Source organism: Pinus tabuliformis, chromosome Q, assembly GCF_031772625.1.
Source record: "Pinus tabuliformis cultivar Carrire ecotype Pingquan chromosome Q, CPIR1, whole genome shotgun sequence".
Classification (NCBI taxonomy): Eukaryota; Viridiplantae; Streptophyta; class Pinopsida; order Pinales; family Pinaceae; genus Pinus; species Pinus tabuliformis.
Genome location: NC_142296.1, coordinates 647,488,197 through 647,632,375, shown reverse-complemented (window position 1 = coordinate 647,632,375; position 144,179 = coordinate 647,488,197).

Here is a 144,179-nt window from a genome sequence, read left to right as displayed (position 1 = left end):
CACTTTTCAAAGGGCAGTTCTGAGCATCTTTGCTGAGCTAGTCCATGACTTTGTAGAGATCTACATGGATGATTTCACTCCCTATGGGTGTGAATTCTTGAAGGCTCTCTCTAACCTTGGGAAAGTCATAAGGAAGTGCATTGAAATGAACCTTACTTAGTCCTGAGAAGTGTGAATTCTTTATGAATGCAGGGAGTGTTCTGGGCCATTCAATATCTCAAGAGGGAATACAAGTGGACCTAAACAAAATTTCCATCATTAAAAGGGTCCCTACTCCTAAAAAGAAGAGGGTTGTTAGGAGCTTCTTGGGCCTGGGTGGATATTATAGGAGGTTTATCAAATACTTCAACAAACTAGCCTCACCATTGTTTGGATTACTGGCCAAGGACTCTGAATTTTGCTGATCACATAGTTTCCAGGAGGACCTAGAGATCTTGAAAGACAAATTGAATACTACACCCATACTTAGAGGCCCAAATTGGGCTCTTCCTTTCCACATCCATGCTGATGCATCTGACAAAGCTGTAAGAGAAACCCTAGGCTAGATAGATGACAAGTTGCCTTATGCCATTTACTTCATTAGCAAAAATCTGTCTAAGGCTGAATTGAATTACATTGTAATTGAGAAGGAACTCCTAGCTGTTGTCCACTCTCTGAATAAGTTCAGACACTACATCACTGGATATAAAACCTTTGTGCATACTGACCATGCAACTATCAAGTACTTAATGAACAAGCCTGATGTGAATGTTAGAATTATTAGATGGTTGCTTTTACTATAACAGTTTGATCTAACTATCATTGATAAGCTAGGTAAAGAAAATGTAGTTGCAGATTTTTTGTCTAGACTTGCTTTGCCTGCAGGTGAGGAAGGGATGGTTGATGATCAACTACTAGATGAACACTTATTTTATATTTCAGTTCTCTCTCCATGGTTTGCTGACATAGCTAACTACCTAGTTGCTGCAAACTTTCCTCCAAATCTGTCATCCAGGGAGAAGAGCAGAATTGTAAGGAAGAGTGCCCCTTTCAATTAGGTTGGTGGAAATCTCTTCAAGCTGTGACTAGATCAAATCTTGAGGAGATGTGTCAGGGAAGAGTAGGTCTTTGACATCCTCTTAGCCTGTCATGATGGGCCTTGCGAAGGTCACTTTGCTACCAAGAGGACAAATTTCATGGTTCTACAAGCTAGCTACTACTGGCCCACTCTCCACCAAGATGCAAGAAGATACACCAGTCAATCTGATCAGTGCTAAAGGATGGGGAAACCTACTGATGAGCATTAATATTGCAACAAGAATACTGTAACTCCCAAGGCTACCGACTTTAATTATCAACCCGAGGTTCGTACAAATTTAAGAGGTGTTGGCACTATATGTGCAACATACAAGGTGTCCTTCCTTTGTTATAATTATGTAATGGAGTGCATGTACTAAAGTAAAATCATAAACTAATTGTAGAAAATAAAAAGTTCGAAATGGAACCTTAACCGATTGCAAGAAAGAAAGTACAAGGAAAGAGACGAAAATTCAATGCTAAATCACACCATTTCCTAATTAACTGCCAAGAAACTATGCTTTACAATAATGCTAAATTATCATGAACCAAATGCTACTATCTAAGCATGGAAGTAAGAAGCATCAAACATCACTAATGTGCAAGTAAAGGGACTGAAATAAATCTGTTTTTGTCTCTTTGTCTTTTCATGCAAAATCAAGTATGGAAACTAATTTCCTTTGGTGATGTGGCAGGTGAATTAAGGAGGTTGGAGGTTGGATGGAAGGGTTAGGAGATGGTTGGATGGTGTGGGAGAACATTGGGAGGCTTTTGGTGACTTCCTAGAGGTTTTCTATCAATTCGGCCTCAAAACATGCCATTTCAGGAAAACCTATAGGATGTACTAGAAACCTATAAGATGATCCTGTAGGAATTACAGTGAACCTACAAGATACAACCGAGAGAAAAATGTGAGGTGTTGGAGGTAATCGATTGAAGGCTTAGGGAAGGTGGTAGATGGGTGGAATGGAGTGAGAAAATTCCTAGGATCACTCAGAACTCAAAACAAAAGTCGGGAGATGATGGATGGATTTGCTCAAAAAGCTTGGAGAAGTTTTCTTGTGAAATGATGAAATTGGTGAGGGTTTAATGACTAAGAAAATTAAGTACAAATTGGATGGGACAAATTTTGGTATTAACTAGGATGTCTTAGGTCCCAATTCCAAGTGGAATCACTCAAAAAGACCTCTGTTAACCCATGCAAAAAAATAAAAAACATTACTAGTCGAAAATCTAGAAATTTGAGAACTAGTGATCTGGTAAATAAAAAAAATGCCTAACCAAATAAAGTGAAAATGCAATGGGGTAATTTCTGTTATGAACTAGAATTTTTTTTTGATCTAATTCAAGTGGAATCAAGTCAATTGAAGCTCATTAGCATGCTCTAAAAAATAACAGAAATTTACTGTTCTTTGCTAAAAAGGAGGTCCAACAATCTAGATTTGGGAATAAGAAGACTAATCCAAACAACTCAATGATTATTATGAAATTACAAAGCTTTCCTAACGATGAAATAATGCTTTTGATCCTGCAAAAGAAATTACATCAACCATTTAAGTCAATCCTACAACAAGAAATCATTAATACTAAATGCAGAAATATAAAGAAATAAAAACTAGAGATGCATGTGAATAAGCAATGAAAAGAAGGAAAGAAGATGATACAAAAGGGCACTGAGGTTCCTGGGATGGCCAAGCCCAAGGAAACTCAGAGACCTATGGAGAAGCACAAGATTTAGAAGCTGAACATGACACCAATCTTCATTATTTTCATCAATAGAATTACATCCCTGTAAGAAACTACAATGGAGCTGCAAAAATACGAGCTCTCTCTACAATAACACTAATGAAAATATCCCTAGAGGAAAATTCAACTTGGTACTTATACAAAATGATTAGGAATCATTCCCCATGGACGGAGGAATCTTTCCCCACCAAAATCCCTTGATTACTGGATCTACCCCCCAATATTAGGAATTTGCATTAAATGACAGGGAACACATTCCTAGATTTTATCAATCATTCCCTATAGGAAAATTTGACTTGGTACTTATACAAAATGATTAAGAATCATTCCCCATGAATGGAGGAATCTTTCCCCATCGAAATCCCTTGATTAGTGGAACACATTCCTAGATTTTCTCAATCATTGGAGTTCCACAATGTGTGCCATACTTCCATAATATCTTGTTGACTTATTATATATTATTGATCCTCTAGTAGTAGGGAATGAGTCCCTAAATTATCTCCTCCTCCAACTTTTCATAATCTACCCAATATTCTCATAATATTCCACAAAAAATAAATAATATTAGGCAGAAATATTCAATTATTCATAAACCTTCCTAATGACTATATTGAAGTTAAAAATAAATTATCTAATGCAAAAAGAGAGGTTTAATGTGCTGAAGGATGGTCATAGGCATTAGTTTATGTTTTAAATTAGAGGCGTGGGCCTTAATTTATGTCTAATTTAGAGGCCCATCACCTACACCTAAGGATGAAATTCCCTTACAACCTCGGGTGGATTTAGAGCCATTTGACAATTGGGGCATGGATTTCATTGGGCCAATTGATACACCGTCAAGGCAGAAAAAATACATAATTGTATGCATTGACTATTTGACAAAGTGGGATGATACCAAGGTTATCACGGTAGCAACAGAGGAGAAAGTGGTTAAGTTCATAAGGGAGAATGTGTTCTACAAATTTGGGTAGCCCAGAGAGCTAGTCACCGATCAGGGAGATCAATTCACATCACATGTGATCGAGAATTTGTTAAGGCAACATCATATCAAGCACAAAAAATCTACCGCCTATCATCCTCAGGCCAATGGACAAGTAGAGGTCAACAATAGGGCACTATAAAGCATCCTCACCAAGGTTGTGAGAATAAGCATAAGAGGAAGAAGAGACAGAGGTAGGGAAAACAGAAGAAGAAACACAGAAAAAGGAAGAAGAAGAAGTAGAAGAAGAGGAGGAAGAGGTAGAAGCAGAAGAGGAAGAAGAGGTAGAGGCAGAGAAAACAAAGGAAGAAACACAAAAAAAGGAATAGGTGGAAGAAGAACAATAGGAAGAAGAGGAGGTTGAGCAACATGAAGAATAAGAGGAGGAGCAACAGGAAGAACCAAGTCCATAGAAAACCACTGCACCTGGAGAAGAGGAGATATCCCCATAGCAGAGAAGTCTGTCTCCTGAACACCAGGAGGAAGCTGTTGTCCTAGATGCCTTAAGAACACTTGTTAAACCTAAGATGAAAAGGTAGAGGCAAACTTCCCTCTACTTCAAAACAAGGAAAAGCACTAGAATTAAACAGGGGAAGCCTCAAACTCCCACAAATACCCCTATTATAATTGAGGAATTACCAATTAAAAGAGAGGAGATAGAGGCCATTGAGATGAAATTTGAGAAAGGCACATCCCCTAGAGCCATCTCAAAGACTCCCATCACCTATGTAAGAGGGCCTGTCACTAGGTTAACCTCCTCTAAGTAGGCCAAGGCACTTATCACACTCCAACAAAAATGGAAAAGCATGCTACAGGAAACACATACCCTACTACATGAAGAGAAGAAAATGTTACAGGAAGAGAAAAAGGGGCAGAAAGAGGGCAAAGGGGAAACACAATAGTTACAGGAGGGGGCAACTTCTCCAAGAACCTTTGAGAGATATCTTCAAGAGGTGCAGGAGCCTAGTCCATAACCCAATTTGAGCTCCTATTACAAGTTCATCGAAGGAGGAAGAGTGATACCACAGAAATTTGTAGTCCCTATCTTCTTTGATCTTGAGGCAGGAAGAGGAAGGACACATAGATGGATGCAAATTTCCAAATCCAAGAAAGTGGAAGATGTGGGCCTTATGGAGGAAAATCTCTTAGAAATGGGAAAGGAGTTGAGTAAGTTAAGGGATAGAGAGTACACAATAAGAACACAACTGCAGGTAGAAAACACATGGTTGAGGAAGAAACTGCAAGAAAAGGAAACCCAATTGGCCATAATGGCAACCCTATCCATGGAGGCGCTTCAATGCAGACTTCCACCCAAATCCTATGCAATTTTCCTCAAAGACCAATGGATGCATTTCCAGATTAAGACATTAGCACAACATGGGACCATGGAATTCTAGGATTATAAGAAGTTCATTGAGTTGTGTGATAAGAGTAGGCCTGAAGACAAGGCCAAATTAGCTTAATTCTACCTTCAGAACCTCACCTTAACTGACATGAATGTTTGGGATCCCAATGCCAAGTTGGGAGACTTGCAGCTGATGACTCTTGCATCTTGGATGAGTCATGAGGAGGCCAGGGCTGAGGAGGTGAAGAGAGTATTGATAAAATAAGAAAGAGAACCCCTCTACATTAGGGCAGAGCAGATAAATTCCATGGCTATGATCAGTAATCATAACATCATTTCCAATGATGCTAAGCTGGAACCTAGATACCTTGCCACCCAAGAGCAGACCATCTCCCATTTTAAGGACACTCTAATATTGTTGGGGCAGAGATCCAAAAAGCATGTTAGAGAAGATGGAATACCCTGCCACACAATATTTAGATTAGGGAGTGTCACTCTCCTAAGAGATTGAGTAATGGATTGTATAGAACACCCCTGTACAAGAAGGTAATTGAAAGACTAAAGATAAACTAGATTGGACTTAACTCAATCCACCTTTGCTGTTGGGTTTACAGGAGGGAAGAAAGGAAGAAGAGGAAAGGAAGCAATGGGAAGAAATAGAGAAGAATGTAGGCTTCTATCCTCAGGAAGAGACACCATCTATAGAAGCTTGGGATGTCAGAGAGGCCACCAGGGCCATGAAGGACATGGACATAGATGACTAGGTTTCTCAGAGGATGAGAAACAATTTCAGTAGGGGGGTGATGATGAGGCTCATCAATGGGTATATTATATGGGTCACAATGACATCCTCCAGCTTATTAAATTATCTTTTTTCTCACATTTATCTACAAATTTTGTTATATTATGCTTAGTGTGAGGAGTAAAGATGTGTTACTATGTCATGTGGCCTAATGTGTGTTAAATGTAGGAATTTGAGCACTTTTGAGATGATTTGAGTGCAGGAACTCGGAATAGACAAGAAATAGATATTCTAGGGGATGGTCCACCTCTTTAATTCCTCAAATCAGTCTAATACCCCCCACTCCATATCATCAATTCAGTGTCTTTGGCAGCCAAGCAGATCGAGTTCATTGGAAATCGAGCTAGTACAAGTCAAGGAAGAGTTAGATTCACCTATTCTAGAGTTATGGAGGAAAATATCCTTATTTTATATCGATCTGTTGGTAGCTCAATTTTTGGATAAACAAACTAGCTAAGAGATTCATTAGGATTCAAAGTTTTATTGTAGCCAAGAGGCCAATAAGCTGAAGCACATTTGACTGTTATTTTTATGATGTATTTGCCACTTTTTGAATGATAATGAGAAGTTCTATTTTGATCAAGCACTGAATTGACTCAGAGGGCTGAAGCTCTTGGGTTAGGGCCCAACCCTAGCAAAAAAATTTCCTCTCTTGTATCTATATTCTTAGGCTAGAATGTTGATTAGTTGCTACGGTTTATTCATGTCTTTTAGCTTAAAAATTTTATTAAGTTGTTGGTCTATTCATGCTTCTATTAGCTTAGAGGATAAATTAGTTGTTGTAGTGAAATAGAGTAGAATACATCAAAAAGCTTGTGACAGTGACCCCTATCTCATCTCCTTCATGGGATCATGATTAGAGGACCCCGCTCTCACAACCCAAAAACAAAGTTTGATTTCTTGTCAATTGCATCAATCAAGTTGTAACATTATTTAGATAGTTGTTTATGATTTATTGGAAAGAGTTACACTTGTTATTTTGATTCTGCTGATTTTTGTAGCTTAGAAGATATTTTAGTTGATCAATCAAGTTCTTAGTAGCAGTTAGATTAGTTTTTCCAAATTCAATTAAAATTTTCCATATTGACATAAAACAATTTGCAAATGAAAAGTAATAAGTGCAGGTGTTATGCCAGGATTGTTGATCCGCAGACAAGGATTCTTTCCACCAACTCCATTTAGATCCTCTCCCCCTTTTGTTGATACATGCCAACGCATGTTCCAAACCTCTATTTCCAGGTCACCGTGAGAAAGACATCTTAGCCAAACCTGACCTTCTTGAAGTATTGGGTTTGGACAAGGGTGAATATTACCTTCCCCACACTATCCCCAACTGTCATACACCCTTCCAACACTTCATATCACCATTCTTACTCTCCAAAATCTCTCAGCCAACTTTTTGTAGCATTTCAGGATATCCTGTAGCAGTACAAGACATCCTATAGCAACATCCTGTAGCTCACTTGTAGCAACTTATTTTGACCTGGAATGATAGCTTAGCCTGGTTTAGGAGTAGTTCCACCCCTGAGATTGGAATCCATGACTAGAAGTGCCACCTAGACCAATCCTTTCACTCCTTTTACTTCCTGCAAGATCAAATAGCATTAGTTCTTTGATTTTTGAATTTAGAAATTAGAACTTTATTTACTCTGCAAGTGTGAATTAGATAGTGAATGCATGCATTCTTAAATTATGAAATGCTAGAATAATATTTTGTTTTCAAGCAACCTTGATAGTTAGATGTTTAAGTGAAAGTTAGCATAGTTTCCTTTCTGCAAAGTAGCATAAGGTTGGTGTCATTTCATAGCATTTACAAGTTATTAGCTTTCATCTATTGAGTGTAAAATAATTCACTTTCTCTACACTATGACTAGACTTCATATTCTGCTTTTTGTAGTTAGACTCCTTTCAGTTCAGTAGAGGAATGGTCTGGAACCCTAATGATCAAGTGACCCAGTTGAGGGTGGAATGAGTAGAATAATGCATCTATTATGTATACATCACTGCCACCTCTAAGTTTGTACGAAACCTCGGGTTGATAAAGTAAAGTTGGTAGCTTTTGGAGTTGCAAGATTATTTATGCAATAATGGGGCTCATCACATAGATCCATAGATCTAGTTTTATTATTATAATTATTATTGTTTTCTTTGTATATTTGGTGGTTTGAGGAAAGGCATTTTATTTCCTTTCACTTTGTGGCATGATTTCAACATCTTCAATATTGTAAAATATTATTCTTATTTTATATTTTTTTGGAAAAGAATTATTGATATTTGGAAAGGGAAATAAGCCTTGGGTAGCTAAGCGAAGAGAAAAATGGTCTATGTACTAGGTTCCTATGCATTCATCATAGGATACCTATTGGCATGAGACTGACATTCCTTTTATGAAATTACACTTTTGATGCCAAGGCTAAAAGAAAATATGTTTGTTTCCTTTGAAGGTGTTTTTTTTGCTTGTTGCATAATTTTCTATGACTACTATCATATGCCTTTCAGACTTCATGGGTAAGAAGACTAATCTGTGTGCAGATCTGGAATCACATGAGTAGAAGCTATGTTTCCATCTTTCAATATTCATCAACATGTGTAAGGGTACCAATATGTGGAGAAGAACTCGGTTCTCAGGATGCCTTAGCCCTGGGTTTAAAACATTCCTCTAGGTAATTCAAACTCTTATTCAAGCACAAATATAAGTTTGTTGTTCATAAGAAGTGCATGTTCATGTGCAATTTTGTATATGTGTAAGAAATGCATGTTCACAGAAAGTAATGAAGCACCAAAATTCCAGAGGAAATCAGTGAGATTTGACAAACAACATTGTTGGAGCATCTCTAACAATATATTTAGCTTTCACTTCTCATTTTTTGAATTTGCTAGATATGTACTAGTAGAATTTGGTTGCAACAAACTAGATTATTAAGTTTGTATCATCATCTAATGTTTGCTATAGTATAATAAGCTAGAGCACTTTAGATTATTATCTTTCTATAATGCTTGATTTAAAAATCCGTAAGTTATCTTTTTTCATTTTGTCTTTTTTTTTTTTTTTTTGTGAATTGAAGATATATAGACACCTTTGGATTAGAATATTTGAATTTTTTTAAGTCTTTGTGTGCTTTTGGTTTAATTTCTTTATTGTTATTTTTCTAACAATTTATGATTCTGTCAAACAAGAATTTCACCCATACCAAAAAAGCATATGGTATGAAGCTAAAGCATTGTGTTTGTGAACTATCTGATAGATCTTACAAGATTTCTATCTTTGAGGACCAACACATGTTCTATTTGTTCACGGTTTAGATGAGAATGATGATGCAGATATGCTACATTATGAATTTTCTAAGCATGATACTATAAAGGTAACCGTGATAGATTTGATTACTATAATTAGTTATGATTAATGAATAAGTACTCTTTCCAGATGATAAGTATCACAAAATAACTTTTTTGTAGGACTTTTGACTTGTTCGAGATAAATTTACTCATGTTTCAAGGGGATTTGCATTTGTACCTTTTCATTCGGTATTGAGTTTCATACATTTATTTATGAAATATCCAAAGTTGATTCTCATTATTTACTGCTAATTTTCCTTTTTCACATGCATAGATTTTTTCATAAGAATGAGTATCCTTCTACGTTAAAGAAGCAACAAAGGCATTGGAGGCAACTAATGGACAAAAATTGGAAAGGAATGGTCAAGTCTTGAAATTGTGCTAGATTCTATCTCCGTTGTCTAAAGTATCATTATTTTTACGTTGTTCATTTATTTCTTTTCGCAATATGGCTCTGTTGGATGGGCACTTAAGGAGTACAACCTGGATGATAAACAACACATTGAAGGAAAAATAATGGGCACAAATGTTGAAGGTTACGATGTAGGAAATTCAATGACTGACCCTTCTGAAGGAGGCATGATTTCTCAGTCTGGTTTTGTCTGGATGAAGCATCTGGGTTTTACTATGATGGTCATACTAGTATGCATTTATTTTGTCTCATATTACCCTTCTTTTGCTAGTTTCTTTTTCACGAGTTCATGCCCTTCTAATGCTAGGTATTATCATTGAGCACTAGTTGTGTAGTTTGGAAAATGTTTATTGTGGATGAGACTTGCAACACCAAACACTAGTCTTATGTTCCTTAACTTAATTGTTTGGACAATCATGTAGGGCTCTATTATGATGCTAATAATGGTACCTAGTATTCCTATGACCAAGAGACACAACAATATGTGCCTTATGTGGATCAAGCTAGTGACATGAATAAGACATCAAGAAAACCCTATTGAGGGGGAAAATAATCATCGAAAAGTGGTCATTTAAGATCTAATTGCAACAATCACCGATAATAATGAAGCTCCAGAAAAAAAAAAAAGAAAAAAAAAAAGAAAAAAAGAAAAAAAAAAGGAAAAAAAGAAAAAAAAGAAAAAAAAGAAAAAAAGGAAAAAAAGGAAAAAAAAGAAAAAAAAGAAAAAAAAAGAAAAAAAAGAAAAAAAAAGAAAAAAAAGAAAAAAAAGAAAAAAAAGAAAAAAAAGAAAAAAAAGAAAAAAAAGAAAAAAAAGAAAAAAAAGAAAAACCCTCTTTACCAGATGATGTCGAGGTTGCTGCACATGCAACTGCAAAGAAAGATAAGGAAAAATTAAAAGAATTAAGCTGGGCTATATTGGCTAGTAAGAAGAAAATCAACACTGCCTTGATAATGTGGAAGCAATGTAATCATGAAGGGCAAGCTGCTCGGATTGTCCTAGATGATGAGTCCTCTCCAACAACATTTAGATGAGAAGCATGATAATGCTAATAATGCAAATATGTCCTAGATGATGATTCCTCTCCAACAACATTACCTGCCTCTTTAGATGAGGAGCATAATAATACTAATAATGCAAACTCATCTGGTAAAGGTGTGAATGTGTGGTAATTATACTCCATCTAATAGCATAGTAAAGCCAATGCCTATGCCTATTAGTAATAGCTCCAATGGTATAATAAGAGAAGGTTCCGTCGAGGCTATGATAGAGTTATTCTAAATACATTGTTGAACTTTCTCAGAACAACATGGGCTTCTTTCATGATCAACCCTTATCCATATTTTGGCTACACAGATAAGGCCTTGGAATATTCTATGTTTAAGACAATTCCAAGTGTGTTTTATAAGAATACTTGAATCACATATACCAACATGTTCCAAGCTCAGTTGGAATTTGTCTACTCAACTATGAAACTGATGGGGTTCTCTGATGTAAATATCGTTGTGGTTGGAACTGGGTGGCCATCAATTGGAGATCCTAACTAACCTGCTGTCAATATGGAGAACACCCTCTCTTATAATGGAAATCTCATTAAACTTGTCAATTCCAATGTAGGAACTCCGTTGATGCCCAACAAAACATTTGATACTTACATATTTTCTCTTTTCAGTGAAGATATGAAGCCCGATCCTACTACAGAGCGCAACTTTGGGCTATTAAAGCTAGACATGACCATGGTTTATGATGTTAGATTGATGAAGTTTGAGGTATTTCTTAACACTTAATGAATCAACTTTAATAATAATTCTTTCAACATTGTTATTTTTGTTTTCTTTAAAAAATTACTAGTAAAAAATGAATGATGTGCTAGACTAGAAAAGCCCCTCATGTGGAGATGAGAGGTATTAATATGATCCCATATTTTTTGTGTTTTGTGCCGGGGGTTGTGAGCCCGAGGGTTTTACACCTAGGAACTAGACTGATTCGAGATTAATTTTATTAGGCCTTAGGGATTTGACAGAGTTCTCGTAAATGGCTACAATCTATTAATGGGGCATTAGAAACCCACAGAATGACCTTTTTATAGTTGACACAACCATTGAAACACTATGAAAGTAGATGTGGGTAGAAGGATATATCCATGAATATTTTTTATATGTTTCAAAAGTAAGTCTAGTATTTACTGGAGATGTATTATAATCACAACAAAATTTTGTACAAGAATTTTATGCAGCGTCTTTGCCATCTCTGCCATTTATTACCCCAAGGTTTTCTTTACTTGTATTTATTAGTGTCAATATTCATGTTTCAAAGTTCTAAACATTCTCAATATATTTACTTGTTCAGAGTGAAAATTCAACCAAGTATATAATTATAAACTATCAAATCTTCATTATTTATTGAGTGGTTTTGCCTCATGTTTATTTACATCTGAATTAATATTTTGGACTGTTAAAAGTCACTGATGTACAATGATAATTTTTTTTTTTAATCCATAGTGCAACTCCTTTGCCTATTTCAAGAGTATGGGCATGGAGGTAATATTGATCAATCTTGAGGGAGGCAACAAACTTGGAGCCTCGATGGTTCGATATGAGGTGCTCCTCATTTTGGTGGTTCGATCTGAGGTCCATTTTGATGAAATCACAATTGTTTGGTCTATTTGTGTTGCGAGCGATTTCTTATGTAGGATGTGATTTTTTATTTTTTATTTAGGATTGATTTTCTTGTCTAACAAATGTCCTATAGAACAATGTTGGCCTTGGCTTACTAGAGCTTCTTTGGAGTGGTGTATGGGGATTTGAGCACGTCACCTATGTATGTATACAAGAGAATGTTTTCTAGGAAGATGAGGCTCCATGATCACACCGATGAGATTTTTGGAGGTATCTCATTTATCTTCTGGACATTCACGCTTGTTCCTCTCTGCAAATATATATTTTTCGTCTTGATTACAAACGACAACAGTGAAGGTATGGTTTTTTCCTGTCTATGCCCTTGGGAAATGGTTCGAATCTCGTATTTCTATGACTTTGTTTCTCTTTCTTCTTGTAATGGACGATGGGAGATTTTCTCTCTAGTCATTGTTGTGTAGAAATGTAAACTTGAGCCTTTTTCCTAACCAACAACCTTTAGATGCATATTTGTCCACATATGAGGTTACCAAGCCTCACGAAATTAGCCTAAGTTGTACAATAAGGATCTTATTTTAAAAGCATCAGAGGAAACTTATTTGGCTTCTACTAGTTGTGTCATTGGAAACTTGGTTGGTGATTAGGGATGGAGTGCTCACTCCAACAATCTCTAGTTGGAATTTTTTTTTCATGATTGAACTACAGTTTTAAAAAAAGTTCGCTTGTAATTAGTAATTTAAATATATAAAAATGAAAAAAATAATACATTTTATGTGAAAATTTGGAGCTACAATGGCCATTTGTGTATGAAATTGCTTTAATTCTAAGTGGACATTTTCGGGCTAGGTTCATATCAGAGCTTTAGGGTTTTTGATATTTTTCTTTTTTGGGAAATTCTTTTAGCAGTTTAGGGCATAAAAGTTAAGGTTTCTCATCTTGATGATAGTGAGAACAATTCTACCCTAAAAACCCTATCAATCTTCAATTGTTTGTTATTGAATTTGAGGATGATGTTTTATTGACTTGATATTTGGCAGGGTACATTGTGCTCATTTCCTGTGTCATCCTGGTGGGACTCTTTGCACTTCAACACTTAGGCACTCAGAATGTTGGTTTTATATTTGCACCCATCATCATAACTTGGATTCTTTGCATCAATAGCATTGGTATTTACAACATAATCCGGTGGAACCCCAAGGTTTTTAGAGCCATATCACCCTACTACATGTTTAATTTCCTTCGGAAGACCAAAGTAGATGGTTGGGAGTCTCTCAGAGGCATATTCATTTGCATTACAAGTTGTCCTCTTTTTTTTAACATATTTCTAGAAATCCCCTATGAGAAGATGACCTGAGCAAGCCCAACTTATTAATATCTCTTAGAAAATATTTAAAAAGTTAAAGGAATGTTTTTAGCAAATAGATGTCAGAGTTTACAAAATTTTCCTTTGTAAAACTTAGGATTCTTTTCAAATGGATATGATTATTTATGTAAAATCTTTAGTACTTTGCAAATAAATATTTTTTGAGGAAATTAATGCTAAAATAATTGAACAGATCTGATGATATGCTCTAATAAAAAATAACTTGAACAAATGGATGACACTACAATTGAAACCCAAAACTCTTTAGCTTTTCATTACATAAGAAACTTTATTTCTTGTGATCATATTGAAGAATAACAATCATGATTGACATGTGTCGAGGCTATGTTTTCAGATTTGAGACACTCTCATAGTTATCAATCAAGGCGAGCAAATGTCTTTGGTTCCATGACTAAACACACACTTAAAATCCACTAAGAAACAATCAATTTAAACAAGGTATGTAATGGTAGATAGCTTTAACAAGAGTTGTCAATCCCAGATTAATTCTCGCCTACACAGGAAAGATGCATTTCTTTCCCAGCACAAAGAGGACATGCAAAGAAACTTTTATACGTTGATACTAGGTGAGCACAATTTTTCCGAGATAGCATATAATTCCATTATGCCTTGAAGATATAGGAAAGCTAGGAAGTTGTATTTTATATAACAAAGAGCACAAAATATTTTGTTTTGTTGAACTAGAGAGACTTGTAGATTTCTAAAAATAATTTGGTCATAGTAGGGTCCTAAACACTTCCAAATATTCTTTTTCCAAAAATTATTTTGAATCCTTTCGAAATAGGACACTTGTATGAGTGTTAATTTGAGGATGAATTAGATGTTGTAGCTGTATTCAGAATAGTCTTCATAGTGGCTACCTTGGAAACAATAAAGGGAAGTAAGGAAATCATTTCAAAGAAATGCAGTCTGATCATGCAAAGGTCTTGAGAGATGGACACTATGTTCAAGATATCGCCTCTAGAGAGCTTGTTATAGGAGATATAGTGGAACTGAAGGTGGGAGGCAAGGTTCCTGCATACATGAGAATTGTTCCCCTCAATACATCCACCTTTAGGATGGAGAAGATATCCTTGACTGGAGAAGGCATGCATGTGGTCAAAAGAACATATCCAGTCACTATCTATGACTATGATTTGTAGTCAAGAGAATGCATGGTGTTTGAAGGAACTACAATTACAATTGGTTGCTTCAATTGCACTGTTGTGAGCACTATTATGTCTACAGAAATAGGTAAAATTTAGGCACAAATTCAGGAGGCTTCAATGGAAGCTCATGATACCTATTTGAAAAGAAAATTAGATGAATTTGGTGAAATACTGACAACAATGATTGGTGTTGTTTGTATTCTTGTCTGGATCATGAACTACAAATATTTTCTCTCATGGGACATCATAGATGGGTGGCCAAAAAATATCAGATTCTCATTTGAGAAGTGTACATACTACTTTAAGATTGTTGTTGCTCTGGAAGTTGTTGTTATACCAGAGGGATTGCTTGCTGTCATTACTACATGTTTGGATCTTGGCACTCATAAGATAGCACAAAAGAATGCTATTGTGCATAAGCTACCTAGTGTGGAGACATAGGGTTGCACCATAGTGATTTTCTTTGATAAGACAAGAACTCTTACAACCAATCAAATGTCTGCCAGTGAATTTATAGCCATAGGGCACAATGTTGTTTCACTTAGAGAGTTTAATGTTGAAGGAACAACATATAATCTTGAGGATGGAAGAATATTGAATTGGACAACACATAATATGGAGGAAAATTTAGAAACTCTAGCAAAAATTATTGTAGTTTGCAATGATGCTAGGATATCTTGTCAAGGTCACCAGTTCCATGCAACTGGTATTCCTACTGAGGCAACCTTGAAGGTTAGTAATTTCCTAGATAATTGATTTGTTTATCAGTTGTCATGTTATGTTTCACCATTTCAATAGTTAATGGAGTTGTAGCTTTGGGATTCCATCATCTAAGGTTATTTACAGGTCTCTTTTGGGCTCATGTGGTCCAGATAGGTATTGTTAAAGGCCTCTGCGAACTTCTTTTTATTGCTTCTAGAGACTGCAAATGCTTGTGGAGCTCAAACAAGTTTTTAAAATGGGCCTTTGGATATGGGGGACATAACTTCTTATGCTTCGAGAGATAGGTGTTGAAATCATGTAGAGTTATTTGATAGCCAATCTCTCAAATGAACAACCTATTGGGAACATAAGCTGACAATGTGTGGGGAGGTTTCATTGCCCCATATATCCTGATATAAATAGACCATTCATCTATATACTAGTCTCCAATCTTTTGCAACACTTCTATAGCTTCTTGAGACAATATTGGGCATGGTTTGCAAAATATCAACTCATACAAAGGTGCAAAAAAGTAATCACAAATATGAGCATAATTATGTATGTATTTATGCTCCCAAAGATCCTTGCAATACACATGAACAGGAGGTTGGTCAGGTGTCTAGGACCAACCCATGCCTACAAATGAGTTAGAAGCACAAACCACATCCAATAGATAAGATGACATATCAAATTCTGGAGGATTGGTGGATGCACTAGGCTTGGCCTTCCTAATAGCTTCCTACAAAGAATGGGATAGAATGGCTGCCCAGTTGAAAACAGTTCCTCGTTCTGTGATTTCATGGATCAATGGCACCCAAGCCACTTTAAAATGTGAAGATTACTTTTCTCCATATAATATGTTGACCAATTAAGCTGCAAACATATCGGTGCCTTTCAAATCAACTATTATTTTATATGTAATTAGGCATTTATGTCATTTATAGGATTGACTTCATTTATATGGTTTTTGGTGCATTTGTTTTAAATGTATTTGAGGGTGTGACTGGGTCTGTTGATTCATTTAGGAAGATTGGTTTTGATTGTTTATCTGACTTAGTGAGGAAAAAGATTTATTTTCTAAGGATAAGACACCAAGGAATGCTCTGCAAGGGCTTACTAAAGATGTTACAAAAAAATATGTTTTTGTGGCTTCTACATAGGTTTATGTCTAGTGATTTTTTGTAAGCTTTAATCTATTCCACTTAGAGAGAGAGAGATCTAGAGAGAGTGTTACTCTCTTATTTGTAATACCTAAGCTTGCTTAATTACATAAGAATTGTAGGTTTTCATTATCTAGTTTGAAGTTTAGACTCTAGAGCACATTTTAGATGACTCCTGAAATTTTTTGTTTGTTGTAACTTGGCAGTGATTCGAAAGGGAACATTTGCAAAGTTTGACTATGGACTCTGGGGGAATTTGAAGCACTATGGAAGCTTAAATCTGATGGATTATGATCTCTCTTAGATCCTATAATCACTTCCTTTGTGGATGGCATATGGAGGGAAAGATGCTTTGGGAGATTTGGTGGATGTAAACCACACACTCGCCCAGTTGAATAGTAAGCCAATGTTGGTCTATTTGGACTCCTATGCTCACCTTGATTTTATTCTGAGTGTACAGGCAAAAACAAATTTGTATGATTCCATGGTAGACTTCTTTAAACCCCAGTCAAGAGAATTGTTTGAGTAGTTTGAACACAAAGAATAAAAAATTAAGCCAATGTAAAGAACCTATAGACCTATTGCAAGCTTCATTAAGAGCTTACAACTTCTTTCTCTACTAAGTGCAATGGAAAGAAATGTACCGTTGTACTATATTTTGTATATGGATGTGTATCATATGGAGCATTTCTTGTATATGGACATGTGCATATATGTATAGAAAAAAACACACACACTCAGATGTATGCCTAAGAGATCAAGGTTATTTTTTAGTGATATATGAGTTGAGATTTTATATTGGAAAGGGAAAAACAAATGTACAATGTGCACTATACCCTATTACATTTGTATTCAAACTTCAATAAGAGTATTGCTAGTGATTGAATTGTAGAGAAAGCATGTTTTAATCTATTTATTATGTTTCTAGATTATTAAAATTACTAACTTATCTAGGACATCTATAGATATTATATTCTCGTTTTAATAGTGGTACAACATAACTTTCTCAACACTGTATGCCTAAGAGATCAAGGCTATGTTTCAGTGATATAAGAGTTGAGATTTTATATTTGAAAGGGAAAAACAAATGTACAATGTGCACTATACCCTATTACATTTGTATTCAAACTTCAATAAGAGCATTGTGAGTGATTCAATTGTAGACAAAGCGTGTTTTAATCTATTTCTTATGTTTCTAGATTATTAAAATTGCTGACTTATCTAGGACATCTATAGATATTATATTCTCGTTTTAATAGTGGTACAACATAACTTTCTCAACACTGTACATTAGAATGTCATTCTAAGTAAAACATTTGAAGGGATGAATTTCTCAAATAATAAAAGGAAGAAACTGTACTGGAACTTCCCTTTTCTTGGAAGTGGAGTATATAATGGGATGATTAACTTTCCAAATTATTGTCTTATCTCATGTGTAGTTTAAATTGTGATTGTTAACCAATTCAAATTTTTTGGGACCCTTAATACAAGAAAGCTAAACAACACATGGAATAGATTAGGATTTGGAAGTTGATCACCAAAGTCCTCTTGAAATCTACTTTTTTTTTTCTAAAATATCACCATCATTCATACATGGAGCTTCTTTGTTTCTTAAGTTTTCTCCCTCAGCTAGCTTTCTATTAATGAAATGCATTTGTATTTGTGAATCACATTCCTAGCTATGAAAAACTTTTCTTTACTTAATTTGGTGGTTTTAGTATTTAGATCATTAAGGAAGTTTGTTATAAGGTCCAAAGAATCACATCTTTTAAATTCAAATTTCAAATGTTTCATGATACCTAAGGTAATTATGTTTTTCTTTATTGTATTTATTTTACTAGAGCCTACCCAGGAATATTTGAGCCTAGGTCATCGCCATGACAAACACTCTAACTTGGAACTAGACCACACATTGCCTTACCAAAATTATGTGTGTTGGTACCAAGTTGTAATAAACACACAATAATTATAATACAAAAATTAAAATAATATATGAATTGACACATCCTAACTAAAGTACATGACTAACCTCAACCATTGTGACTAGTCAATGCTAAGTACATCATCACATAGCTTTGTAATTATATCATTCATTTCATATCCTCCCTTTTTTAATACATGAGAAATATCTTTATATATCATACAAGGTATATACATATTTTAGTCATTCGAGGACTGCTTAGACAACAAGGCTCATAGACATTACAAGAAATACTCATATGAGTTCAACACATTGTCACATGTAGGATTTTTCCCTACCACCCATGCTAAACCTAATTGACTTTCCATGAGAAATATATTTATATTCCATATAAGAAATATACTTGTTTTGGTTCTTGATGGATTGCTTAACAAGGCTTGAAGTCATTACAAGAAATAATCATTATGAACTTTGTTTTTCCTTTACAAAGTCTTTATTATTCAATGAAAGATTCGTCAAGATCTTAAAAGATTTTATAATTCAGTGAAAGTTTCACCATGATTTTACAAGATAATATAATATGGTGAGATATTTTCCAAAAAAATTATATATACACATTAAATTATTGATAAAATTTCCTTCCATTTTTCCTATGTATCATGGGGATTCGTCCATTTATTTTACATATAAATTTAGGGGGGTTCTTAAAATTTTCCTTGAAATTAGGGTAAAATTGTGTATTACTATTATTATTAATAATGATATGAACAAGATTAAAATATTTATTTTATAATTATTGTTATGTTAATAATAAAGTATTAAAATTATAAATTATAAATATTATTACAACTTAAATTAGGTAAAAGAAGTTATAAATTAATATGTAATCATTAACATATGTTATTAATAAATTATAAAAATAGTCCCTAATGGGGGTGACGGATCGATGGATAGACGGGTAGATAGGCCGACATACGATGCATGCCTAACATCCACACACTCAAGGCCAAATGTTTAAGTTTCATTATGGTGGTAGGCACGTGTGTTAATGTCTGGCATGTGGGCTCTTCGTTCACGTGCATTGGTATTATAAGCCATGTATCCCTTGAGGTTCTGCATAGTGAGTTGCAGTGGGTGATGAAGGTTTGGAATATTGTGTATTAGAGGGTTAAGATTTGGATCACCCAACAACATGCATGGATCTGGGCTGGAAAGGGTGGGGGGGGGAATGGTTTGAGTTGGCCTGTGGCGTGCCTCCTCTCTGGGGTGACCCATGGGATCCTGGTACATTGCTCACAACTAAGGCTAAGCTCTACGACTAGAATGCTTGCCTCCTCATCTCTGGTTTCTTGTTTTGGCGGGAGGAATTGGCTCAGCCATGGCTCTCTTTCTGCCAGGAATTGGGAGAGGGGAAACCTTAGAATAACTCCGGGGGTGTTGACATTCTAGTGCTTGGTCTCTTGGTCTTTGGCTACTCCCCCGAGTCAAAGTTTCAAGCAACTCTTACTTCTTTCCTCTGGAGCAAGGTCTATGTGGAGAGGTTGAGAGGTAACATAAAAGATAGCAGGCGCTTGATAGCCTGCGTCCTTGCGTTCATAGTGGTAATTTTCGGCATCGGTTCTCCCTCTACCCTGTCTATTCCTATTTTTTTTCTTGGCTTTGAGCAACCTTTGCAGGTTCAACGAGTAACCTTTGGGGCTCGGACCCGTGTACATGGTTCAGGTTAGCCATTTTCAGTTCGATAATATGCCTCGTCAGAGGGGTCATCTGCGGCATGGGGGAGGGGCTCCTCACCCTGAAGTTTGTTAAGCCAATGATTCTGATAACCAGTGCTCTTCAGATACAGGTTGGGACTCTGTAGCAATAGTGGACAGTTCACCAGCCCACTCCCTAGGATGAATTGTTTCTCTGGCCACCCTGGACTCAATCGATAATTAGCTGCACCATATACAACTGAATTTGACATTATGAGGGACCAAAACTATGAGGAACAAAATGATATAGTGGCCTACATCAACGATGTGAAACATGTTCAAAATGAAATCTTGGACAATTTGGAAAGTATACATCGCCACCACTGCCACACCAATGAGCATCTTCACTCCCTGGAAGCGTGAGTCGAGCACATCGAATTCCATATGAATGAACGAGTTGCCATCCTTGTTCCACCCCCTGCTTTTCCACCAAACCAACCTCCTTGAGAGGTGTCTTTTATTGGTTATGTATTTCGGTTTTGATGTTCTTATGGTATGGCCTTTAGGCCTAACGGAAATAAATGTAAATGGTGATTGTAATCAATTTCTCGCTGGCTCTTAGGTGCCAAATCCTGGCTGGCATATTAGGACAAGACCATGGGAGAAGAATTTTGTACTGAAGTTTCCTCTGATAATATAATGCAGACTTTTCACTGACAAGAAAAGTATAAAAATTAAATTTTTATTCTTCATTTTTTTATTATTATAGACAAAATAACCTTTTTCACTGTAATTTACCAAAATACGGCGATACGATTTTAAGAATTTTTTTGTTTAAAATATTTTTTTGAATGCATAAATGGATTCAACACCTTGAAAAACCCCTGGGGAACTAGAATTATGCAGATTAAACAATTTAAACTCAAGTTTTTAAAATCTATGTCAGGTTTTGATTAAAATTAACCAAAAAAATATCATGAAAAAGGCCATTTCGTCTATAAGTTAGACTATGCCATAGTTTAATATATGACTAAAAAATTAGAATAAATTATTTAAATATTAAGACCAATATTTATTAATTAAAATAAATTATAAATAACTATAAACCAATTGAAATATTAATATTAAATGATATATAAGACTTATAATTAATTAAATTACTAAATAATGTCAAGTCTCACTAGCAAGGCGACCCAGGATCAAACCTCACAGGGATGGTTATGCCCTATGCTAGAGGGAGGAGAAATGCTAAAAAATCCACTCAGCTAAGGGCTGGTGTGGCCCAGGCTGAGTGCGATCCCTAGGTGACGTTGACGGCTTAGATGCCCTTGGGTCGCGGCTCCTCAAGCCACAGGTCAAGCTTGGAGAATCACAGACAACTTGACAAAAAAATAAAATTATTAAATAAGAAAAAGGACAATTGTAGTGACAAAACTTATAGCTTGTTTGTGCTTTAAATGTAAAATACACAAATGTATTGTAAGTAATGTTTTATTAATAAGATGAATGTACAAGTATGATTGAATGTTACAACGAGGGTCTACTTATATACCTATGCATATACCCTTTCATGAATGTCCATGTCTTTTAGACATGTCTTTCTATTTAACTAATGGCTATTTAATAACCATTACTATGATTTTTATTATTTATATTTATTGTATTTTTTATATAAATTATATTCATAACATTGCCCTTCTATGAAAAGCTTTGTCCTCAAAGCTTAATCCACTATTAATCTCCTCATTCTTCTATGTCATTTCAACATGTGTAATTCATCGGAAGTACTATCATGGGATCAAGGTTTTTCCATTTCTCCTTCATTTTTTTTGGATATAATAATAATAATAATAATAATATATATCTATATATATATATATATTAAAATTAAATAATAAAATATTTTTTTAATAATATAATAATATAATAATATAATAATAATTCCCCTTTTAATCAATTATTATATAAATAATTAATTCTTTTAATTAACTATTTATATACTTTATTAATTAATTTATAATCTTTTTAATATATAAATTATATAGTTTATGTAACTAAATATAACTATAATATATAGATATCTCTCTCTCTATATATATATATATTATGACTTGGGCAACAATCAGTGATGTCAAACGACGTAACATGGGCAACGTTGAGACGGTCGGAAGGGGATAGGGGACGTGTTGTTGATCCTCGAGAAGCGCGGAGAGAACCGGTCGGGGGAGTAGGAGTTGTGACGTTCGACGGTTGAACCAGTGGCTCGGGGTTGAAGGATTATGGATTGGTGATAAAAATGTTGGATTGAGTTACAACGGAAATGGATTGGGTCGTGGCATAAATGTTGATTGCGGTCGAAGAATATGCTGCAGCGGTGACACGGTGGTCAGCGGTAGAAGGAAGACGATTGGGCAAAATATTGATTGCACAGATCATCTAGCAGAAACAACAGACACAGTCGGGGAAAGAGAGACGGGGACGAGGCAGGGATTGGGCACGGAAAGAGGGTGGATTGCATGATAATTTAACTGTTGGGAGTATGTATGGAAATGGAAAAGTTTCTTACAGGAAATCATAAAGGGATGAAAATTATTTGTTTGAGCACTAGAAAAACATTCTAAGTTCTGTGATGGTGTCACCTGGCTATAAATTGCAGGATTCTGAATAGATTGATTCGATGCATTATGGAGTCTAGGTGTTGATAAATGAAATTTATCTGGAAAGAGATAAAAAACAACATCATGATTGCAAATAATCCTCATTTCATGGAAAGCATCACCTACGAGCATACTTCTTGAAGATGTGACTTCTCCCAGCCTAAATCTCTTGTACGAGTACATCCTTGAATGGTTTTCAAGCATGATACTGTAATATTCTTTATATATCTCAAGATCACCATCAACATCATGGTATGCGGATGCATCATAACAAACCTCTTCTTCATATGTGCTTCTCTTTCTCTTTAATGTTACTAGTGATGGTAAATTTGATGGCCTCTCAACGTTGCTTCCACTTTCATGTTCAATCATTGCTCCAAAACCTCTATTTCCAATACAACTATTAGTATGATATATAGGATCATCCTCGTCTGTTGGTAGCTGGAATTTCTAAATAGAATCTGAGTTGAAAAGTTTTAAAAACAATCTGCACTCCATTCTGGCACTGAAGAAGAGAAACCCTTGGAAGATGGATGAAAACTTATTTCACTCTTTCTTTAGATTCTTTCCATATCCATAGTATAACCATGTTAAAAAAATTCAATCACCCTATCAAACCATTGAATATCATTTTTATGAAGTTCCTCTGCTAGGGTTCTGGGGAGACATGTGTGATGTGCTATTATTTTGGCCCCTTTTTTACGGGCTTCTATCACTGTCTGCCCTAATTGAGACTCTAGTCTCCATACACTGAATTTCACGTCCTCATCTTCAAAATTTTCCATATCTATATTAGTTTTTTCATCAAAAGCATTTTCTTCTTCTTTTTCTTCATATTCCCAATTGGATTCAGAGTTTGAGTGGTCTTATTCGTTTTTAGTTTTCATATACCCACTTGGATCATCAACCTCATTCATGTCATCTTGAGGAGATCTTGATTAAACATGTTCAACATCATTTGCTTGGTTAGAGCATTCTTTATCATTAGTCTCTTTCATGTCAATGCTCTCTTTTGTTAGACATGTTGCACATGCTTCAAGATGTTTTGTTGATTCTGCAAATGATATTTTTATTTGTTTTAGTTGTTGTAATGATTATCCAATCTCATTCAACAATTCAGATTTATGATATTCACTTAATTCCATGATTTCAGGACCTAAACTTAATGATAGATTTGTGTCGCAGATAGCATCCGAAGGCTCGAATGGATCTGATACCACTATAGTGACAAAACTTATAGCATGTTTGTGATTTAAATGTAAAATACACATATGTATTGTATCTAATATTTTATTAATAAGATGAATGAAGAAGCATGTTTGAAGTTTACAATGAGGGTCTGCTTATATACCTAGGTAAGCACCCTTTCATGAATGGTCATATCTTTTTAGACATGCCTTTCTATTTAACTAATGACTATTTAATAACCATTACTATGATTTTTATTATTTATATTTATTTGTATTTATTGTAATTTTTATATAAATTATATTCATAACAACAATTATTAATAAATTAAGGTAATATTATGTATAACTATTATTATCAATTTAGCTTGTAAGAATAATTACTATTATATTAATATTAAAGCTATTTAATATTAGAATAATTAAATTATTAAATTATTTGTATTATTACTAAAGTTATTAAACTTAATTAATTTTATTATGATTAAAATATATGTCTCCATAGCCTTATTCCCTAACCGGTATATTAAAGGTACCTAATAAGGATACTATAGCACCTTTAGATATATATTTATATGGGAAACTACCTTCTTCGTTATACCAATTAATATCCTATACCTTTCCACCATATATTGGGTGATTCTATTAGGTTATGATTTATATAATTTTTGAGATAGTAGTTTATCTAGGTACATGCATAATTACTAGTCTATCCCTTTGGTTATAAGCTAAGGATAGAGGGATCACTAATGGTAAACTAACCAGGTTAAAATTTATTTATATTATTAAAACTAAAATTTTTGATGGTATAAAGAGTTATAATAATAATAATTAATCCCTAAACTTAATCATTCAAATATTAATATAGAATCAACAAGTTATTAATAAAATTAAACTTGATTAAAATACCTATTATAAAAAGGGGGAAGCAAAAGGGGAAGTAGGAAAGGGAGCCAAGGTATAGTTTAGGATTGGATAAATTGAGAGGAATGCTTGTGAGAAAGATAATCAATGGTGGTATGCCAATATTGACTAAGCTTAAAACCATCTTCTCGATTAAAATTATTAGGGTTCTTTTCAATTTAAATGGCTTCCCTGATTAGACAGGTGGCATGGAAGGGAGCGGAGGCAAGGAGTGCAAATAATCCTCATTTCATGGGAAGCATCACCTACGAGCATACTTCTTGAAGAGGTGACTTCTCCCAGCCTAACTCTCTTGTACGAGTACATCCTTGCATGGTTCTCAAGCATGATACTGTAATATTATTTAGATATCTCAAGATCACCATCAACATTATGGAATGCAGATGCATCATAACAAACCTCTTCTTCATATGTGCTTCTCTTTCTCTTTAATGTTACTAGTGATGGTAAATTTGATGGCCTCTCAGCGTTGCTTCCACTTTCATGTTAAATCATTGCTCCAAAACCCCTATTTCCAATACAACTATTAGTATGATATATAGGATCATCCTCGTCTGTTGGTAACTGGAATTTCTGAATAGAATCTGAGTTGAAAAGTTTTAAAAACAATCTGCACTCCATTCTGGCACTAAAGAAGAGAAATCATTGGAAGATGGATGAAAACTTATTGCACTCTTTCTTTATATTCTTGCCATATCCATAGTATAACCATGTTAAAAAAATTTCAATCACCCTGTCAAACCATTGAATATCATTTTTATGAAGTTCCTTTGCTAGGGTTCTGGGGAGACGTGTGATGTGCTATTATTTTGGCCCCTTTTTTACGGGCTTCTATCATTGTCTGCCCTAATTGAGACTCCAGTCTCCATACACTGAATTTCACGTCCTCATCTTCAAAATTTTCCATATGTATATTAGTTTTTTCATCAAAAGCATTTTCTTCTTCTTTTTCTTCATATTCCCAATTGGATTTAGAGTTTGAGTGGTCTCATTCGTTTTTAGTTTTCATATACCCACTTGGATCATCAACCTCATTCATGTCATCCTGAGGAGATCTTGATTCAACATGTTCAACATCATTTTATTGGTTAGAGCATTCTTTATCGTTAGTCTCTTTCATGTCAATGCTCTCTTTTGTTAGACATGTTGCATATACTTAAAGATATTTTGTTGATTATGCAAATGATCTTTTTATTTGTTTTAGTTGTTGTAATGCTTCTCCAATCTCATTCACCAATTTAGATTTATGATATTCACTTAATTCCATGATTTCAGGACCCAAACTTAATGATAGATTTGTGTAGCACATAACGTCCAAAGGCTTGAATGGATCTGATACCACTATAGCGATAAAACTTATAGCTTGTTTGTGATTTAAATGTTAAATACACAAATGTATTGTAAGTAATATTTTATTAATAAGATGAATGCAGAAGCATGTTTGAATTTTACAATGAGGGTCTGCTTATATACCTAGGTAGGTACCCTTTCATGAATGGTCATATCTTTTTAGATATGCCTTTCTATTTAACTAATGACTATTTAATAACCATTACTATGATTTTTATTATTTTTATTTATTTGTAATTATTGTAATTTTTATATAAATTATAGTCATAACAACAATTATTAATAAATTAAGGTAATATTGTGTATAACTATTATTATCAATTTAGTTTATAAGAATAATTACTATTATATTAATATTAGAATAATTAAATTATTTGTATTATTACTAAAGTTATTAAACTTAATTAATTTTATTATGATTAAAATATATGTCTCCATAGCCTTATTCCCTAACAGGTATATTAAAGGTACCTAATAAGGATACTATAGCACCTTTAGATATATATTTATATGGGAAACCACCTTCTTTGTTATACCAATTAATATCCTATACCTTTCCACCGTATATTGGGTGATTATATTAGGTTATGATTTATATAATTTTTGAGATAGTAGTTTATCTAGGTACATGCATAATTACTAGTCTATCCCTTTGGTTATAAGCTAAGGATAGAGGGATCACTAATGGTAAGGATAGAGGGATCACTAATGGTAAACTAACCAGGTCAAAATTTATTTATATTATTAAAATTATTAATTATTATTATTATTTTTTAAAGAGTTATAATAATAATAATTAATCACTAAACTTAATCATTCAAATATTAATATAGAATCAACAAGTTATTAATAAAAGTAACTTGATTAAAATACCTATTAAAAAAAGGGGGAAGCAAAAGGGGAAGTAGGAAAGGGAGCCAAGGCATAGTTTATGGTTGAATAAATTGAGAGGAATTCTTGTGAGAAAGATAATCAATGGTGGTATGCCAATATTGCCTAAGTTTAAAACCGTCTTCTTGATTAAAATTATTAGGGTTCTTTTCAATTTCAATGGCTTCCCTGATTAGACAGGAGGTAGAAATGGGAGATGGTTATGGCTCTTGTCAACCTTGTGCTCCTTGAAACAAGCCTTAAATGATCTATCCATTTGGCCTATGTAAGACTTGCCACAGGAGCAAGGAATCTCATACACACTAGAGCCAAGCATGGGATCAAGTTTGTCTTTAGAAGACCTAAAGAGTTTCATAAGGGTCGTTTGGGATTTGAAGGAGGTTTGGATGTTTTTCTTCCACAATATTATGGAAATGTGGTTAGTAACACCTTGGACATAAGGAAGGGTAACTTTCGTTAAGGGCGGGGATGAAGGATTAGTTTTGAGTTTGGGATGGAGGGAAGAGTGGAAATATTTCCTAATTTGGGAGGAGTAATATCCATTGGAATGGAGGGCTTTGGTTAGGAGAAGGCACTCTTTGTTCAAATGTTGGGGATCAAATATATGAATGGCATGAGTCACTAAAGTCTTAAGAACGAAAAATTTCTGAGTAGGGTGATGATGGGATTGGGCATGAAGGTATCTATTGGTATGAGTCTTTTTTCGGTAGGCATGGAAGGAAATGGATCCGTTAGGGCACTTGGAGATGAGGATGTCAAGAAATGGAAGTGAGTTTTCAACTTCCATTTCCATGGTGAACTGAATATGGGGAGAGATGTGGTTAAGGTGGTCCAGAAAGGAATGCAAAGTAGGGATGCCATGGGACCATACAACAAAGGTGTCATCCACGAATCATTTCCAACATTTTGGTTTTAAATGAAAGTTGTTTAAGGCACGGACTTGAAGGATTCCATGAAAATGTTGGCAACCATCGAGGAGAGGGATGAGTCGATAGAAGTTCCCTTAGTTTTTTCATAGCAAACACCTTTATAGGAAAATAAGGTGGAGGAAAGGAAAATTTTGATAAGGTTAAGGGTTTCAGAGTCAACAAGGTTAGAAATGATACTAATGGCTTCATGGGGGGGATTTTGGTAAAGAGGGAGACAACATCAAGACTAAAAAGGATATCATTTTCATCAAACTGAAGGTGTTTGGTCTTATTAATAAAATCAATGGAATCTTTGATAAAAGAGGAGGTATGACCAGTGAAGGGTTAGAGCTTCTGAGCAAGGTACTGAGATAGGGCATGGGTTGGGGAACCTGTGGCACTAACAATGGGTCTCAAGGGAAAATATATATATATATATATATATATATATATATATATATATATATATATATATATATTTTTATGGATTTTGGGTAAACCATAGATTCTAGGGGTTCGGGGGTTGAGGGGAATTAGAACCTTTTGAATGGAAGGATCGAGAGAAGAGGATTTGATAGCTTTAGTCATGAAATTAGAGATGGAGGAAATATGGTTTTTTGAAAGAGGCCTATAGAAGGAGGAGGACAGGAGTTCAAGAATTTTTGAATCATAATAAAAGGAATTCATAATGAAAGTGGAATTGCCTTTATATGCTTTAAGAATGAGCAGATTAGGATTATTATTGAGGTTTTTGAGGGCTAAAAACTCTTCCTTAGAGATGTTAGGGCTGGGAAATTTGGAGTGACGAAGAATGAAACCACATTCTTGTCTAACTTCTTCATGTAGACCTTTTTGGCCACTGTGATGTGTGGCACTTCGGTTTGCAAGCCTACCCTTAGAGGCCTTGTCCTAAAACATATATCAATTGAATTTAGCTATGCACAAATAAAATATAAAATTTGTTTAAGAAATTTGATATAATATTATGAGAAAATTCAAATACCTAGGTACTCTCCTCACTAGACTTCCACCGTTCATCCAACTTCTCATATTCTTTTACAAGTTCTTTCCATACTTTTATACTTACATCAACTGGCCTTCTTTTGAGCCTTGGATTAGGCGGGAGTTTTTTTGATCTTCTTTGTTTGATTGAGCCTAAATCTCTTGTAGTTATAAGACATTTGTAGTTTAACCCTTTTTACAGACCAACCTACGCCAAATTTAGTCTCCATGTCATGAATTACTTCTTTCTACAGGTGAAACAATATCTTTGAGAATGGAAAATGGAGATGGTCTTTGAACCGTTGAAGGCATGATTACTTCAACCTATTGACAAGAAATTTCCTAGCATCTGATCTATGGATTTCACCTAAAACCACTTCATATCCTATCCTTGTATCATAACTAACAATGCAATATTCATAATGTGGCATGGTGGAAAAAGATATTTATGTCCCAGGAGTGAGCATTAGAATTCTCTGTTTCCGGTTCCAAATTCTTAGTGGTTATGCTTAATGATTTCCTCCTTGATCCAAAAGTGGTTGGGGAAAATGATTGATGTGCCTGCAATGTTTTAATAGTTTTAGTTGATCGTTTTTCTACGCATCTAGCAAGCATTTTCAAGTCCACACTGCCAATTTTTTTAATTGCCTCCATCCCTAATATTGAAGCCAAGGTTTCTTTTTCCTAGTTAGTATCATGTCCCTAGATATATAAAATAAATTTTTATTTTAAAAATTTGGAATAAAAAGAAACAACTAAAAATCAAAGAAAAAATTAAACAATGACATATCTATAATTTCACAATGGCTTACCTCATTCTGTCCATTATCTGTTCCCTTCCCTTTGCTCAACATTTTGAGGTTGGGCTAGCAAATCCTGTTTGTGGAGACGAACCAAGGAAAATAACATGTAAGGAAGGAGCTCACACTACGTCAAGGGCAACAATTCGAGTCGAGGTAAGAAATCTGACCATCACAAACACATAATCTGGTTAAATTTTTAGGAAACCTTTATGATAATCAAACCATTCTGCACCAATAAATGAATAAATATCCTGAAATTTAACCCTTAATCCACCATTTTCTCATGAAACTAACAATGCCTTACTCTGTAGCTCCAATTTATGGACCAAAAAGGGAGAAAAATAAAAATCTCGTGTAAGCTCCATCTGAATCCTTAAGATCCTTTAAAATCCACTAAATATCATCATAGTCTGTCAATTTTTCTGTAATAATTGAACCGCCACCATGAATCCAAGCAAAAAAGGTAATATCAAAACTTTCCATCCGCAACAAAATGTGTGGACTTCGAAGCTCTTAGATCGAGACCCAGGTAGGGGTATAGGAGCCTATTTCTTTCTTTTGTTTAATTTCAAACTTTTGGCTCATAGGAATTTTTAAATTTTGACTCGCCCATCACTGACTTCAGTGCCATATCAGGTCATATAATGTGATCCTTTTGGGGCGCAAAAGATGATGCAAACGATGAATAGTCTAGCACCATCAAGTTATTTTTTTTCCATCAAAATTTAGAAATATAAATGTTACAATAATATAACATTATTCTCAAATAAAATCAAAGTTTAATAGAATACATTCAATAGAATAACCATAATTTCAATAATCCACTACATTCACTATAGAGTAATTTACTTAGTTCTAAAATGACTGCATAAACTAAGTTATAAATGAGGAATGAAACAAAATTGATATACACACTAGTGGTAAAGTGCGTTACAAGGGGAAAAATGAACATATGACATAGATGGTGTAGAACTACTAAATTGCAGAGAGGACAGTGGGTTGAAGAAGATATGACAACGAAATCTACAGATACAATAAAGGAAAGAAGACAAAACAACCTCAACCAAAGGAGGAAGGTCTTTACAAATTCACAATTACAACAACATAGAGGAGAGAAAGTCAATTTTTTTCCATGAGGCCTTTCAGGTTTAACTTATTGGTTAAAAATGAACAGGAATGGTGATTAAATGTGATTATATGATTAAGGGACATGTTTGAAAATTAGGGTGGCCATGTGGGATAAAGATGTTGGATACTTTTCTTCTAGAAAATTTGGCTCGATGTATATACCTAGGGTCATACTTTCTTTTTTCAACTCCAAATTAGCATGATATCAATATGTCAAATATATGACTAAAGTGAAGTTTTGTGTTGGATAGCATATTCATTGAAATTATATAATTGGTGTACTAAAAATTATTGACTATGTGTATTACAAGAGCCAGATGATTCCATGGAAACTAATCATGTCATATCAAATGAGGACACAATGGATGATGCGAGACATTAGGTACTCAAATTTTGACTTAGGAAAAACTAATATAATGACATTTTGTGATACATCCACATTTTTTCACGATATTATTAAAATTTATAGTGTATTATCCAATATTGACGGAAATCTTGAGGCACACAAACCTTGCCTTTTACCCTATGAAATCCATGCAATTTGGAGTATTCTTGAACATATATATATATATATATATATATATATACCCTATGAAATCCATGCAATTTGGAGTATTCTTGAACAAATATATATATATATATATATATATATATATATATATATATGTGAAAAATTAAAAATATTTAATTGTATTAATGTTACCTATGAGTAAAACAAATGCTCTCCTAGTTGAATGATTCAATTTGACCTTGAAATGAAGGTTGGGCATGCATTGTTGTGAAGCGGGCCAAAATTGCCTTGCTTCACCAAAATGCACGCCCATTCCTAATTTCGCAGTGAAATTTATTTATTCAAATCATATACTGTTTAATTGATAAATTTACACGCTAATTTATTTCCAGTAAGTTTATGTTGTTCACAATTTGTTGACACTTTTGGGGAGACACCGTGAACTACGATTGCTCCAACACTTTAGTTTAGTACATTAACTTCGACCTTCAGATCACTAAATTAGAAAATTTTGATTGTATTAATGTTACTTATGAGTTAAAAAATACTCTCCAGGTTGAATAATTCAATTTGGCCTTGAAATGAAGGTTGGGTGTGCATTTTTGTGAAGTAGGCCAAAATTGCCTTGCTTCACTAAACTTCACGCGTTGACTTCATTTATTGGCAATATGATTGATTCAAATTGTAGATTGTTTATTTGATTATTTTACACACGTTTACATTGTTATATATTTATTTTGAGCGTAAATATTTATATTTCATATTTCATACAACATTCTAATTTTTTCTTTGACTTGCCTTATGTGAAAGTTGTGTATAAGTGGGAAAAATAGATATGTGGGATATTTGTCAGACATGATGCAAGGTATATCCTAAGGTTAGGTATTGTACAATCATGTCCCATTTCAAATTTCATTACCAAGAGTGTAATTGGTTTGTCCCGGGAGTGCATAATTGTCCCAACTTGAACATTGGCAGATATGATGAATTGCTACATTGGCATACTTGGATTTTAGTGAGTAAAATTTCTTATAGGATAATGAGTATGATATGTTGTAGAATGTTTTTGTATATTTAGGATGGAATGATCATTGTTTCATTGCCAATTAATTATAGGTATTAATGTGCATTTATTTAACACACACAACCAATTTGGAGTATTCATGCACAACATAAGTTTCTATGTGAAAAATTAATGTTAATTATGAGTAAAAAAGTACTCTCCGGTATGAATCATTCAATTTGGCCTTGTAATTAAGGTTAGGCATGCATTTTTGTGAAGTAGGCCAAAATTTCCTTGCTTAACTAAAATGAACGCCAAGGCTTCATTTATTTCCCAATCTGATTGGTGTACTAAAAATTATTGTCATTGTTGTGTATTATAGGATCAAGAGGGGGCCATGGACATAGGATGTGGACGAAGTAGAACTACTAAATCACAGAGTGGAAAGTGGGTCGAAGAAGATAGGACCAAAAAATATGCAGATACAATACAGGTAAGAAGACAAAGCAACCTCAACCAAAGGAGGAAGGTATTTATGAATTCATAAACACTACAACATAGAGGAGAGTAAGTCAATTTTTTTCCATGAGGCCTTTTAGGTCAAACTTATTGGTTGAAAATGCACAGTAATGGCAATTAAATGTGATTCTATGGTCAAGGGAAATTTTTGAAAATTAGGATGGCCATGTGGGATAGGGATGTTGGATACTTTTCTTGTTGAAATTTTGGCTCGATGTATGTATTACCTAGGGTCATAATTTTTTTTTTCAACTCCAAATTAACATGATATCAATATGTAAAATGTATGACTAAAGTGAAGTTTTGTGTTCGATAGCATATTCATTGAAATGAAATAATTGGTGTACTAAAATTATCGACTATGTTGTGTATTACATGAGCCATATGAGGCCATGGAAACAAATCATGTCATATCAAATGAGGACACGATGGATGACATGAGACATCATGTACTCAAATTTTGACTTAACTAAGGAAAAATTGATATAATGAATTTTGTGACATGTCCATCCTTTTTCACGATATTATTAAAATTTATTGTGTATTGTCTAATCTTGATAGAAATTAATGCATGTTGTTGATTATTTTAGATGGAGATTGGTGCAAATGGAGAGCCTGAGCCTTCAACTAGCAAAAGAAAAAGATATGTATGTGGACGTGGAACTAAAACTATCAAATCATGTAGAGGACAATGACTAGAAGAGGATGTGACAATGGATCCTACAAACACAACAAATGATTTCACTGAAAAAGAGGTTGGTAGGACTATAGTACATGGGATGAATACTTTGAGAATTTTTTTGTTTGTGGATGTTCTGTATGTCGTGGAAAGAAATAATCCAAATGAGCGATTGCACAAAGTCATTATATAGATGATGAGCTTCCAATGGGTAGTATGCCTCCTACAATGGATTGAATCCAATAGGAATTGGGGTAAGGAACTTTCCAATTTGATATAAATAATATGTATTCTTCTTTTAAACACTGTTTTATATTATTTAAATAATTGTTTTTTTCTTAATGATTACTTGCAGGATAAATTTATTGGTTTAAATTTTCCTAGAGCACCGACTTCCAACCTAGAGGGCGATGATCGTTTATCTGATGATACATCTAACAAAAATATGTGCACATATACCAGCTCAAAAAACGAGGAATTGATGAAAATAAGTAACAAAACAAGAATTAGTTTACAGATGCATAATTTGCTTAAAGACAAGGGGAAGGTGGGCTACATACCTATGAGAATGGATGTGATGCAGATGATGACTTGCTCTTGAATTTGAGATCAATTTACAAAGAGATATTTGATCATCGACTATATTTCGCTTGGCCCAACAATCAAAAACTACCTAGAGTGTATGAGGTGCTTCAATTTTGGGGATACAACTACATGATACAACCCTCCAATATTCATGGAGCGAATCCTTCAAACACAAAAATTGATTGCACTTAAAAATAGGTTGGTCAGGACTATAGTACATGGGATGAATACATTGAGAAAATTATTATTTTTGGATGTTATGTATGTTGTGGAAAGAAATAATTCAAATGAATGATTGTACAAATATATTACATAGATGATGAGATTCCAGTGGGTAGTATGCCTCCTACAATAAATTTGAATCCAATAGGAATTGTGGTAAGGATTTTTCCAATTTCATATAAATAATATCTATGTTTTTTTTAAACATTATTTTATATAATTTAAATACATTTTTTTCTTCTTAATGATTACATGTAGGATAAATTTTTTTGTTTAAAGTTTCTTGGAGCACTACCTTCCAACCTAGAGGGCAATGATCATTTATATGATGATACATCTAACAAAAATATGTGCACATATACCAGGTCAGAAGATGAGGAATTGATGAAAACAAAGTAACAGAACAAGAACGAGTTTAAAGATGCATAATTTTCTTAAAGACAAGGGGAAGGTGGACTACATAGCCTATGAGAATGAATGTGATGGAGACGATGACTTTGAGATTAATTTACAAAGAGACATTTGATCATTGACTATATCATGCTTGGCCCAACAATCAACAACTACCTAGAGTATATGATGCATTTCAATTTTAGGGATACAACTACATGATACGACCCTCAAATATTGATGGAGTGAATCTAGGCCTATTTATTATCCAAAATGTCCATTTGGGTTTTAAACACAGAAAAAATTCATAACAAACCATTATGAGACTAATTCCATATTATGGTATGTCATATTACAATGGAAAATGGAGAAGGCTAGCATAATATAAGCATAGCATGTATATGGTCTAAATTCGAACATGTATACACATCGTATCCAATTGGAAAGTGGAAAAGAAATGAATAGCGGTCATATTATCTATATATAGATGGACATGCATACACACACAAAAATATTGTAGGATTTATAAATAATAGTAACGGAAGGGACCCTACTGTAAGATAAAATTGTAATTTGTTGAGGTTATAAATGATAAAATTGGATATATGGAAAGAGAGGTTGATAGATTGAAAATGGTTGAAGCTATTATGGACCTTACCATTGGTGATGAGTTATTGATTAATTACCCCTTATTAAAATGCACTCCTGTGCAAAAGAAAAATGAAGAACAAGGTCTCCCTAAAGATGTTCTTAAGGGAAAAAAAACTAAAGAATAATCAATGAGTGTGGATGGACGTTTTATAAACTATGTTGTCAAAATTGTGTTTTATTTTCAATTATTGTATAAAAAATGTAGTCTATAAAATAATGTTCCATATTCAATTATATATATATATATATATATATATATATATATATATATATATATAGATATAGATATATAGATATTTTCTTTTTCTTTGATATTGATACATTTATGATTTATCCGATTGTTTCATATATATATATATATATATATATATATATATATATATATATATTTCTTTGATATTGATACATTTTTGATTTATCCAATTGTTCCTAACATTAAATAATGCTTGTGTTTGTTAATAGCTAGAAGATATTGATGATATACCTACTAATACCCAAAATAAAACTCGGTTATTAAGATTTGGATGGGATGGTCCAAACCATCCTTTAAATCATACTAGGGTGAAAAGTGTTAAATTGTAGCAAAAAAAAGCTTAAATTGACTTGTGCCTTAGTCAAATGGAGAAATTTGAATTTCCACATCAGCAGGATGACTTGAGTTGCAGTTAGCAGGAGTGACATCGCCAAGTCACTTAGTTAAATCAGTCAATTCAAGTTTGTGGGAAAGAAGTAGAGTTGTGCATGAGTTAATTGCTAAGATCTAGCAATCTAGTCGAGTTATAGCTAGTGAAAATCAATTATTTGAGCTCTAGTCATGAATAGAGTTACTATGAGTTCAATTGAGTAGTTGTAATTGTTGTTACCTCACTAATCTCTTAGTTAACTAGTTAATTTAATAAAAATATCCCTAGTCATGCGTGCAATTCAAATTACCTAGTTGAGTGGAGGGAAAATGCATATTTTTATTTATTATTGTATACCAGTGAGTGTATAAAGTTTTCATGTAGCAGGTGAGGATTTTCTCTTGGGAATTACACAAGAAAATAGGATAGTTTCCTATTCTTTAGGAGCTAATTTCATTAGGATTTGTGCAAGGAAATATGAGAAGCAAGAGGCCTAGAATTGACTAAGTATTTTCTAGAGCGGGCTCAGGAAGCACAGATCAGTATCACAATGCAAGTTGAGCTTCAAGGATTGAAGTTGTCATTATAATAGATTGATTTTATCATATGCTATAATAAAAACAAAGGAGGGGTTTCTCCCTGTTGGGTTCCCTAGTAAAAGTATTGTGTTCATTGTGATTGAATGGTTGCATGTGTTTCTACTGTATGTTTGCCTTTCTAAAGATTGAATAGAAGGAATTTGTGTTTATTGATTTCAGTATGTTTCATTAGAAATTGCAAATTTTGAGTTATTTCTACATGGTATAAAAGCTATTAAAAACTACATAGAAACCATATTCCTGATTTTCTCTTAGAGAAATTTTGAATAACATATTTGTGGTGCATGAATTTTATTCAGTGTAGGAACAATGTCTTTCTATGGATTGAGTCTTGAGTATGCATTGGATGGAACTTCAAATTTCATAGTTTGTAAAGACATAATGGAAGTTGTACTAGATGACAATGGAGTATTGGAGTACACACAAACTCATATTCCAAAACTAGCAAAATCAGATGCACAACAACCAACACAATGGAAGAAAGATACTACAAAATTCAGGAGGATTATCCTAAAGGGAGTAAAATACCATGTGGTTTTGAGTTTGCATGGAAATAAGATTGCTTATGCAATGTGGAAAATCCTCACAGAGTTATTAGAAAGCAACAATGATGCCAGGAAATTGGCATTGAAATAAGAACTTGAGAACATTTGAATGTAGAAAAATGAAACCATTATTCAATACCTATCCATATTCACTCAAGTTAGAGATGAATTTGTAGGAGTAGGAGAGACTGTACCACCATATGATCTTGTGAACTTTACACTCCTTGGCCTTCTAATGTTCTAACACAACTATCAGGATTCAGTTAATGGAAGACACAAGCTCCCAAATTGGGATAGACTTTGGTCTGATTTGGTGTAGGAGGAGATTAAAAGAGAAAATATAGATGGAATCCCATTCAGATCTGTTGAGGAAGAAGGTTGTGCTCTAGTTGGAAAAGGAAAGAATTCCAAAGGAAAGAAATCCCAAGACAAGGCAAAATCCAGCCAAAACTATGGAAAGAAGAAAGACCTATGTAAAATTAAATGATTTAACTGCCATGAGTACGGACACTATGAAACCAAGTGCCCACACAAGAAATCTAATAAGGAGCCTCCAATAGGAGTAGGGGGAGATGCTCTCACATCACAATTCATGTTGTATTACACCCTCAATTCTTGCATGGAAATCACAGTAAGAGGGAGTTAGTGGTACCTAGACTTTGGTGCTTCATATCATATGATAGGAAATAAGGAGTTATTCAAAAAATTAGAGGAGAAGGACCTACAATTACACAAAGAGCTTGGATATGATGGAAGGTATAGTACCAAAGGGATTGGTACTATCACCTTTAAGAGGGATTTAGGCTCCCATCTTAACCTAAAAAATGTAATGTATGTGCCTTGTCTAAAGGAAAAAATAGTTTTTATTTTTACTTGAAGATCGAGGATATGTGTAATGTTCAGTAGAGGGAAGGAATATCTGAAGCATATTTCTACTAGACAAGTAAAACAAATTGGTGTTCAAGTTAAAAATCTCTACAATCTAGAGGTAGATTTCACCATGCATGCAGCTATACCTTCTGGAGTGAGGTGGGGCGTTACAGAGCCTTAGTCCCAAAGTTACAAAGATTTGGGTAGGGTCCATAAGAGAACAATAGCAATTGTAGTATAATCTTATCATGGGTCATTACCCTTGCTGTAGGGGCCCACAATATTAATTAGCAGAAGGATCAATTTCAGTTGATGTTGTTAGATCTTGAGCGACAGTTGCAAAGGCTAGTAGTAATCAAAGATTTAGGAGACAATTGCAGCTCAAAGACAATTGATTGAATATTTTGGATGCTTCCTAGTTGCAGTTATTGTAGTAGCAATAACAACAATGAGAGGGAGTGTTAGTTGTGTTACATTACATTCCTTAGGAGGAATAAGATTAGGGTTGTGCAAAACACTTTTCTTTCTAAGAGGGATTGTTAAATTGTAGTAAGAAAAGACTTCATTTGAATTGTGCCTTAGTCAAATGGATAAATTCGAATTTACACATCAACAAGATGACTAGAGTTGCAATTAGTAGGAGTGACACAACCAAGTCAGTCAATTCAATTTTGTGGGACATAAGTAGAGTTGTGGATGAGTTGATTGCTAAGATCTAGAAATCTAGTTGAGTTATAGTTAGTGAAACTCATTTATCTTAGCTCTAGTCATGAATAGATTCAGTATGCATTCAATTGAGTAGTTGTAACTATTGTTAACTCACTAATCTCTCAGTTCACTATTCAATTTACTAAAAATAACCCTAGTCATTCATGCAATTCGAATTTCCTAGTTGACTTGAGGGAAAAGGCATAATTGTAGTTATTATTGTATACTAGTGAGCGTACATAGTTTTCATGTAGCAGGTGAGGATTTTATCTTGTGAATTGCATAAGAAAATATGATATTTTCCGATTATTTAGGAGCAAATTTCCTCAGGATTTACACCAGGAAATAGGAGGAGTAGGAGGCCTAGATTTGGTTAAGTATTTGCTAGAGCAGACTCATGAGGTAGAGATTAGTATTGCAGTTCAGGTTGAGCTTCAAGGATGAAATCTGTCATCGTAATAGATCAATTCTCATTTGTTATAATACAAACAGAGGAGGGGTTTTTCCTAGTTGAGTTCCCTAGTAGAAGTATTTTGTTCATTGTGATTGAATGATTGCATGTGTTTTTATTGTATGTTTTCCTTCCCACAGATTGAGTAGAAGGAATTTGTGTCTATTGATTTCAGTCTAATTTCATTAGTAGCTACAAATTTCAAGCTATTTATACAAAAATAGCAAGATTGAAGAGAACACTACCAACTGAGAAATTTGAAAAGCTTATAAGATTAGCATACATTTCTGATATGCCACCTAGTCTTAATGATGACGATGATAGTGAAAATGCAATGCATGAAGAAGAATTGAATGAAATGCTTACAAGTTTCTTTGGTTATCGAAACAATGATGAAAATAATGATCATATGGTTGACAGTAACAATGATAGTAGGGGAAATTACCACCAATGTAACCTTGATGATAACAACTTGAAGGACTCAATCATGCAAGCAACTAAGACACTTGTGTTCAGATCAGGTGCAAGTAGAAACTCAAAACTTGGATGCAAATTAATATTACTACAAATAAAGCCACTATTTGGTTGGTCAGACAAAGGATTCACCACCCTACTGAAGTGAGTTGAAATCTATTTCTTCTTTGCATTGTCAATTGGTGTATGTAATTCGTGAACATTCATCAACTTCATTTATATTTCTCTAAGGGGATTTTAAAACCATATATTGTATATAAACAATCTTAGTATAGATTGGCATATTAAACATGTTTATAATAAGTCAAACATTCAATTTATTAAATCTCGGGCAATCTCATAGCACACTAAAAACTAAAATATTCCTCGAGGAGAATGTTTTACCATCAAATTATAGAGAAGCACATTAGTTATTGGTTGAGTTGGGGATTGAATATAAGCAAATTCATTATTGTAAAAATGATTGAATTTTATATAGAGATGAATATGAAGACAAGGTAGAATTCCCTGTATGCAAAGATAATAGATATCATACAAATGTACATGATCATACAGTTCTAAAGAATGTTTTACGTCACATGCCAATCATCCCTAGACTTCAACGAATGTTTCATTGCAAGTCACTTGCACAATTGATGGAATGACATGCCAAGAACTACAGTAAAGATGGATTTGTTAGTGTGAAAGTTCTTGAAACGTGTACGAAAAACACTTTACTTAAGTCACTAGGTGACAAGTGACCCTAACAATAAGTTGATGGCCGCTTTCAATTCATATCTGTAATAAAAATGGAAAACCTGCAACAAAAGTATAGACGATCCAGAATAGAAGGTAGTAGTAAAAATATCCAATGCAATAACCCAAATGAAAAGACTTTAATTGAATAAATTCTTACACATGGTGAAGGAGATTTACAAAAGGGTCTGTAAGTTCCCTTCCATGGGATGGGTCCTTTGACGTCCTTGATGCTTCAAAAAATGATCATCTCTCTCAATATGTGAAAACCCAGACAAAATGTGGAGAACTCAAAAGAAAAAAGACGATAGCAGTGATGATGATTGTGATCACGGTGAAGAATGAATGAAAAATCCTCCTATTTATAACAAAGTATTGAGTTAATATCGAAAGTGAAGAATACTAAAATAATATTAACCAAATCAAGGTCTAACCACTTGAATACTTTATTATATTTATTGGAGAGGGAAAATACATTTAAAATGGTTAAATATATTTTTTTGGAAATAATTAACAAATAAAATGATTTATTAGTTATTTCGGGAGAATTAAGAATCATGTGAAATTGAAATAATTATTAAATAGTGATGTAACAATTATTCCAATAATAGAACTAAGGAATATTAAAGAAATAGTGATTTATTTAATTATTCCTAGGGGATTTCGTCAAATGTGACAAGGAATAATTATTTAAATAATGATTTAATAATTATTCCTAGAGAAAATTAAATAAATCACGATTTATCTAATTATCTCATGGGTTTTTGAGTTAAATAAGAAAATAATTTAATAAAAGTGGTTTACTAAATTATTTTCCATAGTGAAAGTGATTTTACTAGGGTAAAATTAATCCTACATGGTGTATTTCGATACACCTAGTTAGAAATGACCAAGTGATCATTTTTTGGGTAATAACGGAATGCTCCCATACGTATGAGTTTTAGGAGAAAATCATATGATCAAAATATATTTCAGGTTACACTTCCACAAGACACCAAAAGGGGAGTCAAAGAAAGAGAGAAAGAACTGAAGCAATACAAGGACGAAAAAAATGGAGGGGACGAGACCTACTAAACTGATAAAAGTCTCCTTTATGTGGGAGTACATGATCTCAAATGAGGCATACCCATACTCGCTGAGATAACTGCGTACAAATAATAATGATGAGCCCAACAATGTGGGACTGAGCTACAAAGTACATGATACATGATACACTGACATCAATGGGCTAGAAAATAATACAATGGATCCCATATACATAATGCACCTGGAAAAACATAGACCAAGGCTGAATATAATAACATATGAGTACATGAGACATGGTGCCCCTCGAATTGACATGGTGAGGGGGGATCACAAGAAAAGACACCTTGCTAGACAGGAAAGGGATCTGAAGATTTGAATGGATCATCTAAAGGAGACATGCATGCTGTGGGAGTTGCAAGCAGCGAGAACCAAATCCATCAAATTTGTGGAACTGCATCTGAAGCTGGATCATCTAGGCATGTGAGGGGCTACCTGAAGGGCCATTCCCCCATGACTGACTCGATTCTAGAGGGGATGGTCAATGACTCAAATGGGGGTTCAAAAAAGACGAAGCAATAGAGCTGGAGGCTAAATATGAGTAAAAATGAGAGGGATGTGACACGGAGATGTATGAAACACTTTAACGAGACACAAGGGGACTCAGAATAGACTCCATAAATACAAGGGTGACTCATCTCTAATGATATGAATGAGGGTGACTTGATGATGCTGCCATGTGGGGGTGGCCCGGAGGGGACCCTAAAAACATGAGTAAATGATGGTCACTCATGAATAAAATTTACATATGAGTCAACTAGTGCAAAGGTAAAGTGGCACCAGAGAACGACTGGCTCAAATGAAGAAATTCGGTTTTAATAGGTAGTAAAGTGAAACTTCATGGAAAAATGGCTTGTCGGTGAAGTGTCAAATTAAAAAAAAGAAAAAGAGATTCCCATTATAGAACTCGGTGAGCTATTTCCAATGGTGCTAACGGTTCATCAAACGAAGCTACGGTTTGGTTGCAACGGGTGACGAAAAACTAGGGTTTTTCCTATAAAAGGGCTTTTTGCCCCCAAATCCAATTCATTTGCATAGTGAGTTGTGGATAATTTGGAGAGGAGGAGAAGGTCCTAAATCTTGTGGAGATCGTAGCGGACAAACTGACTGTCGGAATCAAGATCTAGAAGTTGGAGGTAGGTGGCCTAACCTTACTCATCATTTTTGGTGGATTAGAGTTCCAAATTAGGGCTTCAGTTCCCTATGGGGGACCCCTGATCATCCTCACGGTCGCAATGCAGTTTTGGATGCCTGTTCTACATTATAGAATGCAAAAATTGGGCCCAAAGGTGTGTCTAACATAGTTTTGTGGGCAAAAAATGCATTCTGGGCTGGGAGGATTGGTAAGATTGGTGGTCTGCTGGAGCTGAAGCTAAGTACTAGACATGCATGCCTTTGACTTTGGAATGAAAAAACATAACGATATTTTGCAGATATGGCAAAGCTGAGGGTATCATGGTGAGAATGAGATTTGAAGTCCCTCTGTGCTGAGATTCAGGGGAATCAATCAGTGAGAGGGGTTTTGGCACGATATGGTGTGCTGAAGTTCTTAGAGAACCCTATGATGAGGGCGGGTGAGCCCTTGCTGTCAAGGATAGTGAGTTACTGGGACTCAGATCAGGAAGCCTTTGTAGTACAAGGGCACAAGATTGAGATCACGATCCAAGACAGATATTTTCTGATAGGATTTCCCCCCTTGGGGGTGGTAGGGGAGATGCATCCAGTGCTACGTCATGTGAGGCATATATATGAGTTTGTTGATCGCCACTGTGTATCGGGGAGTCATGCGAAGGGTACAACCATACAAATCAATGAATTTGAGAGGCTTGAGACACAATCTATAGTCACAACGGTGTTGTGGATTTGTGTTAGTCATACCTTCCACCATATCACTAGAGGGCATATGATGTTGGTGGAGACTGTGCTGGGAGGGAAATACTATGGGTGGGCCCAGATGATATTGTCATCCTTGAAACAAAAATTGACATTATGCAGACGCATGACTAATGATAATTGTTCATTTGGGATAGTTTTATGCTCACTCTTCTTTGAGAAGATCCCCATTATTCAACCTCATGTTCAGATCCGTGATGGGGGCCCACAGGAGCCCAAGATGCGCCGTTGGGGGCAACTACTGAGACGAGGTGGAGGAGGGGGAGTCAGACGTGTTCCGACCTGATTCTTTGTTCTCATTGACACCAGATGCCACTGTACATAGATGATTATCCATATAGTGGCATGAACTATCAGGGGAATCCTTACTTACCCCTTCCAACAGGACGAGAGTGGGGCCTAGATGGTAAGTGAAAGTTTCTATACATTTAATGCATTTATAGTTTAAGAAATATATGTATGTGGTATTAATTTCTAAACTTTTTGGTATGCAGATATATCACCGATGAGGCCGTTAGGATACACGATACGAGCCGCAGTGCCTGGGGCTGCAGATCAGGGTGAGGCCACATCACAACAAAGACTAGGTGGCAATGACCTAATGGAGGATATCTAATGCAAATGCGACACATTTATAACTGGGGTGACAGAGAGTGGGTGAAGATCGATATACAAATGAGTGCATGGGTATTCCCTCATAGTGGGAAGGAATCATGCGACACAATGCTATGTTTGGTAAGGAAGTACGAGATCTACAGGCTTGGGTAATGGAGCCATTTTCTTGGGAGCCATTGGCTTAGGAGCCTCAAGATGATAGTGATTAGGCATAGGAACATGTGGTTCCAAGTTTTTGTTTTATGATAACACACGAATGAGCATGTCGGATGTATTTAGTGTAGTGGACTCGAAACACTGTATTACGATACATATTTATGATTATGCATCTTTTGTTGTGACGGTTGTGGTTCACCATTTGTTTATGGTTGTATTCTTACATGTGATAAATTCCAATTTAGAATGTTATTAACAATGGTATATACATAGTGATTCTGGGCTCTAGGAACATGATTGAATGAAATGAATTCAAATTCACACGCCAAAAGCTTAACTCGTAGATATTTTCTAAATTGGACAGGATTATGCACACGGTAAATGCAATTCAATTGTATGACAAGGAGCAAGGAATCAAGACAAACATGAAGGTGAAGGATGTGATGGTCAAGGGAATTAACTAATAAACCTATCACAACATCTTATTCAACCTGATTATTAGTGGCAGATCTAATGAAAACACTGTTGGAGTGAACTAACAAATGCAAGGTGGTGAAAATGGCCCAAGTTGTCGAGGTGAGATTCCTGGTGAAGCGACTCACACCATCGACATAACTGATATAGGGTGTGGATGATGGATCCATCTAAAAGATGAAATAAGATAATGTGCAAGAATGCGGTGGATACAAACTAATTAAATGCAAGAAGAAAGAAAGACATACACTCATTTCAATGGGAAATGCTATGGGTAAATTTTTTTGAGGTAAAGTGCATTTTGAGGATTGAGAAGGATTTATCCTTCTGGATCCTCTAACAGGTATTCCCCCTTTCCCAAACACTTATCGATGATATAAGGTCCTAGCCATAATGGTTCGAACTTCCCATTCCCTAGGACATCATGAGATTGGTCATACACAAGAACAAGGTCACCTTCATGGAAGGTACGAGAGTGGACTTTGTATTCATATTGAACTTTGGTGTGCTTTTTGGCCACTTCAATAATTTGCAATGCAACACAATGGTATTCAGTGGAACTCTCAAGCATGATGAGTCGTTGTTCTAAAGGTTGGGTTTCCGGGAGGAGTTCGATGAAAAGGTGAAGGGAATGTATTTCGCACGCGATTGGTAACAATTCCTCCTCTCCAAAAAAAGGTGGAAAGGAGTGAACCCGATGGTGGTCTTGAAAAAAGTTCTATAGGCCCACAAAGCAAGGAAGAGAATTAAGTTCCGGTTGGTCTTTTGTTTATTCACCATCCGCTGAAGCATAGTCTTAAGGATCTTGTTGACAACTTCAACTTGGCCATTGCCTTGGGGGTAATAAGACGACAGATATTGATGTTCAAAGCCCAGTGGAGAGGATAGCTCATGCCATATCTCATCTTCAAAATGTTGGCCATGGTCAGAGATCAATTGTTTCAAAACCCCAAATCGAGCGATAACATGGTTAAAGAAGAAGAGGGTTGTAATAGTCGTGGTGTTATTGAACATTGGCATAGCTTCTTCCCATTTGGTAAAATACTCAACGATCACGATAATATACTTGTGGTTATTAGCAGATGGGGGTCGACACTCCATGAATTCAATAGCCCATTTACAGAAAGGAACGACTGCGATGATGGGATGGAGGGGAGAAGGTGGAGCTTGGATGTTAGGGGCGTATAACTGGAAATTGGGACAATGTTTGATTGCCTCAATACAATCGCTAAAGAGAGAAGGCCAAAAGTACCCGGTTGCATGATTTACTAGGCAGTGGCCATTCCAGAGAGGTGGCCACCACAAGTGCCTCCATGTTAGGCATTGAGCACTTGCTCAGGTTCAACATGGGTGAGACAACGACAAAGGAAAATGTCGACACCGTGACAATAATGGTCATCATCGATGAGGAGGTTGCGAGGGGCTTGATGTCGAATATGTCGTCGATCATCATGAGTTAGGTGGGGGGTGAATTTTTAGGTTTGCAGATAGGTAAGGATGTCACCATACCAATGATCATCTGAGGTAATGGAGAACAAGTGTTCATATGGAATATCCTCATTTACCGACGGATCAGGCACATATTTCTTACTGACATAGTATATGACATGCTCAATACCTATAGAATCTTCTTGTATGAGGTCCCCAATGATCAAATAGGTGGATGAAAATATGTACAAGATTAAATCCCTTTCAAATTTTTGTGGACTAATCAAGGGAGAAAAAGTGAGAGCACATTTGAGGGCATCAAAATACTGTTGAGCTTGACCCCAAAAAAAATGGAATGGTATATAAAAGGATTCTAAGGAACCCATGAGCCGTTGTGGCATAGTCAGGAAAAAACCGACGAAGAAAGTTAGCTTTGCCTTGGAGTCTTTGTAACTGGCGAAGGGTACGAGGAGGAGGAAGTTTAAGAATGGCTTAAAATTTGATCAGGTCAAGAATGATACCGTCTTTGGACACAATGAAGCCCAAAGTCAATCGACAGGAATGTAAAAGACACACTTAAGGGGATTGAGGTGAATGTTATACTTGCAACATCGCAGAAACACAGTACACAAATCATGAAGGTGTTGTGACCGAAGTGTTAGAAAAAATATATATTATAGAGCAATGGAACACATAGATTATATTGTAGAAATATAAACACATAAAACACATAAAACACATAAAACAAGAGAGACACAAATATATGTGGTTCACCCGATTTGGGCTATGTCCACGGAGAAACAACCAGTCCTTCCTTTTATATTATCCAGCAAAATGAAGAGATACAACCTACAACAGATCCACTGTAATTCCCTCTTTGCTCTCACACAATCTCCTCTCTCTTTCTCGCTCAGAATACAGATCTACATAGACGCAGTACAATTCCCTCATATATAGAGAGGGGTTTCCTTCTAGGGCAAAAAACCCTAAATTAAAGATAACTTCTACCATCAGATCTCCGCCTAATGAATGGCCCAGATTGACTATGAAATTACAACATTTTACAAGGCAATTTTACATCTATTTTTAGGTTTGGGGGTGCTGCCCCCTATCCCCCGCCGGGGGGGCTCCCAAGGATTGCAGCCCCCCCTGGACCCCCCTCGCAGCGTGCATTTTATGGGTGGCATTTCTGCCACATTACAAACTGGGGTCCAATGTGGCGATACCTCTAAATAAAGAAGATAATCAGGCTCCACACCCAACAAGAAGTTTGGAACAAGCGGTGGGTTCGTTGAGATATGAAAGGATAATATGAGCCAAGTCATGGAAATAGTAGGATATGGCACACTGAAAAGTGGCCCCAACATTATTTAACCTGGAAGGTATGACCTTGTAAGCGAAAGTTCCCCACAACTAGTGAAAGAAGTTTTAAGTTGATTGGCATAACATATACATATATGATTATATTAAGAGAATCCATCCATAAAGGATAGAACCTCATGTCCCACACACTCATCAATGACCTGGTCTATGAAGGGTGTGGGAAAGTTGTCTTTGGGACAATCTTTTTTCAGATCACGGAAGTCTGTGCAGACACGGATGGTGTGTTGTTTCTTGAGAATGGAAACATGATTGGACACCCATGTGGTGTATTCAATGGGATATATGAAACCAACTTGCTTGAGATTATCAATTTCGGCTTTAATAACTTCATGTTTGGAAGGATGGATAGGCCTTTGCTTTTGGCAGATGGGTATGGCATCGGGCCAAGTGTCGATGTGATGTTCAACAATGGTAGGATCAATTCCGGGCATTTTAGAATAAGACCAGGTGAAAACATCACGAAATTACTTGAATAACTTGGTGTAAGAATCAATTTCTTCAATGGTGCATTGTTCCCCCAATATCATATTCTCTTCAATCCCTAGTTTATTTGAAATGTTAATTTTATTGGTAGGAAAAATGTTAGCCATATTTCCTTATTCAAAAGAATCTGGAGCAGGAATGGGATTTTTAAACCAATTGAATTCACCATAAATGAAGTACTTGGACTCCAGAGCATATTGGTGATGGGTTTGCTAATGAAGTAAGTATGCACGGTGGTGAATATCATCCCAAGGATAATCAGGGGTGGTCATAGCTTCCATGATGACTTCATCAGAATGGAAGATGGGCAGACTGGAGGAATAGGGGCCACATGATGGAGAAGAGCTACCTAAAGCATCTTCATGAGAGACAAGGTTCATGTACACATCTTCAAAGTTGGGAGACATATGACTAGTAGATGGAATATCTACCGATGTTGATACCAGGGTGTTCATCGAAGAAGGTTCAAAAAAATCACGATAGGAGACATTAAGGGAGTTCCAAGGCATCGATCTCATGGATGAAGATAGGTAGAGAATGGGAGTGGTACTATCTGTCATCTCGACATCAAGGGGAGGGATCACAATGGGTGTTTGAGAGACCTCTTGTTTTGGTGTAGGAGTGAGATCAAAATTTGTAGGTAGAGGAGAGGTGGACTAACTATGAGCGACCTATAATTCACGAAGCACTTGATGTGTATCACAAAAATCTTCAAGATGGGGAAAACAATGAGAATAGTGGCCATAATTATCACATAAAGCACATGGGTGATTTGTGCGTAAGATATTTTTTTCTTAGCTGACTCAAGTAAGGTGACATGGACCTCAAGATTGTTAGAATCAGGGAAGGTATCAACAACCACATCCTTAACATGAGGGAGTTCGGGATAATTGTGGGTGTCATGACTAATGATATCACACAAAGCACAAGGAAGAATAGGATTTTGAGGCTTAGGAAGAGATGGAGTTGTTGGGGGTGCCTTATCTTTAATTCCCCTTTTATGGGATTTTCCCCCCTCACGAAATGCTTTTGAAATAGGAGTAGGCTCATGTTGAGGTTGTTGTGGAACTAAAGCAAAGGCAGAAGTAGGAAAAATAAGTTGGATCGGGGTCAAAACTGTGTAAGGTTTAAGTTGATTGGATCGCGTTCTTGTGGGAAGATCGATGTACCAGACTGGGATCCCCAAGGTAATGTTAGGTAAACTCAACGTAGCCATAACGAGTGTAGAATAAAATCCAGGAGGTGGAAAGAAGAATTGTATATGACCAGAAAGATAATAGTTTGGAGGAACTGCTCCGAGATGGTTAAGGCCTGAATGGTTCCAGGTGGGAACGGATTAGGAGAGACACCAACATAAGGAAATGATCCTTGACGAGTAGTACTAGGAGGCTAGGTTGAGTTAGGAACAACAGGTTATTGAGGCGCAGTCTACTGTGAAGGCATACAGATCATTTTTGGGCGGCCTGAGATGCTTGGAGCATGCAAACACTAGATGACCTAGGTTGAGAAGGGGTAGGTGGTGGACCATAGTAATCAATAATCGAAGTGGAATATTTGTAGACTCTTGGAGAGACATTGGTGAAGGGCAAGACATCGTATTGTCAGCCACGGAAGAAATGTTTGACTGAGGTGAATTCTAGGCTTTGGGGTCATAATACGTCAACTGATCAACAATGACAACCTTTCCATTGTCGGGAAAGCACATCTTACGGTGAAATGAAAATGTGATAGCTGACATGGCATAAGTATAACTATGACCCAAAAGGATGTTATAGTCTAAGGGAGCATCAATGACTTTAATGTCAAAACAGACAATCTTTCCGATAACTGTGGCTAGGTGGTTGCGATATATCCAAGGGGCTGTGAAGGATGACCATCCCATGCCCAAAGAGTGATGGTGGATGGGGATAGGTGAGGGGAACCAAGTTTCTTCCAAACACTGGAAGTGATCACACAGGTGGAGGTACCTTCATCGATGATGTATTGCTAAACAATGGCATTTCTAATGGAGGCTGGTATTTGAAATGAAATGGATGAAGGTAGGGGAGGATTTTTCGACTTATCAACATGAAAGAAAATAATTTGATCAACTTGGGTATCCTCGAAACCAAAAGAAGATAGTAGAGCTTTCCATTGGGATGGGCACATCTCGAGGACTTCTAGCGTTGACATGGAAGCAAGAGACTGCGCCAAGTCATCTACTATGCTATATGTATGGGAAGATTTGGAAAAAGAAACATTTAGACATAATGGACCTTTGGGGATGTTGGGAATAAACTCGAACTTAGGTTGAGGGACCTATAAGGTACCATTGGATGATGATATAGGCTTGGTGGAAACTTTGGGTTTGGACTCAGTCGTTGACTTAGCAGATGGCTTGTCGTATTGGCGCAATTGAGTTTGACGATTGACTTGCTTAGTATTAACCTCATAAGAATTTGGTAATCATGGTGACCAGATGGTGGAGCTAGTTGAGTTACCTGACCTTGTGTAGGTTTGGTAGCTATGTATCCTTGATGAGGGAAAGGATTGGTAAGCACTGCGGGTTGAGATGAAGTAGGAAGGGGAGGAGGAACAGTGGGATGTGATCATTGAGAAGCTGCTTGAGCTTCCCATACCTGACACATATGAGGTAAAAGAGGACACTCATAGGTATAATGACAATATATGCCACAACATGCACAATATTTGTTTGTGCGGAGACCTTTTTTTTTCTTGGGTTGACTGCCCTGTTGCTGGGTTGCAGGATTAGGTTGAGGAGCATTGGGTGGAGGACCCTGGTTGCCTTAATTACCTTGAGACTTATGGTTTTGATTACCCTTGCCCTTATTTTTATTGGGGTTAGTGGGATTGGGTCCGCTCTGTTGAGCATACGCTTGACCTTGTGGAGGAGGTGGTTGTTGTGGTTGAGGAGGAGTAAGCATGGGGGGCTAGGGCACTAGTGATGGAGGGGCTAGAGTGCTAGGAGGTGCATACTTATAATAAGGAGATGGAGCAAAATTAGGATAAATAGGAGGTGGAACAGATAGCCCTCGCATATGTTGATGGGGATGGGGATATGCATATGGCGTGCTGGGACCTGGATAAGTGTTGCCTTGTGGAGGATAGGGGTAGGGATAATTGTAAGTGGAACTAGTCCCTTCCTGAGGTGGACCATAACTCATATGAGGTGGAGCATATGGTTGAGGGTGTGATATGGTTTCAATTATGCCATTCACGACATGAGATTCCCTCGATGCATAAGGAGCACCAGGCCGAGGGATATCGAGGATGACAATGTAAACATAACCTGACTGGGTATAAATCATATCAAATTTTAAGGCTACTTGTAGAGCATCTTCCTTAGACTGGGGGAAGTGTGATGTGGCATATTTAATAATGGAAGCCAACAACAGTCTAAGGAACCAATCCCTATAGACTCAATCTTCAAATTTAGGAGCTCTATAGATGCTCCTCCTTCACCATTCATGAACATGGTTGGAAAGGCGGGTGGCCTTAAGTTTGACGGAAAGAAGTCAAAAATTTGGTAACAGTGTCATAACGAAGAGGTAACTGGAAATATGAAAGAAAATTTGTGGCAAGAGTCTCAAAAGTGGAATGAGTGGCTCTGGGTTGATCTACATAACACTTAGTAGTAGCTTTAGTGAGTGTGTGTTGGAACAAACGAAGACAAATGGAGTCTTCAGTAATGGAATTTGATGAACACCACATGTGGAATGAGAGAACATGATTAGTTGGATCTTCTCCAGTATTAGCTTCAAACTTTGGGATGTATGAAGGGAGTTTAGTAGGCATATCTAGCCATGTGTGATCTTGGAGAAGAGGATCACTGATAAGATGGATGAAATCTGGGAGACTCAAACCAACCATAAAAGGAAGCAAGGGAGTAGGAGTGACCCCACTAATGGGCGTTCTGCTGGTGGGGGTACCCTAGTTGGTACTTGGGTTACCACCGTGGTTTCCCGCACCCGCATTGGTGCATGACATGGGGGCGATACGAGGTTGAGAAGACACAAAATCAAAAGAGGAATTGGATTAATAAGTAGAATCAGAATCATAATGATGACTTGATGGAGGACTAAGAGGATGAACTGTAATTCAACGGGGAGGAGTAGTATGTCCTAATGGGAACTGAGGGTGAAGACCTCGAATTCGATGTGACAAATGCCTAGGGGGTGCAATGATGTCAAGACAATAACGATCTAAGAACTAACAATGATACATCTAACAAAAATATGTACACATATACTAGGTCGGAAGATGAGGAATTGATGAAAACAAAGTAACAAAACAAGAACGAGTTTAAAGATGCATAATTTTCTTAAAGACAAGGGGAAGGTGGACTACATAGCCTATGAGAATGAATGTGATGGAGATGATGACTTTGAGATTAATTTACAAAGATACATTTTATCATCGACTATATTGTGCTTGTCCCAATGATCAACAACTACCTAGAGTATATGAGGTGTTACAATTTTAGGGATACAACTACATGATACGACCCTCAAATAGTGACGGAGTGAATCTAGGCCTATTATTTATCCAAAATGTCCATGTGGGTTTTAAAGGCAGAAAAGATTCACAACAAACCATTATGAGACTAATTCCATATTATGGTATGTCATATTACAATGGAAAATGGAGAAGGCTAGCAGAATATAAGCATAGCATGTCAGCATATGGTCTAAGTTCGAATATGTATACACATTGTCTCCAATTGGAAAGTGGAAAAGAAATGAATAGAGGTCATATTATGTATATAGATGGACATGCATACACACACAAAAATATTGTAGGATTTATAAATAATAGGAAGGGAGGGGACCCTACTGCAAGATAAAATTGTCAATTTGTTGAGGTTATAAATGATCAAGATGGATATATGGAAAGAGAGGTTGATAGATTGAAAATGGTTGAAGCTATTATGGACCTTACCATTGGTGATGAGTTATTGGTTAATTACCCCTTCTTAAAATTCACTCCCGTGTGAAAGAAAAATGAAGAACAAGGTCTCCCTAAAGATGTTCTTAAGGGGAAAAATCCAAAGAATAATCAATGAGTGTGGATTGACGTTTTATAAACTATGTTGTCAAACTTGTGTTTTATTTTCAATTATTGTATAAAAAATGTAGTCTATCAAATAATGTTCCATTATATATATATATATATCTTTGATATTGATGCATTTATGATTTCTCCAATTATTTCCTAACATTAAACAATGCTTGTGTTTGTTTATAGCTAGAAGATATGGATGATATACCTACTAATACCCAAATCAAACTGGGTTATTAAGATTTGGATGGGATGGTCCAAACCATCCTTTAAATCATACTAGTAGGGTGGAAAGTGTTAAATTGTAGCACAAAAAAGCTTCAATTGACTTGTGCCTTAGTCAAATGGAGAAATTCAAATTTCCACATAAATAGGATGACTTGAGTCTCAGTTAGCAGGATTGACATCGCCAAGTCACTTAGTTAAGTCAGTCAATTCAATTTTGTGGGAAAGAAGTAGAGTTGTGCATGAGTTAATTGCTAAGATCTAGCAATCTAGTTGAGTTATAGCTAGTGAAAATAAATTATTTGAGCTCTAGTCATGAATAGAGTTAATATGAGTTAAATTGAGTAGTTGTAATTGTTGTTACCTCACTGATCTCTTAGTTAACTAGTTAATTTACTAAAAATAGCCCTAGTCATGCATGCAATTCAAATTACCTAGTTGAGTGGAGGGAAAATGCATAATTGTATTTATTATTGTATACCAGTGAGTGTATAAAGTTTTCATGTAGTAGGTGAGGCTTTTCTCTTGGGAATTACACAAGAAAATAGGAGATTTTCCTATTCTTTAGGAGCTAATTTCCGTAGGAATTGTGTAAGGAAATATGAGAAGCAGGAGGTCTAGAATTAAATAAGTATTTGCTAGAGTGGGCTCAGGAGGCAGAGATCAATATCATAGTACAGGTTGAGCTTCAAGGATTGAAGTTGTCATTGTAATAGATCGATTTTATCATATGATATAATACAAACAAAGGAGGGGTTTTTCCCTGTTAGGTTCCCTAGTAGTAAAATTGTGTTCATTGTGATTGAATGATTGCATGTGTTTCTACTATATGTTTTCCTTTCCAAAGATTGAATAGAAGGAATTTGTGTTTATTGATTTCAGTTTGTTTCATTAGAAAATGGAAATTTTGAGTTATTTCTACGTGGTATCAAAGCTATTAAAAACTACATAGAAACCATATTCCTCATTTTTTCTTAGAGAAACTTTGAAAAACAAATTTGTGGTGCAGGAATTTTATTCAGTGTAGGAAAAATGTCTTTAAATGGATTGAGTCTTGAGTATGCATTGGATGGAACTTCAATTTCATAGTTTGGAAAGACATAATGGAAGTTGTACTGGATGGAAATGGAGTATTGGAGTACACACAAACTGATATTCCAAAAATAGCAACATCAGATGCACAACAATCAACACAATGGAAGAAAGATACTGCAAAATCTAGGGGGATTATCCTAGATGGAGTAAAATACCATGTGGTTTTGAGTTTGCATGGAAATAATATTGCTTATGCAATGTGTAAAACCCTCATAGAGTTATTAGAAAGCAACAATGATGCCAGGAAATTGGCATTAAAATAAAAACTAGAGAACATTCGAATGTAGAAAAATGAAACGATTGTTCAATACCTATCCAACTTCACTCAAGTTAGAGATGAATTTGTAGGAGTAGGAGAGACTGTGCCACCATATGATCTTGTGAACTTAACACTACTTGGTCTTATAAAGTCCTAACACAACTATCAGGATTCAGTAATGGAAGAGAAAAGCTCCCAAATTGGGATAGACTTTGGTCTGATTTGGTGCAGGAGGAGATTAAAAGAAAAAATATAGATGGAATCCCATTCAGATCTGATGAGGAAGAAGGTTGTTCTCTAGTTGGAAAAGGAAAGAAGGCTAAAGGAAAGAAATCTCAAGACAAGGCAGAATCCAGCCAAAACCATGGAAAGAAGAAATACCTAAGTAAAATTAAATGATTTAATTGCCATGAGTATGGACACTATGCAACCAAGTGCCCACACAAGAAATCCAATAAGGAGCCTTCAATAGGAGCAGGGGGAGATGCTCTCACATCACAATTCAAGTTTTATTACACCATCAATTATTTCATGGAAAGCACAGTAAGAGGGAGTGAGTGGTACCTAGACTTTGGTGCTTCATATCATATGACAGGAAATAAGGAGTTATTCAAAAAATTAGAGGAGAAGGACCTACAATTACATATAGAGCTTGGAGATGATGGAAGGTATAGTACCAAGGGATTGGCACTATCACCTTTAAGAGGGATTCAAGCTCCCATATTCACCTAAAAAATGTAATGTATGTGCCTTGTCTAAATAAAAAATTAGTTTTCTATTTTTACTTGAAGATTGAGGATATGATGTAATGTTCAGTAGAGGGAAGGAATATCTGAAGCATGTTTCTCCTAGACAAGTAAAACAAATTGGTTTTCAAGTTAAAAATATCTCCAATCTAGAGGTAGATTTCACCATGCATGCAGCTATACCTCCAGGAGTTACAAAGATTTGGGTAGGGTCCATAGGAGAGTAGTAGAAATTGTAGTATACTATTATCATGGGTCATTACCCTTGCTGCAGGGGCCCACAATATTAATTAGCAGAAGGATCAATGTCAGTTGATGTAGTCAGATCTTGAGCGATAGTTGCAGAGGCTAGTAGTAGTCAGAGACTTATGAGACAATTGCAGCTCAAAGACAGTTGATTAAGTATTTTGGATGCTTCCTAGTTATAGTTGTTGTAGTAGAAATAACAACAATGAGAGGGAGTGTTAGTTGTGTTACATTACATTCCTTAGGAGGAGCAGGATTAGGGTTGTGAAAAACCCTTTTCTTTCTAAGAGGGAGTGTTAGTTGTGTTACATTACATTCCTTAGGAGGAGCAGGATTAGGGTTGTGAAAAACCCTTTTCTTTCTAAGAGGGAGTGTTAAATTGTAGCAAGAAAAGACTTCATTTGACTTGTGCCTTAGTCAAATGGAGAAATTCAAATTTACACATCAACATGATGACTAGATTTGCAGTTAGTAGGAGTGACATGGCCAAGTCACTTTGTTAAGTCAGTCAATTCAAGTTTATGGGAAATAAGTAGAGTTGTGCATGAGTTGATTGCTAAGCTCTAGTGAAAATCGGTTATCTTAGCTCTAGTCATGAATAGATTCAGTATGCATTCAATTGAGTAGTTGTAACTATTGTTAACTCACTGACGTCTCAGTTAAATATTCAATTTACTAAAAATAACCCTAGTCATTCATGCAATTCGAATTTCCTAGTTGAGTGGAGGGAAAAGGCATAATTGTATTTAATATTGTATATTAGTGAGCGTACATGGTTTTCATGTAGCAGGTGAGGATGTTATCTTGGGAATTGTGTAAGAAATATGATATTTTCCGATTATTTAGGAGCTAATTTCCTTAGGATTTACACCAGGAAATAGGAGTAGGAGACCTAGATTTGGCTAAGTATTTGCCAGAGCAGACTCATGAGGTAGAGATTAGTATTGCAGTTTAGGTTGAGCTTCAAGGTTTAAATTTGTCATTGTAATAGATCAATTCTCATTTGATATAGTACAAATAGAGGAGGGGTTTTTCCTAGTTGAGTTCCCCAGTAAAAGTATTTTGTTCATTGTGATTGAATGATTGCATGTGTTTTCATTATATGTTTTCCTTTCCACAGATTGAGTAGAAGGAATTTGTGTCTATTGATTTCAATCTAATTTCATTAGTAGCTACAAATTTCAATCTATTTATACAAAAATAGCAAGATTGAAGAGAACACTACCAACTGAGAAATTTGAAGAGCTAATAAGATTAACATACATTGATGACATGCCACCTAGCCTTAATGATGACGATGATAGTGAAAATGGAATGCATGAAGAAGGATTGAATGAAATGCTTACAAGTTTATTTGGGTATCGAAACAATGATGAAAATAATGATCATATGGTTGACAGTAACAATGATAGTAGGGGAAATTACCACCAATGTAATCTTAATGATAACAACTTGAAGGACTCAATCATGAAAGAAACTAAGACACTTGTGTTCAGATTAGGTGCAAGTAGAACCTCAAAACTTGGATGCAAATCAATATTATTATAAATAAAGTCACTTTTTGGTTGGTCAAACAAAGAAATCACTACCCTACTGAAGTGAGTTGAAATCTATTTCTTCTTTGCATTGTCAATTTGTGTATGTAATTCGTGAACATTCATCAACTTCATTTATATTTCTCTAAGGGGATTTTAAAACCATATATTGTATATAAACAATCTTAGTATAGATTGGCATATCAAACATGTTCATCATAATCAAACATTCAATTTATTTAATCTCGGTCAGTCTTATAGGGCACTAAAAACTAAAATATTTCCTAAGGAGAATGTTTTGCCATCAAATTATAGAGAAGCGCGTTAGTTATTGGTTGATTTGGGGATTGAATATAAGCAAATTCATTATTGTAAAAATGATTGAATTTTATATAGATATGAATATCAAGACAAGATAGAATTCCCTGTATGAAAAGAGAAGAGATATCATACAGATGTACATGATCATACAGTTCCAAAGAATGTTTTATTTCACATGCCAATTATCCCTAGACTTCAACGAATGTTTCATTGCAAGTCACTTACACAATTGATGGAATGGCATGCAAAGAACTAGAGTAAATATGGATTTCTTAGTGTGAAACTTCTTGGAACGTGTATGAAAAACACTTCACTTAAGTCACTAGGTGACAAGTGACCCTAACAATAAGTTGATGGCTGCTTTTGATTCATATCTGAAATAAAAATGGAAAACCTGCAACAAAAGTATAGACGATCCAGAATAGAAGGTAGTAGTAAAAATATCCAATGCAATAACCCAAATGGAAAGACTTTAATTGAATAAATTATTTATTAAAAACACATGGTGAAGGAAATTTACAAAATGGTATGTAAGTTCTTCTCCGTGGGATGGGTCCTTTGATGTCCTTGATGCTTCAGAAAATGATCATCTCTCTCATTATGTGAAAAACCCAGACAAAATGTGGAGAACTCAAAAGAAAAAAGATGATAGCGGTGATGATGATTATGATCATGGTGAAGAATGAATGAAAAATCCTCCTATTTATAACAAAGTATTGACTTAATCTCGAAAGTGAAGAATAATAAAATAATATTAACCAAATCAAGGTCTAACTGCTTGGAATAATTTATTATATTTATTGGAGAGGGAAAATACATTTAAAATGGTTAAATATCCTTTTTTAGAAATAATTAACAAATAAAATGATTTATTAGTTATTTCAAGAGAATTAAGAATCGTGTGAAATTGAAATAATTATTATATAGTGATATAACAATTATTCCAATAATAGAAGTAAGGAATATTAAAGAAATAGTGATTTATTTAATTATTCCTAGGGGATTTAGTCAAATGTGGCAATGAATAATTATTTAAATAATGATTTAATAATTATTCCTAGAGAAAATTAAATAAATCATGATTTATCTAATTATTCTCATGGGTTTTTGATTTAAATCAGAAAATAATTTAATAAAAGTGGTTTACTACATTATTTTCCACAGTGAAAGTGATTTTACTATGGTAAAATTAATCCTAAATGGTGTATTTCGATACACCTAGTTAGAAATGACCAAGTGATCATTTTTTGGGTGATAACATAATGCTCCCACATGTATGAGTTTTAGGAGAAAATAAAATGACCAAAATATATTGTAGGTTACACTTCCACAAGACACCAAAAGGGGAGTCAAAGATAGAGAGAAAGAACTGAAGCAATACAAGGATGAACAAAAATGGAGGGGACGAGACCTACTAAACTAATAAAAGTCTCCTTTTATGTGGGAGTACATGATCTCAAATTAGGCGGGGAAGGCATACCCATACAAGTTGAGATAACTGCGTACAAAGAATAATGATGAGCCGAACAATGTGGGGCTGAGCTACAAAGTACATGATACATGATACACTGGCATCAATGGGCCAAAAAATAATACAATGGATCCCATATACATAATGCGCTTGGAAAAACATGGGCCAAGACTGGATATAATAAAATATGAGTACATGAGACGTAGTGCCCCTCGACTTGACATGGTGAGGGGGGATCACAAGAAGAGACGCCCTGCTAGACAGAAAAGGGCTCTGAAGATTTGAATGGATCATCTGAAGGAGACGTGCATGCTGTGGGTGTTGCAAGTAGCAAGAACCAAATCCATCAAATATGCGGAATTGCATCTAATGCTAGATCATCCGGGCATGTGGGGGGCTACTTGAAGGGCCATGCCCCCATGAGGTCTGGAAAATCTCACACACACACCAGAGAATCAATGTGACAATCATCTGGATCACCGAACCATCAAGTTTACCAATCCCAATCGAGTGATAAGGAGCTGGTGTCGAGCACATGAGAAACAACCAAGTCAAAAGAAAATGATGATTCCCTTTTCTTGATCTGAGGTACCAAACAAAGATGGAATCTGGAACCAGGGTACACCACCCTCTAGGAATAAATGTGTTGAGATTGACAGAAGAGGGTCTCCCAGAGTTAAGGCAATGAGGAGTCCTCAACAAAGGCATGAGGGACCATAGTAGAGTGACTGATGGACTGACACCAGGGATGCTGATGGAAGGAAACAAGATGGGTGGTGGATTGAAGGCTTCCCTTGTTAGAGCATAATAAGGATGGTTGACTTGGCAGCGACTGACTCGATTATGGATGGGATGGTCAATGACTCAAACGAGGGTTCGGAAAAGACGAAGCAGTAGAGCTGGAGGCCAAATATGAGTAAAAACGAGAGAGATGTGACACGACGATGTATGAAACACTGTAATGGGACAGAAGGGGACTCAAAACAGACTCCATAAATACAAGGGTGACTCATCTCTAATGATCTGAACAAGGGTGACTCGTTGATGCTGTTATGTGGGGGTGGTTCGGAGGGGACCCTGAAAACATGAGTAAATGATGGCCACTCATGACTAAAATCAAAATATGAGTCAAATTTTACAAAGGTAAAGTGGTACCAAAGAACGACCAACTCAAATGAAGAAATTCGGTTTTAATAAGCGGCAAAGGGAAACTCCATGGAAAAATGGCTTCTTAGTGAAGTGCCAAATTAAAAAAGAAAAGAAAAAGAGAGTCCCATTATAGAACTCGGTGATATATTTCCAATGTTGCTGACGGTTCATCAAACGAAGCTACAGTTTGGTCACAATGGGCGACGAAAAAACTAGGGTTTTTCCTATAAAAGGGCTTTTTCCCCCCAAATCCAATTCATTTTCTTAGTGAGTTGTGGAGAATTTGGAGAGGAGGAGAAGGTCCTAAATCTTGTGGACAAACAGACCGTCAGAATCAAGATCTAAAAGTTGGATGTAGGTGGCATAACCTTACTCATCATTTTTGGTGGATTGGACTTTCAGATTAGGGCTTCAGTTCTCTATGGGGGACCCCTGCTTATCCTCACAGTCACAATGCACTTTTGGAGGCCTGATCTGCATAATAAAATGTAGAAATTGGGCCCAAAAGTGTGTCCAACATAGTTTTGTAGGAAAAAAATGCATTCTGGGTTGAGAGGATTGACAGGGCAGGTGGTTTGCTTGGAGCTGAAGCTAAGTACTAGACATGCATGCCTTTGACTCTGGAATGACAAAACATAATGGTATTTTGCAAGTATGGAAAAGCTAAAGATATCATGGTGAGAATGAGATTTGGAGTCCCTCCGTGTTGAGATTCATGGGAATCAAGTAGTGAGAGGAGTGTTGCCATGATATGGCATGCTGAAGGTCTAAGAGAACCCTATGATGAGGGTGGGTGAGCCCTTGTTGTTAAGGATAGTGAGTTACTAGGACCCAGATCAGGATGCCTTTGTAGTACAAGGGCACATGATCGAGATCACGATCCAAGACATATATTTTCTGATAGGATTTTCCCCCTTGGGGGTGGTAGGGGACATACATCCAGTGCTGTGTCATGTGAGGCATATATATGAGTTTGTTGATCACCACTGTGTACCAGGGAGTCGTGCGAAGGGCACAACCATACAAATCAATGACTTTGAGAGGATTGAGACACAAGCTATATCCGCAACGGTGTTGTGGATTTGTGTTAGTAATGCCTTCCACCATATCACTAGAGGGAATATGACGCTAGTGGAGAGTGCGTTGGGAGGGGACTACTATGGGTGGGCCTAGATGATGCTATTGTCCTTGAAACAAAAATTGACATTATGCAGACGGAAGACTAATGATAATTGTTCATTTGGGAAAGTTTTATGCTCACTCTTATTTGAGAAGATCCCCACTATTCAACCTCATGTTCAGATCCATGATGGGGGTCCACAAGAGCCCAAGATGCGCCACTGGGGGCAACTACTGAGACAAGGTGGAGGAGGGGGAGTCAGACGAGTGTTCCGACCAATTTTTTTTTCTCATTGGGACCAAATGCAACTGTACATATATGATTATCCATATAGTGGCATGAGCTATCAGGGGGATCCTTACTTAGCACTTCCAACAGGACGAGAGTGGGGCCTAGATGGTTAGTGAAAGTTTCTATACATTTAATGCATTTATAGTTTAAGAAATATATGTATTTGGTATTGATTTCTAACTCTGTGGTATGCAGATATAGCACCAGTGAGGCCGTCAAGATACACGAGATGAGCCATAATGCCTGGGGCTGCAGATCAGGGTGGGGCCACATCACAACAAAGACCAGGTGGTGATGATCTAATGGAGGATATCTGACGCAGATGCGACACATTTCAAACCGGGGTGACAAAGCATAGGTGGCATGAGATAGAAGATCGATATACAAATGAGTGCACGGGTCTTCCCTCATATTGGCGAGGAATCATGAAACACATTGCTATGGCTAGTAAGGAAGTACGAGACTTACAGGCCGGGGGAATGGAGCCGTTTTCTCGAGAGCCATTGGCTCGGGAGCCTCAAGATGATAGTGACTATGCATAGGGACATGTGGTTCCCCATTTTTGTTTTATGATAACACATGAATGAGCATGTCGGATGTATTGAGTAGTGGACTCAAAACACTATATTACGATACATATTTATGATTATGCATCTTTTGTTGTGACAATTGGGGTTCACTTTTTATTTATGGTTGTCTTCTTACATGTGATAAATGCCAATTTAGAATGTTATTAACAATGGTATATACATAGTGATTCTGGGCTCTAGGAACATGATTGAGTGAAATGGATTCAAATTCACATGCCAAAGGCTTAACTCATAGATATTTTCTAAATAGGACATGATTATGCACACGATAAATTCCATTCAATTGTATGACAAGCAAAAGGGAATCAAGACAAACATGAAGGTGAAGGATGTGATGGTCAAGGGAATTAAATAACAAACCTATCACAACATCTTATTCGACCTGATTATTAGTGGCAAATCCAATGAAAATGCCATTGGAGTGAACTACGAATGCAAGGGGGTGAAAATGGCCCAAGTTGCCGAGGTGAGATTCCTGGTGAAGCAGATCGAACCATCGAAATAATTGATATAAGGTGTGGACAATGGATCCATATAAAAGATGAAATAAGACAATGTGAAAGAATGTGGGGGATACAAACTAATTAAATGCAAGAAGAAAGAAAGACATACACTCATTTCAATGGGAAATGCTATTGGTAAAATTTCTTGAGGTAGAGTGCATTTCGAGGATTGAGAAGTATTTATCCTTCTGGATCCTCTAACAGGTATTCCCCCTTTCCCAAACACTTATGGATGATATAAGGTCCTAGCCATAATGGTTCAAACTTCCCATGCCCCAGGACATCATGAGCTTGGTCATACACAAGAACAAGGTCACCTTCATGGAAGGTACGAGGGTGGACTTTGTAGTCATATTGAGCTTTGGTGCACTTTTTGGCCACTTCAATGGTTTGCAATGCAACACAACTGTATTCAGTGGAACGCTCAAGCATGATGAATTGTTGTTCTAAAGGTTGGGTTTCTGGGAGGAGTTCAATGAAAAGGTCAAGGGAATGGATTTCGCACTTGATTGGTAACACTTCCTCCTCTCCAAAAAAGGTGGAAAGGAGTGAACTTGGTGGAGGTCTTGACAAAATTTCTATAGACCCACAAAGAAATGAAGAGCATTAAATGCCAGTTCGTCTTGTGTTTATTCACCATCTGTTGAAGCATAGTCTTAAGGATCTTGTTGACAACTTCAACTTGGCCATTACCTTGGGGCTAATAAGACGATGAATATTGATGTTCGAAGCCCAACGGAGAGGGTAGCTCATGCCATATCTCATCTTCAAAATATCGGCCATGGCCAGATATCAATTGTTTCAAAACCCCAAATGGAGCGATAAAATGGTTAAAGAATAAGAGGGCTATAGTAGCCGCAATGTTATTAAATGTTGGCACGGCTTCTACCCATTTGGTAAAATACTCGACGACCATGATAATATACTTGTGGTTGTTAGCATATGGGGTGTTAGGTCCCTATAATACTAGTGATTCCCCCATTAATATTGTCATTGTAGCCCTTATTGTTATTATTGTGCCCCTATTGTCCCCATATTGTTATTAGTGTGCCCCATAGACACCCACTATTGTTATTGCTATGCCCTTATGTTATTATTGTTATGTCGGCTTTGATTATATTGTGACCACTTAGACTACTATATATAGAAAGGAGGTTTAGTCATTTGTAGCATCCAAGAATTGTTCATTTGTGTAATGTAAAGGAGGTTGCCCCCTCAAAGAGGCTTATTTTGTAGGCGTTCATCTATATTTTATTCTATTTTGTGAGCTGGTTGCATAACATTTGGTATTAGAGCTTTCGATTCTAGGGTTTTGCTACTCCAAATAGGTCATCGTGTACTTTTTGTTATAACTTTTTCTGCGATGTTTCAGACGCTACAAAAAAAACCCATTTGCTCCAAAATCGCTTTGAACCTTGGGTCCAAATTTCAAATCTTTTCTCGATACGTTTTTGGAGATATTATCCAAGGAATTTAGGGTTTTTGCAGGATCCCGAATTATATCTCAAACAGATGACCTGGGGAAAATCGTCATAACTTGTGTTATGAGCATCAGATTTAAATTTCGTCAGAAGTTTCAGCAAGAGGATAGGATTTTATTTTCTTTATATCAGTTTCAAGTACTAAAGTTGAAACAGTGACACATGGAATGTCATACAAGTTCGCTCTACTGAACTAGTCTATAATCAAGTCACCGTGGGAGATTTGGCATAACTATTCCTTGGAGAATCCAATATTGATTAACCTTGCGAGGTTAGAAAGAGGTCTCATAGTGCTACAGCAGGATGCAATTTCAGATATTGGAGATCCGCAATTGCAGAGATATAATAGATTAAATATCGAGCTCTTATAAAGTGAAAAAAGGTGTGTAGTTTTTTTTTTAAATTTTGCATAAGATTGGTTTGAAAAATTAGTTTGAAGGAATTCAAAGGGAATAGTGAAGCATTATTAGCATCAATTGATGCCCCGAAGAAATAAAATGGAAACACATAGTAAGAAACCTGAAAGCTCTAGCATGACTCATGAAGAAGTGGAAGAAATGCAACATGATATATCAAAATTACGAGACAAAGTGCAACAAAATTCACTCTCACAAAAAGTAACAGAAGCTAATATGGATGGTTTAAAGAAAGGCGTGGAAGATAAATTGGACGGTTTAAAGAAATTCATGGAAGCTAAGATGAATACCGTGGATGCTAAGATGAATACCGTGGAAGCTAAGATGGATGGTTTGGAAGCTAAGATGAATGACGTGGAAGCTAAGATGGAAGGAAAAATGGACGATTTGAAGACAAATTTGACAAAGTTGCTACAAGAAATGTTTAAGAACGGAGCAAAGGTAGTAAAGAAAACTCACGATGAGAACAAAATAAATGTTAATCATGATTTCATATACTCTAACATTGGATTGAAGACCCACCATGTTCCAAAGATCTATATGAGGAATTTTGATGGAAAGGATCCCGGAACATGGATACTACAGATGGAGCAACTTTTCGATCTCCATAATGTGCAAAACACACAAAAGGTACGTATTGAAACTTTATATTTGGAACCAAATCAGTTTGTATGGTATCGATGGCTTTGCTCTCGTAAACAAATTGTCACTTGGGCAATTTTTACGGAAGAAATGATAGCACATTATGAGGATACAAAAAGCAACACCTTTTTTAGCCAATTGATAAATCTCAAACAAAAGGGTTCAATGATGGAGCACATTGAGGACTTTCAAAAATTGAACATAAAGGTAAAAGATATTCCAAAGGAGCATAGGATTGATGTGTTCATAGGGACTTTAAAGGATAACATCCAACACGAGGTTTGCCTTTGGGAACCTGATTCATTGGAGAAGGCATTTAGGTTGGCAAGAAAAATGGAAAGCAAAATTATGGCAACCAGGAAGCCTACCACTCACAACTATAAAGATAGAAGTGTTATTTCCCCTAGCCTTCCACAACCTACAAGGTTGACACCACAACAATTGGAAGAAAAAATAGCAAAAGGGCTTTGTTACAGTTGTGATAGAAAATACACTAAAGGTCATAAGTGTGATGAGAAGAAATTATTCTACATAGATTTTCAAGAGGAGGAAGAAAATTAACAAGAAACGTCAAAAGAAGAGGATATACACCAAGAAAAAACCCTAGAGAAAGAAGAAATGAATCCAACCATATCTTGTAATGCATTGGCTGTAATTACCACTCCTCAAACTATCAAGATAGAAGGACATATCAAGAAGAAAAAGGTAATAGTGTTGATTGATTCAAGCAGTACCCATAATTTTGTTCATTGTAAGATAGCCAAGGAATTGAATTGCTTCCTATATCCAGCACCAGAGTGTCATGTGATGGTTGCAAGTGGAGGAACCATAAATTTCTCTGCAAAGTTCCATAATATCAAGCTATCCATGGGAGAATATGTATTGAATAGCCCAATTCTTTCCATTCCAATGAGTGGTGCTGATGTTGTACTAGGAGTCTAATGGCTACAATCCTTGGGTACAATAGATTTTAATTTTCAAGAACTTTTCGTGAAATTTTGTGCGGAAGGAAAGGAAGTTGAAATAAGGGGTATTGCAGGGAAACCAAGAAAGATAATCAACTCTAAAGGTATGCCAAAGCTTCTAAAGAAGGAACAATGAGGTGTAATTGCACAATTATGTTCCTTAGAGGTTCCCACACCGAAATCATCTATTTCTCCAGATCTCCAAAAAGTCTTGGACAATCATTCCAAGGTATTTGAGAGTCCCAAAGGCCTCCCATCTATATGTGATCATGATCATGCTATTCATTTGATTCCAGGAAGTGTTCCTCCAAACATCAGGCCGTATAGATATCCCTATGCCCAAAATAGTGAAATTGAACGTATGGTTGCAGAAATGCTAGAGGCTAGTATAATTCAACCTAGTCAAAGTTCTTTCTTTGCTCCAATAGTATTGGTGCACAAGAAGGATGAATCATGGTGCATGTGTCCGGAATATAGGGAGCTAAACAATCTCACTATTAAAGATCAATTTCCCATTCCTGTCATTGATGAATTATTGGATGAATTGCATGGATCAATTTACTTCACCAAGTTGGATCTTCATTTAGGATATCATCAAATCAGAATGAAGATTGAGGACATTTCGAAAATAGCATTTAGAACTCATGAGGGTCATTATGAATTTTTGGTCATGCCTTTTGGCCTTACCAATGCACCTTCTACATTTCAAGGTTTGATGAATTCCGTTTTCAAACCCTTCCTTAGAAAATTTGTGTTAGTATTTTTCGATGATATACTAATCTACAACAAGTCTTGGAAGGATCATGTTCAACATGTTGACATGGTGCTCAAACTATTGAGGGAGAAATAATTATATGCAAAAATCTCCAAATGTTTCTCTGGAGTACAAGAGGTGGAATATCTGGGTCATATTGTATCACTTGAAGGTGTTAAGGTAGACCCTAACAAAATTAAAGCCATTAAGGAATGGAAAATCCCCACATCCATAAAGCATCAGCAAGGATTTCTCGGGTTTACCGGGTATTGTCGCAAGTTTGTTAAGCAATATGGGAGAATAGCAGCACCTCTAACAACATTATTGAAGAAAGATGCATTTTCATGGACTGCAGAAGCAACAAAGGCCTTTGAACATCTTAAACAGGCAATGTGCCAAGCACCGGCCTTAGATACGCTGGACTTCACAAAAACATTTATTGTGGAATGTGATGCTTTAGGAAATGGAATTGGTGCTGTTTTAATGTAAGATGAAAGACCCATTGCTTTCGAAAGTCGTCCAATCAAAGGAAAGTATTTACACAAAGCTATTTATGAGAAGGAAATGTTGGCAATGATATATGCACTTAAGAAATGGCGACCCTACCTAATTGGAAGACACTTCAAGGTAAAAATGGATCATGATAGTCTTAAATACTTTGTTGGCATTATGATACAAGTGTTGTCCTTGATGGCAAGATGACAGATTATAGTGCAGCAGGTCAGTAGCAAAGAATTGATGATTAGACTACAAAGAATGAAGAAAGATGAGTATATACGCAGGTTCACTATATACCAAGTCGCATACATAGGCAGGTTATACGCAGGTTCACTATGTACCAAGTCACGTATATACGCAGGTTCGCTATATACCAAGTAGGGTATACATGCAGGTTCTCTATATACAAAGACGCGTATACACACAGGATTGCTGATCAAAAGTCGCGTATGCGTATGCATGCACTTTCATGCATGGAAAAGCGCGTACATGTGGGAAAGCTTATTTTTGGGTCCGTGGTATTTAGACCTATGGTTTTGGTCCTTGGTATTGCATCCGAAGTGTTGAACCCAGGTATTGGGTCCCTAGTATTGGTTCTCAATGGTTTTGGACCATGGTATTGAGTAAGGCCTAAGACTATAAAAGGAGAAGAAGATCATTAGGCAAAGGTATTGAGAAAGTCTTGAATATCTGATGAAGTATGAGATCTAGTATGTAGGTTATGGGTTTATGATGCATTGCTTGATCTGAGCTAAGGAGGAATCTCACCGGTTGATGGAGAACAAGATCTAAGGATAGATCGGGATCAAATGGTTTGAAATGAACTATCTCTATATGGTTGATTATGCTTATTCTAGATCTGTATACTGACGCATGTAATGTTCTGAACTGGGTATAACTTAAGTTTGAAATAGCTGCAAGTCATGATTGAATATTTATAGATCTGTACACGGGTTGGCTTTGGTGAAAGCGCGTATGTACGCGGGTTTGGTTCATCATAGTAGCGTATACATTATGATATATGATATTTGAAGTTGCAGTTGGGTCTGATTGTTATTGCAGAGTTCTGTTGTTTGCTCTGTGTTCAGGTGACTGTGTTGTTGACAGGGTTTCAGTGTTTCAGTGATTCAGAGATTGATGATGCTAGTATTGATTGACTTTGTGCTTCAATGATATTGATGGGTCTAGTATGAAAATTGGATGAAACATGGCCTTCAGATTATTGTGTTGTGCTTCAGGAGTACCCAGTTTGAAAATGTATGAAACGTGGTACCTGGAGGAAGAAAGAGAAGGTTGTAGCTTTCTCTAGGTCGGCACCTACGTACTAGTACATCAGCTAGTACAAGAGCTAAGGGGGTGGTAACTCCCTTCCAGTAGTAGCCGGAACATGGGTAAAGATTGGAGCATTTTAGTAGGCTAGCACCTACGTACTAGTAAATGGATCGGCTAGTACAAGAGCTAAGGGGGTTGTAGCTCCCTTCTAGGAGAGTCTGGAGAACGAGAGAAGGTTGTAGCCTGCGTACTGGTAAAGGACTGCACCAGTACAAAATCATTGTAAGAAGAAGTTTCTAATTGAAACAAGATAGAGACATATTGTAGCAGGTGGTTTTTACCCACATTGGGTTTCCACCTTATATCATGGTGTTCATGTGTGCTTCTTGTGTGTGATGATCTGTTCTGTTTTACTGCACTTGCTTACTGTTCATATGGATAATGAAGTTTTGATGCACTAACTAAAGATCAACATTTAATGGATTAACTGAATCATAAGTATTCTGGATATATGCTAGTTGCATTAGATACAGTTGCATATACACGCGGGTTCCATTAACTGAAGTAGCGTATATGAATCTTAATATGAAAATGGAAAAGTTTTATTGATTTGATAATACTGATTCCCCCCCCCCTCTCAGTATTATTTCCAACATACTTTTTACAACAAAGATTATCCTCTGAAGAGCAGCAAAAGTGGGTCACAAAGATGTTGGGTTGTGACTTTGAAATCATCTACAAAAAAGGGAAGCAAAATGTTGTGGCAGATGCACTCTCAAGAAAGGATGAGGATGTGGAAGCATTGTTGTGCGCCATTTCTATTATCCAACTAGATTGGATAAACGAAGCAAGGGATGAATGGAATAACGACAAAGAAGTGTGGGCACTCATTCAAAAGTTACAACAAGATCCCAGTACATATGATACATTTAGCTGGAAAAATGATTCGTTATGGTACAAAAATCGCTTATACCTATGTAAAAATTCCCAACTCAAACAAAATATTCTTATGGAATTGCACATTTCTCCCTTAGGAGGGCACTCAGGATTTTAAAAAAATTACCACAAGGTTAAGAAGGAATTTTTTGGGATGCCTTAAATCGGATATTCAAAAGTTTGTGGCGGAATGTTTGGTTTGCCAAAAAAATAAAGTTGAAACAATTAAGACCCCAGGTTTATTACAACCTTTATCTATTCCAAGCCAACGCTGGGAGGAGGTTTCAGTGGATTTTATCACAGGTTTACCCAAGTCCGAAGGAAAGAGTGTCATCATGGTTGTAGTTGATAGACTTACCAAGTATGCACACTTTTGTGCATTATCGCATCCATTTAAAGCCAGTACAGTTTCTACTGCATTTATGGAAACAATTCAAAAGCTACATGGAAACCCAAAGATTATTGTAAGCGACAGAGATCCCATTTTCACTGGAAATTTTTGGACAGCATTATTTTCTTGTCTCGGTACTCAGTTAGCTCATAGCTCATCTTATCATCCTCAATCTAACGAGATAGTAAACAAATGTTTGGAAGGATATCTTCGTTGCTTTGTATCTGATAAACAGATACAATGGGTCAAATGGTTGCCTCTGGCTGAATGGTGGTATAACACTTCCTTCCATACTGCAGCAAAAATGACCCCATTTATGGCACTTTATGGATATCATCCACCATCCATCACATCATATTTAAGAGAAAATTCTAAGGTTCAAGTAGTGGAACATCACATCGAGTATCAACAACAAGTTCTCCAACTCTTAAAGGATAACCTCACGTTGGCACAGAATAGAGTGAAACAACAGGCAGATCAACATCGCAGCGAAAGAAGTTTTGATGTAGGTGTCTGGGTATTCCTACAGCTACAACCATATAAACAAATGTCCCTCAAGCAAGCTAAGAAGAATAATAAATTATCACCAAAGTATTATGGTTCGTACAAGGTGTTGCAAAATATTGGTACTATGGCATACATATTGGAGCTTCTTGCAGTTTCCTGAGTGGACCTAGTTTTCCACATTTCATGTTTAAAGAAGTTTATAGGTGACAAGATCCTAGTTCAAACAATATTGGCAGAACTTGATGAGGAAGGAAAAATAATATTGGAACCTGAAGCAGTCACAGAAACAAGAACTCGACAGCTACGAAATCAATCAATTTCGGAGTATCTCATCAAGTGGAAGAACTTATCCACTGAAGATTCCACTTGGGAGGATGAGAATTTTATACAGAAGCATCCAGAACTACTTAAATGTTGAGGACGATGATTTTCTGAAGGAGAGGGGCATGTTAGGTCCCTATAATACTAGTGATTCCCCATTACTATTGTCATTGTAGCCCTTATTGTTATTATTGTGCCCCTATTGTCTCCACATTGTTATTAGTGTGCCCCATAGAAACCCACTATTGTTATTGTTGTGCTGTTATGTTATTATTATTATGTTAGCTTTGACTATATTGTGACCCCTTAGACTCCTATATATAGAAAGGAGGTTTAGTCACTTGTAGCATTCAAAAGTGTTCATTTGTGTAATGTAAAGGAGGTTGACCCCTCGAATAGGCTTATTTTGAAGGCGTTCATCTATATTTTCTTCCATTTACAGAAAGGACCGATTGTGACGACGGGATGGAGGGGAGCAGGTGGAGCTCTCGCACTAGGGGCGTATAACTGGAAATTGGGACAATGTTTGATTGCCTCAATTCAATCGTTAAAGAGAGAAGGCCAAAAGTACCCGGTCGCATGATTTTCTAGGCAGTGGCCATTCTAGAGAGGTGGCCACCACAAGTGCCTCCATGGTAGGGATTGAGCACTTTCTTAGCTTTAGCATGGGTGAGACAATGACAAAGGAAAATGTCGACATTGTGAGAATAAAGGTCGTCGTCGATAAGGAGTTTGTGAGGGGCTTGATGTTGAATATGTCATCAAGCATCATGAGTTAGGTGGGGGGTGAATTTTTGGGTTCACAGATAGGTAAGAATGTCACCATACCAATGATCATGTGAGGTAATGGTGAAAACATGTTCATATGGAGGATCCTCATTTACTGGTGGATCACGCGCAAGGTTCTTACTGACATAGTATAAGACATGCTCGATACCTGCATAATCTTCTTGTATGAGGACCCGAGAGATCAAATAGGTGGATGCAGAGATGTACAAGATTAAATCCCTTTCAAAGTTTGGTGGACTAATTAAGGGAGAAAAAGTGAGAGCATGTTTGAGGGCATCAAAATACTATTGAGCTTGGTCATCCAAAAAAAATGGAATGGTAGATCAAAGGATTCTAAGGAACCCATGAGCCATGGTGGCATAGTCAGGAACAAACCAACGAAGAAAGTTAGCTTTGCCTTGGAGGCTTTGTAACTGGCAAAGGGTATGAGGAGGAGGAAGTTCAAGAATGGCTTAAAATTTGATCAGGTCAAGAGTGATACCGTCTTTGGACACAATGAAGCCCAAAAGTCAACCGACAGGAACAAAAAAGACACACTTAAGGGGATTGAGGTGAATGTTATATTGGCAACATCACAAAAACACGGTACGCAAATAATGAATGTGTTGCAACCGAAGTTTGGAACGAGCAGTGAGATCATCGAGATATGCAAGGATAATATGAACCAAGTCATGGAAACAATAAGACATGGCACAATGAAAAGTGGCCCCAACATTATTTAACTTGAAAGGTATGACCTTGTAAGTGAGAGTTCCCCAGGGACTACTGAAAGCGGTTTTAAGTTGATTGGAATAACATATATGTATATGATTATATTAAGAGAATCCATCCATAAAGGATAGAACCTGATGCCCCGCACACTCATCAATGACCTGGTCTATGAAGGGTGTGGGAATGTTGTATTTGGGACAAGCTTTATTCAGAATGTGGAAGTCTGTGCAGACACAGATGGTGCCCTGTTTCTTGAGAATGGGAATAGGATTGGACACGCATGTGGTGTATTCAATGGGATATATGAAACCAACTTGCTTGAGCTTTTCAATTTAGGCTTTAATAGCTTCATGTTTGGAAGGATGGATAGGCCTTTGCTTTTGGTAGATGGGTATGGCATCAGGACAAGTGTCAATGTGATGTTCAACAATGGCAGGATCAATTCCAGGCATTTTGGAATAAGACTAGGTGAAAACACCATGAAATTCCTTGAATAACTTGGTGTAAGCATCAATTTCTTCAAGGGTACATTATTCCCCCAAGATGATATTCTCTTCAATCCCTAGTTTATTCGAAATGTTAATTTTAATGGTAGGACAAATGTTAGCCATATTTCCTTATTCAAAAGAACCTAGTGTAGGAATGGAATTTTTAAACCAATTGACTTCACCATAAATGAAGTATTTGGACTGCAGAGCATATTGGTCATGGGTTTGCTACGAAAGGAAGTACACACGGTGGTGCATATCATCCCAAGGATAATCAGGGGTGGTCATAAATTCCATGATGTCTTCATCAGAATGGAAGATGGGCGGACTGGAGGAAGAGGGGCCACATGATGGAGAAAAGCTACCTGAAGCATCTTCATGAGAGACAAGGTTCACATGTGCATTGTCAAGGTTGGGAGACATATGACTAGTAGATGGAATATCTACCGATGTTGAGGGTGGGGTGTTCATTGAAGAAGGTTCAAAAAAATCACAATAGGGGACATTGAGGGAGTTCCAAGACATTGACCTCATGGATGAAGATAGGGTGATAATGGGAGCGGTACTATCCGTCATCTCGAAATTAGGGGGAGGGATCACAATGGGTGTTTGAGAGACCTCCTGTTCTGGTGTAGGAGTGGGATCAAAATGTGTAGGTAGAGGAGCGGTGGACTCACTACGAGCGACCTATAATTCGCGAAGCACTTGAAGTGTATCACAAAAATCTTCAAGACAAGGACAACAATGAGAATAGTGGCCATAATTATCACATAAAGCACATGTGTGATTTGTGCGTAAAGATCTATTTTTCTTAGTTGACTCATGTAAGGTTACATGGACCTCAGGATTGTTAGAATCAGGGAAGGTATCAACGACCACATCCTTAACATGAGGGAGTTCAAGACAATTATTGGTGGCATGACCAATGATATCAAACAAAGCACAAAGAGGAATAGGATTTTGAGGCTTAGGAAGAGCTGGAGTTGTTGGGGGTGCCTTATCTTTAATTCCATTTTTATGGGCTTTCCCCCCTCACTAGATGATTTTGCAATAGGAGTAGGCTCATGTTGAGGTTGTTGTGAAACTGAAGCAAAGGCAGGGGTAGGAAAAATAGGTTGGACCGGGGTCAAAATAGTGTAAGGTTTAAGTTGATTGGATGGAGTTTTTGCGGGAGGATCGATGTACCAGACTGGGAGCCCCAAGGTAATGTTGGGTAAACTCAACGTAGCCATAACAAGTGTAGAATAAAATCTAGGAGGTGGAAAGAAGAACTGTATATTACCAGATAGGTAATAGCTTGGAGGAACTGCTTCGAGATGGTTAAGGCCTGGGGGAACGGTTCTAGGTGGGAACAGATTAGGAGAGACACCAACAGAAGGAAATGACCCTTGATGATTAGTACTGGGAGGCTAGGTTGATTTAGGAACAACAGGTTACAGAGGTGCGGTCTACTGTGAAGGCATACCAGATCATTTTTGGGTGGCCTGCAATGCTTGGAGTATGTAAACACTGGATGAGCTAGGTTCAGAAGGGGTAGGTGGTGGACCATAGTAAGAACCAATCAAAGTGGAATAGTTGTAGACTCCTGGAGAGACATTGGTGAAGGGCGAGACATCGTATTTTCAACCACAGAAGAAATATTTTACTGAGGTGAATTGTAGGCTTTGGTGTCATAGTACGTCAACTGATCAACAATGACGATCTTTCCATTATGGGGAAAGCACATCTTATGGTGAAACGAAAATGTGATAGTTGACATGGCATAAGTATAACTATGAACCAAAAGGATGTTATAGCCTATGGGAGCATCAATGACTTCAATGTCAATACAGACAGTCTTGCCGGCAATTGTGACTAGGTAGTTGCGATATAATCCAAGGGGTTGTGAAGGATGACCACCCCATGCCCAAAGAGTGATGGTGGATGGGGATAGGTGAGGGGAACCAAGTTGCTTCCAAACATTGGAATCCATCACACAGGTGGAGGTACCTTCATCGATGATACACCGCTAAACTGTCAAGTTTCTAATGGACGCTGGTATTTGAAATGTAATGGATGAAGGTAGGGGAGGATTTTCCGATTTTTCAACATGAAAGACAATCATTTGATTGGGTATCCATGACACCCAAAGAAGATAGTAGAGATTTCGGTTGGGATGGGCATATCTGGAGGACTTATAGTGTTGACATGGAAGCAAGAGACTATGCCAAGTCATCTACTATGCTATATGTATGGGCGGATTTGGAAAAAGAAACATTTAGACGTAATGGACCTTTGGGGATGTTGGAATAACCTCGAACTTAGGCCGAGGGATCTCTAAGGTATCATTGTATGATTATATAGGCTCGGTGGAAACTTTGGGTTTGGCCTCAGTCATTGACTTAGCAGATGACTTGTCGTATTGTCGCGATTGAGTTTGATGGTTGACTTTCTCAATATTAACCTCATACAAATTCATCATAAGAATCTGATAATCTTGGTGACCAGATGGTGGAGCTGGTTGAGCTACCTGACCTTGTGTAGGTTGGGTAGCTATGTATCCTTGATGAGGGAAAGGACTAGTAAGCACTGCGGGTTGAGATGAAGTAGGATGGGGAGGAGGAGCGGTGAGATGTGATCCTTGAGAAGCTGCTTGAGCTTCCCATACCTGACGCATTTGAGGTAAAAGAGGAAACTCATATGTATAACGACAATATATGCCACAACATGCACATTATTTGTTTGTGTGAAGACCTTTTTTTTTCTTGGGCTGACCGCCCTATTGCTAGGTTGCAGGATTAGGTTTAGGACCTTGAGGGGCATTGGGTGGAGGACCTTGGTTGCCTTGATTACCTTGAGACTTCTAGTTCTGATTACCGCTCCCCTTATTCCTTTTCTTGGGTTTAGTGGGATTGGGTCCGCTCTTTTGAGCATACACTTGACCTTGTGGAGGAGGTGGCTGTTGTGGCTGAGGAGGAGCAAGCATGGGGGGCTAGGGCACTGGTGTTGGAGGGGCTGGAGTGCTAGGTGGTGCATACTGATAATAAGGAGATGGATCAACATTAGTATAAATAGGAGGTGCAATAGATAGCCCTCACATCTGTTGATGGGGATGGGGATATGCATATGGCATGCAGCGACCTGGATAAGTGTTGCCTCGTGGAGGATTGGGGTAGGGATAATTATAAGTGGAACTAGTCCCTTACTGAGGTGGACCATAACTCATCTGAGGTGGAGCATATGGTTGAGGGTGTGATATGGTTTCAACTATTCCATCCACGACATGAGATTCCCTTGGTGCATAAGCAGCACCAGACCGAGGCAAATCGAGGATGACATTGTAAACATAACATGACTCGGCATAAATCATATCAAATTTTAAGGCTACTTGGAGAATATCTTCCTCAAACTGGGGGAAGTGTAACGCGACATATTTAATAATGGGAGCCAACAACAATCTAAGGAACCAATCCATATAGACTCAGTCTTCAAATCCAGGAGCTCTACATATGCTCCTCCTTCGCCATTCATGTACATGGTCAGAAAGGTAGGTGGTAGAAGTTTGATGGAAAGAAGTAAAAAATTTGGTACCGGTGTCATAACGAAGAGGTAACTGGAAATATGAAAGAAAATTTGTGGCAAGAGTCCCAACATTGGAATGAGTGGCTCTGGGTTGATCGACATACCACTTAATAGTAGCTCTAGTGAGCGTGCATTAGAAAAAACGAAGACAAATGGAGTCTTCAATAATGGAATTTGATGAACATCACATGTGGAATGAGAGAACATAATTAGTTGGATCTTCTTTGGGATTGCCTTCAACCTTTGGGATGTCTAAAGGGAGTTTAGTAGGCATAGTTGGCCATGTGGGATCATGGAGAAGAGGATCACTGATAAGATGGCTGAAATCGGGGAGGCTCAAACCAACCATAAAAGGAAGCAAGGGAGTAGGAGTGACCCCACTGGTGGGGGTACCCTAGTTGGTACTTGGGTTACCACCTTGGTTTCCTGCACCCGCATTGGTTCCTGACATGGTGGCGACATGGGGTTGAGAAGACACGAAATGAAAGGAGGAACTGGATGAATCAGAATCATAATGATGACTTGATGGAGGACTAAGAGGATGAATTGTAACTTGACGAGGAGGAGTAGTATGTCCTAATGGGAATTGAGGGTGAAGACCTCGAATTCAACGCGAAAAATGCCTAGGGGGTGCAATGATGTTAAGACAATAATGATCTAAGAACTAAAGGGTGATGATAGGAATAAAAGAGCAACAAACAACAAGAAAACACCTAGTGTAGTGGTGCCAAGTGTAAACTAACTATTTTAATGATGTTACTCTAATACAAGAAAACACATCTTATCAAAGAAAAATAAATCTAGCCTATAGGTGATCTAAATCCTCAAATAATCCTAGATCTACTATTTCATATGGCCTTCCAAAGAACTTCTTACTTGATGGAATCTGATCCCTGTAAGCAGAGTTGTCTAGAGAAAGGTAGGGTAGAGAACCAACTACTTCCCACAACCAGTCCTATAGGGTGTTTTCCTAAGATTGGTCACTACGGTTACCTTCATCCCACGGGGGTTGTCGAGTCTTGAGATTCATGGTAATCAGTCACCACATGAGATTCCCTACCATAGGTTGGGTAGACATGAGGAGAACTACTCGCACAATGACCTAACATAACCCCCTCTGAATCGGATTTTTGATGCACTCTGGCTTTGGACCATGGGATGGTGAAGGGTTTTAATTTCCCTAATATGTCAACTTATATGTCTCAATGAAAGCAATAGATGGGTATTATTGGAAGCCTATCCCATCGATCTTACACCTACACTACAAATATTGTTTGGCCCTGGTGCCCAAGTGGGCTTAATCTATGTGTGTGGATTTATTAAGGTGTAGTGTTTCAACTCTTGGCTTGGTGGTGTTAATTAAGCTCACGTTCACTTAGGGTGTGAGTGTGTGAAAATAATGTGTCAAGTGGATGAGTTAATTAAGCATGTTTCATAATGCCATGTGTCATTGAAAGTAAAGTACTGAAATACTATAAATAAATATGAAAATGACCCAAAATAAACAACCAATCAAGCACACAAAAACCCACCCACAAAAGCTACCAAGGAGCTAAGCAAGAGAGGGCAAGCAAGTTACTCAAAGAAACATAAAAATACCTAAAATATCCAATTTTAAGGGATTGGGATGCAAAGGCACTAATCTATTGTAAATGGTGCAGACAAACAACAAAAATTAGAGGTGAAAAATGTTGCAAAGGATAGGTGTGAAGCTCTAAAACCTAGGATGCTCAAGGGGATCCTAAGGGGGAAAGGAAAATCCAAACTATAAAGGGAGAAAAGGTAAAATAAACCTATCCAAAAGAGTTGAAAAGTAATGGACTAGACTCTGAAAATTAGTGACTGAAAATGATGAAAACCCTAAACTCCTCACTCAACAAATCTCTTCCTAACAAGGTGGAGGTTTACTCTAAACCTTAGGGGGGATTTTTCCTTCCTCAAAGAGACAAATAAGCTAGATCTAGGCCTAAGGGAGACTCAAAAAATGAGGTGTAGTACCCAAACTAGTCTGCAGATAACACTCTTGACAATTTTGAAAAAAATTCATAAAAATTTCTCGAAAAATTCCAAAACGCAGGTACTGACCTGAAACAGTGGAAAACACAATTTTTGGGCCAAATAGTGTGCTCTAGAATTCAGATCTGGGGGTGAAAAGTTCGTTTTTCTCCCGGGACTCTCGGTCGGAAGAACTCATACAAATTTTTGCATCTCCTACTTGGATGGTACTCGTGACCTGTGGAAAGAACAAAAAAACCACCAGAATCCAAAAATTTGACAAAAAAGGAAATAATACTATAAATAGAATTTGAGAGGCTCAAAATATCTATAGAAATCCCTGAAATTTTCTGAAACTTCAGTCACCCAAGAACGTTGTTATTACACGAGTGGAGTCACCATTTGTTAGTGTGAAATTTGTTTGAAGGTGTGCCAAAAACACTTCACTTAAGTCACTAGGTGACAAGTGACCCTAACAACAAGTTGATGGCTGTTTGTGATTCATATCTGCAATAAAAATGGAAAACTTGCAACAAAAGTATAAATGATTAAGAATAGAAAGAAACAGTAAAAATATCCAATGCTATAACCCAAATGGAAAGACTTTAATTGAATAAATTCTTTATTAAAAACACCTGGTGAAGGAGATTTACAAAAGGGTCTATAAGTCCCCCTCCATTTGATGGGTCCTTTGATGTCCTTGATGATTCAGAAAACAATCTTCTATCTCAATATGTGAAAAACCAGACAAAATGTGGAGAACTCAAATGGGAGCTCAAACGAAAAAGACGATAATGGTGATGATGATTATGATCATGGTGAAGAATGAATGAAAAACCCTCCTATTTATAAAAAAGTATTGAGTCAATCTCGAAAATGAAGAATAATAAAATAATATTAACCAAACCAAGATCTAACCGCTTGGAATACTTTATTATATTTATTGGAGAGGGAAAAGACATTTAAAATGGTTAAATATCTTTATTTTGAAATAATTAACAAATAAAATGATTTATTAATTATTTTGCGAGAATTAAGAATGGTGTGAAATTGAAATAATTATTAAATAGCAATTTAACAATTATTCCAATAACATAAATAAGTAATATTAACAAATAGTGATTTATTTAATTATTCCTAGGGGATTTAGTCAAATGTGACAAGGAATAATTATTTAAATAATGATTTAATAATTATTCCTAGAGAAAATTAAATAAATCATGATTTGTCTAGTTATTCTCATCGGTTTTTGATTTAAATCAGAAAATAATTTAATAAAAGTGGTTTACTAAATTATTTTCCACAGTGAAAGTGATTTTATTATGGTAAAATTAATCCTACATGGTGTGTTACGATCGACCTAGTTAGAAATGGTTAGGTGATCATTTTTTGGATGATAACATGATTCATGAGAATTCCATCTGACTCCAAAGCAATGAAACACATAGAGGAAAAATGGCTAAGAAAATTCAAAGATGAACCCCGTAGTATTAGGTTTGGTCTTGTAATTGATGGAGTGTGCCCAATCTCTTTTCTGAGCTCCAACTATAGGGTTTTTCCAATCGGATTGATAGTATATAATATCCCCCCATGAATGAGTGATAGAAAGGAGCACCTTGTGTCGAATCTCATTGTTATGGGAAAACACCATGTAAAAAAGATGAACGTTTATATTGCTCCTTTTATTGATGAGATGCAATTGCTATGGAAAGACATAAGAATGTATGGCATATCACTTCCTCCATTGAATATGTTCTTCATGTTGTATGTTGTGCTATGTTGTGCTATGTTGGACTATTCATGATTTCCTAGGACTTGGTGTTTGTTTTAGTAAGATAAAATATTCAGGTATTTACATTCATAATTTATTTTCATCCCAACTTTCATAATCAAATTTATAATATTATTTTGATGTTATTAACATTACTTATTGAATTGTATGGCTTCAAACAATGGGGATATTTTCATGTCCAATTTATGCATAAAACTTTCAAGGGAATTATTCTAAAGATCTACATAAATTTATTTATGCAAAAAACAAGGTTTTTCAACCACCAGATCATAAGTTTAGAAATTTCCGGAAGAATCAATTTTATGGAAAATTTGAAAATAGAGGTTCTCCCATGATTATGGGTCTAGGTGATTGGCTTAAGAAGTATGAAGATGCTGAATCAAAAGCTTGGGATACTTTTTTTATTAGGGTGATTCAATTGAAGAACCATAATAAGTTGTAGTTAATGTTCCATAAGGAATGAAAAGAAAATCCATATTTTTGAGCTCCCTTACTGGAAGGATCTATTAGTAGCTCACCTATTAGATCCTATGCACATCTTTAAAAATATCCCAAATTCTAAATTTCTGTTGGAGATTGGATAAACCACTGCTCCCCGTGTGTTTCGTGACATGTGTTTAACTGCCTCCCATGGATCCATTAACTTTGGCGATGTGTCTGTTTACTAACACTTGCGGGTTTTGTTGTAATGGAAATCATTATTCCAACAAGTGGTAAGATCCAAAGAGTTAAAGGCCATTTTGTCACATATGATCAGTGAGCCTCCTAAGGGGATCAATCAACATCCTATTCCCTCTTATCACCATCTTGCACAAATCCCTAAGCATGTACCTTTCATTTCCCATAATTTCAGCCCTAAACTACATCATCTGAGCCAGTTTGAGGACCAACACTCCCTGTAAGCCTAATGGGGTGTGTTCACCACTAGAATTCTCCACTATGGCATGCGTTGGTCACCAACATGTTTCTCCCCTTTGCACCTGCATTAGTTCTAGAATTCTAGGAGAATTACCGAGATTTTGAAAGCTTCTCTTCTATGAGTTTCCATAAGTTGTTTCAACTACTTACCTTGGATAAAACATTCAAATCCTTTCCTTCCATACATTGGAGTTTTGACCACTTATCCTTTGATCCTATCCCTCCATCAAAGGTGGATCTCTTACCCTAGATTGGTAATTGGATAAGAACTCCCAAATTACCCTACTTCTCTATATATTACCAACCTTCTATGTGGTTTGAGGTTGGATTTTGGAGAGTGATTTTGCCCTTATGCTGTTGTAGTGAGTGGTCATCATATCATGCATTTAGGGTGATTGGAGGTGCATATTGTGACAAGGAAAGGACAAGTCAACAACTTGGAGGAGCTCTTCTACAAGATCAATTACTACTTATGGTTATAATCTCCTTCCATTTATATTAATGCAAAGAATTCATTGTTTTCTTGTATGTGATGTTGTTATTTCACTTATTTAAATACCATGTTGATTTATTGAATGAAATGCTTATATGATAGTGCATATATCTCGTAGTTTCTTGGCTTGCGTTATCTGACTGTGTAGGTTCTAATTTTGGCATTTGGAGCTGGAATTGGAGCTTCCAAGCTAAAGAAGGAGTGAAGTGTGCAAAGGACTCTAGGTAGGCCTCACTCTATCATCTATTTACTTTATGGAAAATCATTGTGTTCCTTGTCTCTTTGTTTCTGTAGGTTAGCCACCGACATAGGGGAGATAATTTTGTTTGCAATCATAAATCCCATATAACAAATTTGCAACTCCACTGGGGAAAGAAGTATTCCCTTGGTGGTTTCCTTGTCCATTGTGTTTTATTACCTCCTTGATAGACCTTTGTTGTATCATCCAACCAAGAAAAAACCTAGGAAGTGATTTCATTGAGGATTTTTTCCAGTTTTTGTGTCAGAATCCTCTTTCCCAGGCCTAATGATCCCCTAGTGCCTCTAACAAAGCATTGTACCTCACCCTGGCCCACTCTGCATCAACGTTGCAACACACTAGTGCCTCTTCTGCACTAGTGTTGGGCCTTGTTTATGGATGAATTTTGTCTTGGTTCTTGAAGCCTCTCTTTGGTCAGCCTAGTTCTAGCTAAACTTCCCTGAGTCTTGAGTGTCTTGTGGTCTCTCTAAAGCCTCCATTTGGTTTTCTGTTGTGTTGTTTGCCTTTGGTAAGAATTAGTTTTGGTTTTTCTTTGTTCTTATCATTTGGTCGCTTGCAAATTGATTTTGTTTGATTGTTGATCGCTTCGATGAATTGTTGTTCTAGTCCTCTTTCTGAAAATTGTAGTTGAATAAGTGATTATACTTTACATCTTAGTTTTTATCATTTCGAAAATTAAGTGCCTTTAAAAGAAAAATCTATTTTCATTTGCATCTAGGGTTTTGTGTGTGAAATTGGAATTCCCTAGTGTGCAATTGCATATTTTTGCAAAAAAATTTCCCTCTCAATCGTTCGGGGGGGTGTGGGGGGGGGGGGGGGGGGGGGAAGGGGATGAATTGTGTATGAGTGTTAATTGCCTTTGAGTGACATCTATTTTGATTTTTGGAATTTTTGCCCAATTTCAGTTTGAATCCTCTGTTCATGAAATCCTAGTTATGTTTGATTTCATTGGAACCCTCTTGTGTTGTTTTTGAAGAATTATCTTTCATAGATCACATTTTCATAGTTAGAATTCTCATTTTTACATCTAGAGAGGAAATTGTGCATAGATTAAATTTGCATACTTTTCAGGGGAATCGTGCATAGATTACATTGCATGGTTTGGCATCTTTTAATCCCTTGAATTGAATTGGAATAGTGAAATTGAAAGATCTAGTTAGGAAGCTCTTTTTTGTTGCATATTTGATTGTTGCGTCATTGTTTGCACCTCTTCCCTACACTAGATAGATTTCATCGAAAATGAAAAGAGTTATTTTTGTCATATTAGTTGCATCATATGTGTGTTCAAGTGACATCGAATTTTGAGCCTTGAAATTGAAATCTAATTCAAGATCAACTTAAAATTTACTGAATTAACCTAAGGAGCATTTGAAACTTAATGACACACATAGAGGTCTAGACTAGATACGTGTTCCGACATTGTAAGAGCTGTTGTTGTTTGCCAACATTGCATCTTGGGGGTGAAATACCATTTCACGTATGTAAGTGTATAGGATCATTCTCCACGTACCTTCAGGTATATCGGATGGCACTCCATGCATGATAAGTATATGGGAATGATCTCATCGAACGGTTACACATTAGACAACACTACTACGGACTGCACTTCCATGTACCATCGCGTATATTTTGGAAGTCCCCTATAGGTTTCTATCCATCCATAGGTAACCCAGTCTGCTGCCTTGTATACCGTTATACACCGAACACAACATTCAAGGAGATTGGTTGCCATACATTAAGTCCTTGGTTCACCAAGGTGTATATTGCAGTTCACAGTTGCTTGGTAAAAATTTATGCCTAGCTACCCATTTGTTTTGTCTGTGTTTATAATTTCTAAAATAAATTAATTGACAGCGGAACAAAATCCTCCCTGTGGACATCTCCTTAGTGGATCTTAGGTTGAGGCTAATGGCATAAGTTCCAGAGTCTACCAATCAAGGGGACCTCTCTGATGGGAATCCTGGTCCTTTTCCTTCTTTTGGATATATTGGTTCTCCCTATATGGAAATGTTGTCCCTCCCCAGATTTACCATTGGTTTTACAGTTTAGTTATTTTCGACCCCTATGGTTCCGAATGTCCAAACTACTTCTCAAATGAGTTCTCCTGCACCTGAACAAAATCAACCTCATGTTGATCCTAAATTTGACCCTTTACCTTCTTCACATATTGTTTCTTCATCCCTTTATTCCTCTTCACCTGGTGAAAGTATTGATTCTAGTAACTATGAAGGTAAGAAGAAGAAGAAAAGGACAAAGAAGAAGAAGCAAAATAAGCAAGGGGGTAACCAAGAAACCATTGCTAGGGACATAACTAGTATGGAAAAATATTCCAATCAGCCCCGTGAAGTTAAATTACCTTGGATGATTTGTAAGGGTGACCACATTCTTATAGATTGTCCTAATATTCCCAAGATATTAGAAGTGTGGTCCACAGGCTCACATCAGCCTTTGCCGTCAGCTTCTAGAGATCATGCTGGTGACAAACATTCAACTAGTGATAGTAAGGTCCATGGGAAAAAGGGTAAAGTCGAATTTCCCTATAAGTTATGTGAAGGGAATCATCCTATTCACCTTTGTCCTTCTATGGATGAAGCCTCAAAAGTGTTGGAAAACCTTACAGCTTCTCAGCCACGCCTTCGAGCTAGTTTCCAGAAGCTTTCTCCAAATCCTCAACTAGTTGATGAAGTGACTGATCAGAATCCATCTCCAATAAATCCCACTCTCTCTGAACATGAATCTCATGAATCTATTCTCGACCAACCATTGGTTGAGGAAATGGTTGACTCAATTCCACCTTCTGTTGTTCCTACATTTCCCATAGAGAGTGAAATTCATACTGCTCAAATTCTTTTTGTTTCTTCTGATTCTATCGGACAAGGGGGCATTTATCCCATTCCCACAAAATCCCCTCCAAGAAAAAAGGCCATTGGCTTTGATTGGAGTCAATTAACAGAACCTCGTCTCCCTTCTTACATGAATTTTAAGACCATGGTAAATTCTTATAATAAGGACATCCATCATACTGTTATAGATGAGGGAGCTTTTGTTAGTATTCTATCCTCCTCTACTTGGAAAGCTTTGGGTTCCCCACAACTTGTGTCTGGCCTTCTGAATCTGTTAGCTTTTAACAAAAGAACTAGTCAAACTTTAGGGATCCTTCCTTAGTTTCCTATTACTTTGGGGGGAAACACTGTATGTATTGATGTTATGTTTGTCATGGTCCCTTTGGACTTCAATTTTCTCCTAGGGTGAGACTATGTTTATTCTATGAACACTGTTGTGTCCACACTCTTTCGAGTGATGTGCTTCTTGCACGATGGACACATTGTGGCTATTGATCAACTTTCATTTGTTGGTCCTAAATTGACCGCCAATAATCCTACTTACCTAAGTGTTATGAATGTGCAAGTGGTATCTTCCCCACTACAAGTTAATTATGTGGCAACCTATCCCATTCATGTACCTATTGCTGAAGATGAGCCTTTCATTGTATGATCAATTTCTTTTGACCTAGATACGGTAGGTGATATGGTGCATCATTTACTGGGGAAATTTGAGTCTGATCTTTCCAGTGGATCCTTTCATCCCTTCCAGAGAATTTTTCTACCATCTGATGAAAATCTCTTGGAATCCATGGTCTCTCGAAGGCCATGATAAAGATTGGAGTAGAGCTCCTTTTCTTGTGTCAAGCTTCTTAAAAAATGAAACAAGGTTCTTGAAGTGGAGTTCCTTTTCTTGTGTCAAGCTCCTTAAAAATGCAAAAGGTCTCAGGGAGAGTTCCTTTTCTCTCGTCAAGCTCCTTAAAAAATGAAACAAGCTTTCAGAGAAGAGTTATTTTCTTGTGCTAAGATCATTAAAAAATGAAAAAGGCTTTTATGAGGATAGTTGTTTTACTATGTCAACATCATTAAAAAATGAAATAGGTTCCTATGAGCATAGTTATTTTCCTGTGTCAAGCTCGCTAAAAAATGAAACAAATCCTTTTTCAATTCGAGTCTTTGATTAGATCTCGTAAATTCCCAGTTGATTCTTTCACTTGATCTCGTAAATGAACCTTCATTCCATCCACCTGTTAGTACCCAATAGTTTACTTAGGTGAACTAAATGAAGCTTGGGGGCCATGTACCTCAAATTGAGTCTTTATGCTGGGGGCATGCAAACTTATCTCAAGCATAGTTTTTGTCTGTTTCAAGCTTGTGTAAAAATGAAACCAATCTTAAGCATAGTTTCCCATGTTTCAATATTGCATGAAACTGAAACCAATTTCAAGAACAGTTTCCCATGTGTCAAGATTTTGTAAAAATGAAACCATTCCCATTTTATCCCTTGTGATTGCCATTTTTATCAGCTTCTTTTTTCCAGAAGAGCCTTGGTTATCTCATTCCATTCTCACCATCTGTTTGGCCGATCATACACTTTCACTTGGTTTCACCCTTTTCTGAGGAACCACTGCGATGACTGGTCTTGTAATCCCGCCTATAAATGTTTGCATGTTTTGAGTAGTTCCATCATGACTGGAACCAGTTGTTGCCATTTATACCACTCATTCCTCTAGGAGGAGTCCTCTTTCAGCTCTTTTCAGAGTCTTAAAATATGAAAAGATTGTCGAGCACTTGTCTTTTTGAACTCGTTAAAGTAAATGAAAAGACATCTACTCAGTATAAGTTAAACCCTTTTCCAGACAAAGATAGACTAGATACAAAAAAGGAATACCCAAGTCGAACATGGCTAAGAGGTTCTCTTCGGTATTGTTTTCTACCTTTTCAGACCTAAGGGACTACCTATGAAAAGGGAAATTTTAAGTTTTCTTTTTCGTCTCTTTTTAAAACTCTCTAAACATGAAAAAAAATGTCGAGTTTTACCTTTGATGGACTCGTTAAAACATCAAACAACGATGGACTCGTCAATCATGATGAGGCTAAACCACTCCTTCTCAAGGTTCCTTAAATATACTCAGAGGGATTCATATGAAAGGTGAAATTATAGATGAAGCATATGTTATCCTCCTCAAGCTTCTTAAAAAATAAAAAGGTACCGACCAATATGGTTGGGGAAATTGGGAAAACAAGGGATTCCATTTTTCTAATGGCAGCGAGTCGCTCTTGAACACAACACTCTTCCACTTCATCTCTATGGCTATTAGGTTGGGTAATCTGCTTGTCTTTTGGTTATCATACCATTTCAAAGCCTCCATTTCGGTTTTGGGTCAATGCTGCCAACTCCATTCAGTGTCGCTGGTGTGTTCAAGAGAAGTCGTTCAGTTGATCCCTGCTACAATACTCTTAAGCCTTCATTTCATGTCTTCCTTTCCTGATCTTGTTCCATGTCAGCATCATTATGATAATTCTGTGTCAATCATGATACCTGTTTCATGTCATTGATGGGGGATACATCAAGGCCCTCCTGTGACAGGTAGCTTCCCATCAACATTGACACATCATCCAAGATTTTGACTTAGAAACACACCTTTGGTACCTTGTTTCTTGCATACATCAATGGAAAGTTTCCTCGCTCTCAATGACGGTTTACATCAATGACCTTTGATTGAAAGGTTCTGTGTGGTGTTCGACATAAACTCATTTATTCACACCATATAAATTGTAATATAGTACCCTGAGAGCCATTAACATCATCAGTGGTTTCTCTTGTATCTGTTAATGACTTACATCATTGGCCAGTAATTAGATGTTGTCTACCATGTTCGACTCCAGCTGATTGATTCGCACGGTTAAAATCGTACATTGGTTGGTCGTGTGAACGCGATAGAAGACCCCAGATCTAGTTTCATTCATCTGGGCTGCGATTTTAGGAGTTATACAAAAATCACAATGTATGATGGTTGTGATCATATAGACAGTCATCTAGTCCTGGGTCCACCAGTTGCATCTGTGGACGCGTCTTTTGATCATTGTACATGTTATGTTATCTTATGAGCTCAGTATGGGTATGCCTCCCTCAACAAATAAATATGTCATGTTGTAAATGTATTGTAACAGATGAACATGCCATTTTTTCTTGATCTCGACTTGTCACAAGGTAAAGTACTTTAGTCATCAATTATCATCTCTGACTTTGTGCTTTAGGGGGCATTCTGTCATAGGCCATTTTTTCACATTTGATCAGTGAGCATCCTAATGATATCAATCAACATCCTTTTCCCCCTTGTCACGATCTTGCACAAATCCCTAAGCATGTACCTTTCATTCCCCAGAATTTCAGCCCTAAATTACATCATCTGAGCTAGTTTGAGGACCAACGCTCCATGTAAGCCTACTGGGGTGCGTTCACTAGCATGTTGCTCCAATATGCATTAGGGGAATTTTGAGGTCTAAAATGGGCCTCCTAAGAAAAACATACAATCAAAAGAAACTTTATAAGAACCAATAATATTCAAGATGATGATGTAAACCATGGGGGACGATCCACCATTTTTGGAGTAAAAATGTAAAAAGATTAAAAAATAATATAATAATAAAACTACTTTTTCAACTTATCTCCCTAAGTTTTTACTCAAATTTCGAGCGGAAGTACTCGTTGGATGCAAAATTTAATTCCTCATCTAAGGAGTACCCATGTTGCATACTTTCGATGAACCCTTCTACACGAAAAAATGAGAAATACATGAAAAAACATGATTGCAATCATGTTTTCCATGTATTTCTCATTTTTCATGTAGTAGAGTCCATCAAAAGTATGAAACATGGGTAATCCTTGGATGAGGAATCAAATTTTACATCCAACAAATGTTCCTGCTCGAAATTTGAGTAAACCCATAGGGAGATAAGCTGAAAATACGAGTTGAAAAAATACTTTTTTGTTTTTTCCCTCTAAAATTTGATGATGTAATCTAATATTATTTTATTATTTCCACTATTATTTTATAATTTCCTTAGGAGGCCTATTTTAGACCTTAAAATTCCCATAATGACCTATGTTGATCACCAGTAAGTTGCTCCCCTTTGTGCTTGCATTGGTTCTAGAAATCCGAGAGAATGATCGCGATTCCAAAAGCTTCCTCTTCTAGGAGTTTCCAGAAGTTGTTTCAAATAATTTCCTTGGGTTAAAACATTCAGATCCTATCATTCCCTACATTGGAGTTTTCACCACTTATCCTTTGATCCTATCCCTCCATCAAATGTGGATCTCTTACCCTAGATTGGTAATTGGCTAAGAACTACCAACTTACCCTACTTCTCTATATATTCCCAACCTTCTATGTGTTTTGGGGTTGGATTTTGGAGAGTGATTTTTCTCTTATGCTGTTGTAGTGAGTGGTCATCATCTCATGCATTTAGGGTGATTGGAGGTGCATATTATGACAAGGAAAGGACAAGTCAACAGCTTAGAGGATCTCTTCTACAATATCAACTGCTACTTATGGTTGTAATCTCCTTCCATTTATATTAATGCAAATAATTCATTGTTTTCCTATAGTGATGTTGTTATTTCACTTATTTCAGTACCATGTTGATCTATTGAATGAAGTACTTATATGATACTGCATAACTCTCGTAGTTTCTTGGCTTGTGCTATATGTCTGTGCAGGTTCTAATTTTAGCATTCGGAGTTGGAATTGGAGCTTCTAAGCTAAAGAAGGAGCAAAGTGTGCAAAGGATTATAGGTAGGCCTCACTCTATCATCTATTTACTTTAGGGAAAAGCATTGTGTTCCTTGTCTCTCTATTGTTCTAGGTTAGCCATCGACCTAGGGGAGATACTTTTATCCGCAATCGTAAATCTCATATAACACAAAGGTCTCGAGTTTGAATCAGACCCAGCTGATGCGGGAGGAAGATTGTTGGACATTGGATAAACAAGTGCTCCGCATGTGTTTTGTGACATGCGTTTAACCACCTCTCATGGATCCATTAACTCTGGTGATGCGTCCGTTTACTAACACCTGCGGGTTTTGGTGTAATAGAAATCATGATTCCAACAATTTCAACATGTGTCATGAAAACGGAAGGACACCTTCTATTCAAGGAGAGATATTGCTCTTTCGTGTACCAAATTTGCTAGAATAAATTTGTGGCCAAATAGGGAAAATGAGACATATGAAGAAGCTCCATGGATTTTGAGAATAAAAAAGCTAGAACAACTAAAAAAGTCATTCATTCAATGATGGCACCTACTGGCTATGGGTCATCATTGGAAAAAGCTTTTATAGTTGTTGGGCCTTAGTTTTGGTCTTATTTTTTCTCTAAGAAATTTACTAATCCATCTATTTTCCATCCATTTTCCCTTCATTCATCCCATTTTGATGTATATTTGATATCCATTCAGGTATTTAATTTTAATTTCTCAATTTCTAAAGTTTTTATGAAAGTTTGGTTTTTAGTGCAAAATTGGCAGATTCAGAAATTCCCGTAATAGCTCTATGGTTGATATGGTTGCAGGACACTTGGGCACGAATTGAATGCATGGATGGACAGATTGGGAACTAGGACTAAGCCAGCTATGCTTAGTTCGAACAGAACAAGCTTTATTAGGCCCATTTGGTGCTAGTCAATCATGACTAGTCATTCAGAAATCCCATAGAAATAGGGCAGTTTTGAGATTCTATAGGATTGGTCATCTTTCTTGGGATGGGAGTAATGAATTCGACTTAGATAGGTGGATGAGAGTAGATGGGTTTGTTTGAGTGAATATAGATCAGTTTGTTTCATGAGACTTCTTATTTAAAAGCCAAAACTTTGATGGCTTATGTATGGACTTATTATACTTTTACGCTGTGACACCTTTGGATTGAAGAGTTAATTTGAAGACTTGTGTTATTATTATTTTGCTATTCAATGCTATGGATGTGTGACTGAATTTAAGCTTCTGATATCACCTCTCAAGTGTGCAAGGCAAGGGTGGAGGGCCCCCATTCCAAGCTAAGTACACTTCCTTGTTAACTAGTTTTATTTTCTTGTAATCTGGTTATTGTAGAACTGGTTTTTCAAAGCTTTATTTCAGATTGATTTATGGTTCATGCACAGTGATTGATTTCATTAGTTCTTAGCTTATTCATCACTTTATCAAGTTGGAAAAACAAGTGTTTAATTTGAGCATCCCTTCTACTAAAATGATGAATTAAAACTAGTTTCCTTTGTTTGCATGCAAGTAGTTTCTTATTAAGATTTTGGTATTGAGATGAATGAATTATGATGGAATACCTTATGTGTCTCTTAAGTTAAGAGCTTCTTTCATTAATAATTTATCCATCTTAAGTTCTTGGTTTTAATCTCTGATTCATTAAGTGGTAACTGAGGCAAAAGTGGACTTCTTGAGTCAAGAACCATTTCAATGTTTTTCCTCTTTTTAAACTAATTGAATTAGAGTTATAGGATGTATTACTTTAAGCTTTTGAATAACTTATCTTTCAAGGTTTGATTACATCTGATCTTCACATATAGTGAACTTGCCTCAAAGCATAAACAACCCGGATTGATAAGAAATAATTGTGTTAATTTAGGTACACAAATTAGCTCAACATTTTGGTGCCGTTGCCGGGGAGGCAAATATCAGCATAGTCAATAGAAAGATAAATTTCAAAACAACAAAAACATTAGTTACATCCCTTTTTAGTTATGTTTCTTTATGCCTAGATATAGAGATCCTCAAGGTAGATTTATTAAAAACCCCCCACAAATAGAGATAGGATCATCAAACACCCCAGTTACTGGTAATCCAATAATTGAGGAATTGGCAGAAAAACAAAGAACTGGACAAAGATTAACTTTAATTGAGAGGCAAACTTTGTTAGCTTGGGAAGCAAAGCAAAAACAATCTTCAATTTCTGGAAAACAAAAAGAAATTATCAAAGGAAAACAACCTGTCTTTCCATCCATAAATCCTCCTATCTTCCAACAACCTGAAACTCCACTCAAAATTGAAACAAATCAACCAATGGCAGAAGAGGGACATGGATATGTTATTTTCACTCCTGAACAACGAGCTGAATATGAAAGACAACAAAGAGAATGGAGAAGAGAGAGAGAGGAGGAGGCAAAACAAGAAAATGATAGAAAGATAGAAAACGATCGGAAAAGACAAGAAGATGGTAATGATCAAGAGGCTACCTTTGGCTTTCCAATAGTAGACACAAGTGAAATATTAGGAGAAGAAGTGAGAATGAAAAATATTCCACCTTCTGTATTGCCAAATTTTTATGGAATGCCCACAGAAGATCTTGATGCATTTATGTTTGAATTTGATATTCTATGTAGAACATATGGGTACACTGATGACATTCATAAGCTTCGTCTTTTCCCTGCAACATTAAAAGCAGCAGCCTTAAAATGGTTTATGGGTTTAGGAGAACAAACAATAGCTTCTTGGGATGATATGAGATCAGTATTCCTTAAAAAATATCAAGCTTATTGTAGATCTAGATATTCAAAGGAAGATGTTTTCAGAATTACACAACAAGAAGATGAAAGTTTAGAAGAATATTTGGAAAGATTTGCATATAATCTATAGAAATCTAAACAACACTCTCTAAATCAAGAAACCATTCGAACAATCTTTCTCAAGGGTGTAAGGGATGAATACCCTGACATTTTGAATGTGATGGGTAAAGGAGACATTTCAAACCTACCATTCAAAGAAATTGTTGAGTTATGTCAAAAATATTCTAGAGGAAGATCAAAAACAGGAAGAAGAGAAGCAAGTTCAAAAGCAGCAAAGTCAGCTGCAGGAGGGATAACAAGAGCTGAAATAGGAAGCTTATTGGAAAACTTCAAAACAGACCTCTTGAGTACATTAGGGACACAAGTAGATGTGCTAAAGGCAAACAAGAAGAAAGAAGAACAAGAACAAGCTCTAACAATCTTTTGTTCCAAATGTAGAAAGAAACATCCATTGAGAGAATGTCCTTTGGATAGTGTTTAGGTTTGTGGTCTTTGTACAGAAAATCATTCCACAGAAAATTGTCTAAGATTGAAAGAATTACAAATGAACTCAATGGAAGAAGTGCCAGGAATAGAAGGTTTCTATTATGTAGCACCACGAAGACCATGGCAACCTAGGATGCCTCAACAAAATCAACAACAATTCCCTCAACAAAATTACCTCTATCCACCTCAAAATCCTTGGACCCCTCCAATGCCATGGCAAGCTTGGCCTCCACAACAATATTCACAACAACCTGCACAAGGTTGGAGAGGATATGGTTATGGAAACCAGCCACCTCAACAGTATCAACAACAATACCAGCAACAATACCAACAGCCATTTGCATATCCACAATATTCACAATCCATACCATTTCAACAACAACATTCTGCATATCCACAATCCATCCCATTTCCACAGCAGAATCCACCACCGTTGTTGACCCAACCACAACAGTTATAGCTACCCACAAATCAACCCAGACCAACTCAATTACCAACCCAACCAATGGCAAATCCGAATAATAAGGTGGACAAATCTGCATACACTGTAGAGGAAGCAGCATGTTTTCCCACATATTCAATTCTTCCTCTTAATGATGTCCATCTAAGGTCTGGAAAAGTGCTTAAAAAGGATTCTCCTCCAATCATAGAAGAACCAACTTAACAAGGAGAATCACCTGAAACATCACAAACTGAGATACAAATTTAGAAAGGAACAAACATTACAACACAAACACCACCTTATCCTGAAAGGTTAGTGGAACAACAAAACGAAATAACCCTTCCTGAATTTGATATCTTAGATGAGTTAAAAAATGCTTATGTAAAAATTCCTTTGTTGAAGGCAATTAAAGAAATACCAATATATGCTAAAACAATAAAGGAATTGTGCAGTAAGAAATCAAGGAAAAAGAAGAAGGATCCTACTACAATCCAAGTCATTGGTAAACTAGCAAGCCTCATGTCTACACAAACCATAGTAGAGAAATATATTGATCCTGGTATCCCTATGGTTACTATATCAATAAATAATTTCTCAGTACCAAACACATTAATAGACTTGGGAGCAGCTATAAATGTAATGACAATGGAGACAATGAAAACTTTGCATTTAAACAACATTAGATCAACTTCTACAATTTTAGAACTAGCAGACAGATCTAAAGTTGTTCCTGAAGGAATATTAGAAGATATCATAGTCTCTTTGGATTCATGGGAGTATCCTGTTGACTTCCTTATCTTGCAACCAAAAACAAATTTGGGAGGACATCCTCTAATCTTAGGTAGAGCATGGTTAGCTACTGCTGATGCCTTCATAGGATGCAGATCAGGAAGCATGATTATTTCACATGGAGATGAAAGGAAACACATTGCTCTTTATTCACCTGCACAATCAACTTCTTTAGAATCAGTGCTTGAAACTCAAGAAAAACAACAAACTAAATCAGTTTTAAGTATAAATCAATTCTTTGATTTTAGAGAAGAAGAAGAGACTGAAGACTTAATGGATCTTTTCATTTAAGAACCAAGTATTTCAGAGCAACTTAGAGAAGTCCAATATGAAGCTGCAAGTAACCTTTTGAATCAATGCTTTCAGGAAACTTGTACTGTTCAAACTTTGCGGAAATCTTTTATAGACATCTTTCGTGTAAACACAATCTCCAATCCAACAATAAAAACAATTGAGGTATATCCTGGAAAACATTTAAACATTGGAAACGAGTTGCAATCAGCACAAGAGAAAGAGGTAATTGCATTATTACAGAAATATTCAAAAGCTTTTGCCTGGGATTATACTGACATGCAAGGAATCCATCCTAGCACATGTATCCACCACATCTATACAGATGATCAACTCAAACCTGTAAGACAACCTCAAAGACGAATGAATCCCATGATGAAAGAAATAGTGAAAGAGGAACTGCAAAAATTGTTAAATGTTGGATTCATCTATCCTATTTCAGATAGTCAATGGGTTTCTCCACTGGTTATTGTACCAAAGAAAAATGGAAAGTGGAGGGTATGTGTGGACTATCGGGAACTAAATAAAGCTACACTAAAAGATCATTTTCCTCTACCATTCATTGATCAAGTGTTAGACTCATTAGCTGGAAAGAAATTTTTCTCCTTCTTGGATGGGTTTAGCGGATACAACCAGATAAGAATAGCAACAGAAGACCAAGACAAGACAACATTCACTTGCCCATGGGGAACCTATGCATATAATGTTTTTCCATTTGGTTTATGCAATGCACCTGCAACTTTTCAACGAGCAGTGCTTGCAATATTTGCTGATCTAATTCATGAATGTGTAGAGGTTTATATGGATGACTTCACAGTTTATGGAAACACATATAATGATTGCCTAAATAACCTTGAGAAAGTTCTGAAACGATGCATTGAAACAAATTTGTCATTAAGCAATGAGAAATGCTATATGATGTTGACAGAAGGAATAGTTTTGGGACACCATATTTCTGCTTCAGGAATTAAGGTGGATCCAGCAAAAATCCAAGTCCTAGTTAACTTAATGCCTCCTAAAACACAGAAAGAGGTAAGAAGTTTCTTAGGCTATGCAGGCTATTATAGACGATTCATTGAAAACTTTAGTAAAATAGCCCAACCTCTGTTCAAACTATTAGCAAAAGATATTGAATTTCACTGGACAAATGACTGTCAAACTGCATTTCAAATTCTGAAAGAGAAATTATCAGTTGCACCCATTCTCTGTGGGCCAAACTGGTCTTTGTCATTTCATATATCAACTGATGCATCTGATACCGTGATAGGTGCCTCTCTTGGGCAGAAAGAGAACTTGTTCAATTCTGCAATATACTTTATAAGCAAGAATCTAACACCTGCAGAATTGAACTACACAGTCACAGAGAAAGAAATGTTAGCCGTTATACATGCAGTAAACAAATTCAGACACTATATAACAGGATATCAAGTTTTCATTCATACAGATCATTCAGCAATCAAATACTTGAGGAATAAACCCATCACCAATGGAAGAATAACAAGATGGTTACTGTTATTGCAAGAATTTAATATCACAATACAAGACCGGCCAGGCAAGGAAAATCAAGTGGCTGACTTTCTGTCCTGCATACATTCACCCAACGATCCAAATCCGGTTGTAGATAACTTTCCAGATGAACACCTGTTTGCCATCACAGTAAAAACACCATGGTTTGCAGACATTGCAAACTATTTATCTTCTGGAAAGTTTCCAACTCAATTCTCTAAAAAGCAAAAATGAAAAATTGTTAGATAAAGTTCTAGGTATAGTTGGGTAAATGGTGATTTATTTTATACTGGTTCAGATCTGATAATTAGAAAATGTGTGCGAGAAGATGAAATATTAGACATTCTAAGAGCATGTCATGATGAACCATGTGGTGGTCATTTTGCAGACAAACGAACAGCATATAAGGTGCTGCAACTGGGCTATTACTGGCCATCCATCTTCAGAGACTCTAAGGCATATGTCAAGCAATGTGATAGTTGCCAGAGAACAGGGAGACCGATCACATTAGATGAGATGCCGCTGAAGCCACAGGTCCTCATAGAACCATTTGAGCAATGGGCACTTGACTTTGTTGGACCTATCAATCCACCATCAAATGGAAAGAGGTACATCCTAGTATGTACAGATTATGTAACCAAATGGGAAGAGGCTAAAGCAGTGAACAGAGCAACAAAAGATATAGTGGTCACCTTTCTTTTTGAAAAAATCTTTGTCAGATATGGAGTACCTAGACAAATTGTAACAGATCAAGGAACACAGTTTACATCAAAGCTGGTATGAGATCTAACAGAGAAATACAAGATCAAACACAGGAAATCTACACCATATCATCCTCAAGCAAATGGGCAGGTTGAATCAACAAATAAAGTCCTAGAAAATATCATGACAAAAACAGTACAGCTGAACAAAAAAGATTGGTCTGAAAAATTAAAAGATGCACTATGGGCCTACAAAATCACATGGAAGAATACAACTGGTTTTAGTCCATACCAGTTAGTATATGGAAAAGAGGCCTTATTGCCTATAGAGTTTCAGATACAAACATACAGACTAGCAGCTGAACTAGGACTAGACCTGACAGAAGCACAACAGCAGCGGATCATGGAACTGAATCAATTGGATGAGCATCGTCAACAAGCCATAGAGCATACTACATTGGTGCAACAACAAAGAATGAAGTGGCACGACAGATATATCAAAACAAAGACATTTCACAAGGGAGACTGGGCATTACTTTTTGACTCCAAATTCAAAGACTTCAAAGCAAAGTTTACAACACACTGGCTAGGCCCATATGAAATTGACGAAATCTTTGACAATGGAGCACTAAAGATCAGGACAATCAACCAGGACTCCACCTCGTTTATAGTCAATGGACATAGGCTCAAAGTTTATAATAGGCCTATCAGTAAAGAAGCATTTATGAAACAACTGATAGAAGATACAGAACTGGAAATCATGGCACACCAGGCTCAGCCATCTTCCAGTCTTGTAGTTGAATAAAAAAAAAAAAAAAAAAAAACATATAAAAAATATAAAAGAAAAAAAAGAAAAAACATATAAAAAAAAACAAATAATTTGTTTGCTAGTGAAAACCAGGCAACTGGCACTTAGCAAACACGAATTCATAGGGGAAAACCAGGGAAACTTGGACTCTATGAATTCCTTATTCTTGTTCTAGTGTTCTCACATAATTTCAATGCAGGCACTCTCCACCAACAATTGACTTGAGGACAAGTCACATCTTAAACAAGGGGGAGACTTGCATTAGATCTTTAGCTGGAAAGAACTTGTATTGTCAATAGAGGGACCTGAAATAAGAAATCATTGCCGAGGGACCTGAAAGACCTGCCAATGTCAAAACAACATGTACATATTTTGTAAGCGGTGCAGAGGGACCTGAAACAAGGAATCATTACAGAGGGACCTGACCAACAATTCAAGAATCAGAGCATGAAGAACAAGGAGCAGCAATAAAGTTTACTTTTTAATCCATCTACAACATCTGATCAATTGATTTCATCCCACTTGTACAGACATCATCTAGGGGAGTATATGTATAGTCATTTTGTGCTTAAAAATTGAAATTTTTCTTAGAAATTTTTAGTTTTTGTTAAGTTGAAATTAGTACCTGAGGATATTCATTATCATTTCATATCCTATATTCTCTATACATACCCTATAACTCTTATACATCATATTCCATTTCATTTCCATACATATTCCCTATTTATTTCATGATCATTAACCCCATTAACCCCTAATTATTTTTCTCTAAGAGCTTAAAAAGACCAAACTGGGACAACTTTTCAACCTGCACATACAGCTCAAGAATTAGTGATGGTGATAATTTTAAATATGACCCAAGATGGTCATTTTAAAATTATAAAGATGTGCTATATAATCAAAACAAACAAAACTCATGCGCTATATGGAAATCAAAGCAAATATATACCATATGAAACTATATGCCATAGTCCAAATGGTTTGCATGCGCCATAGTCATATATATATCATAACCCAAAGCGCATATGATATAAAGTTAAAAGATATGGTATATGATATAAGTTAAAGCATATGGTATAAACTTAGGAAGGGCGCATATAATATAAGGAATGGTGGACGGCCGCGCGCAAACCATATGGCACGACTGTGCATATAAGTATTGCGGCGGGGTATTGTCAAATGGTAATTGCATACACACTCATTGCAATACAAACGATGACTGAATATCATTGCACGCATGAGGAGCACACGACGGTGGCAATTATGTTGAATGCAGCCAAAGGTTAAGCAATGAATAAAACAACATAACCAAAACGACAAACAGCCAGCACACAGGTACGGGGTCAACACCGTGGCATGGCAACTAGTTGTTATTGGGCAGTGCACAGTACAAGGGTTATGCACATGCCATTCAAAATAAAATGATGATTCGGCCATCCTCATGACACAGTCGGGCGACTGGTCAAACAGGACAGCCATACCAACCACGCACTGTAACACCAATAAACGAGAGGCGCACAGTACATCCATGAAACGGTCATGAACCGACCGAATTCTTGCACTGTTTAACCTCACTCCTCATTGCCGAATAGCTCAGAGCGATGGTGTTTGGAGCTGCAAACTAGTGAAAAGGAGAGTGAAGCGAGTTTAAGTGGATTTAAGAAGGAAAATCATCCCGGTTCTAACGACAAGTGATCACCGATTTTCAGGATTCAATCAGGTAATGGAATAATTTGTTTAAGCTCGGCAAACAGTGGAGTATAAGTTGTGAACTATCTGATATTAATGGTTACATTACTCTGCCCTTGCCACCAGTCAGTTGAACGATTGAACAGGGATTTGGAGCGCCGGATATTCCTCAGCGCTCGTTGACAACAGGTAACGCCGAAACCACAACAATAAATCGGTTGATTCACTGCGTAAATTATGGCATAAACTACTAGTGAATCGCGCAGCATTTAAATGTAAACTCATTGCATGGATAACACGTTAGGGTATGGAATCATATGTGGAGTTTTAACGGCGTGCCGTGTTCACAACGAAGTCTATGAACAGAGGAGGCACCGAAATATGATTGTTATGGCGTGTTTGTGTTGCATGGCAGTATTTGTTGATTGATTGTGCGCGTTGTTGGTTGAAATGCGCACTGCGCCTTGTTTTGATTATACATTTTGTTTTATTGCGCGCTGTCCCATTAACACTTCAACAACAGTCAATCCCTAACATATCATATGCATGAAAACACCGAATGGTAATTTTTTTTAAGGCATATGTCTCTGTTATGAACCCTTGCTACTGCGCGTTTTTGTGTTAACCAAAATAAGGGATTGAAGTTTCTAAGGGCCGAACGAGCCATGTCATGTGCGATTTAGTTGCTGTGTATTAAGACCGAGTTTTGGTTGCCAAAGGGAGTTCATTTTCCGAGCCATTTAAAACTCATTTTAAATGCGCTGTGTTTTTTTATTATTTTTGTTTTGAGGCCGAGAACATGTTTGCAATCTCCAAAATTTTTATGATGAGGTCGAGAGCATTTTTGCAAATTTTTTGTGATGAGGCCGAGAGCCATATGCATGCGCTGTAGTCAAAACACTCCTTATTTTTCATGATTGTACATACACAGTGAAACTATGGCTTGATTTTGGTAACAGTATACACAGTATAGGGCGATGAGCATACATGGAACATTGTTTTCATATGTATTTTGTTTACAAGAACAGAGATTAGCATATTGACAGGGATATACAGGTGTTTGCTTGCTTGAACAGGGAATTAAAACAGTGCTGCTGCAGAGAAAGAGTAAACAGAGGTTAAGGAAATCAGAGTTAAATTGTTGAGAGGAGGAAGGTAAGCTTCTTTGCTTTCAAAATTTCATTTTGAAAACGAACAATAGTTATATTTTTATTGTCAAGATGAAATTAGTAACAACAGAGGCATTCATTCACTGGTTTTCAGAAACAATGTCAGTCAGAGTAGAGCCAAAATTTCAGATAGAGAGTTGGGGGAAGGAAACTATAGAAAAACTTTACCAAGCAGGGATGATAAGCTTTTTACAAAAATTTGATGGCCACTCTGAATAGATAACCAGGGACTTTATAAATAATTTCAGTCAGGACCAGACACGGGTAGGAGATGTTATTATTCCTGTAACCCAGGAATATCTTTCCCAAGCTTTAGATCTACCCATGATAGGTGAGAAATATTGCAAAGGCTTACACTTCAAGGAGAAAGCTTGGACTTTCTTTCTTGAGAAGAACCGGAAAGGGACTTTTGATAGAACAAAAGGGATACCCAGGGAATGGTTCAATGAACCATGGGGTGAGTTGGTTTTGGTCATCCAGAAGTTTTTGACTTGTGATAGAGGATATAGCGTTGCCCACTTGTATCATGTCAGGCTTCTACAACATATTAAGGGAGAGGATAGGATTAACTTGCCTTATTTCCTATATAGGAGCCTCTTGAGAATGATTGAAACAGTAAAACATGAACACAGGCCTAAAGCAGGATAGATTTACCACCAAGGATTGATCAAAATCCTAGTTGAGTATCAGGTGAGGTCACAAGGCATAGTATGGAGAGAGTTCATGTCTAAAAATCAGTTCATTGAACAGATTAATGAAGTACAGGATAAAACAGAGCAGGAAAATAGAGGATTGATGAATTCACCCTTGTATCCTAGAACAAGAGCTAAACAGCAGAATAACATGGCCATGCAGGAAAATGAAACATCTGTTATGTCTATTCCTAGAAGATTTAGGAATAAAAGTCCCATTGACTTAGACAAGGAAGTAGAAACATATTCCCCAAGACAACAAGAAGAAAATGACATTGCACAAGAAGTATTTGAGAGGGATTCTTCATATGATGATGCAACAACAACATCACTAATGAAAACAACACAAGATTTTGAAAAAGAAATCAATTTGGGAAGAATCAGGGACTTAATTAACCAATTGGAAATTAGAAAAATCTTGGAGAAACAATTAAAAGAGGAAAACAAGGCAAATAAGAAAGATAATGCTAAATTGGTTAAGGCAAATGAAAAATTAAATGAAGAATTGGGGAGACTGAAACGGAAAAATGATCTACTTTCTAAGCAAGCATTTAAATGGCTAAAGGAAAAGAATATGTGGCAGGCAAAGTATGAAAAACAGAAGGTCAAAGCAACTTTGTTCAGGGAAAGACATGACACAGGTTTGGATTGTTTGGTCAGGGCAGCACAACAGGAAGCATCTACAGGTACAACATCTACTACAGAGAGAAGAAGGTCAAAGAGGAGTAAGCAAGCATGGGGACATGCTTGATGATAAGCAAGGGAGAGATGTTGGGCCTTAGTTTTGGTCTTATTTTTGCTCTAAGAAACTTACTAATCCATCTATTTTCCATCCATTTTCCCTTCATTCATCCCATTTTGATGTATATTTGATATCCATTCAGGTATTTAATTTTAATTTCTCAATTTCTAAAGTTTTTATGAAAGTTTGGTTTTTAGTGCAAAATTGGCAGATTCAGAAATTCCCGTAATAGATCTATGGTTGATATGGTTGCAGGACACTTGGGCACGAATTGAATGCATGTATGGATAGCTTGGGAACTAGGACTAAGCCAACTATGCTTAGTTCGAACAAAACAAGCTTTATTAGGCCCATTTGGTGCTAGTCAATCATGACTAGTCATTCCGAAATCCCATAGAAATAGGGCAGTTTTGAGATTCTATAGGATTGGTCATCTTTCTTGGGATGGGAGTAATAAATTCGACTTAGATAGGTGGATGAGAGTAGATGGGTTTGTTTGAGTGAATATAGATCAGTTTGTTTCATGAGACTTCTTATTTAAAAGCCAAAACTTTGATGGCTTATGTATGGACTTATTATACTTTTATGCTGTGACACCTTTGGATTGAAGAGTTAATTTGAAGACTTGTGTTATTATTATTTTTCTGTTCAATGCTATGGATGTGTGACTGAATTTAAGCTTCTGATATCACCTCTAAAGTGTGCAAGGCAAGGGTGGAGGGCCCCCATTCCAAGCTAAGTACACTTCCTTGTTAACTAGTTTTATTTTCTTGTAATCTGGTTATTGTAGAACTGGTTTTTCAAAGCTTTATTTCAGATTGCTTTATGGTTCATGCATAGTGATTGATTTCATTAGTTCTTAGCTTATTCATCACTTTATCAAGTTTGAAAAACAAGTGTTCAAGTTGAGCATCCCTTCTACTAAAATGATGAATTAAAACTAGTTTCCTTTGTTTGCATGCAAGTAGTTTCTTATTGAGATTTTGATATTGAGATGAATGAATTATGATGGAATACCTTATGTGTCTCTTAAGTTAAGAGCTTCTTTCATTAATGCATATTAAGTTCTTGGTTTTAATCTCTGATTCATTAAGTGGTAATTGAGGCAAAAGTGGACTTCTTGAGTCAAGAACCATTTCAATGTTTTTCCTCTTTTTAAACTAATTGAATTAGAGTTATAGGATGTATTACTTTAAGCTTTTGAATAACTTATCTTTCAAGGTTTGATTACATCTGATCTTCACATATAGTGAACTTGCCTCAAAGCATAAACAACCCGGATTGATAAGAAATAATTGTGTTAATTTAGGTACACAAATTAGCTCAACAATAGTTGATGGACATGTGACAATATTTAAACACATGATTTTGATAATTACATGAAGGCATTATCATCATTTAAATTTACTGGTAACATTGATTAAGTACAATGTATATTTTGATATTATGTTGTGTGAGAAAAATTACTAATGACCTTTGAGAAATTTGTTTGATATCATATCATGCCATTGACAATTAGGGGGAATTCATGTCTTACTATTGAATTAAGGAATTCCATAAGTCAATTGTCAACATTTGCAAGGTATGTGATATGAAATTTTCGTGTATGAGATCCATAGAGATATTAAATTTCTTTTTAATTTTTAACTAAAGGTTCATACTGATTTTTTATACTTATATTAGGTGGGTGACCTCCAAGGAGATCCATGAATATGAAGTGCTAAAATGGAAGGAGGAAATTGCAGAAATTGTATGTGTATTTGATAAGGAGCTCCCTACAAGTTTCATGGATCTACTAATCCATTTAGTTATACACCTAGTTGATGACATTGAATTGGCAGGTGTCGTATCAATAAGGTGGATGCTTTTCTTTGAGAGGTATATCAAAACTCTAAAAATATATGTTCGCTAAAATGCACATCCAGAGGGTTGCATGACTGAAGGGTATGTATTGAATGAAGCATTTTTCTTCCTATGTGAATTCCTTGGTAAGGATTTTGAATATGGGCCACACTTCTGGGATGAAGAATAAACATCATATATTATTGATGGAGAAAAACCATAATCTAATAGTGTTGAATTAGAAATTAGTAAGTAAATTCATGATCATTGTGGTTGTTTTCCTTGCAATCATTAATTTTATCTTTAATTTATTTGTAAAATATACAACATGACATTTGGAGTTTGAAATAAACATGTTGACATGTAATAGGTGTAGATGAAAATGTTATTCTTGACAAATTCATTCTGTACCACATGGAATTTATGAACAATTGGATTGATTTATATGATAAAAAGAGAGAATAAGTGTTAGAAGAAAGAAGGAAGTTTAAGAGATCGAACCCAAGGAATACTCCACTTCACACTGATCTGATTGTGGAATGGAGCAAAGATTGGACACTACAATGGGTTACTGAACAAATTCAAAATCAAATAGAAGATGCAGGTATAGATTCAAACATAAAAGAAGATGAAATCAACATGTGTAGAGGATGTGAAAGAAAGGTATAGTTGGAATTTTACGAAATTTCATTTCCTTATAGTTTTGACACAATTAACGATTTTAATATTCATCATTATATTTTCTTTCACTGAAATAAATGGTCTTTCACATGCGACGAAATAGCTTGCAATGTGGGCATATGGTCGAAATTATCGTGTAGAAAATGTAGATGTAAAGAGATGATCCTTTGACTATGGCTTTGTGGTTAATTTCAAGCAATCCAATCGATAAAGCTCAAAAGATAAGAATATTAAAATCCAAGTAATTATTGAGTTGGATTACCACTCTTTTAAATGTTGTATTTTTAAGTGTTTATGGTATGAAGCATTTGAGAGGACGGATAGACATGATACCCATAGTGGATTGTTTTCTATAGATTCCTCAAGGTTCCTACTAGAGGATAAGGAGCCTTATGTTCTATTAATTCATTGTGAGCAAGTATTTCTTTAACCCAAATAAGAATTGTTAGTGATCATTAATCTATTAATTCATAGTTTATTGCAAATATGTGTGTGTGTTTATTAAACAATAAAATTGTTATAACATAGGTCTAATATATGTATGTCATTCATGTGTAGGTATTTTTCTATGAAGATATTTTGGACCCGAAATGGATATTTGTCATACATTATGATCCAATATTAAGGAATTAATTTGACGATGCATTAGTGGATACCGAGCATAACAATGATGACCAACAAAATGAGAGAGAGTAACTAGAGAACATCAAATAAATTGACATCCATGATGATGTTGAAGATAAATGTTTAGGCACAAGAAGAAAACAATCCTGAGTTAGATGATGCTATAAAAGACAACAATATGGATGGTATATAAAATGATGATCCAAATACATCTAATAACAATATAGATTGTCTAGAGTCAAATTTAAATGATGATGAAGAAGATGCAGGTCAAGATGAGGATGATCATAATATTAAATCATTGAAAGAACATATGAACATTGACAATGATACACTGGATGAAATTATTGTAGACAATAATGTTAATGAGAAATACTTCTAAATTTTCAGAATTATTTATAATCCATGTTTAAAAAATGATGATTTTTATGGCCCCAACTTTGAAATGCTCTAGTATTATTTGTCGATACAAATTACCTATTGCAATATCCTTAAAGTGTTCAATATTTGGTATGAATTGTTGGCAAAAAAAATTAGGATTACTTGGATAAGAGTTAGCATGGTTAGTGGTCATTTATTGGTTGATAATGGTTTAGAGGTGTTATTAGCTTACTTGTTAGACTCAAACTGAACTAGGATGAAAAGCCTATTGAATAACAATACATTAAATATGCAATTATTAAAAAAATATAATTACATATATCGTATATGTAAAACAATGTAAATCCAAACTATTAGGCTAAACGTATGCAAATTTTATTCATTAATTTATATTATAAAACAAATTAAAATATTTCACTAAGCCTAAGCAAAATTCTTTTCTATGGGAAAAATTAGAAAAATTTAATTGTATTAATTTTCTTTATGAGTAAAAAATACTCTCCAAGTCAAATCATTCAATTTGGCCTTGTAATGAAGGCTATGCATAGAATTTTTGTCAAGGGAAAAAAATAGAAAAAATTAATTGTGTTAATTTTCTTTACGATTAAAAAATACTCTCCAAGTCGAATCATTCAATTTGGCCTTGTAATGAAGGCTAGTTGTAATTTTTTTGTCAAGCAAGCCAAAGTTGCCCTGCTTCACTAAAATGCACTCTCATGATTCATTTTTTTGGCCAATATGGTTGATTCAAATTGTATATTATTTATTTACTAACTAAGTAAAGACATTATGTCTTTTTCTTGATACTTTGGAATGTTGGAGCTGGAGTTGATAATTTCTTGAGACTTGAAGCCTTATTTTTGTACTATTTTGTCAGTCTTAGAAGGATATTTTGTCTGGTGAGATAAGGATATGTGGATTATATTCCTAGTGATGTTGATATATACAATATTATTATGTAGCTATTTTATTTTGATGCTGCTAAATTTGTATCTCATGTAAGATTTATGCAATTTTATTATTAATAGAAGTTGAATTTTCCTTTGGAAAAAACAAATGGAGTCTCCCACTACAACAACAGACTTAAAACCATGCTTGAGAAGAATGGAGAGACCTTTATAGGCATCCCAGATCTTTGCTTGATTAATTGAGGCAATGTTGATTTCCTAGGCATAAGACATGATTTTTTTACCGTTTTGGTTAAAAATTACACCTCCAGCTTCAATACCCCTCAGATTGCCTTTTGAGGCACCCTATGGTAAATTTTTCCATATGTTGCACTAAGTATATTGTAAATTTGCTCTAGTATGGAAAGAAGACACATTTTTTTATTTAAAATAGAAATTTAGGACATTTCATTGATTCTGTAGCACCGATTTCTCGGTTTAGTAAGATATCATCTTATAAAAGTCCATTACATTGTCCAAAAATAAAAGAGTAACTATATATCAATGAGACCAAAAGTAGATAAAAAATCCATGAAGGAGACATAAAAAAAAGTCCTAAAAAAAGACTAGAAATTTATTCAAAAATGCACATTAACAGAAAATATAATGATATAAAATTACATCTTGAAATGTGTCTACATAGATACATCACCTAAAAATTGCTATTCTAAAATCTACGATGCATGGGAGGATTTTGCAAGCCGTCCTATTAAGAAGAAGAGTGTCTCTTTCTTTCTGTGGAGACCTGTGATTGTTTTGGTGCTACAACAGAAGCATCCTTTAATTTTTGTTGAAACTCTCAAATTTTATTTTCATAATTTTCTCTCAAATTGGATTTTTCTTGGCTTTGCCTGTTTAATAACTGCACATTCTTCATATATTTCTCCTTGTTCTTAGTTTCCTTCCTTTCAATATATTTCTTTGTAGATTTTAGTTGATATGTACAATTGGCCAATTCACTAGTGAGTTGTTTTACTTTATCCTCAAGCTATTTTCCCCTCGATTGTTGTTGATTTGCTAATTGATGCTATTTTTCCCTCTATAATTTCCACTACAAATCCGAAATCTTGGATTTCAAATTTTGTATCTCCATATCACATCCAAAATGATATGCTTTTCAATTGCTCATGATTTGGTTGTGTAGCTATGTAATTTATTTTTCACCCTCAGCTACCCTCTTATTCAATGATTGAATAAGTGGTGGTGAGGTATACATATCATCCACATAATTCATGGCTGAGATAGTGTCCTCCAAAGCCTTCACTCGTGCTTTTAGCTAGGATTTCTCCAAGTCCATTGAAGGCATTTGTTTTACTCCTGTATCCTAACTTGTACCTTTACCCTTACCCTTACCTTTATCCCCACTCTCAATACCGGCTTCTTTACTATGTCAATCTTTTTCCTTTTCAAGTTCTTTAATCTTGTGTTCTACCCATATAATTTCAAGGCATCTCTCTTTCAACTTATTAGCTTGCCTATCACAGGTTTTCTCCAACTTAGTCATTTTTTTCTTGTATTCTTCAACCTATGATTCATTCTTTTCTTGGTCCTCTTTAGATTTATTTGAAAATTTAGCCTTTAAATATTTAACAAATTTATCTTTTTCATTCAATATCTTGACTAATTTAGCCTTAGAAGTATCTGAAGTTGCCAATGGAGGTATATTGAGAACCTTTGGTCTTCTTCTCAACTCCTCTTCAAGTTCATTGATTCCTTCATCATATGTAACTTGGACTTCTTTGAAATTTTCTTGTAGTGCATCTATCTCCCTCATACCTTCATCGCTTATTATAGATACCTGATTATGCAATTCATCAATAATTCTATCCTTAGCATTTATGCATTTCATTAATTTTTGTGTTTGTTGTACAATTGTTGATTGCAACACGACAATCTTCTTCATGCATTCAACAATATCCTTCTCCTTTAATTCATAAGTTTCCTTCCAGTTGTATATAGAGGAAGAATCCTCCATTGCAAATTATTTGTAATGGATCATTCTATCATATATTGAGAAAACAACCATGTTATGAAAATTGTATGTCAGATTGTGCACATTTAAACTTGGAGATGTAGATGTTGAATCAACCATAAAAGGACAATTATACTGAATTGCCAATTGTTTACAAGGAATTCTATCTATTATAGAAAAAGCATCATTATATGTTTCCATGTAATGGTCCATACCTTCTTGCTCCTCATCTTCATCCATACATACATGTAAGTCTACTACAACACTAACAATTATATCTTTAGCATGGAAAACTGAATCAACAAATTTTTCCAGACTTTCAACCAAAGTCTGTTTAGGTTATTCCTCAATGGTTTTATTTGGTTTTGATATCATAATATGAGTTTTAAGAGGCCTTGTTTGAGAATTGAGTCGATACAAATCAATAATTTTCTGTATTGTTCCCGGGAATATGAACTTAACGTCCTTAATTTTACTTTCTTGTAGAGCATAATGTAAATTTTTAGCTAACAAATAAGGGACATCAATGGCCCTGCCTTCAACCCAATGAATAACTAGCCTCATGCAATCACCAGAAATATCAATCTTGTGATGATTCATAATTGTCCTAAGGACAACTTGAATCAAGGATTTGTATAATCGTTGGGAAAATCTTGCATTTTTAATTTATTCCTAGAAACAAATACCTTTTTCCTACATATTTGGAGTATAAAATCAATCCAATTTGGAATATTCATGCACAACAAAAAATTAACGAAAATGAGCTATTGTTCACCCAAATTTAATGAGGATGTACTTCATGCTATGTGGGGATTCATGTTCCCCACACATTTCAAAGGTCTCTTAGGTCATGTATAAATAGGAAGAGATTTCTAATTTGTAAATCGTAACATATTGGTGACAAGAGGAAAGAGTTCACTCTCTTTTACCTTTTGCTTTTTATTGTTTGGAATTTTACTACTATTGGGGAAAAGTAGAAATCTTGTGGAATTGATGCTCATGAGGATGAAATTTGCTGGTTTATGAGATACTATGTGTTTCTCTGAGATTTTTTTTAAGTTTTCATCTTTTAATATCTGTCTAACATTGAAATGCTATGTATTTCTTGAGGTATTATCATGGCATGTTAGCACCTGGGTGGATCTTAAATACAGAATGCTAGTAGAAAGGCCCTAGTTAATAGTGAGTCCCATAAGTTCCTTCATTCTCTTAAACCCTATACTTATATTTACCATTTTCATGTGTCTTGGCAATTCCTTTCAGGAATTTTCTAATCAATGAGTGGCATTGAAACCCTAAGATATACTTATACTTCATTGCCAAAAAACAAATAAGAACTATTCCTATTTATATCCATTCTCCTTACCTATTTATCTTCAAACCCTAACTAGGTCACTTGGCCTAATATAAAACTTAAAACCCTAAAAAATATGTATAGTATAGAAAAACCCTAAAATAGACCTTGCGAATCCTAGGTGCTATCTCTTTATCTATCCCTTGGAAACATTTAAACCTAATTAATACTAAAATAAGGTCATCTAGTATTACTTAATTATAGGGTTTTAATCAAGAAACTGCAAGTTTCAACTATTAAAATTTAAATTTGATTTTTCTTAGTCCATCCCCTTGTTCTCCAACATTCATGGTGTGCATTTATTTGAGTCACACAAACCCTGCCTTTTACCCTATGAAAGCCATGCAATTTAGAGTATTATTGAAAACCTAAAACATATATGTGAAAAATAAAAAATATTTAAATGTATTAATGTTACCTATGAGTAAAAAAAATACACTCCAAGTTGAATCATTCAATTTGGCCTTGAAAGGAAGGTTGGGCATGCATTTTTGTGAAGTAGGCCAAAATTGCCTTGCTTCACTAAAATGCTTGACCATGATTCATTTATTGGCCAATCTGATTGATTCAAATTGTATATTGTTTATTTAATGATTTTACACACTTTTACATTGTTATATCTTTACTTTGAACTCAAATATTTATACTTCAAATTTCATACAACATTATAAGTTTTGCTTCGACTTGACTTATGTGAAAGTTGTGTATAAGTGAGAAACATAGTTATGTAGGATACTTGTCAGACATGATGATAGGTTATATCGTATGGTTAGGAATTGTTGAATCATTTCCCATTTAAAATTTCATTACCAAGAGTGTAATTGGTTTGGCCTGAGAGTGCATATTTTTTCGAAATATAATCATTGACAGATATGAACAATTGCTATTATGATAGACTTGGAGTTCAATGTATAACATTTCCTTTATGAAAATGACTATGATATGTTGCATAAAATGGTTTTATATTTAGGTTGGAATTATCATTATCACACAATCAGTTAAGTATAGGTCCCGATGTGCATTTATTTGAGGCACACAAACCTTGACTTTAACCCTATGAAATTGATCCAATTTGGCATATTCTTGTAGAACATAAATTTCTATGTGCAAAATTACTGTTAATAATGAGTAAAAAGGTACTCTTCAATTTGAATCACTCAATTTGGCCTTGTAATGAAGGCTGGGCATGCATTTTTGTGAAGCAAGCCAAAATTTCCTTGCTTCACTAAAATGCATGCCAAGGCTTCATTTATAGGAAAATCTGATTGATTCAAATTGTCGATTGTTTATTTAATTATTTTACACACTTCTTAATTATTATATGTTTACTTTGATCCTTAAATAATTCTACTTCATATTTCTGTTGATGGTAGTGGACCTGCCAACATTCAGGGGAACTCCTCGATATGAAGTCTGAACTAGACCTCACACCATTTTGAGTAGGAGTCCCAATAGTGGGTGGTAATTTTATGCCTTGACTATGGAAACACACAGAGGGAAGTATGATAACTTTGGGTGAGAATAAGTGTGTGACCTTGTGGAGAGTCAAGTGTGATGCATGAAGGTTCCAACGCATGAAGGGAAAAGGAAGTGCACCCATTGGAAGCCTATAATAGTGCGCAACTTGAAAGGAACACACAAGCATAATGACATCACAAGCTAAGATGCAGAATAGTCCACAAGTTAAAATGACAAGTTAATAAAGCAACATGCATCCAGCAAGATTCATACAAATGCAAACGAAATAGTTCATAAGCATAAGCGTAAGTTAAATAACATATATTGCAAATACAACAAGAATAGTCCTACTATATTCAAAACATATGCATGAAAGCATGCTAGATCTGATTTTATTATTATAAGTGAAAGTTCCATTCATACATACACCATTGATGACCACTAGCCCCAATAGTCGAACATTAAATTCAAGAACAATTGCTCCTCCAAAGAAGTATACTTGCTCTACGTCACAGAGAAGCCAAGGCTCTTCACAATACTCCCAAGCTCCTTCTAAGCCTAATCCTAGCCAAAATCTTGGCTCCAAAAATCCCTTTACATGAGTTATGAGGTTCTATTTATAACAAGAGGGGGTGACTCTTCAACTCCACATTGTAGACTTTGTATTATCCTCATGAATCTTCAACTTATTTTAAAAGATGACTCATTTCATTACATCATGAATCTTCAAATTCCAATATTGACACTTGGAATTTCACTTACAACATAATTACAAATAATATTACAATTTACACTTGTACCCATATAGGACGAAATAGGGTAGAGACAACTTGACAACCTAACAAGGCAAAACACTACGATGTTTGAGTTTGGGAAAACTCTAGCTCAATAGATTTCATGTGATGATTCTTGGTCACATATTGGTTCCAAGCTCGGTACTGTGTGATGACCTCCCCAAATAGCATGATGGTGTTTGGATGGAAGCAGACTCTAGCCTCCATAGCATCTGGGTATAATTACTTGGAGCCAGTTTTAACACCCCTCTTAAGTAAGAGCAACATTCTTCTAATCTGGACAAGATCATCGATGTAATTTTGCATGTTTTGTCTATTCATCTCCAAATCCTCCTTGGTGGAAATCTATCTCAACTACTCCAAGTATTATTTGATATCCTACCTGACCCAGTGTCTGGGTTTGGATTTGGTGAGCGAGGCAACTAATGGGATCCTGTGTGTTTTCACCATGAAATCCAAACTGTTGTATAATCGTACATATGAGGACTGAATGTTTCTAATGCTTGAGGCGAGTTGCTTGTTGTTCTGAATCAACATTCAAACTCTTGATTTCTCCAGCTCTACCTGCAACTTCATCAAAGTGAGTGGTGCCCCTTTGTATCACATTGTTCATTCTTACACAATGGTGATGGAAGTTTGCACATTCCTAGGAGTTTTGATAAATTCCTTGCTCTACTGCAGCAAGCTACGCAAGCAGCCAATTGCCTTATGTATAGTCATGAGCTCCTCAAAGTGGTACTGCATGGTCTCAACAAGTGTTGATACTTCACCGAGTATTGCTGCTCTCATCCCCCCCAGTGGACCTATGTAGAGATTGCATTCTGTGCTGCTGCACGAAGATTTTCTATATCTTGCTGGGAAGCTTGTCGATTTTGTACCAATTTCTTACTTTCAGCCATCAAATACCGAGTGTTTGATATCGTCGCACCTGCGAAGGCCAAGCTAGCTTCGACAATGGAATTTGGATTCCTGTTGTGTCTGCCATTATCACCCTTTCTCTAATGAATGCAAGTGATTCATAATCATTTGGAAATTATTTCTCCGCACTTCATTATATGAAAGATTGTACACATCCATTACCGGACCATCATCAAGAGGAACTATGTCCCCTTCCTCACTTGGGGCTAACTCTGCGGCTGGAGGTGGTGGAGACTGAATGATGACCGGTGGTGCATTGCGAATCAGGTCAACATATCCAACCTGTAGTTCTGGTTCCAACTCCATGTCCATAACTTCAATCAAGTATTCAATCTGCTGAGCAAGCTACCAATCCTGCATCTGTTTTCTCTCTCCTTATGCTACTGGCTGGTTCTGTTCTTCCTCTTCAGCTTGAATCGGTGTTACTTCTTCTGCCATTGTGAATTGCCTTTATTCTTCTTCCTGCTTCTGTTTCTCCTCATTTTCTCTCCTTCTCTATTCTCGTTCTTTCCCCAGTTCTTATTCTATTTTCTGCGCCCTTAGTTATGTTTCCTACAAGCTCTATCTTCTCTCTTCCTCTGCTTTACTCTCTATATCCTCTATTTCCTCCTTGCTTCTACTGCCAAAGCTACTTGCATAAGGATTGAATCCACTTTTACTCTACAAATTCATTCTCCCTCTAAACTATCAACAACCTTTCTCTTTCCCTTATCTTGCATGGGATTACTGCTTTCTGCTGGTGCTTCTTTCAGAGTTGTCCTCTAGATCTGCCCCAAGGATCTTTGCTAAAAGAGTTTCATTAACTTTTTTCCATGTTAGTGTTGACTCATTTTCTATAAAATTTTGAGTGTCCGCATACATTGATGTGTCTACTAATGTTCTCTCAACTGCTTCCCCAATACTTCTTTCAGTGGTCCCTTTTGAAGCAACTCTCTTTGGTGTCATGGTAACAATGACTACTGGGAGAAAGTGCTTCACAAGTGTGGTACTTGTGGGACAAAAAGGACACTCATGGAAAATAAACATTAGATTAAAAAAAATATACCTTCAAAGCATGATCAAGTAGCAAACTGGGAATCCGATGGGAAGTATTGTGCACTTTTCATTGGCAAGAGGGATTGGATACCTATGGGAATTGCGCACTGTGTAGTCCCAACATCAAAGGATGAAGCTTGAGGCTTGGGACTGCGCAACGCGTAGTCCTAGCCTGAGCAAATACTACACATTGCACAGTCTTAGTGGCCAAGGTGACAGGCTGACCCCTGGAATTGCACAGTGAGTAATTGGAGCCATCTTGTACTTCACACTGTGTAGTTCCATAGGCCAAGCTTATGGCTTGAACCTTAGGATTGCGTAGTGCCCAACTAGGCAAGGAAAAGTAGGCCAAGGAAAGTGCAAACCTTCCCAAGGGAAATGTAAAAAATGAGTAGATCTAAGCGATGGTGTGAGATTGAGTGAAAATATGACTAAGTGTGAATGAATCATGATAGATCAAGTGATGAAAGTGAATGGATAGGAAGATAATCAAATCGGTGAGGAGAGTCGCTGCAATGACGACCATCGGTGCAAAAACAAAGAAAGCGATGCGACACTTGTGAAAGGAAAATGATAATTTGAAACAACACTTCTACAAGCTAAAATATATTGAAACACCGAAAACCATGAAGAAAAACAAGCAAAAAAGCACTCACACAAGTGAAATGACAAAAAGCGACAGAAAAAGTGACAAAGAATGATAAAAGAAAAACTCACATGGATAAGCAACGGAAACTCCATCGAAGGTTCCTTGATCAACTTGGGAATTCTAGAGCTTCAGGATCAAATGCACAAATGAGCTCTAGAGGCATCAGTTAACTAGATTTGAGAAAATGAGGTTTTATGACGTGCATGCCTAAAATCAAGGGAAAAGCGACACTTGGTGGAAGTTTCTAAAAATAACGAAAGTGTCTCCTTCACGATACTAAAAATAGATCCCTATTTTTTTAGGGATGATTTCTTTCTTTTTCCAGGGAAAACTTGCCATGCACACTACGGGGAAATACTGCGTAGTTCCGGGGAACTGGGTAACTTTCCGAATCAGTGAACTGTGCAGTTTCTGGGCTGCCTTTCATGACTCTACAGTTCCTGATCTTAAGGCTGATTGCTAGTGAGGACTGCATAATTCCTATCATCAAAGCATCTTGCTCTCAAGGATTGCATAATTTCTAGAGGCAAGCCCAAAATTGTTATGAGACCAAGTTGGGAGATTCGCTAAGTGAGAAAACACAAGAAAAAATGAAAATATAAGTCTCATTCGAAGCATGAATACCTGGATTAGTGCAAGATGATCTCCTGTGGAAAAGAAGGGAGGCTCCAAAATCAAAGAATAAGCAAAATTTAAGAGGGTGGTTGTAGCCGCTACAACATCGACGACAGACTGGTAGAAATCCATCTCTCTGTATGGACCTTGTCTCATGCAAAATATATCTGACTCTTCCGGAAGTATCGTTCGGTTCATTAATTATATCAACTTATTCACTTAGCTTGAGTTAAAGATATAGTCCTTACCATTATCTTCAATGACAAAAAACATACTAAGCCAAGTCAGACTGAGTTGTTTCGATTAGGGATGAGGAGTATATAAATGCATAAGTAAAAAGATTGTGAGTGTCTTAATTTTCATATTTGGTGTTGCTCCATTGCCAGCTGGTCTGGACAATACCCCGGTGGAGTCACTTCAGGAACACAAGCATTTCTTCATTTCCAACGAGCCTAGACAGTACCCCGACGGAGTTTCTTTCTTCACTTCCCTACAAAGGAAGCTTTTTCTTCTTTTTCCCTTTATTTCATTTTTCATTTTTTTTGCATTTTTATTTGTTCAAAGAACTGTGCATAGGCACTTATTTATTGCATGAGGCAAAACAGGTATCCCGACTTATTGAGAGAATAAGAGGTTGTCCCTTTAGATAAGGATATTTATATATACCTCTACATACTTGTTAATGTTTTCCCCCTCTCCTTACTCTACTTAACTTAGTTGACAAGGATTAACCGAAAATAGAAGACCGATTAGAGTAGGTGGTACTAGTTAAAAGTGCAAGCATCGTGATTTCACCACAAATCTCTCCAAAAGGAACATATTTTCCATTAGAGTATCATTGACTAAAAGAAATGCAAGATTCACATAAAGAGAGGGAATAGACAAATAACCAAGCATTGATAGTAGTACAACTTCCTCTTGGATTTCACCGAGTTTGTCTGAGAAGCCAAACACAGTCTCATGCGGAAGCTAACCTATGAATGAAAAGAAAACAAACAAAAGGAAAGAAGCAGAGCAGAAAGAAAATTAATTGAAATCAAAGGCAAAATAAAATAAAAGCAAAACTACTCTTACTCCTAACTTAAAAAGAGCATAGGCCAAACTTACATAAAGTGATACTTCCAATGCAGCCATCGACACATTGGCTGGCCTATGTAGGCGAGGGAATGCATGTCAAGAAAGATATACAAGCATACCAACAAACAAGAAATATAAGACAATACAAACCAAAACATTCGAAGTTTGAATGATCCCGCAGAAAAGTAAAAATGAAAAGTGCATGAAAGGCACTCTGCAGATGTACCATGGTATTCAAACAGATTGCGAGTCGAAGACATGAATGCACAAACTTTCAGACTTGAAAAGTGAGAAAACATGAGGAAACGAGAAAATCTCCATTTTTAAACAGTGCTTTCTGCGTATGAATCCTCCAATGACTGAGCGATAGGATCATGTAATACAGATGGAGGATGTGACAACTATAAGACAAACTGATTTTTAGTAGGTGTGATAGAGTGATGAGGAACCTCAAAATATTCAACACTATTCTAATTAGAAGCGGAACTAACCTCAAGACTGCGAGAAACTGACATAACCATCAGCTAGGGTTGAAGTGCCTCAACAACTTGAGGATGCCCAACTCATTAGAAGGTAGATCGTCACAGAATGATGGTTGGGAAATATTAGCAGCAGAAAAATCAGAATCGTGACCAAATGAATCAATGAAGAGGTCACGAAAGCTATGTTCATAAAGTTTAAGATCACAACGAAAGAATCCTAATGATCTGATGAATCGCAAAGAGGGGAAGATGAAAAGCAATAAATTTCACCCTCTAATTTTCTAGAAAGATGAGATGAGAGGTTGGGAAGATCAATAGTGGAAGATTCATCCTTTCCACATCTAGATGAAAAACTAACATCCCATGTGTTCTATGAATTATCGAAAGTAGTAACGTCATCAAAAACTAAATTTTCACAAGATTTAACAGAAATGATAGGATCGTGGGAAATGTCAGGATGATGAAGGAGAGGTGTGGAAGGAAGAGAATCATCGTTCATAATAGATTCTTGTTCAGCTATAGGCACCCCCACATAATAATTGTGAATGATATCACAAGTTTGTTTCTCAACACCAACTTTGTCCAACACTTGATCCTTGTGAACATCACAAGAGAGATTCAAAACAGGTGAACATGAAAACTCACAATCCAGAGGATCTGAGGGACCAAAGGATGGAGGACGAGGAGCTAACACTTCCTCATAAAAATCAGACTCACAGTCCAAACCTGTGCTAAGATTCTGAGTATGTGAGGTGGAAAAAGGTGGTGGAAGATCAGCAAATGAATTTTCAACTTCTCCTACCTCAACCTACGGAACTAGATCTGTTTGATGAGGAGGGGATGACGGGTCACTTGGAACAACAACTTTTTCCATCACATATTTAGAATCTCTAACATCGAGGTATGTCGAGAGTGGTTCAAAAGATTCTAACTCGTGTGGACTTTCTGAAATGTGAACAATATATAGAAATATATCTGCCAAGAAAGACTAATCAACTTAATCTTTAGGAAATTCAAAGCAATAATGGATGAAATGGTCATGAAAATCCTAGATAGATTCATCAGGTGCTTTTCGAAATTTTGAAATTTTCTTATTAAGAGATTTATGATCATAGAAATCGAAAGCATGACATGACTCTATGAAAATCTGTTCGAAAGAGTGAATGGAGTCATTAGGCAATGTGTTACACCATTCTCATATGCACCCTTTGAACGTGAGAATGAAAAACCTACAACAAATATCCTCACAGTGGATGTTGTGCTTTCTACAAAAATCAAGAAAATGTGTGGTATGTTTAAATAAGGCTGTTTCACCCTCACCATTGAATTTCAAATTATACAAGTCATCAATAATTCTCATCGGCACTTTTAGGTTTGCGTGTCTGGAAAAAACATGTCGAGGTTATTATTTGGGGAGAAGTCATTAAGTGAGTGCAAAAATTCAAAATAGACTTCAAGGGCTCAGTTTGTCATCTGTCCCTCCTTCTAGTTCCATAAATGTAGACGGTGATGGACCCACCAACATTTAGGAGATCTCCTTGATATGAAGTCCCAACTAGACCTCACACCATTTGGAGTAAGAGTCTCAATAGTGGGTGGTAATGTTATGCTTTGACTGTGGAAACACATAGAGGGAAGTATGATAACTTTGGGTTAGAGCAAGTGTGTGAACTTGCGGAGAGTCAGGTGCGATGCATGAAGGTTTCAACACACGAAGGGAAAATGGAGTGCGCACCTTGGAAGCTTGTAATAGTACACAACTTGAAAGGAACACACGAGCATAATGACATCACAAGCTAAGATGAGGAATAATCAACAAGTTAAAGTGATGAGTTAATACAACAACACACATCCAACAAGATTCATACAAATGCAAATGAAATAGTTCATAAGCATAAGTGTAAGTTAAATAACATACATTGCAAATACAACAAGAATAGTCCTACTATATTCACAACATATGCATGAAAGCGTGCTGGCTCTAATTTTATTATTATAAGTGAAAGTTCCATTCATGCATACACCATTGACGACCACTAGCCCAAATAGTGGAACATTAAGGTCAATAACACCTTCTCCTCCAAAGAAGTATACTCTCTCTATGCTACAGAGAAGCCAAGGCTCTTCACAATACTCCCAATCTCCTTCTAAGTCTAAGCCTAGCCAAAATCCATTTACATGAGTTATGAGGTTCTATTTATAGCAATAGGGGGTGACTCTTAAAATACCCTTTGTGACCTTTGGACTACCCTCATGACTCTTCAACTTCTTTCCAAAATGACTCATTACATTACATCATGACTCTTTATATTCCAAATTTTAACACTTGGAATTTCACTTACAATATAATAACAAATAATATTACAATTTACACTTGTACCCATATAACACAAAATAGGGTAGAGACAACTTGACAACCTAACAAGACAAACCATTACGATGCTTGAGTTAGGAAAAACTCTAGCTCAAAAAATTTCACTTGATGCTTCTCTGTCACATATTGGTGCCCAGCTCGGTACTGTGCGATGACATCCCCAAATTGCATGATGGTGTCTGGCTAGAAGAAGACTGCAGCCTCCATAGCATCTGGGTACAATGACTTGGAGCTAGTTTTAACACTCCTCTCGAGTAAGAGCAACATTGTTCTAATCTGGACAGCACCGATGTAATTTTGCATTTTCTTTCTTTTCATATCCAAATCTTCCTTGGTGGAAATCTATCTCAGTTGCTCCAAGTACTATTTGATCTCTTGCCTGACTTGGTGTTTGCTTTGGCTTCAGTGAGCAAGCCAATTGATGGGATCCTATGTGTTATCACCATGAAATCCAAACTATTGTGTAACCATACATATGAGGCCTAAATGTTTCCAATGAAGGAGGCGAGCTTCTTGTTGTTTTGAATCAACATTCAGACTCTTGCTTTCTCTAGCTCTACCTGTGGATTCATCAAAGTAAGCAGTGCCCCTTTGTATCACATTTTCCATTCTTGCATGACGGTGATGGCATTTTTCACATTCCTAGGAGTCTTGACAAATTCCTTTCTCTGCTGCTGCAATCTATGCAAGCGGAAAACTAACTTATGTATAGTCATGAGCTCCTTAAAGTGGTACCGCATGGTGTCAACAAGTGTTGATACTTCACCAAGTATCACGACTCTCATTTACCCCTAGTAGATCTGTGCAAAGACTGTGTTCTGTGCTGCTGTGTGGAGATTTTCTATCTCTTGCTGGGGAGCCTGTAGATTTTGCACTAATTGCTTACTTTCAGCCGTCAAATACTGAGTGTTTGATCTCGCCACACCTGTAAAGGAAATGTTGGCTTCAGAAATAACATTTGGATTCCTGTTGGCGTCCACCACTATCACCCTTTCTCTAATGAATGCATGTGATGCATGATCATCCAGAAAATTATTTCTTCGTGCTTGTACAATCCTCTTCTGAAGTTCATTATATGACAGATCAAACACATTCATTACTAGACCATCATCAAGAGGAACTATGTACCCTTCCTTGCTCAGGGCTAACTCTGTGGCTGCAAGTGGTGGAGACTAAACGGTGACCTGTGGTGCACTGGGCATCAGGTCAACATCTTCATCCTGCGATTCCGGTTCCAACTCCATGTCCACAACTTCAATCAAGTTTTCAATCTGCTGAGGAAGCTACCAATCCTACATCTATTCACCCTCTCCTTCTGCTGTTGCTTGGTTCTGTTCTTACTGTTCAACTTGAATCAGCGCTTCTTCTTCGGCCATTGTGCCTTACATTTCTTCTTCTTCCTTCTTATGTTTCTCCTCCTATTCTCTCCTTCTATGTTCCTTTTCTTTTCCTAGTTCTTGTTATGTTTTATATGCCCTTAATTTTGTTTCATGCAAGCTTTATTTTCTCTCTTCCTTCGCTCTGTTCTCTGTATCCTCTACTTCCTCTTTTATTTCGTTGCCAAAGCATCTTGTATAAGGATTGAATTCACTTTCACTCTGCAACTTTGTTCTCCCTTTAGACTATAAAAAACATTTCTCTTTCCTTATATTTCACTGGATTGCTGCTTTCTACTGGTGCTGCTTCTAGAGTCATCCTCTAGATCTGCCTCAAGGCCCTTTGTTGATATAGCTTCATTAACGTGTTGTCATGTTAGTGTTGACTTCTTTTCTATAAATAGTTTAGTGTTCACATATACTGACGAGTCATTTGGTGTTTTCTCAACTGCTTCCCCAGTACTGATTTCAGTGGTCCCTGTTGAAGCAACTTTCTTTGGTGTCATGGTAACAATGACTTCTAGGAGAAAGTGCTTCACAAGTGTAGTACCTGTGGGACAAAAGGGAAACTCATGGAAAACAAACATTAGCTTCAGCAAATATACCTTCAAATCATGATCAAGCAGCAAACTGAGCATCTGATGAGAAGGATTCCACAATTTTCATTGGAAAGAGGGATTGGATGCTTGTGGGAAAAATAGACTGTGCAGTCCCAACAACCAAGGATGAAGCTTGAGGCTTGGGAATGCACAATGCATAGTCCCAGCCTTGGTAGAGACTGGGAAAGGCTGCACATTGCGGAGTCTCAGTAGCCAAGGTGACAGGCTGACCCCTGGAACTGTGCAATGCGGAGTTGGACCCAACCTGTATTGTACACTATGCAGTTCCATAGGCCAAGCTTGTGGCTTGAACCTTAGGATTTCATAGTGTCCAACTGTGCAAGGAAAAACCAGCCAAGGAAAGTGTAGATCTACCCAAGGGAAGTGTGAAAAATGAGCAAATCTAAGTGATTGTGTGAGCTTGAGTGAAAATTTGACTAAGTGTGAATGAATCATGATAGATCAAGTGCATAAATTGAATGAACGAGAATCAAATTAGTGAGGAGAGTCGCTGCATCAATGACAACTCGACCGAAGGTTCCTTGATCTCCTCTGGAATTATAGATATTTAGGATTGAATGCACAAATGAGCTCTAGAGGCATCAATTAACTAGATTTGAGCAAATGAGGTTTTATAATGCACATGCCTAAAATCAAGGGAAAAGTGACATTTGGCGGAAATTTAAAAAAATAATGAAAATGCCTCCTTCGGGATACTAAAAATAGATCCCTATTTTTTAGGGATGTTTTTTTTTTTTTTTTTTTGGGGGAACTTTCCATGTAGACTTCCAGAAAAGATTGCGCAATTTTGGACAACATTCTAGCGTAGTGCACTATGCAGTTTCTGAGCTTAGTGAGGGTTGCACAGTTTCTGGGCTGCCTTTCATGACTGCATATTTCTTGAGCTCAATGATGACTATCAGTCAGGACTCTATAATTCCCATCATCAAGGCTTCTTTCCCTCAAGGATTGCGCAATTTCTGGAGGCAAGCCCAGAACTGCTTTGAGAGCAAGTTGGGAGATCATCTTGTGACTTAGAAAGACTAGCTAAGTGAGAAAACACAAGAAAAAATAAAAAGATAAGTCTCAGTCGAAGCATGAATACCTAGATCAATGCAAGATGAAATCCTGTGGAAAAGAAGGGAGGCTCCAAAATCGAAGCATCGGCAAAATTTTGGAGGGTGGTTGTAGCCACTACAACAATTTCATACAACATTCCAAGTTTTTATTCAACGTGCATTATGTGAAAGTTGTGTACATGTTTTTCTTCAACTTGTTGTTAGGTAGAACAATTATCCTTTTAATTTAGAGAAATAGTTCCAACTCTTCACATTAACTATCAATTCGGGTAGGTTTTTTTATTGCAAGGCTATTACAAAATATATATGCAAGGGAAAATGATGACTAGTGCTAGTGAATGCCGAATTAAATCATTGTAATCACACCCTCAAGAAATAAACACACAATGCATAATAGAACCATTTTGTCACATCGTCACAAAGGGACTGGTGCAGGACCTATGCTGTTACACAATATAGATGATAGAATTCAACAATCATTAAAGCATGGACAAGACTAATAATAATAGTAACAACAATCGAATAAGAATTATAACTCAGAGGAAATAAATCAAACATCTATAATACCTTCCTAACCAATGATCCCTGCTAAGAAGGAGGTCCCTTCCTTCCTAGTAGGGGCTGGTACACTACATAGCACACAAGCTACTCAACAAAAAGGTATTGTACCATGAATTATTGAGATTGCATTAATGAAACATACAAGATTACAATGTTGGTGCTCTCCCCCTCTATAACTATCTATATATTTTTATATGTCTATCTTGCACAGGAAAAGAGTACACCTCTTCATAATTTCAGATTACAATGATAAGAACATCATGAGAATTTCTTGATTCTCATGTGATCTAATTTGAGAATAAATTTTAACAATTTGATAAAAATTTCCGAGGTTAGGACAAAGATGCAACAAAATTTCCAAATTACAATAATATCAATAGAAAATCCTAACTGTTTCAGCTGTGATGTCCATAAACTTCGGGCCTTTGATGGTCGAACTATCTTTTGACCAGATGCTTTCCAAATTGATCTTCTAACTAATTGAAGGAGGTTAGTGCATCTAAAATAGATCTTCATGTGTAACAAAAATGCTTAGCAAGTCCTTGTCATATTCTTAGGGAGGAAAAACTAGAAAGTGACATCTCAACATACCACAAACCCTGTAACAACCCAGTTGTCAGTTTTACGAGAAAAATAGCCTAAAAACGTATTTCTCATGCCAAATTACAAGTAGAATTGGATCATAAGGATGTCATATGAAAAGAGACATACATAGATTGATAATGGATGTTACAATGGCATAGTATGGTCTCGAGAATAAAAAGGGTAAAGAAAAGGTAGGAAAATGAGTGCAAAAAGATGCCAATTTCACATCCCAACATCTCCCCCCAACTTAAGTATCTACATGTCCTGATGCATACCCTTGTAACTGGTTCTTGATGTGTTGATAGGTAAATTCTGAAAATTTTTAGGCTCCTGCAGTATCCTCTGTATCTTTTCTGTAGCCTATGGAAAGTACCAGGTCCATTTCCCATAATATATCAATAAGATGATATGGATGTTGATCTTTATAGGTAAGGATCCAAATAAGATGAAATCTAAACCAAATTCCAAGCCAACCAGTCCCACATCTCTTAATGCACTCCACATACTGAAAAACCCTAGAGAGTTCCTAGATAAAATTTAGAAAATAATAAGGGTCCTCATCTCTTAACTCCTTCCTGCAATCATCCCATCTAAGTTTCATCCCATACAAGTTTCCTCCCATCCAATGCATCCTGTCTCATCCCTCTAATTATTCTAATGCAACGTTCCAAAACCTTGTTTCTAAACTCCATTTGCATATTCTTGGTGTATGGATATTGCCATATCCTGTTATACATCCTCAAGACTCTTTCATCAGACCCTGATTCATTTCGAATTAGAAATTTCACCCTTTATTCATTAGTTGTTACAGTATCATGGGCATCCTTCCAACTAACATGATTTTGCACAAAAGACACAAAGGATTTCAATTGAAAATCACCAACATATGGTGTGAGGTTAAGAGATGTTTCACCAAAACAAACAAAGTCATGCAGATATAATTCACATAGTAGATGTTGTTCTAGAAAAGTGCCCTTCTAGAGATTTTCCAGAAATTATTGAGCCTCCCTTACCTCATATGGTTGTTTCTCCTTAAGGGCTATCAATTGAAAAAGGAAGCACTTTTCTTTGCAAAATTAGGGGATAGGGTGGAGAGGGAGGTCTACAACTTAATATATTGTGAACAAGTTCATACGTAGACTCATTTTCTTGTTGTATCAAATGTACTTCCTTTTTCAATTCTTCCACCTGCAACAATGCCTTCTTCCTTTATTTTTGAATCCTCACCAAGTCCTAAACTTTTAATTTTTTGCCCCATGTCCTCTTCATATTATCAACAAATTGCTAATGCCGTTTCAAAGGAATAGATTCAGCTTTTAGCGAGATTGCTAATTTCCTCCACTTCTCCAATTCCTCAATAAAAAATGCCAAATTGAATAGGTCCTCAAGTTTTAACTGAGCTCTTTCTGTTACTGTTACAACGGCAATTTCAATAGTTTCCTAAAGCATCTCTTCGTTCCATTTCTCCACTGACTGCACTATCTCAGCTGCAGGTTTTTGTGTGACAATAACATCATCGACAGGTTCTTGTGGAGTGACAACCAATTTTATTTCAGTTTTCTCTATTTCATCTACTAGTCCTTGTGTAAAAATAACATCATAAATAGCTTCTTGTGGAATAACACACTTTTTTTTCTCCATCCTGCTCTGCTTCAACTGTTGGTTCTTGAGTAACAATAGCATCTTCAGCAGGTTCTTATGGAACAACGATTTGGAATTATTCATCTTGCTCTCCAACTTCAATTGCAACCAAAATAGTGGTTGGCCTTTCACAATCTTCTTCCTCCGACACTTTCTTGCATCCATAACATAATCTAAGTGACATTACTTCTGCCGATTCTTCCAGTGTTTCTAATCCATTTTATTTTCTAGACTGAAGATGCCCTTCAACCATGGTAAGTTGTTTCCTAAAATTCTCATTTTCCTCTTTAGATCTATTAATTTGATTAATACAGAGTTCAATTTTAGACTTGCCTAGTAAAGATACATCTTCTTGTTCCTTTTTGATCTCCTCCTCTTTCTATTGTTCCTCAGGTTCCTTTGATTTAGGTGGAATAACATGAACTTTAGGCATTGGGGAAGTCTCTTTTACAAATTCTTCTTCTTTCTCTTCATTTTTTTGTCCCTCAGAATCCTTTGGTTATGTTGTATCAGTACATTCCTCAAATATTGGGGTAGCTGATGGTGTAACCATTACCCACACTCTCTTCTTAGGATTGTTTCCACCTAATGGCTTCTTTAATTTCCTCTTTCTCACCAAATATGTACAAGAGTAGATTTTTCAGATACTTCCTTAGATTCCTTGGGAATTTTTGTTCAGGAACCCCTACATCAGCTGATGTTGTTCCAGTTGCCTCTGTTTCAGTAGTCTCTTCCTTAGGCTATTCTTCCTCAATAGGGAATCCATAGTAACTATCCTCAGATTGTCCACTAGATATATCCATAGGTTCTTTAGTGGATTCTCTTTTTCCTTCAGCAGATGTACCAATATACATTCTTATGGAACTCCATCTCTTAGGCTTTCTGTGATGGGGTCTAAGAGGTGTAACAAATATTCTTTTTCTAGGAAGTGCCACTACTCTACTTTGTTTGAGACGTGTAACTACTTTATCTTTTGATGTTGTTTCATCACTTACCTCTTGTTCTTCACTTTAACTTTCCTCTGTTTCAGTGGTCGGTGCATGCGACTTTGCCAATAAATCATTCCATGTGCTTCCCTGCTATTATAGTGAATGAATTATGATTATTTTTATGAAGTTATGGTTGGTTAAGTAGGTCTTTGGATGTTTTTCCATATGCACCACCTCTACCATATGTGTAAAGATTTTAGCAAATAATAGGGAAAATTTACTTGTTGTCCATTACAAAGATATGCCAATAACTGAAAATGATAATTGTATATTGTCCCAAAATGTCCCTCACAAGTAATGAACCTCTGAATAAAAAAATCCACATCATCCTAAGGGTGAGGAAGAGATGTTTTATCAATACCTCTCCTCTTGCTCCTTACTTCCTCTATTGGTTGTAATTTTTTTCCCTAGCTATTGCAACTACTATTTTCCTAGAAAACCAACTAGCCCTTGTCTAAGGTAAACTTGTCACCTTGGAAATTATGTCCTCTATAACAAAAATTCTTAATCCTCTAAGCTCTAAATTATTCTCCTACAGATCCTGTGTGAATTCCATACCAATATGTTTTTTGAAACCTTGTATCTTCTCAAAGTAGACTAACCACACTGCATTCATAAATATTTCTATGGCTCCTGGATGGTGTAGCAATGCATCAATGGATTCTGGTTCATGAAGGACTATCACTCGTCCCATGGTCGTTTAAGAGACTGTTACTACTTAGAACTACTTAGACACTGTTACAAGGCCAAACTTGGTAAATACAAACACTTGATAGGGTAGAGAATATTAGTCGAATGAAATTTGGCAATGGGTAGGGAATAATTAAGGTTACCTTTTCACTGAATTTAGGTTTTTCATCATAAATGATAACTACCAAGAATAATTTCCAAGTACTCACATTGATTTTCAAACATGATAGCAGGAGTAACAACAATAGTGGGTAATTATTTAATTAGGATAAGTGTATTGTGCATCAAGTAGATGGTATTACAGAATTGGGTTACAATCATAGCTTATTGTATGATAGATACAATACGCTCCCCCCCAGCTTTATTACAAAATCCATCCTTGGCATGTGTAACATAAAAGGTCATTTCATTTCTTAAATCCAAATCCTACAAGTAAATGACAATCAAACATAGCTGCCTTGGATTACCATCATGGTGATGTAGGGTTGTACAAGGAAAGTGACTATATCAATGTTGAACAATATTTCATGCGTGGATAAAAAGGAAGCTAAATTGGATGCTAAAAATAATGCCATAACAAGGAGAAAAATACGATGTTACATAGGAAGATAAAGCATATGCTAAAAATAATTCCATAACAAGGAGAAAAATAGGATGTTACATAGGAATCTAAAGAAAAATCTAAAAAGGAAGCTAAAGTGGATGCTAAAAACAATGGCATAACAAGGGATTTGTTGTAGTGATAATTGGCCTTGGGGACTTTCTAGTGTTTCTTAAATCTTGTATTAGGTATTTTAATCACTGAACCCATGCATCAATTTCAAAGTTCACATTTGGTGGTTTTCGATTAGGGTTCAATCTATCTTCATTTGGTGATGTTTAGTTTAGGTTTCATTGCGATGTAGGCTTCATGTGATTTATATGTTGCATTTAAAGAAGGAAAAATATAGTTCTGTTTGTTTTTATAATTTAAAAATAAGAAATAAAAATAAAGAAAGTTTAGCAAACCTACCCACAGCTAATCAAAGAATAAGTCAACATTAGCACTCAAAGACTCTTATAATGCCTCCATGAATTACTAAATATATTGAAAAATGCATTGTGACGTTGTGTTACAATACAACTACAAATGACCTAACCCTTTAATTAAATTGTAGGAACTGCACATGCTAGGTAACATACACATGTTTAGGAATATGCACATGTTTTTGAAAAATTGACTTTCCAAGCATAGGGGTTGAGTCAGAAAGAATGAGTGGTAGATCAGGTAGTGTTGAGGCTATAGGATCAAGAAAACATGCATATTTCTAGGAACATGCGTGTATCTGCATATGTATGCATTCATGTGCACTTTATTTCCACAAATTCATCCATTAACTTATTTTGAGGGATGTTATGTGATATTTCATCTCAACTCTAGTTTTATTTAATTTGATCTTGGCACTAGGATTTATTTTTCACTTTTCCTTCTATAATTTAAAACATACAACTAACTAGAAATTGCATCACATATTGCAAAGGAAATGTCGTAAGTCGGTAGCATAGGGAAGAGTAACATTGATGAAATAAGATGTGATATGTTATGCGATTTAATTGAATATTTAAAGTATAAAGTATTCCACTCCAACCATTCATTCACAACCAACCAACCAACGAATTAGTCTTGATATAACTTGACAGTTCTAACTATGTGACTTCCAGTTTTAGTCTGAGATGAAGTGTGGTGATCATCCCATATAATGTGTGTTGAGCTGCAATCTGTTGCATCAATTTGAAAGAACAGATGAAACCCATCTCAGTGGATGGAAACCATTTGAATGTTATCCAAATAAATGGAAACCCATTTAAATTAAGTTAAAACAAATGACACCAATTTCAATCAAACAAATCAGATTTTTAGTGCAATCCAAAGAAATGAAGGAATATCACTGAAGTTACATCTCTTATTGTGAAACAAATTAGGCATGAATCCTTTAGAGTATTGGGTTTCCTTAGCTCTCTAGCTTGTATCCTCTTTTTGCATAGCCCCAAAATAAGACCATTCTTATTACTTTTCCAAGCAATCACAAAAATAGCCAAACATACCAGAAAATCAACACTTATTATCAACAGGACCCAGTTCAACCTTGTTGTTAGATCTCCATCTATTGCAGGTCGGTGATGACTACCTGAAAAGAGATTTTAAGCTACAACTATCTCAATAAACCAATCACTCTAGTATATACAAATTACAATTACAAATATAAAATAAGTCCCAGACAATGCATAAAAAAAATCTGACCATCCATTGATTGAGATTTTCTTTGCTAAAAGGAATACAGACTTAACTTGCCCAACTAACTCATCATAGAACTATATAAGGAGATATGGTACCATCCTTCAAGCGATTATTCTAGATTTCTTGGGTTCGTTCATGAACTTTATTCTGGCCAACAAACTATATAACAACGTCTTGTCTTCTAGTACTTGCAAAATAACAATAGTTTTCCTTCCAAGAATTCACAAATTTCTCCTTCAGAACTCACCTAAGTCAATTATTTTCCTTGCAAAACAATTCCTTAGTTGCCTCTTCATGCTTTCTATTTTTTTCCAAAGGAAGAAGAAATAATTTTATTGTATATAACAATAAAACAAAATTACAACTGCATATACTTGTGGCAGACCTGTGGCTTATAGCTCAAAATTCCATTTTAAAAAGGAATAATAGCGGAATCAAACTGTTTTGAAAAAAAATGACATCAACAAGTATTAAAAATGTTAAAAAGATAGAAAATACATATATCTGAGACAACGTTGTCTTGGTAGAATGCATATCATCCCAAGGCCTTGCAATGTCAGAGTACCCTTCCATAGTCTTCTCAAAAAAATTTCAATATCCTCTATCCATTCCCACTTTAGATTTTGAGAGTATGTCCTCTTCATGAATCTACTCCTTGTAAACATGGGGGAAAAGGAATGAGCAAATAAGGAAGCAATTTTTTTATTTCTTGAAAAGGTGGCAAAAGAATGTACTTTTCACTGAGAACACCCTCATCATCCAATAGATTGAGAAGAATCGCCATAAATATGCATATTTGTAACTCCTTTTTCTCTTGAAATTTGTAGAGTAAGGTTTAGGGTCATCAACTTTAATACCTAATCCAAGAGGTTGGCTCTTGATGACATGTCATAAAAATGCAAGCAATAACATTTGCCAAAAATATCAATATCGTGCAAGGAATGGAGATGAAATAATAAACACTGAGCCTCTACTCTAGTCTTTGCATTTCTTTATTATTACTATTTTTGGAAAATCCATATTATATTCCATTATTGTAAAATAAAAAGTGTATTATGGTGACAAAATTTTCCATAAAATGATAGTTTGTACTTCCAAATACATTAAACCCTTTCACTTGCATAATTGAAATGTTAAAACATTCTAAGATAAACGCCATATTTCTAGTTATTATCAGATTGAACTTGTTTGTCATGTTCAACAAACCCTTATTTATACTTACACCTAAAATTTGAGTAAATCAATGGCATCAAAAAAATAGTAGCCAAGCAAATGAAGACATTTTTCTAGTTACTCCCTTTTTACTATGATACCAGTCTCATAAATGATATTGTTATCCTAATTAGCATGCCACTAACTGAGATGCGAGTATATTCTCAATTACAATTTTGATATTTCAATAGTAATACTTATTCAATTTAAAGTGTTAGTATCTTGTCCTATAACCTTTTGAATTGGTGGGTGAGGTGAAGAATGTCAAAATAAATGGGAAAGGTAATGACTCATATTTTGTAAGAAAATATATGTAATGTATTATCTATGGTTGAGATGAGGAATATCAAAATAATTGCGAAAGGTAATGACTCATATTTTTCTATGTGATATATTTTCTTCATGTGCAGATGAGCTATTTCAAAAAGGTAACCAAGTTTTTGGCAATACAAAACAAAACGTCTTTATTTCCGAACAAGATATGGTACATGATGTGGCATAACGTTTAGTTTGTGGTGAGGGGTCCCATGTAGAAAAATCTCGAGCATGTATTCTCAGTCAAAAATAATACCCTCAATCTTTGGTATATGGACCATAAGTAGGGAATATGATTGAACACCTGTCTTCTACAACCTTAATCAAGTCAATTTTTGTAGATAATTTTCATCCTGAAGTGATAAAATGCATGATCTCTTCTCAAGAAAATGGCAATGTAGAACATGTGAGATTTGGAGATTCTAAAATTCCTCCTACTAGTGAAGTTTCTAAAATTCATAAAGATGGGGAAGTCAAAAAGGAAAGAAAAGAACCAAATTTACAACCACCAAACCTATGGTGAAAAGGTCCCAACACAACTAAAGAGACCGCTACGAACAAATTGTGTGTGCACCTTAAGATAATTAACTGCTGGTCCTACTGGTGTGAAAGTTTTAGATTCCATGATCTATTTTAAATCCGTAGTTGGTCATATGTATTTAGTTGAATATTTACCTGTGGTGTAATTTTAGTTAAACATATCTCCAAGTATTTTGCTAGTAGAAAATTTGTTGCACAATGCCTTCATTTCGAAAATGATAAGCAATTTTGGCCCTATCAGTGCTTTTGTTAGGTAGAAAAATCTTAACCATTTTGGATGGAGTAGCTACTCTATTTGAAGAGAACTTTTTATAATAATGCTAGTTCCTAATATTATTTTTAAAAATATATAAGATATTATATTTTTTGTGGGCAAGGGGTTAAACTGTAATTGGAGGTAATATCTGGTATCATATATGGGGCTAAAGGTTATAAACTATTTGAAAGCACATGCCCCCATTTTTGTGGTCTTAGGAATGAGAGTACAAGAGATATTTATGTTGGAATTATCTTTTGGTCTTTGACGAAGAACTAAAACTACTTTTGATTAAGTGTTCATCTTCCTTGGATGTAAGGATAATGGAAATAAATTTACAACAACCCAAGACCAAAGGGAATCTCATAGGAGAAAAATAGTCCTCCCTTACTAACCATCTGTGGGTTATTTCAAATGATGGGGTTTATGTTGAATACCAATAATAAGTCAATCCACATTATGATGCTTGTCATCACTACTGGTTGACAACCAAATTATGATGAGTTTTTCCACTTTCAAATATATATGTGTGTGTGTGCGCGCTCGCGCGAGAGAGAGACACCCTCCTCCCACATTTACCCAAGCTAACCGGTCCACCAAGGTAAACATATGATGAAGAGTTACTATGATATGATTCAAATCCCTAAGGGTAGTTAAGGAAGTGGAACTGATGAACCAACACTTTACAGACCTCCCTCAGGTGCTACAAGACCCCCAGGAGCTAATCCACCACTCCAGGTGCCTAACCCCTAAGTTAACCTAACCTTTAAATGAATTAAACCCTTAGTCTCTCCCATGACATGGGCATGCATGGAACTGGGACCCTACAGTCGCTCCCACAATGCCTGCAAGGGAGAGACTACAGTCCTTTTCATCCAATTGTGTGCTAGAGAATGTGATATGTAAGCCACTTTTTTAGGGCTAGTCTCCAACCTTTGCTCGAAACTTGATGAGACTTTCCAAGACAATAAATGTCACCAAGAAAAAAACCTAGTTGCAAAAAACTTGATCAAGAACTTGACCTAAACAAGCCCAACCATGACAGTAATTATGTCAAACATATCACAAATATGAAATATATAGGTTTTAACAAAAAATCTGAGCATAAGGCTCTCATACTTATCTGAGAATCGTCAAGAAGGATTGATGCCTTCTCAAATTAGCTGCATTATCATCTATTAGGTCATCCATTCATTATTATTTCACATACTAATCAAAACATGATGAGATCCATACATCATCACTGCCATAAAACACGCTCTTAACCAACCTATAAAAAAAAGAAATAACAAGGATATAACAACCATAGAAACCAAATATAAACAAGTATATTTACCCATCATATATAAGAGGAAATAAGCTCTTATTAACATATGCAAAATGAAACTAGGTCTGGGACTTCCATGAACCACTCGACCATAGACTAGGCTGAACCAAATCTCTCTTTCAACCAACCACCCCTGTGCCATATTCCAAGCATGAATGTGGGATCTTATAAAACAAATTCGTCAAAACCATCCAGTGCTTCCAGAGGCCAAACCACCTCAACCCTCAACCAGTGATTTCACCTCCCAGTCAGAAATCACTAACCATCACCAGATTGATTTCTACCCAATCTATCCAAGGCTCCAAAGCATTTGTTACAACCAGGGCTTCCAAGACTAATAACTCATCCCATAGCTATCGCGGGGCTTCTAGAGCGTTTTTCCAATCAGGGCTTCCAAGACTAGTAACTCAACCCACCAAGGGCTTACAAAGAATTTTCGAACCAAGGCTTCTAGGAATAGTAACTCAACCTAAGCTTTTACAGGGCTTCTAGAGCATTTTTCCAACCAAGGCTTCTAGGAATTAATAACTCAACCTTCATCCAAAGGCACAAGAAAACCAACCAGAGAACAAAAGTAAAAACCACAACACCATGGTTAACTAGGAAATGGAAAGGCTAGGAAAAACCACTGTCAATCCAGGTAATCCTCCATGCCAATGACATATCATAATCAAATAACCACATGCATATGCCATGCATGCCAAAACTAGCAAGGAAATCATACATGCAACTCAGTTGCAAAATCCATTGTAGCTGCTAATCCCGATGTCCTCTTGCACTTTCCTACTTTTCCTTTGCCTTCTTGCTCCAAATCCCAAGTATGCCACACTCCTCCAAGAGTGCTCTAAGAAAATGTAAGTGTCCAAGAGTATGAGAGAGAGAGAATAGAATGAGAGCTTTAAAACTGAACTGACAAAATTTTGACAAAATCTTGTGAAAAAGCTTGCCAACTGATCCTCAGAAGCCTTTTTATTAATGAGGCATCTAATTTCTTCAATTTTCCATTATTTTTCCTTCATTTTCCTCCTCACATGCAACCTATGACAATTCACCTTCCTTTTTCTCCTAATTTTCATCATTTTCATAAAAAAAATCCCAAATAATGCCTCTTTTCCTTTCCAAAGCCTTTTCCATTGCCTTTGCCAATTTCCATAGACATTAATAACTGAAGTGACACCCCACTAGGATGTTTTTCTCACCATTCAAATTGGAATACATGTCCCATGATCGTGGCCTTATATTTTTTTACATGGATTTTTAACCAGGGTTGTTACAGAACCCTACCCCTTTGGGGAAACCCGTCCTTGGTGTTCAATGACACCTATAACCAGCAAGACCACTGAAAAGAAAAACATACTTCCCATGGAGCCTTATAACACATCTCATTGTAGTATTTACAATAACCACTTGCTGAAAACATGACAAACATACTGGTTACTTGAGCTTTATAACACAACTCATTACAATATTTACAATAACAACCACATATACTCATGTACATTTTCTTCAACCAACAAATAACCATACTTTCTATGGAGCTTTATAATTCCAACTCGATACAATATTTACAATAATATGCACATATACACATATGCACATTTTCTTGACCAACAAATAAAGGATACGATGCATACATAAGAAACAAGGGAATCCAGAGGCTCACACCTCCACCATCAAAAGTAGTACTAGGATTCATCTCCTTCTAGGGAAGTCCAAAATCCACTGCCAAAGTCAAAGTCCGCATCCAATGTCCAATGCCACAATCCTACACTACCGTACCCTCAGTGAACAGTTACTGGCTTCTTGTTCCAGGGAACACTCCCAATGTGCATCAGATTCCATTTGGAAATGCCAATGACCAAAACAAATCCATTCCCAGACCTTCCCTTCTCTGCTACACAGTGCCTCAGGAAATCTGGTTACCCCCTTTCGTGCAATCACACACCTTCCAAGTTCCGCGGGCATCCCCTTCTTTGCTACGTAGTCCCTCAGGCTACCCCTCCATTGGAAAGGTTTCCTCGCATTGGAAGTCCAAAAAAACCAAGGCATATCCCTGCCTCAAAACCATCATACTAGTCATAGCATGCTCATAGAAATCAATGGACACTATTGGGTACCAATGTCCCACAATGGCCCTGCTACCGAAGTGCTTTACCAACATATTGTTTCCTGTTTCAATTCCTTTTATTGTTTCTGCTATTGCTTGTAATCAATTTCAACCACCCAACCGTGCATGTTCATGCATTCCTATAACAAGCACATAATTTACATGAGACTCAAAATGAATTGAAATAAAATAAAAACGCACCTCATCGGTAGCTCGTCAATAAGGTACGCTTGCAATCATATTTACTTCTTGTCACAAAAAGTCAAAATAAATCTTGACTAAATCATCATGTATAAACATGTCACATCCGGTTAGCTCAAAACATAACCATCATAATCAAAATCATAAATCACATGTAATCATCATAAACCATAATCATAAATCACATGTAACCATCATAAGTCAGGATCATAGATCACATGCATAATAAAACCTAAATAAAATACTAATACTTATCCTTTAATCGGTTCTTCACTTCTACCTCTATCCTTCGTAATTTTTGTACACACACTGGATCGGTTGCCACACCCAACAAACACCTAGTGCCTTTTTCTTTTCTTCAATCACATACACATACACAATGTACATCACAACACATACATCCACACACAACATACGACACCACACAATACATGCACCTACACTTGACATACAACAAATACACCGACACCCAATGTACAACACAACAAATACACATGCATCTAGTGTACGACACAACACAATACATACACCTACACCTGGTTTACAACACAATACATATACATGCACATAGTACAACAAAATGAATACACATGCCATGATACCACAACTACATAATGCACATACATAGTACTACATGCTCGCAACACAACATGTACGACATACACACAATACCACATGTACACTAGTACCATATGTACAACATGTACACAGTACCACTTGTACACAACACCACCTACACAACATGTGCACATCATCACATGTACACGACACCACCTACACAATGTGTACACAATACCACATGGACACCACACCACCTATACAATGTGTACACAATACCACATGCACAACATGTACACGACACCGCATGTACACAGAGCCACATGCACGACATGCACACAACACCAAATGCACACAACACCACATGTATAGCTGGTACAAAACACCATATGCACACAACACCACATTTACAATCATGCACACAACACCATATGTACATAACACCACATGTACAACATGCACACAACACCATATGTACATAGAACTACATATACAACATGTACATAACACCATATGTACACAACACTGGATATCCAACATGCACACAACACCACATATCCATCATGTACACTGTACAATATGTACACAAGCTGCATATCCAACATGTACATGGCACCATCTATACCCAACACCGCATATGGAATATACACACAACACCATATGTACAATTACTAAATATACAATATGCACAACATATACACAACAATAACATTGCACATCCAAAACCACATTGTCTCTACCAAGCAACCTTGCTTCTAGTGTCTTATCCATGCTTGTCCTAATATGCCGCAAAGCACACTGCTTTCATTCCGCTGATGTATCCCTCAACATAGCCTGTCCATAACATAAACATAGACATAGTATAAACACATAATATAAACTCATATCCACATGATACTAACCTCATAAATTTGTTAGGGCTACTCTTCCCACTTGATTCCTCATAAGACCAGGAACCTCTTCATGCCATTCACCTGCATAAGAAATCATTCCTCCACAAGAATGATCCCTAACAACCCTATCAGACAGTGACATAGATACATATATACATATACATAAAAATTATCATAAAAAAATCATGATCCTATCAGATAATGACATACATACATATAACATATAAACTTTAGAATTAAACAACCATGATCCATGGCGACCCTGTTAGACACGACATACATACATACATGTATACATATATAAACATCAACATAATCATGATCACAACATAATTACTAGATAACATAAGGTCAAGAGAACTCCCTTTATCCATGCACAACATGCACAACATTGAGAACAATAGTTCCCAACATAGCCAATGCATATGAAGACTCAAATCTATTTACCTTACCTTTCTTGATTACCTTGCTCATGATTGTACTACCACTGTCCGTTTACACCAATGGACCGAACCAATCAAATTGATTGTCATATTCTTACCTTCAACTACCCTTACTCATGCACCGAGCTTCATTCAGGTCTTACATTACCTGCTAGGTTTCATTCAACTCTCCTTGATCTCCATTAACTTTCCTCCTTTCCAACCAATTCCCAAGACCATCAAAACATAAAAGGCAAGAAAAATTGCAAAAAAGAAGAAAACCATGAAAAATAATAACAATACGACACCATAAACAAAGTGGCATGGTCATACACCAGCCATAAACAAAACTACAAGTAAATCACAAGCAAATCAAAAAGCATTGAAAGAAAAAACTAGCAACAGACACCATGACTCAACCCCATGGGTCCCTAATGCTTCCAAGGGAAAGCTCAACCTGAGCCTTCATGATTTCACGGAAACCTCTTTTCCGTGCAATCCCCTCCATCATACTGCCATAAACACATAACTGTCAGTGTCTAAACAAATATAAGAATATACCAATTATCTTACCTTGCTGCTCCAAGGACGTTGCGTTGTAACTAAACACATACATGCCATCTCTCAAGGGACTCCAATTCCCTTGACATATCCAGCTCTAACTAGAAACTAGCTAATATACCTGTCAAGTATAGGCTCATGAACTAGCACATATCCACATAATGTCAGACAAGATTAGGGATACGAAGACTTCCTGTATTCAACAAATTCATTCATTTGGAATTACGGTATCCATACATAGTCAAAGGAATTCTCACCCAATTCCTTTCTTTTACCTTTTTACCTTGTTGCAATCGAGTATTACTATGTACTGTCACATCACCCAACTATTAGTTATATAAACACATTAACTATTACCTTTTCTAACAACCATGTCATAATCAACAAACAACTCACATTCATCAAGAATAATACATAATGCTACAACTATCAAATACTTACACTCAAGTAAATATCGACTATCTCAACACATAATGTGTCAACACAACCATCTTAAAACAAGATCATTACCTCATGCAATCTTATAAACACATAATCATATCATGCAATTAATCAAACATTCAAATAACAGATAGACGACATAATAGACACCAAACACTCAAACACCAATAGACGACATAATCAAACATTCAAGCACCAAGTAGACGACATAAGCAAACTCATACCTTAATGTATCTTAGGGGAGGTTATCTTCTCTTCACAATCAACCTATATTAGCACGATATAACTTCACAACACATCAACTGAAACATAAATAAGGTCATATATGCAAAATTAGTGTAGATTAGTACAACACACTATCATAATTAGGTCAACTCATACCTGAATGTCATAACCCTACCCATCTACATAAGCCAATCCAAATCAACAAAATACATATAACACCAAGATCTTAAATGCAATAACCCTAATCATCAATTTAACTAACATATAACAACAACAAGTTAAAATATAACATACTCATCAAAAACATATAACATAATCATCAAGATCTTAGCTGCAATGACTATAATCATCATGCATATAACAACAAGTTACTATCCTTCATGACAATTTGACACATGTGCATATGACCACACTGATTCATTGGAATCTACCATATATGTAACCACAACAAACATAGCCTAACATACATGTACATAACCCTAATGCTTATAACAACCATTAACCACATACCTGCATTCCAAGCATACAAACCTATATGACGATATGCTCTCACCCCGAAGTCTAGTGCCACAACTTCACTTTGATGATATGCATCTCCTACTTTATCTCAACCAACACATTAGCATCATAACATACCAATAGCATCATGATGAACTAAAATGCATACAATGACCTCATGGAAAACAACCTTAACCATGAGAATGCATGCATAACAACATATAGACACTGACATGCATAACAAATGCATATACAATCAACATGCATGCATGATGACCAAATCCAACAACAACACCATCAACTTCCACATAGGACACAATTGCAGCCATGAACACCACCGTGCATACACAAGAAACACATAAGCCACAAGCATAAGGAACACATATTAAATTGACATGTATGCATGACCAACACACCTCCCATCCAGTCCAAGGGGTGAACCATGCTCTGATACTAATCTGTGGTATCATATAACACCCAAAGAGAAAAAAAACTAAACATTCCCCAAAGAGAACAAAACCTGGCTCTGATACCACTCTGTAACATCCCCCTCCCAAATTTACCCAAGCTAACCATTCCACTGGGGTAAACATGTGACGAAGAGTTACTATGATATGATTCAACTCCCTAAGTGTAAGTAAGGAAGCGGAATCGACGAACCAACACTTTTGTAGACCTCCCTTAGGTGCTACAGGAACCCCAGGAGCTAATACACCACTCCAGGTGCCCAACCCCTAACTTAACCTAGCCTTTCAAAGAATTAACCCCCCAGTCTCTCCCATGACATGGGCATGCATGTGACTGAGACCCTCCATTCACTCCCATAATGCCTGCAAGGGGGATATTGCAGTCTTTTTAAGCCAGTTTTGTGCCAAAGACTTCAAGATTTAAGCCACTTTTTCAGGGCTAGCTGCCAACCACTACCCGGAACTTGATGAGATTTTTTGAAACAATAAATGACACCAAGACAAAGCCTCTAACACAAAAATTGATCAAGGACTTGACCTAAACAAGCCCAACTATGACAATAATTTCGTAAAACATATCACTAATATGAAATCTACAGGTTTCAACAACAGATCTGAGCATAGGGGTCTCATACTTATTTGAGAATTGTGAAGAAGGATTGATGCCTTCTCACATTAGTTGCATTATCATCTATTAGGTCATCCATTCATTATTTTTTCACATACTAATCAAAACATGACCAAATCCATACATCATCACTGTCATAAAACATGCTCATAACCATCTTATAACCAACATAAATAACAAGGATATAACAACCATAAATAACACATATAAAAAAGTATATTTACCCATTAGATATAAGAGGAAATAAGCTCTTATTAACATATGAAAAATGTAACAAGGTATGGAACTTCCACGAACCACCTAACCATAGACTAAGTTGAACCAAATATCTCTTTTAGTTAGTTACCTTCATGCCATATTCCAAGAATGAATGTGGGATCTCATAAAACAAATCAAGCAAAACCATCCAGGGCTTCTAGAGGCCAAACCACCTCAACCCTCAACCAGTGATTCCACCTCGCGGTCGGACATTACTAACCATCACCAGATTGGTCTCTACCCAAGCTATCTAGGGCTCTAGAGCGTTTGTTCCAACCAGGGCTTCTAGGACTAATAACTCAACCCACAACTGTCATCAGGCTTCCAAAGTGTTTGTCCAACTAGGGCTTCCATGACTAGTAACTCAACCCGCCAAGGGATTCTAGAGCGTTTTCCCAACCACGGTTGTTACACAACATTTTTTCACTGTCCCTATACTCCCCATTCCACGATCCTGGAGGACCTCTACATTGACCCTCATGTGTTTTCCCATCATGAAGAAACTCCCATTATGTCCCTCTTCATGAGCAGAACATTTCCCTTTTGCATCATTTCCCAATAATCTTCCTTTTACCCCAGTTTACAAGACTGACACTAATGAACAATTCATCCCCCGTGCCAATTTGCAGAGTTTAACACTGGGACTAGCGCTGATCAACGCTACTGAGCCTTGTCTTAGTCACGCCGGTCCTCTAAATTTGGCAAGTTTTTAAATATGGAGTCAAAGCTTCCAGGTCTAGAAGCTTCGTAACAGAAGTTTGGTAGATGGTTGGGATGGATGGAGCTGAGGAAGTCAGTTTGGGCTCCTTTCCCCTATTAGGATGGAACAAATCCAAGAGATAAGGCCGTATCCCATGATAAGTGGAACCATATCCCCTCCATCCAAGTTATATAAACCCCTCCTTTTACAAGCTAAACTAGTTTCAGTCTTAGTATTTTTGGAGCTTGAACAACCAACAAGATATCATAGCTTGTAGCTTTTTAGTTTATGTTTGTGGAGGGAGAATAGTGTGTTTGGTTTGGTTTGAGACTAAAGGGAAGAAGCCTTAAAACTTCCATTGTTGGGGCTATCCATGAGATGCTTTTGGAGGTGAGGGAACCCGGATATGTCGGAGGAGACCAACAACGTCAAGGCATTGGTTGTAATCTCTTTCTGAACTTATATGAATACAACTATTGATTGACTTCCTACATTAAAGTGTTATCTTACATTTTATGGCTTAATGTTCCTTGACTTGTTAAGTAGGATGAATGCAATTTGTATGCTATCACATTTGTTTTTGTTGTTTGTTTGCTTGTTTAAGGTATTAGAAGGAAAGAAATGAAAAGTAACTGGAGTAATGAAGCAGGATCATCACCAAGCAGAATAACGTTCTAAGTGTAGACCCTCTTATTTGATTCTAGCTTAAGGAAGTTTTCCATAGATTGTTTGTTTGTGGCTAGACCCGCTCTCTCGGGCTAGAGGAATTGTCTTTGTCTGCATCGAGAATTTACCTACTCCACAAATTGGCGACCATACTGGGGAGCCAATCCTTCTGTTTGATTGATTGTCATTTTATGGTTTTGTGTGAATTTTTATAGTATCACCATTTCCCTTTAGTTTTCTCTGCTTTGCCTGGTTTATTGCTCTGAGTTTGAAATTTACAGTGTCAGGTTTGGTTTTGGCATTTGAAAAATTTTATATTTTTCTTGAATCCCTTGATCAACGCTCTTTTTGGCCAAATAGTCACATTGATCAGGCCTATCAGTGCTAGTTGTAGTCTGGTCAATTGTGCCGGTCGTGTCGATCAATGCTTGTTGTTAGATAGGAAGTTGCATGGATTGCTGTAGGTGAAGAACAGGGTTTCTCCTGGATAATAACCAGTGTGTCTTTCCCTCTTAATTTCTGCCTCTTAGCTTGTTTTTCCTGTGTTCTCCCTGACTGGAAAGCTTCATTGGCTTGGTTTGTGTGCTTGTTTGGTTTGCCTTCTTTTACTTGATTTTTTGAGTCTTTGGATGGTTTGTGGCCCTAGGGCATCTAGGTCATCATCCATTCAAATGTTTGTGTGATCAACAAGTCAAGTTTTTGGTTAGCTATTCCATGCATTTTTGTTTTTTAGTCCTTTTATCGCTTTGATTTCAATTAAACAAGTTTGAAAAGTTTCGTTTTTTCTTCTATTGATTAAGCGTCTCTTTTCGGGCATAGATTACATTGCTCGTCTTGTTCTTCATTGAATCGTTGCATCATTGGTTTGGAAGGAATTCTCTTTTCGTGCTTTCCATTTGATTGATGTTGATTGTTTTGAAATTTTTTCATTAAAGTGTTTGTGACAGATTCATGTTATCATTCCATTGAAAAATACATAATTCTAGTTTGCTGGATCAATATGTTACATTAGCTAGCATCATTAAAGACTGGAGTCGCATCATCATTTGTATTCGAAAAGAAATGAATTCTCTTTACTTTTAAAAGGACTAGTTGAAGTGCATTCGATAGGAAGATTCAATGCATTTTTGAGATTTATTAGTGAAAGATTTTATGCTTTGATTGTTGCATTGATTGTGTGTTCTCTATCTCTCAATTAGTCTTAACTTTCATTGAAGACAAAGATTTCTTTTCTCATACAGCTGCTTATAGGAGTTTTCAGATGACATCGATATGGCCTTGGAATTGAAACCTAATTCAAGATAAACCATTAAAATTTATTGAATTAACCTAAGGAAGCATTGAAACTTAATGCTCACATTTAGTGGTCTAGGAAAGAGATGTGTTCCGACGTCTTTAAACCTAGCAATTTTTGTTAACTTTAGACAATGCTAGTACGGACTTGTGCTCCCTATACCATCACGTATATAAAGGGAGACCCCACTAGGTTTGCAATCCCTTATCTGTAGGAAGCCAAGTCTGCCGCCTTGTAAACATGATACACCGATTACAACATTCGGGGAGATTACCTACCCGTACTTCTCAGTTCGCCGGGAGGTATTCTGCAGTTCATGGCTACCTAGTAATCCTTTATGCCTAGAGTACCCTGAGTAGTCATTTTTGATCTTTACTGACTATTTAAATTTGAAAATATCATTGAGCACTTGTCCTTTCGAGCTCGTTAACTCTGAAAGAGACTAGGGTCACCTTTCACCCTTTTCTCGACTCTTAAAATATGAAAAGGCAAAGTTTTGTTTCAGTGTATTAAAATTAACTACCCAAAAAATATTCCTAGTTAAAGTTATCTTCCTTAGTGATTCTTCAGGGTTGATTCCAATGGAAACATTTCCAAAATATACCAGTCAAGGGTTCCCCTCGGATGGGAATCCCAATGTTTTCCTTCTTTTGGAAATGTTGGTGCTCCTTATATGGCAACATTGTGCCTCCCTGCTTTAACCATTGGTTTACACATCTGGTTATTTTCAACCTTGGTGGTCCCAAGTGTCCCAACTTCTATCCAGTCATCTCCTTCATTTGAACCAGATCACGTTGATTCTAAGGTTGACCTCTCACCTTCTTCCCCTATTTCTTCATCTTCCTCTTCTACTTCGCCTAGTGAAAGTTTGAAATCCAGTAGCCAGGAGGCTAAGAAGAAGAAGAATAAGAAGACCAATAAGAAGAATTCGGATAAGAGAGAGACCAACCGTACAACTATTGCTCCAAATGCACTTCCCATCTACAAACCTTCCGATCCTCTGCGGAAGGTAAAATTCCCTTGCAAGCTATGTAAGGGTGATCATCTCCTTCGAGATTGTCCCGACATTCGCAGAGTCTTATAGGTATGGTCTCAAGGCCTGAATCGATCATCACCGTTGACCTCTAGAGATCATGTCGATGCTACACCTTTGGTCAGCAATGGTAAGAAGAAGGGAAAAGTTAAATTCCCCTATATGTTATGTGAAGGAGAGAATCTTCTTCACCTTTGTCCTCTTATGGATAAAGCTTCCAAAATTTTGGAAAACCTTACGACTCCTCAACCCCAACTTCCTGTTGGTTATCAGAGGCTTTCTTCTAACCCTCTCCTAGTTGGTAAGGAGATTAACTTGGATTCATCTCTTGCCCATCCTGCTCTTCTTGAGCATGACTCTCTTGTATCTATTCCCAACCAACCATTGGTTGAAAAGAGTGTTGACTTGGCTCCATCTTCAGTTGTTCATTCTGTTCCCGAAGAGAGTGGTGATCATACTGCTCATGTTCTTCTCGTTTTCTGAGATTCTCATGAATTGAAGAGTGTCCCTCCCGTCCCGGTTGTTCAGGAGATTCCTTCTCCGATTTCTGCAGAGCATGGGGGAAATCATATGATACCCCCACCAAGTAGTTCTATCGTTTCTTTTGATTGGAGTAAATTAACTTCTTTCCGCCTTCCATCTTATGTGCCTTTCTAGATCACAATACAAGCCTATAATATGGTAGTACAAGGCACTATATTAGATGAAGGCACATATATTAGCATCATGTCTTCTACTACTTGGCAAGCTTTGGGTTCCCCACATCTTGTGCCTGTCACCCAAAATCTGTTGGCTTTCAACGGAGGAACCAGTCAACCCTT